Source organism: Panthera tigris, chromosome B3, assembly GCF_018350195.1.
Source record: "Panthera tigris isolate Pti1 chromosome B3, P.tigris_Pti1_mat1.1, whole genome shotgun sequence".
In the NCBI taxonomy this organism is placed as follows: domain Eukaryota; kingdom Metazoa; phylum Chordata; class Mammalia; order Carnivora; family Felidae; genus Panthera; species Panthera tigris.
In genome coordinates, this window is record NC_056665.1 from 5,203,613 (window position 1) to 5,345,915 (window position 142,303).

Consider the following 142,303-nt stretch of genomic DNA (forward strand, 5'->3'; position numbering starts at 1 on the left):
TCGAACCCACGAACCGTGAGATCTTGACCTGAGCTGAAGTCGGACACTTAACCCACTGAGCCCCCCAGGCGCCCCACTCGCTCTCTTTTTTAAAATCTTATAGTTTAGTTGATGTTGCTCCTGTAGAATTTATACAATCTGGATTTCTTATATCTTTGTGGACCTCACTCAGTTTCAACGTTTTGGCAAGAATATTTCAGAGTTTTTATTACATCACACCACCGACTTACCTTTTCATGATGTAAATAAAGACTGGTCAGTGGGTTCAAAGTTGCCCATTTGACATATTTTTTTAAATAACTTTCCCATCAGCTTTTCATCACATACCCATGGATTCAGCAGCCACTGATAATGATGGCCTAGATTTCTTATTTTACTGGGGGTTGCAAAATGGTGATATTCCCAATCTGTCATTCCTTCTTCATTTATCAGTCAGAATTCTTCTAAAAATAATTTCCTGTCATCAACTATTTGGTTACCTTGAGGAATATTCATACAGGAAAAGATGAAAAATACTTGTTTCTCTCTCTTTATTTACTGGTTTCCCCTGGCACCTTCCGAAGATGACTGCTGAAGGTTTTTTGGGTTGTTGGGTTTTTTGTCTTTTTTTTTTTTGTATTTTTAAAGTCTTTATGACTCCTGGAGTTTTCATAAGATTATTTTTATGTTTATTTATTTTGAGAGTGACAGAGACAGTGCAAATCGGGGAGGGGCAGAGAGAGAGGGAGACAGAGAATCCAAAGTAGTGTGGAGCCCGACGCGGGGTTTGAACCCATGAAACCATGACGGATGCCCAACCAACTGAGCCTCCCAGGTGCCCCGAGTTTTTATAGATTTGATGTCTTTCAATCCACTGTAGGTTTTTTGTTTGTTTTAATGTTTATTTTTGACAGACAGAGAGAGAGAGAGAGAGACAGAGCATGAGTGGGGGAGGGGCAGAGAGAGAGGGAGACAGAATCCAAAGCAGGTTCTAGGCTCTGAGCTGTCAGCACAGAGCCCGATGCGGGGCTTGAACTCATGGACTGCGAGATCATGACCTGAGCCTCAGCTGGACGCTCAACCGACTGAGCCACCCAGGTGCCCCTGTTCGTTTGTTTTTTAAATGCTCAAATTGTCTCCTTTGCCGGTGGAAGTAACTTCACGGTGACGGCGATTGTTGTCACTTTTGGCATGACCCCAGTAGCCTTTGGTAGCTCCTTGCTTTCTGGGATATGTTTCACTTTCATCTTGTTTTTCTTACCACAGACCTGGAATCAACCGTTTCTCCAGGGAGCCCTGGCAACTTTTAGTGGGAAACAAAAGTAAGGAATACGGTCTTCGTGCTGGGAAGGCTTATGGCTCTTAGGTTGCCGTTGTTTCTAAGCTTTTTCAATGAAGTAGTTTTGTTTGAATAATCTCTCTGTTCAACGTGGGGCTTGAACTCACGATTGTGAGAACAAGAATTGCATGTGCTACCAACTAAGCCAGCCCGGTGCTCCAATGAAGTAATTAATTTTTTTATTTTAAAAAAAAATTTTAGTGTTTATTTTTGAAAGAGAGAGAGAGAGAGAGCGTGAGCAGGGGAGGGGCAGAAAGGGAGACAGAGAACCCGAAGTAGGCTCCAGGCTCTGAGCTGTCAGCACAGAGCCCAACTTGGGGCTCAAACTTGTGAACCACGAGATCGTGACCTGAGCCAAAGTTGGACCTTAACCAACTGAGCCACCCAAGTGCCCCTGAAGTAGTTACTTTTAACAGAACATTTCCTGGGGCACCTGGGTGGCTCAGTTGGTTATGCATCCAGCTCTTGGTTTCGGCTCAGGTCCGAGATCTCAAGGTCATGATCTCTCCTGGTCGTGAGTTCCGCCCGGCCTCAGGCTCTGTACTGACACTGCACAGCTTGCCTGGGATTCTCTCTCTGTCCCTGTCTCCCTGTTTGTCTCCCCCTGGCACGTGTGCGCGCTCCCTCTCTCTCTCTCTCTCTCTCTCTCTCTCTCAAAATAAATAAACTTTAAAAAAAGAGAACATTTCCTGAGTTCATAACAAGTTTTTAAATAAAACGCTTTTTATATATATACAGCCTTCTGAAAGGGAAAAATTAATGCCCTGATTAGTAGCATTTGCCAATTCCGTGGGGTCAGTGCTTCCCCGTCACTGATTTCAAGCTTGTTGACACTGGTCACTGAACGTAGACTTTGGAAGAGAGGCTGACCTCAGTTCTAATGAGCTAGGACTAAACCACCAATCTTATTCCAGGAATAATTGGGAGTAGTTATGGATTTTAAGAAGAATGAGAAATATTCAGATGTTGACTTGAGACCCACGGAGGAGGAATGGGGATAAGGAGGTAAGACTCAAGACAGCGTGGGCGAGGTATGTTTCGTGTGGCCCTGCAGACCCACTCTCCACCCTCACTTTCCTCTGTGCCCTGGGAAGCTGGCCACATGGTCTGGGGCACTGTTTCCCTCCAGCTTCTGCTTGTGTTTGGCCCACAGCGGGCATCCCAAGGAGACTGGAGGTCTGGGGGAAGGCAGGGTTAGTTAGGACTTGTTCTGGGTTACCACCAGGGCCTGCCTCTCCCTACCAAAGGCCAAACACCCACCCTCTGCCCTCGGCAGTAAGCAATCCCTCCCCAGGGCCCTTAGGGCACAGAGTGCTAATGGTTCCTGCTCTAAATAGCAGCAGGGGAGCCTGATCCCTAAACCCTGCCCGCTGTCTTTATTAACTTTTCTCCAAATTACCAGTTTGCATGTGCCATCTGTTTCCTGCTGGAACCCTGATACACAAGTGGACCAATTAAGGCCTCAATCAGCGAGAGATTGGGTGGCCTGAATTGGATAATGAGCGTTAGTATGGACAGATGTGAGCGAATTCTGGGGATAGTTAGGAGGTAGAGGTGACTTACTGGCTGTTGGGCACATGAACCCTGTGGGACGGGGCCAGGCAGCCCTCCGCCTGAGTTCTTCACCATCAGGAGTGTCGGGGAATGGGGAAGCACTGTGTTCCATCATCCCACCGGGCGGGCAAGTCACAACGGACGTCGGCATATCAAAACCACGGGAAACCTGCTTAACTTCTTGTTACCGAGCTCCCCGCAATGTATTTGACATCGCAATCCGACCCCTTACGTTGCAGGAAACTTCTGTGAAACTCGTGTTCCTTGGGCCACACTCTGAAACGCTAAGCTTTTAAGAACTATTAAATATTACTTAGGAAACAAAAAAGCAAAGACGTGCATTTGTATCTCACGTTTGCTAAGGAGTTTTAGATTCCATTCTACATCTCAAGTTTGGTAAAATTATTGCTTAAACATCGTTGGCCTTAAATTGTACATATTGATTCTCTATTTTGCCCCAAATTGTCTAGGAAATAACTCTGATATGAGTATGTAAGCATGTGTACTTGAGAAAGATTGTACTTATTCATAGCCACTGGCCTTTGCCTCTGGAGAAACACATTCCCAATTCCAGACGCAGAGATCTGGAGGGTGAAGGAAAAATCTGGAGGAAGGTGTTGAACAGACACATAATAGAAAGGATGACGCGATAGGAGTTGAAGGGTCACTCCTCTTATAAAAAAGCCAGCTAAGAAAGAATGAGCTTTGGAAAACAGAGCTGGTGCCCAAACACCTGTTTCCATGAAAAGAAACTGATATTCCCTGGAAAAATGGCTGATTCTGGGGCTGAGCAGAGAAGTGCTAGATAAGCCTAGATCATCTGGCTGTGTCCAGAAGAAAAACAACGACAACTAAAAAATGGATGGGGACATGTTAAAAGGACACAGAAGCCAGCTTGAAGGTCAAATCTGGGATAATTTAAGTACAAAAATAGTAACAGTAATGGATCATATCCTATTGGGTAAAGTAAGAATTCATGAGCCCATTCTGAGATAAACAAATAGGGAAAGGGCAAGAATCATCAATGGAGGCTAAAACTAGTGGGTGCAAGTTGGATAGTGAGGTAGTTATCTATTCTCAAAGTCTCTCCCTTCAAGAGTCTTATTGATTACAGAGGGAAAAATTAGAAACTTGACAGTGGAGGAAACTGGCAGACCCCACCTTCATCAAATGATCCAAGCTTAACATCAGTAATGGGACAACTTGACATCATCTGCCTCCTGATGGACAAATTGAGAAGAACACAACATTGTCCCTGTGGTATTCCTGCCAAAAATGCATAATCTGAAACAAACCATGAGAACATACAAGATGAACCCTAATTAACGGACATTCTACACAATAATGGACTCGTCACTTCAAAAATTTCCAAAGTCATGAAAGACACAAAAATTGAACAACTGTTCCAGATGAAGGATGCCAAGAAACATAACTGAATATAGGGAATGATCTTAGATTTCCATTTGCCATAAAGAATATTACTGGGAGGGGAACCTGGGTGGCTCAGTCAATTAAGCATCTGACTCTTGGTTTCAGCTTCGAGCCCCATATCTGGCTCGGTGCTGACAATGTGGGGTCTGATTGGGATTCTCTCTCCCCCCCCCACATAAATAAATAAACTTTAAAAAATAAATAAACTTATAAAAAGGAATATTAGTGGGTAGTTGGTAAGCATTCCAATAACATCTGTAGATTAGATAACAGTACTATATCGATGTCAATTTCCTGATTTTGATAATGACACTGTGATTATGTAAGAGAATATCCTTGTTTTTGTGAAATAAACAGTGAAGTATTTAGGGATAAAGGGGCACATACCAACTTACTCTCAAATGGTTTAGAAAAAACTATAGAGAGAGAAAGAAATGACAAAGTAAGTGCAGAAAAATACTTAGAGGATCTGGGTAAAGAATATGTGAGTTTTTTTTAATTTTATTAAGTAATCTCTGCAGCCAAGATGGGGCTCAAGCTCACAACCCCAAGACCAAGAGTCGCATGCTCTACTGACTGAGCCAGCGGGCACCCTAAGAATTCTTTATTTTATTGCAATTTCTTTCTTTCTTTCTTTTTTTTTTTTATAATGTTTGTTCATTTTTGAGAGAGGGAGAGATAGAGGCATGAGCAGGAGAGGGGCAGAGAGAGAGGGAGTCGCAGAATCCAAAGCAGGCTCCAGGCTCTGGGCTGTCCACACAGAGCCTGATGTGGGGCTCGAACTCACGGGCCATGAGATCATGACCTGAGCCAAAGTCGGACGCTCAATTGACTGAGCCACCCAGATGCCCCTATTGCAACTTAAAAAAAAAAAAAAGTTTATTTATTTTGAGAGAGAGATCACGCATGAGCAGGGGAGGGGGCAAAGAGAGGGAGAGAGAGAATCCCAAGCAGGCTCTGCGCTGACAGTGCAGAGCCTGATGTGGGGCTCAAACCCATTAACCATGAGATCACCACCTGAGCTGAAGCCAAGAGTCGGATGCCTCACCGAGTGAGCCACCCAGGCGCCCCTGCAACTTTTTTATAAATCTGAAATTGTGTAAAATATAAAAAGTTTTAAAGAAATGAGGATCTTTACGTGCATCAGGAATGATTTTGGCTGCAAGAAAGGAAAGCTGACGTCTAGTGATTTCAACAAATTTATTTCACATGAATCCAGAGGAAAACTAGGTGCTGGTTAAGCGATCCAACAATGGCAAAGTTGTTTTTTGTCTTTCTGAATGCTGAATTTGTTCTTATGCTTTCTCTTTCCGTGGTTGCAAGACGGCTCCAGAGCTCCAGGCATCACCTCTGTGTTCAAAGTATATGGAAAAAGGGGTTAGCCGTGGCTAAATGTGTTCCTAGTATCTGAAAACCCGAAGTTTACCTATAAGCTTTCCACGAGGTTTGCCCTTACGTCTCAATAACCAAACTGGACATGTTGCTGACCCCCCAGATGAGGGAGGCTGGGAAGGGGCATCTGCCGCTCTGGTCTCTGCAATAGAAGATTGGAGGGAATGTTTGCCAAATTAAGAAGTTGAATGCTCTCAATCTGAAAACTACAGACCATATTAATTCTCGGACCCATCCTATGATTCCATTCTTAACGGCAGCATTTCTTAAGGTTTGACCCCCAAACCACCTGTAACAGAATCATTTGTTACAAAGGCAGAATCCTGGGCTACAGTCCAGTCTGTAAAAGTCATAATCTCTGGGGATGGGATATAGGAATATAAATTTTAAACAGACACCTGGGTTCCAACAAAGTCATAGACAAAGGCAGACGGAAAACAGTAACATACCTAGAAATACTGGGTAAAACATAACAAAATCTGTAATGCATACTTGAACTCACAAGAAAAGAAAATTCTCAAGTGACTAAAATAGTAAGCATGTGGTTATCTCTTCCAGCAATCTAGGAGTTTCGAGTTTTAAAAAAAATCCACACTTTATTCAGATTTCCCCAGTTTTTGCCTATTATCCTTTTTCTGATCCAGGACTTCACATGACATTTAGTTATCACATCACCTTAGGATCTTCTTGGCTGTGAAAATGGGAGTTTCGGTTTTTAATGCCCAGAGAGTCCCAAGCCAGGACCCTCAGGTCCTCAGGTGTGTTGGGAGAAGCAATCTTCCTGAGCATTCTCGGACATTCTGGTTGGTCATGCCACAAATGCAGACCTCTGGTCCTTATTTACTGGGCATTTCTCAGGGATGTGTTTGCAGCAAGCAACTCTGAGAGATCAAGTAATGCCTTCTTCCGGCACAAAGAACAGGCTCGTTCTATTGTAACAGAACCCACGGTATGTGCATCACCCCAGTGGGACTTGATGGGTAAGGGGAATTGACACAAAAATGATGCTCATGCTGCTTGCTGTGTGGTGTCTCTCACTCAGGAATCTCATGCCTGCTGTCAGAATCCATGAAACAGTAACATTACTGCATTAGCTTGTAAGCAGGGTAAAATTTCAGCCCAAAAGAGTGAAATCTATCCACTGGCAAAGTTAACAAAGAAGTTTGGCTATTTCTGGCTGGGCTCCAGGGGAAAACAATCCCCTTAAGAAACCAAAAACTTGGATCTATATGGGCTCAGGGTCTGCATTTATAGTATCCATGTAATGAAATTCCCATGTCTAGTAACTGATTCTCCTATAGCTCATGAAACAAAGCAAAACTACATTTCAGTCATATCCCCACTCCCCAGGATTCCCACAGGAAAAAAATAAAGCCCCCTAAAGATGAAAGCATAGCTAAAAACTTTAGGAAACAATTCATCATAAGCAAGAGCGAGTGGATACAACAAATAGAATCAGAGGTCCCCACACTGGTGCTAATAGAACTACATGCTGAAAGAGAATATAAAACTAGTATAAAGGCATGAAAGCAGGAATAAAAAATAAGAAAAGAATGGACTCTAAATAAAGATCAGCCAGATTTGAAAAGATTAGATGGGAAAACATAGTTCTTAAAGAAGATAAAACTCAATAGACAGGTTAAGCAGCAGGTTAGACAGAGCTGAAGAGAGGAGTTAATAAAGTGGAAGATAGATCTAAGGAAATTACCCAGAATGTAGCACAGAAATAGAGTGGGAAAATATGAAAGGGAGGTAAAAAGATACGAAAAATAGAATGAGAAAGTTTGATATACATCTAACTGAACTTCGAGAGGGAAAGAATAGAGAATATAGAGAAGAAGCAGTGTTTGAAGAGATTTTTAGAAAAATTTCTAGAACATTTGAAAGGTGTGTAGCAGAGTCTTCCAGTTGTTCTTCAGTATATGTTCTCCCCTCATCTAATGCTATGGTCCTTGGAGTGAGGTCCCAGAGCAGGCAGCATCAGCATCACCTGATAGCTTGTTAGAAATGCACATTCTCAGCCCTATCCAAGATCTACTGAATCATACATTCAAAAGTGGGGCTCAGGAATCTGTGTTTTAATAAGCTCTTCAGTGATTCTGATGAATGCTAGTTTGAGATCCACTGTTCCATTATAATAGATTCCTGATTTTTAGCTGGGCAAATGGCTTTCTTGTATTTAGGTGTGGCCACGTAAGTTCTGTTCAATGGGATGGATATAAAAAGACATTAATGTAGCAGCCTCTGAGAACCTGCCTCAAGAGACACAGTGCATATGCCCTTTTCCCCATTCTCACGTTCCTCTATCTTGTTCTTAGAATGTTGGTGCCACCATCTTGCACCATGAAGTTGGCAAAGCAATAAGGTAAATACCTTGACTTCCTTCCTTCCTTTCGTTTTTCTTTCTTTCTTTCCTTCTTTTCTTTTTTCTTTTCTTTTCTTTTCTTTTCTTTTCTTTTCTTTTCTTTTCTTTTCTTTTCTTTTCTTTTCTTTTCTTTTCTTTTCTTAAGTGAGCTCCATGCCCAATGTGGGGCTTGAACTTGCAACCTCAAGATCAAGGGTCACATGCTCTACTGACTGGGTCAGGCCAGTGCCCTAATAATACCTTGAGTTCTACATGGGAGAGAAATAATCTTTCATTCTGTTTAAAGTCACTTTTTGGGGGATTTTCTGTTAGAGCAAAATCTAATCCTTATACAGGTCTTCAGACCGAAATATATTGAGTTCTAAACAAGATAAATAAAACAAAATCCACAACTCAGCATCTTGTAACAAAACTATAAAGTAACCAAGACGAAGAGAAAGATTATCTACAAAGGAAGAGAAATGAAGCTAACAGCACCAGCCCTGGCACCAAAAGAAGCCAGAAGACTTTTTTTTAAAGTCTTCAAAGTTCTGAACCTTCAAATAACTGATACCATAAATCCTGAGCAATTCTCTTACAAACTTCATCAAACATGAAAAGGTATCAGAATAACTTAGACCAGGTTCAGCAATCTACAGTCAATGGGCCAAATCTGTCCCACTCTCTATTTTTATAAATGAAGTTTCATTGGAATCCTGCCCTGTGAATTTATTTATGTGTGGTTTATGGCTGCTTTCCTGCTTCAATGGCAAAGGTGAATAGTTCCAAGGAGATAAGACCCTATGGTCTGCAAAACTTACAATACTTACTGTCTGGCCCTCTGCAACGAGAAGTCTGCTGATGCCTGACTTAGACAAAGGAGACATCTTAATGACTGTGAATTCCCAGTGTTTTCCTTCTGTTCTTCATAGGGAGATGCCCAGGGGGGTGGTGGCTGTGGTCAGCAGGCCTGAGGAGCTTCAAAATAAAGCTCCCAGGTTTGTAATTCCACTTCTGCTGGAGCAGCCACGTGAGCATCCGGAAGCAACTTGGCTTACGGCGGCACACACCGTCTAGGTCCTGATTCTGGGTCCAGGTTCAGGTCTTGAAATTACTTTTTTTTTTTTAGGTTTATTTATTTATTTTGAGACAGAGACAGAGAGCATGAGCAGAGGAGGGACAGAGAGAAAGACACAGGATCTGAAGCAGGCCCCAGGCTCTGAGCTGTCAGCACAGAGCCCAATGAGGGGGCTCGAACTCATGAACTGCAAGGTCATGACCTGAGCTGAAGTCAGATGCCTAACTGACTGAGCCAGCCAGGCACCCCCAGGTCTTGAAATTCTTGGGGTGTCCAACTTATGCCCCCTCTCCTTGCCTGTGCCTTAGCTTTGCACTTTTGTCCAGGTAGGGGCTTTCTGCTGGAAGACCTGGCCATGGCCCATCACACATACATCAGTTGTAAGTGACAAAGGGGAACAAAGACAGCTGAAACCAAATGCCTGAGAGTCATGATTTACATCAAAGAATCTCAGAGAGTGGACCAGAGGCACTAGAGGAGGGGAGGGACAGGACTGAAAACACAAATATTGCTTGAAAGCATGTGCAAGGAGTAATTAGACGCCCAGATCCCCTCCCTGATTGCTCAAAGCTAAGTGATGACTCCTTTCCTCCGTGACTGTGGACAGGAGGTTATACTTCTAGGGAAACTGAGCCAAAGAGAGTCTGAACTTTGGGTAAGGCAAAGAAAAAGCTGGGAGTCAGGTGCCATCTGAAAATGGGTAAAGAGCAAGCCACATCAAATGGTGAGACACTTAGGTCTTTTTTCCCACTTGGCGCTCAGAATGCAGCAACCAGGCTTATTGTCCTGGAGGGTAGAGTGGAAGATTCCTCAGGTGGGAGAAACTGAGTGTGTAAGACAAAACAAAACAAGACAAAACCGATCCTAGGGATACTGTAATCTGGGGGACAAGCAACGAAAACTCTGGGTTTCTCTCAATACCCTACAGCGAATTCACAAGTCAAGAAGCCCGGCACATGCACACAGAGCTCACAGTCAGTTGTTTAAAACTAAATGGCATTCGTTCTTTTTTATTTTTTCCTGATGTTAATAGAAATACATACTTCTTTTTAAAAATGCATATCATTTAGGGGCACCTGGGTGGCTCAGTCGGTTGAGCGTCCGACTTCAGCTCGGGTCATGATCTCATGGTTTGTGAGTTCGAGCCCTGCGGCAGGCTCTGTGCTGACAGCTCGGAGCCTGGAGCCTGCTTCGGATTCTGGGTCTCCCTCTCTCTCTGTCCCTCCCCCGTTCATGCTCTGTGTCTCTCAAAAATAAAAATAACCATTAAAAAATATTTAAAAATGCATATCATTTAGAAATGTGTAGAACAGGGGTGTCTGAGTGGCTCAGTCAGTTAAGCATCTGACTCTTGATTTTGACTCAGGTCATGATCTCATGGTTCATGAGTTCAAGCCCCAAATCGGGCTGTGTGCTGACAGCACGGGGCCTGCTTGGGATTCTCTCACTCCTCTCTGTGCCCCTCCCTGCTTTCTCTCTCTCTCAAAAATAAACAAAAAAAAGGAGAGAGAAATAAATGTGTAAATCAGAAGATAATTTTCCCAGTAGTCTCTACATCCCCAAAACCAACCATTGTTAACCATATGTTGATATGTTTAGACGAATTTTTTTCATTTAAATATAACTGGTCCTGGTTTGATTCCTGTGACAAAGGCCAAAATAACAAGGCTTTAAACAAAATTGATGCTTATCTTTCAGTCACATAATGCTCTAGAAGCCGTCCAGAGCTAATAATTGTGGTTCCACAGTGCTGGGGTCCCAGGTCCCTTTGCTACCATTGTTCTGTCATTCTCAACACATAGTTTTTATCTAATGGTCTAAGATAGCTCCTCCCATTGTAGTTAACTGCAACCATATTCCAGCCAGTGAGAAGTGGAAAGCCACTCTCCTTTTGTCAAGTAACTGCTAGAGAAAGTTGCCTGTATTACTTCTGCTCACCCTCTATTGGGTGAAACATAATCACATGACCACACCTATTTGCTAGGGCCACCCTATTGGGTGGAACATAATCACGTGTCCACACCTATTTGCAGGGGAGAGTGGGAAATGTAGTCTTTAACTGGCTTTAGTTGGGTGAAGCTGTGCCCAGCTAAAGGTGAGGGTTTCTTTTAATAAAGGAAGCAGGGGAGACTGAGCATTGGGAGATAACTAGCAATCTCTGCTACAGAATACTTAAAAATACATATTTTAAAACATTTTTATTTCCAGAAACAAGGAATTATACATATTTAGCATCTCTAAATTATGAATTTAGAGTAAAGGATCACCAGAGATTTGGGGAAAGCCTCTCGATGGAGATCTAAACGAACAAACTAAAAAACTGACCTCCGACAAGGCGGAGGCAGACAATGTAAGGAGCAGAAGAAAATGTAAAAGCAGAAACAACCTGTAATTAATAGCACGTCTATGAAATGAGTACAGGATGCTGTTAGAAAAGAAACATTCAGGGGCGCCTGGGTGGCGCAGTCGGTTAAGCGTCCGACTTCAGCCAGGTCACGATCTCACGGTCCGTGAGTTCGAGCCCCGCGTCAGGCTCTGGGCTGATGGCTCAGAGCCTGGAGCCTGTTTCCGATTCTGTGTCTCCCTCTCTCTCTGTCCCTCCCCCGTTCATGCTCTGTCTCTCTCTGTCCCAAAAAATAAAAAAAAATAAATAAAAAAATAAAAACGTTGAGAAAAGAAACATTCAGAAACCAGGAAAAAGCTCTTAGACATTAAAAAGATAATCACAGAAATAAAAGTTGAATAGAAGGGTCAGAGGATAAAGTTGAGAAACTGTATCAGGAGACAGAACAACAACAACGAGATGAAAAGAAATAGAAAATAGAAGAAAATTGGAAGAGCATTGTAGAAGATCTGTTAGCTGACTGGTAGATATTCCAGAAAGAGAGAGCAAAGTAAGTGAAAATTCCCAAACAATAAGACAGGTTTTCAGAACTGAAGGGTGAGGTGTCCGGTTTCTGCACACGTATCGCCGCCCTGCACAGCGGACAACGAAAGCTCCACACCAAGGCACATCATCATAAAACATCAGCACACTAAGCCTGCAGAGAATGGGGAGGGAGACAAAACAAAAATAAACAAACAATACCGGCCCTCAAAAACCAGGTCAGCCACAAAGAAAACAGAATGTGAGTGGCCTTCTCAAAAGCAACCTGAGAAGCGAGAAAACAGTGAAGCAATACATTCAGAGATCTAAGTGAACAAGACTTCCCGCGAACCAGACTATTCGTAGCCAAACTGTCAATCAAATATGAGAGTAAAATGAACACACACACACTCGGTTGCAAGGATTTTATCTTTTCTGTACTCTTTTTCTCCCCCCCTCAGGAAACTATGGGAGAATGTTCTCCACTAAAATGAAGGAGGATGTGAAGCAGACCACAACCCGGGGTGTAGGAAGCAGGTCAGAGGACGGGGGATGACGGGATGGAGGTGAGGACAGGGCCAGCACGACAGCACTCAGTAGGCCCGTAGAGCAAGCAGTCCGGGCGGAACAAGAGATCGAAGTACTCCAGGAGAGAAGTTCCCCCCCAGCTGACCATTCACACACACAGTGATGTCTTCCACTGCTCTGTTGGAGAGTTTGGGAAAGAGTTTGCAATGGGTTGATAGAAATGGAAGCAAATAAAAAGCAGAGGCCGTGATTACCCCCCCCCCCGCAACTGTATAAAAATGGAACTATAGTACACTATGTAAGCACTTAGTGACTTACCAAAAATGATCATATAACCACATTGAAAGAATGGGAGCAGGGAAGATCATATTTTTGTTGAGGATACAAAATAGCCAGGGCATCCTTTTCCATAACAAAATAAATACTTAATATCTAAAACTGAAAACAAAAATCACAAAACAGCAGGACAAATTTATTTCCAGTGGGAATTGGGAATTGCTTCTTTTTAAAATTATGGGCCTTGTTAAACTATTGCTAAACAACTCACGTGTATTTATTTGATTAAGGGATTAAAAATGATCAGGCTAACCATAATAAGGATAGAAATGGAATAGGATATCTTCCAAATCAGATAGGAGAAATATGGAAATAAAAACCAGTCATTCAGGGCAATAAAAGGGAGCTATGGTGGACAACTGCCTTGGTGAATCGGTGGATGAACATTGTGGAATTAGTTCAATGCCCATTCCGACGTCCAACTGTGCCTTGCTGTATTTCGAAAGCTGGGATTCTGGATGCCATTTTGGCTCTTCCGATCAGATTTTCTCTCTGATTTGGTTTGTAAGGCGAAAGTGAAGCAGGGTCTGGGTGTGTGCTGTTTCTGTTTGTGAGGACAGCCGGGGAGGTGTCTGATTTCTCTGCAGCGGAGTCTTATCATCACAATAGCTGTACAGGTTCAGAAGCTGGCAGCTGTACGGACAGCTTTCCAATTCAGTAAGTAGCTTCCAGATTTCAGAAGGGGCAGTGGCTCTTCTGGTGGCCTGGTTCTGCTCTCAAAGTCTCAAAGTGGCTCCCAAAGTCACTCCTGAATGTCCAACCTAGAATCCTCACCCTCCAGAGAAATCCTTAAGCCATTTTATACCCTAGGGTAAATCCTTTTGTACTTAAAGTTTCCAGAATGAATTCTGTTCTCTGAAACTGAACCCAGACAACATTAACAGGAAAGCAGAAAGTAATAAGAAAAAGTATGGTAAATACCACAAAATAAAACAGAAGAATTCAGTTATAATTAAAATTAAGCCAATCATAACAAAACAAGCTAAACTCTAGCTAGCAGAGATATAGTCTCATCCTAAAAATTCTAAGCAATCCAGCTATATGCTCTGAGACACGTGAAAAACAATGAAATACTACTACACAGCAGTCAAATCATAAACGAATCTCAAAAACATAATAGGAAACGACAAAGGTTGCAAAAGACTATTCAGCATGATGTCATTTTTGTAAAATTAAAAAACAGAAGTTGGTACTCCGTGCAGTTGGCAGATTCACGTATCATACGTAATAAAACTATAAAAACATGAGTAGAACGATACGCACAACAGCGACTAGGGAGGAAAGAGAAAGAATAAGGGTGGGGCTTTAGTTAGGTCTAAATTTATCTTTCTTTAATAAATACCAAGCAAGTGGAGCAGAGTGTTTTAGGTTTAATCTCGAGTGGGGGGCGTGGGTGTCGTCAAAACTATTTTCTGTACTCGTCCGCGTGTCTCCAGTGTTGACTAATTTACAAAACACAGCCCCGCTCAGCGCTGCCCGTATTCTGCAGGGCGACGTCGCGGGAGAGCAGCTGCTGGACGGCAGAAGAGCGGGGACAGCGGGGAGGCCGGCACCTGGCTGGGGGCGGGGAGACTCGGAGGGAACCTGGAAGAGGGGCGCGGAGTTTGCACGCGGGCGGGGACGGCGGCACCAGGGTGCGCACGTCGCCAGGTGGTTTTACAAACTGAGGTGCGGAGTTGGTGGCTGTCCCTGCGCGCGCCCGGGGGGACCGCGAGCGGAGCCCACCGAGGGCGGGCGTAGGCCCCGCGGCGCCGGAGCCGCTGGAGGGAACGCTCGGGCTTCGGGCGCCCAGTCGTCTCTCCCCACCCCCACCCCCTCGGAGGGGGGGGCGGCGGCGGGCAGGAGGGAGGCCAAGCGGCCGAACCGGGGTGGGGGGGGGGGCAAAGGGTGCTGGAAGCCGGTTCCCAAATCGTAATCCCCGAGGCCAGGATGCCCCCCTCCCGCCCACCCCCCGCGCTGCAGCCCGCCAGTCACGCCGCTGCTCGCACGCGTCGGCGCGGGTGTGCTTTGCAGACGGGGTTCGCTCCGGGGCGCCGCGCGCCGCGGGCCCGGGCCCGGCCGGGAGCGCCGGCTGCAGCCCTCGGGCGGCGGGGCGGCGGGGCGGCGGGGCGGCGGGGCGGCGGGCGGGCCGCGGCGAGGGCGGGGCCGGCCGCGCGGGGGCGGACCTCGGCGCGCTCCCGGCCGCTCGCTGGCTGTGGGGCCGCGGCGGCTCCTCTGCCGGGTCGCGCCGGAGGACGGGCCTTCGGGCGGCGGCTCGGGCGGCCTGCGGACGGACGCGCGGGCCGAGGCGCAGGCCCCGCGCCCTCCGTCTCCCCCTCCCGCCGGGCCCCGGGCCCGCGCCATGGCCGCCTCGCCGGGCTCCGGCAGCGCCAACCCGCGGAAGTTCAGTGAGAAGATCGCGCTGCACACGCAGCGGCAGGCCGAGGAGACGCGGGCCTTCGAGCAGCTCATGACCGACCTCACCCTGTCGCGGGTGAGGGCCCCGGGGCCCCGGGGGCGCGGGCGGGGGCGGCGGGGCCGCGCGGGGGAGCGGGGCCGGCGCGGCCGCGGCCTCGGCGCTTCCCCCGCCCGCCGGCCCCTGGCGCGGCCCCGCGGAGGCGGGAGGGCGGCGGCGCGAGGGCGGCCTGAGGGGGAGGGCGAACGGAGCCCCGGGAGGAAATCACCAACGGCTCGGAGGCGGGCGGCGCGGCTTCGCGGGGCTCCGCACATCCCCCGCCAGCCAGCGCCTGTGGCCGGCGGGGCGGGGAGGGCCGCGGGGCCCGGGGAGGGGTGGGGGAGCCGCGGGGGTGGGCCTCGGGGAGGCGGGGGGGGGGGCGCATCGCGTGCGAGGGAGGCTTCCCTCTCCGCTCCGCGGAGGTGCCTTCTCGGTCCGCTGTACTGCGCTCGGCCCGGATGTGTTAGGAGGACTGGCAAGGTGCACGGCGTCGCTGGTGACGGAGGAGGGTCCAGGAGGAATGAGTAAGGCGCGAGCCGGGACAAACACCCGGAGGTTGGGAAACTGCGGAGTGAGGCAGTGGAGGATGGAGAGCCAAGAGGAGTGTCCGCGCAGGGCCGCGGGGAGGAGGGTCCGCGGGCGCCGGCCAGGCCTTGAGGCCCCCGAATGCTGACCTTGAAGGACCATCGCGAGCACCGCGGAGGATCTGCAGATGCGGGGCGGGCTGGGGGCAGAGCGGCTGCGCTGCGGGTCCCCCGCTCACTTCAGCTGCAGACACGTTGTTTTTTTGGCCAGTGCGGTGTTTGGGAAAACTTCTTGAATCTGTTGCCAGAAGTTTTTAATTGGGACATTTTCATATCAAATCAATCTTTCTTTTCTTTTTCTTCCTTTCTCTCTCTTTTTCTTTCTCTTCCTTCCTTTCTTTTTCTTTCTTTCTCTCTTTCACTCTTTTTCTTTTTTCTCTTCCTTTCTCTTTTTTCTATCTCTTCCTTTCTTTTTCTTTTCTTCCTTTGTCTTTCTTTTTTTCTTCCTCTCTTTTTTCCTTTCTTTCTCTTCCTTCCTTTCTCTCTCTTCTTCTTTTTCTTCCTTTCTCTTTTCCTTCCTTCCTTCCTTCCTTCCTTCCTCCCTCCCTCCCTCCCTCCCTCCCTCCCTCCCCAGTCTCTCCCCTCTTTTTCTTCTTTCCATTTCTGTGTATATTTCTATTTCTTAAAAAAAATTTTTTTTTAACATTTATTCATTTTTGAGAGTGAGAGAGACAGAGCTTGAGTAGGGGAGGGGCAGAGAGAGAGGGAGACACAGAATCTGAAGCAGGCTCCAGGCTCTGAGCTGTCAGCACAGAGCCCAACACGGGGCTCGAGCTCATGGGGCTTGAACTCATGGACCCACGTGAGATCACGACCTGAGCTGAAATTGGACGCTTAACCAACTGAGACACTCAGGTGCCCCTCTGTGTCTGTCTGTGTCTATGTCAATTTAAAATTAGGAGACCTGGTAGCAGTTATCCTGAATTCCCATATGACATCTATTGGCTGGAGCTGGGTGGTGGTTGCCCCTCAAGTGGGGCACAAATTCTCGAGTTGGTCAGGTTCACACCACACCCTGTCATGAGCTCCCACACCAAAGCTGGGTGTCATTTGCCACTTACCATATTTTTGATGGTGTTTTCTTTTAGTGAGGCAAAAGGGAAATGAAATATTTCTTATACTTACATTTTTTTTTTAACGTTTATTTATTTTTGAGACAGAGAGACAGAGCATGAACAGGGGAGGAGCAGAGAGAGAGGGAGGCACAGAATCTGAAACAGGCTCCAGGCTCTGAGCTGTCAGCACAGAGCCCGACGCGGGCCTCGAACCCACGGACCGTGAGATCATGACCTGAGCCGAAGTCGGACGCTTAACCGACCAAGCCACCCAGGCGCCCCTCTTATACTTACATTTTTATGCTAAGAAAAATATACAAAGAGAGAAAGAAGGCCGAGGGTTTCAATAATTTTTTTTCTCATGCCCTGGCCAGCTGCCCTCGTTTATTATCTGCCTGGTTTCCACAGGCGTATACACGTGTGACCTTGGCTAGACTCAGGAGTGAGCATCATGAGCTCAGAGCCCGTAGAGAATGGTTGGGTGAAAGCTGAGGTTTACTGCTGGGATGTGTTTGTTATGTGTTGTTTAGATACATCAAGTGTACCCACAAATACATGCCCTTTGCATGTCTGTAGAGCTAGAGTTGGTCCAGTCTCTCACCCAGTTCATGAATCCTCTTTAAAGCACTCCTGATGGGGTGCCTGGCTGGCTCAGTTGGAGCCTGGGACTCTTGAACTCAAGGTTGTTAGTTCCGGCCTCACATTGGGTGTAAAGATTACGTTAAAAAAAATAAAAAAAAAAAAAAATAAAGGGTTCCTGATAGATGAAGCTATGAGTAATGTATAGACTCTTTTTTAAATGTATTTACTTACATATTCATGTATTTATGTATTTATTTACATATTTACAAGTTTATTTATTTTGAGAGAGAATGTGCGTGCACGAGCAGGGGAGAGGCAGAGACAGAGACAGAGACAGAGAGAGAGAGAGAGAGAGAATGAGAATATCCCAAGCAGGCTCCTTGCTGTCATCCCAGACCAGACTGTGAGATCATGACCTGAGCTGAAACCAGGAGTCGGATAGTCAACCAACCGAGCCACCAAGGCATCCCTGTATAGACTTTTTAAGGCACATTTTTTTTCACAGACCCTCCATGTTCATTTAAATGAGTTTGGTTATGTTACTTAAAAATAATTCAAACATAAACTTGTACATAAAGTCCTTTGATTATAGTTGCGGTTCAATCATAACTAAAAGATGTGCACAGAACAAATTCACTCAGCGTTAAAAAAGCAATAAATTCGAATTAACATCATTAATTTGATACGATAAATGCTAATCTGCCAAACTCAGTTGAAGCTCTCGGTATGAATATGATGCTAACCCCTAATAATTCAGATTTTCTTGGGTTAAACGAGGCTGGTCAGGTGTGCTCCACGGGATAACTCAGTTCACCCACTGCTTTCCTCTGTTGTGATCACTACAAAATTATGATGTCACTTTTCCCTTTACCTGGGACAGTACATCATGTTCATGTTAGTTCTTCCTGTGTTCTTTCTCTGCTATCAGTTTTCAGATAAAGTAATACTATTTGGGTTCACCGTGTTTATTTTTTTTTGTATATGTTAAAAAAAATTTTTATGAGTAATCTCTATGCCAACCTGGGGCTTGAACTCACAACCCTGAGATCAAGAGTTGCCTGCTGTACAGACTGAGCCAGCCAGCCGTCCCAGGTCCAACCAATGTGTTTACAACACAAAGGCAAATGATAACACTGGATTTGCTGGGGGATATTTGCTTATTTAAAAACTTTAAGGATTATTTTCATAATGAAATTCACAAAACTGAACACTTCTCATAGGGAACTCTTAGATTCCCGAAGTATATGTCTATAAACCTTCAAGGGTCCAAAGATCCCAGGTGGAGAAGAATCCGTCTAGTTCATTATCGGTCACTGGATGACAGATGTACTGACTTTCCCATGGCATGGCGTTTCCCATTTTTCTATCAGCCCGTGGCAGAATGGATAATCGATGTGGGTACTCTTTCCTCTCTGAGCCTGGGCTGCTCTTCAAGGCATTCTCTGCACAATCAGAGCCAGTCCTTCAGAGTTGGAGTTAAATCTTATTTGCCTAGTCGGTGGGATAGACTGGATTATGGAGAATTTTTCACTCTAGCTGTAGGGGCTCGGCCTTACTAGGAAGCAGTGGGAATATTTGGAGAAGAGAATGCTGTGGGAGGGTTGCTTCAGTGGCGGTCCTTGGGACGGTAGGAAGGATTCACAAGTGGATCCTGGTATGCCTGGAAAGAGACCGTTCCTTTTTTCATTCATTTGCCAGTACTGGAGTACCCGCCGTGGTTGATGGGGTGGGGGGTGGAGGCCAAGACTTGGCGCCTTGCTTCAAAGGTCTTATTAATTTGTTCATCAGATGCTTATCGTATCCCTGGTGTGTGCCAGAGATTAGGATGCACACAGGGCATATCACAGCCAGCAAGCAAAACACAGTCTCCTCATGGATTTTAGGGTTTAATGGAGAAGATATTCCTGTGACAAGTCAGGACACGTTTTGATGAATATTGCAGAAAGGGAAGCAGGCGTAGCTCTGGGAATGGATGGTGGGGAGTCCTCACCTCTTCTAGTGGCCTAAAGGATTGGTGGGGTTGGGGTAGCCATTTGAGGGTATGTGCTTGTGTGTTGAGGGAGAGAGAATGTTTCAGGTGTAGGGAACAGAGGCCCAGCCAGGGGACAAAGATGGTGATCTGAGCTGAGGCATTCACAGGGATCAGATCGTAGAGACAGGACCTGGGACTTGATCCTAAGGACAATGGCGAGTCAAGGAAGGGGTTGACGTAGGGGCGATTTGCGATGCCTCTAGCTCCAGGATCGTGGATAGAACAGAGGAGAAGGTGGCAGAGAAAGCATTTGGAGGTCATGATAGTCCAGGAGATGAATGATGGCCTTGACACTGGGGGGGAGGGGGGGCAAGAGGAAGGCAGAGAGGTGAACAGATCGATACTTTATAGGAGCTAGAAATGACCAGATTTGGCAAATGGACGATCCACAGCTTTCAGACTTGAGCCATTTCCGGGTATCTTCTAGAAAGGGGGGCAGCACTGGTGAGAGCAGATGCTTCACTGTCAGGAGATGGTGAGCGTGAGGTGCCTATGAAGCACGTAAGTAGAGATGGCCCCGCAGGCGGTTCTTTACATGTTCCTGAAGCCACATGAGGATCTCCGAATAAGGGGGGGAAGTCTGGACCAGTGACAGAAGTATGGGGACCTTTGGTGTATAGTTTTAGGAGTAGATTCAGCTGCCTGGGAAGAATTTCAAGAACACGTCTTGCAAATTGGTGAACTAAACTCTAATTTGACCCTTGCAAGGGTAGAAAGGTGTACGTGTGCCCAAATGTGTCTTTTTTTTTTTTTTTTTTTTTTTTTTGAGACAGAGACAGAGCATGAACAGGGGAGGGGAAGAGAGAAAGGGAGACACAGAATCTGAAACGGGCCCCAGGCTCCGAGCTGTCAGCACAGAGCCCGATGTGGGGCTCGAACCCACGGACCATGAGATCATGACCTGAGCTGAAGTCGGACGCTTAACCGACTGAGCCACCCAGGCTCCCCATCTTTTTTTTTTTTTTTTAAGTTTATTTATTTATTTTGAGAGGGAAAGAGTGCGTGCACAAATGGGGGAGGGGCAGAGAGCAAGGGAGAGAGAGAGAATCCCAAGCAGGCTGTGCCCCACGGTCAGTGCTGAGCCCAATGTGGGTCTCGAACTCAGGAACCGTGAGATCGTGACCTGAGCCAAAGTCGGATGCTTAGCCAACCAAGCCCCCCGGGTGCCCCCAAGTGTGTTTTTTAAAAAAAATAATAATCAGGAGCAACAGTGAATATTGGGATTTGACATCAAAGTCAGGATGCTGGCTTCTTTTGAAAAATGAAATCATCTAACGACACTCCCCCTACGTTTCTGCCTGGAGCCCTGCCCGCAGTGGCTTCCCCCGGCAGAAGGGGCATGTGACGTACGTGCTCCTCAGTTTGCCACCGTCTGCACTGCTCCCTGCGGTGCCCCTCGCAGTGACCCCTGCCGCTTCACCTCTCTTCCGCGCTTGGCACCTGCAGGCGTTTGGGGTTGTGAGGCCTGCTGTGGAGGGAGACGTGGACAGGCCCAGAGAAGCCCAAGGAGCTTAAAGGGAAGGTGGGGGAGGGGAGCCAGCAAAGAAGACAGAAGAGCAGCCGGAGGGGGAAAAGCGAGAATGTCAACCAGCTGAGCCCGGTGCTGCTGCCTCGGTCTGACATGATGAGGGACGCGTCGTTTGGTCCAGTCAAGTGGCGGTCGCTGGTCATCTTGGCGAGAGGCCCTGCATTCACGGGGTGCTGGTTGGAAAGGAGGCTGGGAGGCACTGAGGACCAAACGGAAGGAAAGAGGACTGCAGGCTTGTTCCAGAAGGTTGACTTTGAAGGACAACTTGTAGTTTTGACACACCGCAGGGTAAACACAGCCCATCAGCCTGGAGTGCTCGTTTAGTTTGAATGTTGGGGGAGAATCATCTTTGTGTTGAAAGCAAACAAATATTGGACGTGTTCTGTAAGCAGTGAGGCCTCTAAGGCGGAGTAAAGACTAGACATACTGGATTGAGGCTAAATATTGAGCGCTGTCTGTTTGCCAGGTACCGACTGTGCTGACTCCTTTGCATTCGTTATCTCAGATGGTTTTCACAAAGACCCTATGGGGTGCGTATCCAGAATATCCTTTATTTTACAGATGAGCAAGCAGGCTCGCGAGGTGAGGTTGCACGGCTGGTCAGTGGCAGGGCTGGGGTTTGGATGTGGCTGCTCCGCTGAGCGTGCCCTCGACTGCTTTCGTCCCCCATCCGGAGATCTAATTGCACTGGCAGCCTGTGTCGAGAACACTTTCCCCATTGAATTGCCACGATCCTTTTGTCAAAAATCAACTGGGAAAAAAAAAAAAATTCAACTGGCCAGATACCGTGTGGGTCTATGCTCGGACTCCCTCTTCTGTGTTGTTGACCCGCACATCTCTCTTCTTGTTAGTAGCACTCCGCCTGGGTGACTGCGGCTTTGTAGTAAGTCTTGAAGTGAGGTAACTTCAGTCTTCCAACTTTGCTCTTTTTTTTAATGTTCATTTATTTTTGAGAGAGAGAGAGACAGAGCGTGAGTGAAGGAGGGGCAGAGAGACACGTGCACACACACAGAATCCAAAGCAGGACCCGGGCTCTGAGCCATCAGCGCGGAGCCCGACATGGGGCTCAAACCCACGAACCGTGACATCGTGACCTGAGCGTTGAAATAGGACGCTCAACCGACAGAGCCACCCAGGCGCCCCTACTTTGCTCTCTCGAAAAATTGCTTTGGGGCGCCTGGGTGGCTCCGTCGGTTGAGCGTCCGGCTTCGCCCCGAGTCATGATCTCGCGTTTCATGAGTTCGAGCCCCGCGTCGGGCTCTGTGCTGACAGCTCAGAGCCTAGAGCCTGCTTTGCGCCCCTCCCCTGCTCATGCTCTGTCTCCCTCTGTCTCAGAAACAAATAAACATTAAAAAAATTTTTTTTAAATCGCTTTGGCTACCGTAGGTTGGTCATTTGCACATCCATAAGTTTTAGGATTCTGTCGTCAGTTTCTGTAAAAAGGCCTGCTGGGCTTGTGTTTGGGATCGATTGTTGGGAGACTTGGATCTCATTTCAGGTAGACCTTGAAGGGCGGTCCACCCAAGTGTGTGACTGTCGGCTAAGGGTCGCTGACTTAAGTTACAGGGTGAGGCATGAAGGGAAAAGGAGTGGAGGAGCCAGGAATGAGGTAAGTGGGAGCCGATCTCGGGCCACAGTCGAGGAATGGTAGGGTGCCATGAGGTCTTGGGCAAACAGGATAACCCAAGCCCTGTGCGGGGGGAGCAGCCGCTTCTCAGCCGCATGCATCGTGGCCACGCAAGAACGTACACTCAGCGTTGTTCGATCTTCCAATCAAGAGAAGTTGGGAATCCAGATTTTTGTACAGTCTTCCGACGGGAAAATGAAAGTGTAAAGCGTCGAGTGGGTCAGGATCCTGTGGGTCAGCCAGAACTCGCTAGGCTAAACGTGGCCTCTGGCCTGCCAGTCTGTGACCTCTGCCTTAGGCTACTCATTCTTCGGTGCTCACTTTCGTTATTAGTAAGCATTATGGTGTTGAAGACCGTCTCGAAGGTTCTTTCTAGGTCGCTGACTCTATATTTCAAAAGAGGAAAATAGCCAAGTTACTCGAGGGTTTAGGAGGTAGTTGAGAATGGCAACAACGATAATACTTGGAGAGGTTGTCCGCGGCTTTACGTTTTCTATCCCCCTGTCACGTCTCTTCTCTCTCTCAATCCTCACATTGTCTCTGTGAAGTAGACAGCAGAATAATTTACCCAGCCAAGTGGGGGCTTCGGGTCACACAGGTCTTTCAACTCCAAACCCGGTACTCTTTTTACTGTGGCGCAACAGTCTCTGAAGACCCTAGAATAGGCACTTGGGGATGGAGCCCACCCATGGGAGGCTGTGAGAGGGCCTTCCGCTCAGCGCAAGGCACGTCTCCAGCGAGATTCAGAACTTAGCCTGCTGCAGTGCTAAGGCTTTCGCGTAAGAGTGAAAGCCTTTGTGAGAACTCTCTGGAGGCAAGAACTTTGGCATGTGTTCATCTTAGTAGGACAGTGCCTGGTATGGTGACACACAGTGAAAAGTTTTTGTGTGAGCGAATAAGTGGATGGATTGATGGAGGAAGGAATCAAAGGCTCTAGATCAAGGGGTCCAAGAGTTTTGTCTAGAGAATATCAAGGATAGAGAGTCACGTGCTTCTGGTAAGAGTTTCGAGAACGTTAAGATCAAAAGCAGAGATTTTATTCTTGTAACTCAGCTGATGGATGGAAAAGGCTCACTATGTCCTTCCTCCTCCTCCTATTTGGCTCTCAGATCTGGGTTTTGATGAAAAGATTACAACTGCTTCCCAGTGCGGTATGTTTGAGAAAGCAGATACTGTGTGTTCAAGGAAGTTAAGGCCACCAAGGGGTTTTGTATGCCTTTAAAACTTCCAGCCAGATACAGGCTTTTATCTTTTGGGGATGCATATTGAAATATGGAACGATACGACGTCTGCATTTCTTTCCGGGAGGGGCGGCACGGGTAGTGAAGCTGGCAAAGATAAATCAAGACTGGACATAAGATAATCGTGGAAGCTGGATAGATGGGGTTTCATTGTACCCATCTCTATTTTGTATATATTTGAAATTTTTTATAATAAATATGAAAACCAAACAAAATCAGAGAGCTTCATAGGGCCAGTGATGCTTTTTTTTTTTTTTTTTTTTTTTTTTTTTAATCTTCTTTATTTTCAGAGAGAGAAGAGAGTGAGCGAGCAGGGGAGGGGCGGAGACAGAGAATCCCAAGTAGGCTCCACGCTGTCAGCTCAGAGCCTGACGCGGGGCTCGAACTCATGAAATCGCGAGATCGTGACCTGAGCCAAAATCAAGAACCAGACTCTTACCTGACTGAGCCATCCCGGCGACCCCCCAGTGGTGCTTTTGATCCATCAAACTTCACTTTTCTCTGAGCTTGTAAATAGTATGATCATCGAGAGAAATGAACAATGGAAGGGACCATAGCACCTAGAAAAATGTGGGTTTTGGGGCGCCTGGGTGGCTCAGTCGGTTGAGTGACCGACTTCGGCTCAGGTCATGATCTCGCAGTTTGTGAGTTCGAGCCCCACGTCTGGCTCTGTGCTGACAGCTCAGAGCCTGGAGCCTACTTCAGATTCTGTGTCTCCCCCTCTCTCTACCCCTCCCCTGCTCACGCTCTGTGTCTCTCTGTCTCTCAATAATAAATAAACATTAAAAAATTTAAAAAAAAATGTGGGTTTTGAGATAGCTATAGCTTGGCCTCTTCTAGCTGTGTGCCCTCAGGCAAATGGTGAACTTTCCTAAGTCTGGGTCTCCAGGTCTGTAATGGCAGGATAATACGAGCTTGGTGGTTGTGGGGAGGGTTAGGGATGAAAGGAGCAGAGCACCTGAGGACAGCATCTGGCTCATCGCAGGGGCTCTTATCTGGCAGTTTTCATTATTATCAAAGGGCCTAATAATGAAAGGGTAAAAAACCTGCTTGGGGGTTCCCACCTACTGTTTCTTCCCTATGTGAATTCTACGTGCCGAGCGCTCTACAACCACAAAGGTCGTTTATTGTTTTAGAAACAGAACCTTAAAGACCAAATGGGACCACCTTGGGGTTTCCAAGAACTGTAACCAGTTCACTGCCTTTGGATATGAAGCAAGGAAGAGCTCGCAGAAAGAAGTGAGAACAGTGGGGTGCCATTTGATAGCTGTCGAATTTGCCTTCATCTTTGCCCCAGTTAATGACGATCTTCAGTGTTAGTGAGTTTTGTTTGTGATAAACTGTTTCCTTACATATACATGGGTACACCCCTTGGGAAATCATTATGGCGTTATGTACTGAGAGCCAGGTAAAGGCCCATACCCAGAGACTTAGTACTCACTCTTTGGCATGTGTTCTAAAGAAATGATGCAGAAGAAGAAATTCTATATGGCCGTTCAAAAAGATTAATATCACAGAAAAGGGGCGCCTGGGTGGCTCAGTCGGTTGAGCGTCCGACTTCGGCTCAGGTCATGGTCTCGCGGTTCGTGAGTTCGAGCCCCGCGTCGGGCTCTGTGCTAACAAAACACCTCAGAGCCTGGAGCCTGCTTCGGATTCTGCGTCTCCCTCTCTCTCTGCCCCTCCCCTGCTCATGCTCTGTCTCTCAAAAATAAATGTTAAAAAAATTTTTTTTTTAAATATCACAGAAAAAAGTTAAGATGTAGGCATGAAAGATTGTGGCTATGATTACCGCTGTGCAGCTATTATACATGTAGATGGAGACAAGAGCACGTAGAAGGGAAAACAGCTAATGTGTTGGAGTCACCGAGTGTGGCTTAGATTTCCTTTAAGAAATTCTTTTATTGCCATTAAAGATTGTGCCTGCACACCTACACACGTACTCAAAGGCCTTGCAAAGGCCTCACTATCATGGTGCATGGGACATTTGGAACGTGGGTAAAGTCTTCCCCCAAAATAGGCTCATCAAAACCCGGAAAGTGGGGTACCTGGGTGGTTCAGTCGGTTAAGCGTCCAACTTCAGCTCAGGTCATGATCTCACAGTTTGTGGGTTCGAGCTCCGCGTTGAGCTCTTCTGCTGTCGGCACAGATCCTGTCTGTCTGTCTGTCTGTCTGTCTCTCTGTCTGTCTGTCTGTCTCTCTCTCTCTCTTTCTGTGCCCCTCTTTGGCTTGCTTTCTCTCAAAAATAAATAAACATTAAAAAAAAAGAATTTTTTAAGTGGAATTCGGTGGAATATTATTTAAAAAGAATCCGAAAGCACTGGAAACCTGAAGGTTTCAGGTAGGAAAAGGTAGAAGAGGAATCGAAACCAAGACTTGCACTCTTGAACCATTTTACTGCAAAACACCGCACATCGATGCTCCTCTCGGATCTTTGCTGTCCTGTCTCACCCGTCTCGAAATCTCTTTGTTTCCAGGTCCAATTTCAGAAGCTTCAGCAGCTCCGCCTTACGCAGTACCACGGAGGATCCTTACCAAACGTGAGCCAGCTGCGGAGCAGCGTGCCAGAGTTCCAGGTACCTCCAGATACTTCCTTTCTTCAGGCTGAAGCGAGTGTTAAAAAAAAAAAAAAAAGAAAGAAAGAAAGAGGTTGTCCTTACAAAGATGAGATCTTGAAGGATGCAGTTCAGTGTTCTTCTGGGAAGTCGACCATTCTTTTTCCTAGTTCCTGCAGCAGGAGATCGTGTTATCTCACAGGCCAGCGGTCTACGGCTGCCCTGTCCGGTAGAGACGTGCTGTGAGCCACGTGCGTAATTCAAACCTTTCTAGGAGCCACATTAAAGAAAAAGAAACAGGTGTCATTAATTTCAATATTGTTTAAATGGCTTAGTTATTTAACTAAGAATGACATGTCAGAAATGTCATGTCAACATAGAAGCAGCACAACAAACACAAAGGAGATACCTCACGTTCTTTTTTAAATCAGTCTTTGAAATCTGGTGGGTGCCGTATGCTTACAGCCCGTCTCCGTTCAGACTCGCCACAGTTCACTGCTTTCGTGTGGTGGTTTTCGGCCGTCTTGGACGGTACGGATCTAAGGCACAGATACGTGGTGTCTTTTGCACTTAGATTAGTGCGAGGTCATAGGGTGCTTCAATCACTCATATCAAGTGGAGAGTCTTGTACAGAACAACGTGGAATTGATACTTCAGACAGCGGTGTGGGATGCTGTTGTTAAGATCCAAGTGAGAATTACTTAGGTACCCTAGTCCCTCAGAAACCAGAAGCCTGTCGTTCCAATTAGACAATGTAAGATTGGGTATTCAAATTGGGATATAAACTTTAAGACAGAGCATACGTTGATCTATTTGAGTGACTCCCATTTTCAGAGTGCTGTCTTCTTTCTTTGTTGTAAAAGCCGGGCTCACTTGTTTGATGATGTCCCATAAGGCACAAGTATTCTTTAAAATGGAGACTTCCATTTGATCAAATGGGAGTGCTAATAGGAGTTCTTAAATATAATGGTTATTAGAAAAAGTACAATATGACCATATTTGTGCCTTATTACACTGGAGTCTTGTCTTTACCATATTGATATGAATCTCACTGTAGTGTTGCCTGTATTTGGGGATCTGCCTCTATAGATCACATGCTCTTCTACATGGGTCTACTGGATCATTTGGTATCCAGATAAAGTAGATCTCTGCTTTATGCTGGATTTCTGGCTTCTGAAATCGTCTTTGTCGAGGTTTGCTGTGTTTGAGATCCTGATTTTGTGGTACTTTGTAGTCAACTTCAGAGGAATATAGAACTTCCCATCCTGCCCCTGCCCTGTCGCAAAGGGGAATGAATGGGATGAACTAACAGCCCTTGACCCTCTCAGGATTCTTTCTTTGGATACTTTCATTGCTTTGAAACAATCACAAATTTACAGAAAAATTGGAAGTTCAGTACAAATAACAAAAAAAAAATTTTTTCATGTTTTTATTTTATTTTTGATATATATATATATAGAGAGAGAGAGCGAGTGTGTGCGTAAGCGGGGGAGGGACGGAGAGGGAGACACAGAATCCGAAGCAGGTTCCAGGCCCCGAGCTGTCCGCACAGAGCCCGATGCGGGGCTCGAACTCATGAACCGTGAGATCATGGCCTGAGCTGAAGTCTGAGATTCAACCCACTGAGCCACCCAGGCGCCCGCACTTTTTTATTTTCTTTTTTTACCCATTGAGAGACTAAGTTGTGAACCTGATGCTCTATCAGCCCAGAGTATTTCACTGTGTATTTTCCTGTAAGCAAGGACGTCGTCACTCATAACTCAAACAGAGCCATCAAAATCAGAAAATCAGCAGTGGAATGTTATTACCGCCTGATCCATAGACCCTGTTCACATGTGGTTTCACTGCATGGCCTATTACGGCCCTTCCTAGCAGAAGGATCCAGTTCAGAATCACATGTGTTCAGTTATTGTCCTCAGTCTCCTTCAGTCTAGAACGGTTTTTCAGTCAGTCTTTTATCTTTGACATTAAAAATATGTACTTTTTTTTTTTTTTGACTTTTGTGATCTGGCCACTTTTGAAGACCATTAGCCAGGAATTTTGTAGAATGTCCCTCATTTGGGGTTTGTTTGATGTTTCTTTGTGATCCAAGTCAGATTATGTGTCTTTGGCAGGAGTGGCACGGAATGACGCTGTTACTGTGTCCCCTTGAGTGGGTGATTTTCTTTCGTCCTACCACTGATGGTAGGAGTGGAGTTTGTCCCATGCCTCTTCGCGTTAAAGTTACTCGTTCCCTTTGTAACGAACAGACACTTTGTGAGGAGATACCGTGTCCTGCTCCTTATCAGGCTTCCTTACATCTTTTTATTTATTTCTGAATATCCAGTTTTGTGGCTTCTTCTTTAATTCAGTGGGTTAGTCTGTAACTATTAGTTACTTTGATGCCCGTATCATCCCTGGTTAGCCCAGTACGAGCCTTCTTCCCAGGATTCCTGACAAATTGAGAAGAAAAAGGAATCCTAGGAATACAGATTTCAAAAGAACACAGGTTTGTTTTAAGTAGGTTCCACACCCAGTGTGGGGCTTGAACTCATGATCAAGATCAAGATCATGATCAAGAGTCACGTGCCAACCAGGCGCCCCCAGATTTTTTTTTTTAAGTAAGTTTTTTTGAGGTGTAATTTGCCTACAATACGATTGGCCTGGCTCAGGCATACAGGTCTGTGTTGTATAATCACCACCGTAGTCAAGATACAGAAGAGTTCCATCATCCCTCAGAAGTTCCTTCATGTCCCTTTGTAATCTGGCTCCACCCCCCACCTCCAGCCCCTGGAAACCACTGCTCTGTCGTTTAGCCTGTCCCAGCGTGTCCTATGAAGGGAATCAAAAGTGTGTAATTTTACAAGCTCTTCTTTCGCTGAGCAGATCGCATTTGGGAAGCATCCACATTGTTGCATGAATGAGTTTTCTAGAGCTGCCATGAGCTGGGGGGCTTATGACAGCAGAAGTCTAGTCTCTGAGGCTGGAAGTCTGAGATCAGGGTGTCGGTTGGGCCCCGCTCTCGGAAGGCTCCAGGGGAGAATCCTGCCTTGCCTCTTCCTAGCTTCTGTTGGTTCCTTGGTGTCCCTTGGCTTGCAGCTGCTCACTCCAGCCTCTGCCTCCCTCCCTCTGACCTTCCTGTTTGTAGGTGTCTCTGTGTCCAAAGCTCCCTCCCCCTTCTCTTTTAAAGACACCAGTCCCGGGGCGCCTGGGTGGCTCAGTCGGTTGAGCGTCCGACTTCAGCTCAGGTCACGATCTCGCGGTCCGTGAGTTCGAGCCCCGCATCGGGCTCTGGGCTGATGGCTCAGAGCCTGGAGCCTGCTTCCGATTCTGTGTCTCCCTCTCTCTCTGACCCTCCCCCATTCATGCTCTGTCTCTCTCTGTCTTTAAAATAAACTTAAAAAAAAAAAAAAAAAAAAGACACCAGTCCCTGGATCAAGGGCCCACTCTAATCCAGTATGATCCCATCGTAGTCTGATTTTATCTGCGAAGATTCTGTTTCCAAATAAGATCACATTCACAGGTACTGGGGATTCGGGCTTGAGCATATCTTTTCAGGGGAACATAATTAACTCCCTGCATTGCGTTTATCTGGAGTTTATTCCTTTTTATTGCTTTCTATTCCATTATATGGGGGCGCTAGGGTTCCTTGATCCTCTCATCAGTTAACGGGCGTTTGGATTATTTCCACACTTTGGCACTTGTGAATAAAGGTATTCACGTATAGTTTTTGTGTAAATACCTAGGAGTGGAACTGCTGGGTGACATGGCACGTGCAGCTTCAACCTTATAAGAAGCTGCCGAACCGTCTTACAACGTGCCTGTGCCGTTTCACATTCCCACCAGGAGGTACAAGAGAGGGCCCCAGTGGTTCTGCCCTGCTTTCCAGCACTTCGTACTCCAATATTTCAGGGGTTTGTTTTTTGATTGTGGGAAAAACACAACATCAAATTTACCATCTTAACCATTTTTAAGTGTCCAGTTCGAGTACAGTGTCATATACACAGTGTCAAGTATATTCACATGGTTGTGCAGCCAATCTCCAGAACGTTTTCATGTTACACAACTGAAGCTCTGTCCCCATTAAACAACCACTCCCCACTCCCTCCTCCCCGGGGCCCCCGTAACCACCACTCTCCCTTCAGCCTCTGAATTTGAGTGCTCCGGGCGCTTCGTGTCAGTGGAGTCCTACGGTACTTGTCTTCTCCCGACTGGCTTATTTCACTCAGCAGGTGTCCTCAAGGCTCATCCATATGGTAGCACGTGACAAGACTTCCGTTTTATTCAAGGCACGGTAGCATTCCATCGTGTGTATAGACACATTTTGTTTATCCGCTCGCCCGTCACGGACATTCGGGTTGCTTCTACCTCTTGGCTACTGTGAATAACGCCACTGCGAACATTGGTGTGAAAACGTCTCTTAGAGGCCCCGATTTCAGTTCTTCCGGGTGTGTCCTCAGACGTGACCTTGCTGGATCAGATGGTAATTGGATTTTAAATATCTTGAGTAACAGCCATACCATTTTCCACCGCGTCCGCACCATTTTGCGTTCTGGCCAGCAGTACGCGAGGGTCCAGTTTGTCCGCATCCTCGCCAACGCTTGTCATTTTCTGTTTTTGTTTGTTTGTTTAATAGCGGTCGTCCTAATGGGTGGGAGGTGATGGAAGTTCGGTTTAAAAGATTTTTGTCGTTCTAGTGCATGTGTTGTGCTATCGTATTATTATTATCTGTTAATGTTTATTTATTTTTGAGAGAGAGACAGTGAGAGTGCAAGCCGGGGAGGGGCAGACAGAGGAGGGGACACAGGATCTGAAGAAGGCTCCCTGGGCTGACAGCACAGAGCCCGCCACTGGGCTTGAACTCGCCAACCATGAGATCACGACCTGAGCTGAAGCCAGATGCTCAATCAACTGAGCCACACAGACGCCCCAGACTTTTGCCTAATTTTTAACTTGACTTGCTCATTTCCCTATTACTGAGTTGTGAGAGTTCTTCATGTTTGGATGCCATTTCCTTGGGAGATATGCATTTGCAGCTATTTTCTCCCTGTCTGTGGCTTGTCTTCTTTTCCCAACAAAGTCTTGAAAAGCAGAAGGTTTTTTTTTTTAATGTTTATTTATTTTTGAGAGAGAGACAGAGCACGAGCAGGGGAGGGGCAGAGAGAGGGAGACACAGAATCCAAAGCAGGTTCCAGGCTCTGAGCCGTTAGCACAGAGCCCGACACGGGGGTCAAACCCGCGAGCTGTGAGATCATGACCTGAGCCGAAGTTGGACGCTTAACCGACTGAGCCCCCTAGGCACCCCAGAAGTTTTTAATTTTGATGAAGTCCAGTTTATCAGTTCTGTCGTTTTATGACTTATGCCTTTCATGTCTTATCTAAGAATTATTTGCTTAACTCAAGGTCACAAAGATGTTTTTCCTGTGTGTGCTTCTGGAAGTTTTATGGTTTTGGGTTGTACACCTAGATATTTCAAGTTAATTTTTTTTTTTTTTTTTTTAACGTAGTGCAAAGTACGGGTTGAAGACCACTCTCTTTGCCCGTGGATGTTGAATTGTGCCGGCATCATTTGTGAGAAGACTTTTCTTTCCCTATCAAATTGCCTTGGCATCTTTGTTGAAAATCAATGGACCATATATGCGTGGGTCTCTGTTTCTAGACTCTATCTTCTGTTCCATTCATCTTCATATTTCTGATTTTGCTAATGCCATACTTTTTAAAAAAATTAATATTTTAAAGATTTTATTTTTAAGTAATCTCTACGCCCAGTGTGGGGCTTGAACCCACAGCCCCACGATCAAGAGTTGCATGCTCTACTGACTGAGCCAGCCAGGCCCCCTAATACCACATGTTCTTAAAAAATTGAGGTATAATTGACATGTAATGTTATATTAGTTTTAGGAGTAGAATGTAGTGATTTGATATTTGTACGTGTTGTAAAATGATCACTACAATAAGACTAGTTAATTTCTGTCACCAAACAGAAAAAAAAAATTTTTTTATGATGAGAAATTAAGATTTACTCTCTTTGGCAACCTTCAAATAGGCAATACAGTTTTATTAACTGTAGTCACCATGCTGTACTTTATGTCTTCATGACTTTATTTTACAACTAGAAATTTATACCCCGTGAGCTCCTTTACCCATCTTATCCCCTCATTCCCCTTTTTAAGATTCTGTATATGAGTGGGATCCTCATACCACACTTTTTGTTTTTTTTTAATGTTTTTATTTTTGAGAGAGAGACTGAGCATGAGTGGGGGAGGGCCAGAGAGAGGGGGAGACACAGAATCCGAGGAGGCTCCAGGCTCTAAGCCGTCAGCACAGAGCCCGACGCGGGGCTCGAACTCCCAAACCGTGAGATCATGACCTGAGCCAAAGTTGGACGCTTAACCGACTGAGCCACCCAGGCACCCCCATACCACACATTGTCTGGATTGAAAGCCTTACCTTTACAGGCAGGCTTGGAATCAGGTAGTGAGACTCCTACAAGGGTGGTCTTTTTTTTTTTTTTTTTTTTTTAATGTTGTGTGGTTTATTGTAGTTCTTTTATCCACACAACTGCAGAGTCAGTGTGTCGATTTCTACAAAGAAAGCCTGCTGGGATTTTAGACGGGATTGCATGTGATCTGTATATCAGGTTGGGGGGAGGGGGGAAGTGACGTCTCAATAATAACGAGTCTCCCAATCCATAAATGCGGTACAGAAGCACAGATTTTGATTCAAGTTAAGTTGCTTATAATTATTTATGTAGACACAGTCCTCTCCCTTTTATGTTTATAGATCACTTTGGAGTTTACCAAATGTTTTCACATCCATTATTTTACTTGACCTTCACTACATTAGTTTGGTAACCACAGTACTATTTTAATATTGGTGACAGACCAATTTTCTGTCCTAATGGAAGATCTAAAAGCACATTCTTTTCCTTTAACCCATTGGGCCCTTTTGCAGAGGACAGAAACTTATCAGATGAGTAAAGCAAACCTAGCTTCTCAGGCTGCCTTCTGTGATCCTCAGCGAGGGGTGGGCCATCAGTCAGGGGGTGGGGGGCTGGCTAGAGTTACAGCTCCAGGCGGGGCCTGGCGTCTGTACACTGAGGGCAGAGAGAAGGAGGTGGCATCTCTGAAGGCTCGGGATGTGTCTCCGGGTTAGGGGAGAGCCAGCCATTCTTCAGCCTTGAGCCAGCCTAGCCTGCCTCACAGCTAAGGCACCTGCTGGTGTGTGGCCTGATTGTCAGGCAGCTGCAGAGAGAGGGCTGGCTATCCGGGCGTAGTTACAGCCTCTCCCAGCCTCCATGCAACCTGCCTCGTCCTTTCAAATTGTATCACTGAAAACTCATGGCGCTTTTTACGTTCCTGATCACTACATTTTAACAAAATTGCGTCATCTTGTTGATAACTGAGGGTCTGTAAGTTCTAGCTAATTTAGGGAACAATCTGGTAGCCAAAGGGAGAAAGCCGTGCCGCGTGGCAGGAAAGATGTGGAAGGCCAGGTCCGCGCTGGTGATTTTCTTGAGGCCTGCTGCCCATGTGAGAGCGTATAATGAGGCCCAGAATGTGCACAGTAAGTGTGGGAGAAGACCAGAACTTAAACACTCTGGCTCCTAGTTCCATTTTTATGGCTTTCTTTTCTAATTTTTATAAGATTCTTTAAAAAACTGACTGGCAAAAGATACTATTATCAAATTCCAACAAATGGAAAACATTAGTAGTAATCTTAGTCCAAAAATACTGTTGATAATAGCCAGCATTTATTGAGGATATGCTGTGGACCATACACTTCATTAAACTCTGCCTAGATAATTTAATCTTCACAAAACCCTTTGGGGCTATTGTTGTCTGGGGGCTCATCTCATTTTTCTAGGAGTTTTTGCTTTTCTGTTTTTTAATGTTCATTTACTTTTGAGAGAGAGCAAGAGGGACAGAGCGTGAGCGGGTGAGGGGCAGAGAGAGAGGGAGACACAGAATCCGAGGCAGGCTCCAGGCTCTGAGCTGTCAGCACAGAGCCCATTGCAGGGCTCGAACCCCCGAACCGTGAGATCATGACCTGAGCTGAAGTCGGACGCTCAACCGACTGAGCCACCTAGGTGCCCCAGGTTCACTTTCTTAAAACACTTCCATTAGGGAAGATTTCAATCATATTAAACAGTCATATTTGCATGTATCTTGATCCCATGTGAAGAGCTGTTGGCCTGAGATGATTTATACTTATGTATAAGCTTGTATTAAATATAAAAAAAAAATGGTTGCCTCAACTTCCTATGGCTGGTTTTCTGAATCTGTAAAATGTATCCAAAGGAAACTGTGGACAGTGTTTCAGTAACTTGGTATTCGTTTGGACAGGCAGACAGGGAGTTATTTGAAACCTTTGCTTTGCTCCCTTTACCAGTCTTGTAGCAGCTTTTGAATCCTCCTGTGTCCTCGTGTAGAAAATCCAGTCCTGTCCACATATTTGAATTCCAGACCTCGAGAGCCGCTTCTTGGAATTTCAGAGTAATATCATAAGTAGGGTATAGGCGTCAGCATGTAGCATCTGAAACACCTTCACTTCCTACAGCCAGACTCAGCTCTCAGCTCTGCTGGCTCTTGTCCACACTGAAGGCTGTGAGGGCCTGAGAGGACCCAGGGGGGCAGAAGCGGGTTTACATGGAGCACTGAGCTCTGCCTGCCCACCCCGTGGCACGAGGGACTCTCCCAGCCTCCGGAGCTGAACTCCAAGCAGGTGAGAAGGTAGGTGGTGAAACAAGACGGATTGATGCTCTCTGAGTCTCCTCACAGATAGCGGAGGGCGGGACGGGTAGGTGAACATCTTGTAGTCCTTCGTTCCGAAGGGAAGAGCTGAGGTTCCTCGATGCCACCTTGAAAGCTCTGGAGGGGCTGCAGACCACCGTCCCCGAGTCCCCCTAGGCACATCATACAATTCCCTGAACCCTGTGATGGTAATGACAGTCACTTGATAAGAGTTGGTACAAGGATTCGATGAATGCAGAATGAAAGCAGAAGGGCTTTGGAAACTGGTGTCCAAAGCTCCCATTGGTCATTGACACAAGTAGTGCTTAGGGACACTTTTGAAGGAGGAAGTTTGTACTTACCGCTTTCTACTCTTTTTGTTCAGACCTCTTCTTACTTCCTCTCCCCACACCCCCAGGGCCCACACTCTCCAGGTATGGTGGTCACTCGCCGGAGGTGGCTCTTTACCTTTAAATTAATGAAGATGAAATAACATTCAGAATCCAGTTTCTTGGCCACACAGCCCTATGGCTGGTGGCTGCCGGGGTGGTGGGAGTGTCCTCACGCTGAGCTCTGGGCCCCAGTCTCAGCCCAGCCCAGCCCAGCCCAGCCCAGCCCAGGCTTCCTCTTCCCCTCCCAGCCCAGCTTCAGAACCATCCTCCCGCCCTCCTTCCCTTCAGCAGCCAGTCAGATTTCTGTGTCCTGGCTAAAGTGCTTACTTGGATTGTAAGAAAAGCATTCTGATTAAATTGCATACCAAAACAAACTCAGCCTCCCCTGAGTCTCAGAGGCACACGCGTTTCACAAGAGGATGCTTGCGGGGGCGCCTGGTGGTCCAGTCCCGTAAGCGTCCCACTCTTGATTTCGGCTCAGGTTGTGATCTCGTGGTTTGTGGGTTCGATCCCCGGGTCGGGTTCTGTGCTGACAGCATGGAGCCTGCTTGGGGTTCTCTCTCCTTCTCCCTCTCTCACTGACCCTCCCCTGCTTGATCTCTCTCCCTCAAAGTAAACAAATAGACCCACCCGGGACGGCTTTGTGTTCTCCTGTCCCCGCTCCCCTCCAAGAGAGGCGTTCAATCTCTTCCTTTTCAATTCTCGTTAACTGACAGGCCGATAAATGGTAAATAAGTTCAGCACGTATTTCTTAAGTACCTGCTACGGGGGCGGAAATAGAACACGTTCTGTATGAGGTGCAGGAAACCAGCTTTGTGTCCTGAGGGTTGGTGGCCTGCACGGGGCCACTGCTCCTCCCCCCAGGCAGGCTGCCTGGCCTCGGCCGTGAGCGGTCCACGTAGGGTGAGGTCTTGAGTCACAGATGAGGGGGTGTCCACAGAAGCCTCGAAGCTGCCCCTTGTACTGCCTGTCCTTCTTTAGACAGTCTGTCTGTGTCTGCCTTCAGCCCCCAGCGCCTCGTAGTTCCTGAGGGTCCCTCATCGGTTCTTTTGCCCCCTGGAGCTTTGGCAGCGACATGAGGCGTGAATGGGCCGCCCGCCGGCCTCTGCCTCCACTGGGTGCTCCCCAGGAGAAGGCTCCGGTGGCGGGAGGGGCCTGCGTGCTGGGCTGTGACCCTGGGCACGTCCTCAACCTCTCTCAGCCTGCTTGTTCACATGGAAAATAGGGACAGTCATGTTTACCTGTAGATGACGGGGGGCACGGAGGAGACACAAAGGGATTTGGGAGCTGGAGTGAGCTAAGATGTAGAGATAAGTGATTCCTTCCCAAGCCACTCACCAACCTCTGCTTATGTATGCTCGTTCGTCACAGCCCCGTGGCTTCTGTGGCACAGTCATCGGCTCCAAAGTTAAAAGTGAGAGGGAATTTTGTTCCCAAGGTCATAAACCTTAGCCAGTGCTGCTCTTGGGTACAGATGCTCTCTACCAGCCATGAAACAATACCCTTTTATCCCAATACCAGCAGATATGACAAGATAGGGCAGTGACCTTCTGCATGAGAGTTAGGAGACATTCACACGTTATTTTAGCGTGTTTTATTCCCAGGAAAGATTTTCACTGACGACCAATATCTATTTTACGTTATGTCTTAGTTTCTTTTTTGGAGAATGGCACTTTTCTGACCTGGTCCCTAAATTCTGCTTAGGAGTCCATACCTCAAACTACATGCATTTTGCAACCATGATTTTTTTGTTGTTGTTGTTGTTTTAACTATCTCTGTGTTGGATTTGCTCACTGGTTTACCTTTGACTTCTGACTCCCAAAAGCATGTTCTCCTCTTCTGCTTGAGGAAATAGTGAGACACACAGAAAGGGGCTTGTTTAATAGCTTCGGAATGCGCATCTGCCCCAAAATAGGAACTGTGACCAAGAATGTAGTAGCTGTATTTTTAATACAGATTTGGGCAATACTTTTCCCTTCCTTTTAATCTAACGCTACGTATTGAATAGTGGACTCAGGAATTAAAAAAAAGAGGAAAGTAGACAACTCATGAATGTCTAGCCGTTGGGAACTGAGGTCTCCGAAACCGTGCACGGGGCTGGGAACCACACACCGAATTACAAACATCTGCATCCACAGGCACTCGATCAAGGAGTCTGGAGCAGCGCCACGTTCATTCTGCCTCTCACATGCTCCCGGTTATTCACAGCCGGGAGGGTCAAGCATAGCACGGGGGCTCCAAATAGCCCCTTTAGAAGGCACTTATATACCGGTAATTTAAAGTTTCCATGCCAGAAAAGTTGCAAGAGATGAGAACTTCTGAGAATCCATCTGTCGGATGAAACCAATGAAAAGCTCGGTGAGGACTAAACGTGCCAACATGAGGTTTGTTTACAAATGCAAGCTTTAGGGCAGGGCTGCCTGGGTGGCTCAGTCAGCTGAGCATCTGACTCTTGAGTTTTGCTCAGGTCATGATCTCATGGCTCACGGGTTCGAGCCCTGCATCGGGTTCTGTACTGACAGCTTGGAGCCTACTTGGGATTCATTCTCTCTCTCTCTCTCTCTCTCTCTCTCTCTCTCTCTCTCTCTTTCTCTGCCCCTCTCCCACTCATGTGCACCATGCTCTCTCTCTCTCAAAATAAATAAGTAAACATTAAAAAAAAAACAACTTTAAAAAAAAAGGCTTTAGGGCAATACAGAGGCTACACAGTACGATGGCCGGAAGGCCAGACTCTGACTTTCAAATCTGGCCTCTGCTGCTTCCCAGCTGTGTGGCCTCGGGTGGATCATTTAACATCCCCCCCCCTCCCCGCCCCCCCCCCCCCCCCCCCCCCCCCCGCCTCAGTTTCCTCAGCTGTGCAGGGGGGATGGTAGCAATGCTAACATCAGACTTTTGCTGTGAGGAATAAATGAGTCAATGTATCTAACAGTCTTAGAGCAGAGCCCAGCGCACGGACCGTGTGGGGGAGTCTGACTCTCAGGATTGTCCCTCCCACACCCCCCCCCCCCCCCCCCGCTGTCCTCGCCTCTGGAGCTGCTCCTGTACCATGGGTGTGACTTCCAGTCCTGCCACCTGCCAGTCCTGTTCAGCCTCCTCTCCGTTTCTGCGCAGGGGGAGTGGGGGTGGGTGTGATAGGACCTCCCTCAGTGGGTGATGCTGAGCCTGGAATGTGCCCCTGTCACTGTTGCTGTTGCTCGGGTGGCTCCCGGCCCGGGTGGCTCTCCGCACTGCGAGATGTGTCACAGGTTAACTTGTTCTTACTAACAGCTAAAACTTAACAAGTTTAATTTGAGTCGGGAAAACGTATTTTTAGAAAGCCATTAGAGCTATGTCCGGGTTATCCCCACCGTATCGTTATTGCTGTTCATTCCCGTTTCGGGAGGTGGAGAGTGCCCACAGAAGGCTGCCCTGCGCCCCCAGGGTTGGACACGGCCCGGGGACACCGGTTGGAACACGGGTCCCTCATCCAAACACTGAGTGTCCCGTGTGGGGGCAGAAAACGTGTTTGAGAACCGCTGGTCACGGGGTGCTGTGCCTTCTGCCACTCTCATGTTCCTGCTGTTCCACGCGGCAAAACTCTGTTCCCGTTGCTTGCCAGACTACAACCCCCACAGCCAAGCCTTCTTATCCTGTGCAGACATACCTCCGTGCAAGGAAAATACGTGTTTGACTGTTGAAATCACTTTTCCATTATAGTAAACAGCTGCTGTAACTTGCCCTGACTTTATTCATTAATTAATATTTATCGAGTGCCTGTTATGAATGAGGTATTATCGGGTTTATGAGGATAATTGAGAAAATGTCCATTTAAGAAGCTTATAACTAACTAAGCTTGATGGACAGATCACAGATGCAAGGACTACAGCTGAAAAACATTGATTCTGGGCTTCCTTTTCTTCTTTAGCTTCCATTTTGAAACTTTTACATTCAGGAAAAGTAATACATTGTATCCATTTACAGCCTGTTAGTCTTTGTTGTTCATTATAAAAGTAATACATGCTCACTGCACACAATTTGGACAATATGTAAAAATTAAAAGGGAACAGAAAACATTTCATCAACAAAAATTACCACTTTAATGTGGTTTTTTTATTTTTTATTATTATTCTTTTCTTTAATGTTTATTTATTTTTGAGAGAGACAGAGACAGAATGTGAGTGGGTTAGGGGCAGAGAGAGAGGGAGACACAGAATCCGAAGCAGGCTCCAGGTTCCGAGCTGTCAGCACAGAGCCTGACGCAGGGCTCAAACCCATGAACCATGAGATCATGACCTGAGCAGAAGTCGGAGGCTCAACCGACTGAGCCACCCAGGCTCTCCTTAATGTGGTTTTTTAAGTTATTTTCAGGGGCGCCTACATGGCTCAGTTGCTTAAGTGTCGGATTTCTGTTCAGGTCATGGTCTCGCCGTTCCTGAGTTTGAGCCCCATGTCCGAGCCTGAAGCCTGCTGCATATTCTGTGTCTCCCTCTCTCTCTGCCTCTCCCCGCTTGTGCTCTGTCTCTGTCTCTCAAAAATAAATAAACGTTAAAAAAAAAAAAAAAGTTCCTTTCATGCAACTTGTACATAGGTAATATTCTCTATGTTTATATCCTGTTGGGTTTTTTTTTTCATTTCAGCCATTATGTAATCATTATTTCCCTATGTTATTAGAATACTTTATAATTTTAATAGCAAAATATTTCATCATATATGACTTACGACCACTCCCCCTATATGTTGGGCATTCGGGTTGATTCCAGTTTTTCTTTATTATAAGCAATATAATAATAAACACCTTGGTGTATGAGTCATCTGTATTTGTGATCATAGATTTCCAAGGGGGAATTATTCAGCCAGGGTAGAAATATTTGTAAGGTTATTAATATATGTGGCTTTGTTGCTTTTTGGCACAGATATGTAACCTGACAATTTTTTTTATTTTGCTTTGAATATTCATTGCCTTAACTGTAAGAGATCCTAAGCCTTTGCACATGCTGCATTCCACGTGTTGACTGTTCCACAATGACTCCAAAGTTCATGACATAAAGTAGTTTGCATATTTACTGAAGCACAGAGTTAATCACATGGGCCTTGGGGCTGGTGTGGCGCAGTTGAGTCCCTTGGCTGTGAGTGACTGAGGCTGCCTGGCTCCTGTTTGATCAGGGCTTCATGGTTCTTTGCAAGTGCTCTCGTACATTGCTTTGTAAATTTACTTATTTTTTCATATGGAGAACTTTTGTGAAAACTGAGATGGCTGTTCATTTATGGCATACAAATGTGCATAGACTATCTGTATCAGAGATATGTGACCCAAGGCAAAACCCAGGAGTTTGCACAGATATTTCCATATTCACAAGTGTGAAGTTTTGCAAAGGCCACTCCTTTCTAGTTGGTTGGTATAGTAAGTACGAATCTCTCATTTCCGGGAAAGAAGTGTGATTTCATCTTCAGCGCAAGCTGAAGAAATTATGCTCTCTGTAATAACTGATCACATAGAATAAGTGATTCTATGTATCTTTATAAGAAAACGTGAAAGTAAATACACAGACGAAATCCTCAGACAAGGAGCCGCTACGGAGATTGTCCCCGTCCTTGCTTTAACTTTAGAAGAAGTTCTTTGTATTTGGGTGGGAATATCTTATCCTCCAGCTAGGAAAGAGAGCGTGTGGAAAACAATTTCATCAACGTCGAGGACTCTGAGAACAAGCGCGGCGAAAGAGACCTCGCTCAGGCCAATCACGCTAATCTCTGCTTAACCTTGCACTGGTAAGCGCCAGCCTCCCAGGCCGCAGGCCAAGAGCAGCCTCCCCCTCACCCCTCTGTCTGGGCTCTTGCTCCCTGAGGTCGCTTCCACCCCCACCCCGCCCCTCCCGTCTGGCTCCCACAACACTTCTGGCATTTGTTTAGCAGGCTGCTGAAAAACTGGCACCCCTAACCCTTCTCCTCCTGGGACCTACCTTTCGCCCCTCCCCGTGCGGGTCCCAGGCACATGCAATGTGGGACCTCCTTTTGGAGAGACTTGGGTTTTTGCCCACCTGGACCTTTCACAGAGTGATTGGCCTGGTGGCCTGCCCATGTTCAAGGTCTCGAATCAGTGTGTCCTCCCCCAGCGTCACCTGATGATGTGGCTGTGGGTGCCGATGGAGTCGGGTCTGTCTGCGTTCTGGCTTCGGTCCCAGGCTCCCGGGCCACCTGCCCCCTGACTAGCCAGCCTGTCCGCCGTCTCTAGGACCCAGCCCCATCTGAGGCAGGGGGACTGAGGCCGCCTCCCGCTCAGTAATTTGGCTTCTAGTCACCATGTTGGCCTCGTGCCTCAGCTCGGATCACTGGACTCTTGTCTGGTTCCTGGGTGCCAGGATCCCATGGTAACCTGCTCATATCCCTGTGCCTTGTTTTTTATCAGCTTCCCTCCCGGGGACTGAAGTCCTGCCCTGAAACACAGTGAGCGATGCACTTCCCTGATTCTGTCTCTCTGACTGGATTCCAGAGCGCCCCGGATCTCTCATTGCTCTGCAGGGCCTGTGGTCAGGAAGCCTCCGTTCTGGACACTTGCCCCAGCAAATGGCAACTCCATTCTTCCAGTTCCTTAGGCCAAAGGCTTGGAGTCATCCTTAACTCCTCCTGGTGTGTCCCATCCCACATCTGAGCCTTTGGCGAGTTCTTGGTTCCACGTGGAAAATACATCCAGACTCTGACTACCTTTGGTCTAAGCCACTGTCATCTCTGCCCTGGATGCCTGCAAAGAGCCTCCTGCCTGCCTTCCTGGCTTCCGTCCTCGTCCCCTTCCACTTCTTCTCGACAGTGCCGTCTGAGTGGCCTGTGTAAAATAGGGGCCGGGGCGCCTGGGAGGCTCCGTCAGTTAAGCGTCCGACTTCGGCTCAGGTCATGATCTCACCGTTCACGGGTTCGAGCCCCTCATCGGGCTCTACGCGGACAGCTCAGAGCCTGGAGTCCGCTTCGGATTCTGTGTCTCCCTCTGTCTCTGCCCCTCCCCTGCTCACGCTCGTGCTCTCTCTCTCGCTCTCTCTCTCTCTCTCTGTCTCTCAAAAAGAAACATTAAAAAAATTCTTAAAATTGGAGCCAGACCGTATCACTTGTCTTTCTAGAACCCTCTGACGGCTTCTCCCCTCACTTGGTGTAGAGCCAAAGGGCTGCGTGCAGCAGGGCCTGGAAGGGCCCGCTCGCCTCTCTGCCTTTACCCCCTGCACATCTGTGTAGCTCCTTCCTCGCACTCCCCTCTCGAGCCACACTCACCTTTTCCTCGGCTCCTTGAAGCCTCTCTAGGATCCCTCTGCCAGGAACACTCCTCCCCCCACAGCGGCATGGCTCCCTCCCTCCCGTCTCCGTCTCAGGTCTTTTGGTGCTTTGCTGTGGCACCTCCCATCCTCCCATCCGCATCCGCCCATCCACGAGGCCTCCTCTCTCTAAAGTCACAGCCCCCTCCCCTCTCTCTCCCACTCAGCCTTTTCTCCTTCTTACTACCCAACATACCGTGTGTCTCTGATACTTTACCTTCCAGATATCCTGTCTCCTCACCAGTCCGCATCAGAGCGTAAGCTCCGTGCGGGCAGGGCACTTCGGTTCACTGTCTGACTTCCAGAGTCTGGAACGGTGCCCGGCCAGGGGACGAGCTCACTGACTGTCTGTGGAATGAATGCGGCAGAGAGTTGAAGATCTGCCAAGCGGCGGCACCAACCCCTCCCCACCGCCTCGCATTTTATATGCGTTATCCCATCCCGTCTCACTGTACCCTTGGGTGACGGTCCTTTTGTGATCCCCATTTTGCCAGTGAGGAAAGCTGAGTCTCAGGCTAACTGGCTTGACTTAAGAGGATCCGAGCTGTGACACACCTCTCCGGGTGGGGGCAGCACGTCGGAACAGACACAGACTTTGTTGTTAGAACTGTGTTCAAGTCCCAGCTCTGTCCGTTACTGGTCGAGGCAAAAGCTCCTCAAGCTTGAGTTCCGTTATGAGATATGGACAGTGGTTCTATCTGTTGGGGAGAACGGTTAAGTGAGATCCTGGTATCTTCATAGGCACTTTCTCGATTGGTGGCCCGAGGTTGATATTTTCTTCGTATATTTATTGGCCATCCGTTCTTCCTGGAGCTTTCTGCCCATCACGTTCGCCAACCTTTCTCTCTCTCTCTCTCTCTCTCTCTCTCTCTCTTCCTTGTCAGGTTGCAGTCGTTTGTCCGTTAGAGATACGTGTTGTCTTCTGTGTTGCGAAGAGTTTCCCTCCCACTTAGTCTTTTAATGATGTTTTTGGAATACTCCTTTTATTCATATAGTTTCAAGTCCAGTGTTAGTGATTGGGCCAGTCAGTGAGAATACAGATTATTCATTCAACAAATATTTACAGAGTGCTAGAAGCTTGGGGGCTGCTCTTGCAGCCGGGACAGCTGTAAATCCTTTCAGCTTTCAGTCTGCGTCACTGACGGTGGCTCTCAGCTTGGGTTTTAGCAGATTCTTGAAAGAGAATGTGTTTTCTTAGAGTCGAGGAGACCCAAACGTTTCCCAGACTCGGGCCGCATAATCAGAAATTTCAAAAGAGTTCTGGAATTTATGGGCTGGGCTCCAACTGGTCAGGCATACGTTGTCTTCTCTGTGGGCTCTCCCCGGCCTCCGCGCCACCGGACGGCGTGAACCGGGCGGCTGATGAATACCTCAGACGTCCCCCCTGTGGGCCGGACCGCAAGGCAGCCTCAGAAACTGGACGCACGATTCACACAGTCCGAACCCCAGCGGCTCTCGTGCGGTCATGTGACATTAACGGCCCGGACGTCCACGCCGCCCGCGCACATCCTCGCGGGCCTGGCTGCCCGCCCTGCAGATCCACTGTGAGTCTGAATCGCGAGAACACCTCGACGGTCACCTGGGCCCGGCTCCAGCTTCCGTTTGTGGGGATGTCGCCCCCCCCCCCCCCCCCCCCGCGAGACCTGTCCTGTCAGCCGCCTGCGGGCTCAACACAGCGGGTCCCTCGCAGACCTTCAACACCACGCGAGCCCTTGCTCTGAAGAAGCGGCTTCGGGAAGGCTCCTCCACGAGCCTCGACAGCCTGCCGCCCAGCGTGGCACAGCAACCGCGGTGCTCACGTTCACGCCGCGTCCCAGCACGGGCGCGTCCAGGAGTCAGGCCGTGGGGACCTGGCTGCCGGGGGCGCCGCCGGCCTAGCCTCGGGACCGCAGACGGGCTCCCAGACCTGACCCTGCCTCAGCGCGCTCATCTGCCACGTAGCCGCTCCGTGGTACCTCCTAGAAAGTTGGCGTGCGTGAGGATTGAGTGAGTTAACGCGTGCGTGTCCCTAGAACCACACCCAGCACGTGGTTATTGCTCAATAAACGGCGCACGGTTCCCGCTGCGCATTCTCCCGTCGGGCCAAGTTCTGGTAGCCGGGCCTCCCGGCCTTCCCATTCCACTCCGGCACGTTGTTGGTACCACGTTCCTCTGTCTCCCTGCAGGCACCCTGCCTGGGGCCCGAGACCTAAGCTTTAGCTATTTTTGTCAAGCTTCTTAAATTCCAGACAGACTGGTTAGATCCTACCCATTCTCTGCCGCCTAGATGAAAGCACATTTACTGAAAGTCTTCCCTGGGCCCGTCCTGGGGTCAGCCGGGCTGTGTGTCGATGAGGGAATCCCCGGAGAGAAGGCAGGCCTGGGGGGGGGGGGTGTCTGGGAGGGGGGTAGTGCAGAGCTGGGGCCAGGACGCGGCCCCCGTCCCTGGATTCCCTCGCGCTTTGGCTCCACGTGAAGTTCAGGTCGGACTGACTCCCTCTCCTCTCCAGCCTGCCCTTGGACCCCAGGTCGTAACAGAGGGGGGGAAACGCCATGTGTAGAGCAGTGCTGTCTCTAACTAAACTTACACGTTCTCCCATCTTTGGAGGGGCGCTTCGGTGGCTCAGTCGGTTGAGCGTCCGACTCTTGGTTTTGGCTCCGGTCGTGATCCCGAGGGTCCTGAGATCAAGTCCCGTGTCGGGCTCTGTGCTGAGCGTGGAACCTGCTCGGGATTCTCTCTCTCTTTCTCTGTGCCCACCCCGCACCCCCTCTTGCGCATATGCACACATTCTCTCTCTGGAAAAAAAAATTATAAAATAAAATAAAAACATAAAAAATTAAGTTCTCGCATCTTCTTGTTGTGGCTGTGGAGCCCGCCAGAGTCTTGTCCCAGTTCCCTGCAGTTTCACAATCGGGAGCCAGCATCAGCCCCTCTGTTATGAAACAACCAGTTTTCATACTTAAAAATGAGGCCTTACTTGTTCGTGGTTACTTTGGACGTTTTCCAGGAGTCACGATAACATCTGTGGAAGATTCTACACCGCCCATGATGCCAGACACCAGAGTGGTTTCCCTGTTCAAAGGCAACAGTCTGTGCTTCAGGGAACTCCCCGGGAATGGGACTCTGCCGCCTGGACAGCAGCGAGCTAGCTAAGGCCTGAGCCCTTTTCGGTCTTTTTACCCCCAGCCTCCTGGGGGTGTCACGACTGCAGAAAGCGCTGTCTCCGCCCGTTTTCTCCTGCGGCCTCTTCCCCGCGGCAGCCGCTTGCTCTCATGCCTGTTTGTTGGGGTGCGGGGGAAACCCTCCCGCGGGCCGTGATGCGCCTGATTCGACGGGGTGGCGGTGGGAAAGAGGAGAGGATCCACGGCCACCGAGTGCCCGGCCAGGCGTCGTGTGCCCTGTCTCGCTTAATCCTCCCGTCGGCCCTCTGGCATAAGTATTACTGTCCCCATTGTACCTCTACTTAGACAGTAATGTGCCCAAGGTCACACAGAAGTTAAATGACAAGAGTCGGGATTCAAACCCGGATTCATCTTTCCCAGGCTTTTGGTCTTTTTGCAGATTAAACACGGACAGACACACAGAATCACTCTGTGTTCCGTTAGGCAAAGTGTCCTATTCTTTCCTTTTCTCAGCCTGGACGGATGCCTTTTTCTAGTTGCCTGGGGCTATCAGATGTGCAGGTCAGTGTGACCCTTGCTTGGCTCCCCTCTTTGTTCGCTCCCTCGGCCACCTGACATGTCTTTTTGCTACTTTAATCCTACTTACAGGCCTCCCCTGACTATCGAGGAAGCCTTTCCTCGGGTTAGCCTTGCTCCCCGCTGAACTAGGATTTCCACCCTGGAAATTGGTCAGGAAAGGCCAGTACTGGGGCATTAAAAGCAGGGTGGGGGCGGTCGGCGGTTGACAAAGAGTAGGCAAGTGGGGCCCAAAAGATTGGAGTCCTTGTGTGTGTGTGTGGGGGGGGGGGGGGTCAGTAGAACAGACGTGGCCACACAGGTTGTGACTCGCAGTCCGCTGAGCCTGCCAGGATGCCTGTGGCCTCAAGAGTGCAGGGACCTGAAGTTGAACTAGAGGTTGTGTTACGTCTTCTTAGGATCTCTCGTCCACCGTCTTGTCTCCGCGGAATTGCCCAAGAGAGGCTTTCAACTAGTCTGTGCCTGTTGGGTCTCTAAGTGGTTTTGGGGGGCGTTAATTTAGAATTAATGAAGTTAGAACTATCATTTAAAAGGTTTGAGCCAGCTTGCAAGTTAAAACGTCACTCAGAACAAAGCAGAGAGAATATTAAAGGGGAAACGTTTATGGGAAGCCACTCCTGCCCGTAACGGACGGCTCTAATTTGGAACAGAGATGGACCACTTGCCCTGGCAGATGAATCAGAATTCTTAGAACCAGGATAGACCCTGTCGCTCTTTTGATGCAATACTCTGACTTTATAGGTCAGAAAAACTGACAAGCGAGAAAAATTAGGTAATTAGTGTAATGTTACTCGGTTCGTATAGTAAGTGCCTGGTGCTGGACTCAAAATCTGCTTACTTAGTGGTAAGTTTTTCAACCACTTAATACCATTTCATCGACACATTTGCCCCTTGTTTGTTTCTTTTTTTTTTTTTTTTAATGTTTTTAATTTATTTTTGAGAGATAGAGAGCAGGTGGGGGAGGAGCAGAGAAAGAGGGAGGCACAGAATCCGAAGCAGGCTCCAGGCTCCGAGCTGTCAGCACAGAGCCTGACGCGGGGCTTAAACTCGCAAACCGTGAGATCATGACCTGAGCCGAAGTCGGATGCCACCCAGGTGCCCCTGCCCTTTGTTTCTGAATGTAATGGAAAAGGAAACTTACTCCTTCTGTCCCTTTCACCCTCTCCCCCCCCTCCTTCCCTCCCTCCCTCCCTCCCTTCCTTCCTCCCTCCCTCCCTCCTTCCCTTTCTCCCTCCCTCCCTTCCTTCCTCCCTCCTTCTCTCCCTCCCTCTCTCCTTTCCTCCCTCCCTCTCTCCTTTCCTTCCTTCCTTCCTTCCTTCCCTCCCTCCCTCCCTCCCTCCCTCTCTCCTTCCTTTCCTTTCCTTTCCTTCCTTCCCTCCCTCCCTCCCTTCCTTTCCTTTCCTTTCCTTCCTTCCTTCCTTCCTCCCTCCCTCCCTCCCTCCCTCCCTCCCTCCCTCCTTCCCTTCCTCCCTCCCTCCCTTCCTTCCTCCCTCCTCCTCTCCCTCCCTCTCTCCTTCCCTCCCTCCCTCTCTCCTTTCCTTCCTTCCTTCCTTCCTTCCTTCCTTCCTTCCTTCCCTCCTTCCCTCCTTCCCTCCCTCCCTCCCTCCCTCCTTTCCTTCCTTTCCTTTCCTTTCCTTTCCTTTCCTTTCCTTTCCTTTCCTTTCCTTTCCTTTCCTTTCTTTCCTTCCTTCCTTCCAAACGGAATTACCACTGTTAGTATTGGTGCTGCTCCCAGTCCCACTGTTGATGAAAATGTACTGAATTTGTACCATATGCACCAGGTACTATGACTAAGTGCTTTTACACACGTTATTTAATCTTCCTGGTACCACCCCCCTCCCCCAGAGGTAGGTTCTGTTACTTTCCCTATGTATGGGGGACACAATGGAGGCTAAGAAGGATTAAGCAACTTCCTTAGATCACACAGCCAGACTAGAGCCAGATTTCAAGTCTGGGCTCTTTGATTCCGGAGTTCACGCTTGTAACCACTAGCTATCCTTCTGGCAGTTTTCGTTGTGTCGTTCTTTCGTTGAATCAGTGAAACAGAACACTTTTGTCCGAATGCAGAAGTTAAAACCTGTTGAGGAAATTCAACCAGAGTTATTTCTTGAAGAAAAAAGAAATCATTTCCTGATTTCTTCATTTGTTAGCCCCATGACCTCACCAGGGCTGGGCCTAGCGGCTCTCTCGCCTTCGCAGACCAGAGGCAGTGGGAATCATTCTCTGGGAACTTCTGAAGCTATGCGCAGGGCCAGGCTCTCGACCATCCTCTTTGGTTCTCTATGCTCCGCATCTGGCCTTTAAGCCTGTGGAGCTGACCATCCCAGCTACTGAGTAAAGACAGGCTCCAAAGGCCCCAAGATTCGTCTCCGCAGATACCGCGGGCGTTCTTTCCTTGATCCCGATCCGCTTTTATTACAAAGTCTGTCCTGTCCGTTGTCAAAACTTTGGCTTGGAAACGGCAGCTCTCAAGCTGTCTCTGACCCTTTGGACTTGTTAGTATTTGCCATGGGTAGAAAAACCAGGAGGTAGGAAATTCAGCCAGCAAAGAAATCTTCGGGAGTATGTTTGTTGTCTCTATAAGCCGTGACACGTGGCTTAAAACATGAATGACATACCCGAGACAGGAGTGGTTAGCAGATGGACAGAGGGGCTAGACGGCTTGGGTCAGAAGCCTCCTCTGCACCCTCCATGAGCTTTGCACCATTTCACAGGGTCGTTGTACCGTTTAAATAAGATGGCACATACGAAGTGCTTTGTACCCTACCTGGAACATTGTAGGTGCTAATAGAAGTTAATTGCAATCGAAGGAATAATTTAGCCTTTTTGCTCCTTACGTCAGGGAGAAATTTTGAGTTAATACTCAGGGTTGGTGAAGGAATTTGCCCTTGTGTGCAGTCCTACAGCCATCGTCAGTTGGTAGATGCCTTTTTGAAAGCAGTTCAGGAAGGAAGAGTGAAGATATCCAGCAGGCAGAGTGTTAAGATAGCCTCACTCTTTGATGAATTCTGCTTATGGGACGCCATCCTGAGGAAGTATTCCAAGGTAGGGAAAGAAAACTTTAGGCCTCATAATGTTGCAGGATTACTTTTCATTGTGACTCACTGATCTGAGTAACGTATCGTGCACCTGCTCAGTACAGTTTAAAATTTTTAATGGAAAGGCTCTGCAGCTACCTAGGAGAAGGTTAAGCAAAAAATGTAAAAGGAGGTAAAAAATTGTACACACCCGTGGTTACAGGAGACTACGGAGTTTTCTTTCTTCTCTCTTTTTTTAAAAAAATATTTCCCAATTTTTATTCCTAGTTGTATGTGTTAGTGTTCCTCTTCAATATTTGGAATTAACAGAACCTTTCTTAAATGTTTTTAATGTATTTTGGGGAGAGGGAGGGACAGTGCGAGCGGGGGAGGGGCAGAGAGAGAGGGAGACCCAGAAGCAGAAGCAGGCTCCAGGCTCCGAGCTGTCAGCACTGAGCCCCCTTTTTTTAACCCCATGAAAAGAAAAAGTAGTCTCAGAATGGCACCTGTCAGAAAGACCCTGGAGACAAATCAGCTATGTCCCAGCAGCTGTATGAAAACTCTGTAGGCTGGGGGCATCTGAGGGGCTCAGTCGGTTAAGAGTCCCACTCTGGCTCAGGTCATGATCTCGGGATTCGTGAGTTCGAGCCCCACGTCGGGCTCCGTGCTGACAGCTCGGAGCCTGGAGCCTGCTTCCAATTCTGTGTCTCCCTCTCTCTTTTCCCTTCCCGTGCTCCTCTCTCCCTCCCTCCCTCCCCCCCCCTCAAAAATAGACATTAAAAAAAATTTTTTTTAATCTAATAATGAGCAAAACAGAAACTAATCCCATGCGTGGGTCTCATCCCCTCAAGCTCTAATCTTGGGCCGGGGGTAGTGAGCCATGAGACAGGGCTCTGAGGATTCACTAGCATCTTCTGTGGGTTTCTCTTCAAACTCAACCTTCTCTGGGAAGACCCTCTATGGGGAGGCAGGGGAGGGGTGTGTGGGCATCACTGTGATCTCTTACTCTTGACCTCACTGCTGTTAAGGGGCGTCCTCAATGAAATGCTTCGCAGTTTCCTCAGGAACACATACATGTGTTACATTAATGTTCTAACGCTTCTTTATAATGGGAGTTTAGGGAGTAGAACAGTAAGTTTTCGCAAGGAACCCAGTCGGCTATAAACCAGTCAGTAAGGGCAGAGTGAAAGTCCCCAGGGAGGAGAGGTGGGTGAGTCACAAGAGATGATCTGGGATGTCTGTGGTCTGTTGTGCACAGTACTTGATTACCAAAACAGTAATCTTTACTTTGGCTTATAAAAGCCTCATGTTTTCACAGGGTGCAGTGAAATGTTCTCTACCCAAAATGACTGTGTCCCGGGGGTCTTGTCAAAAGGTCTGGCTTGGGAATACAGCTACGAGAAAACACGCCCGGGGAACATAACTACTAGAGGGACGCTGTGGTTGTGTTTGGACGGCAGGACTGTAATTCCCCCTTTGCTCTTCTGTGCTAACTTGTCTGTGATGTGGTTATATTTCCTTTGCAATAAAAGGCCAATTGGACGAATACTTACCGAATACCACCTATGTGTCAGACTTGATGCTGGAGATGGGACAGTGACCCAGACAGGCATGGTCACTGCGTGGCCAAGCTTCAGCCCAGTGGGACAGGTAGATTGTGAGACTGTGTGATGAACCCAGGGTAGAGGAGTTCACAGAGTGGGCCGGACGCATCTGACTGGTGCCCTAAACCCAGGCTGGGGGTGGGGGGGAGCACCAGGGAAGGCTTCCTGGAGGAAGAGAGGTCTGAGCTGGGACCTGAGGGCCCTAGAACTCATAGACGGGGTGGGCGGTGTTCCAAGCAAAAGCAGGAGCGTCTGGCAAAGCTGAGAGGCAAGAGAAAGTGTATCCTGTGTGACAAACTGGCAGGTGGGGAGACGGGAACAGAGATTGTGAGAGCAGGAACCGTATCATGAAGGACCTTTCTTTGCCTTTTTTTTTTTTTTTTTTTTACTTTGAGAGAGTGCATGCTAGAGTCGGGGAGGGGCAGAGAGAGAGAGAGAGAGAGAGAGAGAGGGAGAGAGAGAAAATCCCAAGCAGGCTCCCTGCTGTCAGCCCAGAGCCCAAACCGGAGCTTGATCTTGAGATCATGATCTGAGCTGAAACCAAGAGTCGGACGCTTAACCCACCGAGTCACCTATGTGCCCCAAGACCTTATTTTGTTCTTAAGGAATTTAGATTTTGTCCTAAGGGCAGTGTAAAACTATTGGAAAATATTTGTTTGCTTGCCTGCTTGCTCATTTTTTCTACCAAATTAATTTTTTTCAAGATTTTTATTTTTGTCTCTATGGGGGTAATCTCTACGGGGCTCATTTATTCTACCAAATTAATTATTTTTAAAGATTTTTATTTTTATCTCTACGGGGGTAATCTCAATGGGGCTCAAACCCACAATCCCGAGATCAGGAGTGCCGTGCTCCACCAACCGAGCCAGCCAGGCGCCCCCAAAATTTTTATATGAAAATAATACGTTTGTTGCAAAAACTCAAATAATAAGAAGCATATAAGATGAAAAGTACAAATTCCCCTTTCTCCCCTTTACATCCTCCCCGACTCCTAACCCCCAGAAGTACATACCTGAGTATTTCTTAGACAGCCTTCCAGAGGTTTCCTGTGTCTATGCAAGCATATATCGCATATACATACTTTCTCTTCACACAAAGTGGAAGCATGCCCTACCAAATAACTTCTACCTTAAAAACGAAACTTGAACATCTTGGGCATTTTTTCAGATTAGTACATAAAGATATATATTCTTTTCAACGGGTGTATCGCAAGCCTTTATATAGGTATCCCCCATTATTTACCTAACCAGTTTCTTAGTTTTTAATAAAGTTTATTTATTTATTTTTGAGAGAGAGAACATGTGCACAGGCAAGTAGAGGAGGGGCAGAAGAAGAGGGAGAGACAGAGAAACCCAAGCAGACCCCGCGTTGTCAGCCCAGAGCCCGCTGCGGGCCTCAGACTCACCAACGCCAAGATCATGACCTGACCTGACCTGACCTGAGCCAGCATCAGGAGTCAGAGGCTTAAACGACTGAGCCCCCCAGGTGCCCCCAGAGACCACTTTCTTATTGACACATTTAGACTGTATCCACCTTGTCACTCTTAGGAAGGAACACTGCAGTGAGCTTTTTTTTTTTTTTTTTTTTTTTTTTAACGTTTATTTATTTTTGAGACAGAGAGAGACAGAGCATGAACGGGGGAGGGGCAGAGAGGGAGGGAGACACAGAATCAGAAGGAGGCTCCAGGCTCTGAGCCATCAGCCCAGAGCCCGATGCGGGGCTCGAACTCATGGACCACGAGATCGTAACCCGGGCTGAAGTCGGGCGCTTAACCGACTGAGCCACCCAGGCGCCCCTGCAGTGAACTTTCTTAAGAGTTACATGTCTCCTTGGGTATTTATATAAGGGTGTCTGTAGGATACATTCCTCGAAGTAAAATAACTGGGGAAGGAGTGTTTGCACATTTAAAGTTGAGGTAGATGCTGTAAAAGTCTTCCCTACACAGATAACATTTTTTGCTCCCACCAATGTTATGAGAGCGTTTCTTCATAGCCTCTTCACCACGGAACGTACCCGTTTTTACGCTTGTAAGAAACACATGAAATTTATCGTCTTTACTATTTTGTTTTAAATTTTTTAACATTTATTTTTGAGAGAGAGGAACAGAGCGCGCGTGGGGGAGGGGCAGAGAGTGAGGAGACCCAGAATCCGAAGCAGGCTCCAGGCTCCGAGCTGTCAGCACAGAGCCTGACGTGGGGCTCGAACTCACGAACCGTGACATCATGACCTGAGCCGAAGTCGGATGCTTAACCGACTGAGCCCCCCAGGCGCCCCTCATTTTTACTGTTTTTAAGTGTACAATCCAGTAATGTTAAGTATGTCCTATGGTTGTAGAGCGGATCTCCAGACTGCAGACTGTCATCTTGCAAAACAGACACTTTGTACCCGTTAAACAACCGCACAACCGCTCCCTGTTTACCCCTCCCCACCCCCACAGCCACCAGTCTATTTGTTGCCTTTGAATTGGCCTCCTCCAGGTGACTCACAGAAGTGAAATTCTACAGCCCTTGTCGTTCGGTGCCTGGCTTACTTCACTTAGCACGTCCTCAAGGCCCATCCAGGTTGAAGCGTGTGACAGGAGGTGGTTCCTTTTGAAAGCTGAATAGTATTCCTTTGTACTACGTGTCCCACCTTGTTTCTCTGTTCACCCGTCCGTGAACGTCTGAGTTGCTTCCCCCTCTTGGTCTTTGTGACTTCTGCTCCCGTCAACCCAGGCATGCAAATAGCTCTTCGAAATCCTGCTTTTAATTCTTCTGGATATAGACCCAGAAGCAGGAATGCCGGATCACGCGAGGATTCTATTTTACATTTTTTGAGGAGTGACCGTGCTGTTTTCTGCACTACCTTTAATAGTCCCACCGACAGTGCAGAAGGGGTTGAATTTCTCCGTATCCTCACTAATTCTCATTATTTTTCGGTGTGGTTTTTTTGGGGGGGGGGGAGGCGGGGGCGTCGGAGCCGTCCGAATGTGTGTGAGGCGCTCCCTCACTGTGGGTACCCGCTACGATTTGTAGGTCTTTAATCATCAGCGATGCTCCGCTTCCTTCCATGTGCTTGTTGGCCATGTGAGTATCGTCTTTAAGGAAATGTCTGTTGCCTGTTCAAGCTGTATCCATCTTTTCAGTCTTTGCCAGCCTCGTGGGTAAAAAATGGTATCTTGTTTTATTTGGCATTTCCTTGATTATGAGTGAAATTTATTCATTTATTCAGCAAATAATATCGAGTGGCCCCCCCGTGCGTCTGGCACTGTTCTAAGGACGTAACGCAAAAGCCAGGTTGGCCGTCTCTTTATGTTTCTTTGGCCGTTTGTATTTCCTGTTCTGTAGGCTGTGTTTTTAAGTCTTTGCCTGTTTTTCTGCTGAGTACTTTATTATCAGCTTCTAAGAACTCTTTGTTATATATTAAGGAAATCGGCTCTTTGTGTATTAGTTTTCTATTGCTTTGTAACAAATTACCACAAAATAAAAATTGCCTTTTACGGGGCGCCTGGGGGGGGGGTGGCGGTGCTCAGTCAGTTAAGCATCCGACTTCGGCTCAGGTCACGATCTCGCAGTCCGTGGGTTCGAGCCCCGCGTCGGGCTCTGGGCTGATGGCTCAGAGCCTGGAGCCTGCTTCCCGATTCTGTGTCTCCCTCTCTCTCTGCCCCTCCCCTACTCATTCTCTGTCTCTCTCTGTCTCAAAAATAAATAAAAACATTAAAAAAAATTTTTTTTAAATTGCCTTTTATTATCTGACAGTTTCTGTAGGTCAGAAGTCTGGTTACAGCTTATTTGGACTTTCTGCTTTTGGGTCTCCCCAGGCTGCAATGCAGATGCTCACTGGGGCTGTGGTCTTATCAGAGGCCGATCGGGGAGTGTGCTTCCGTACTCCTTCAGGTGGCTGGCAGAATTCATTTCCTTGTGGTTGCAAGACAATAGCATCACTTTAAAAAAGTTTTTTTTAAGTTTATTTATTTTTGAGAGAGAGAGAGAGGGGAGGAGGAGCAGAGAGAGAGGGAGACGGAGGATCTGAAGCCGGCTCTGTGCTGACAGCAGAGAGCCCAGTGCGGGGCTCACACTCGTGAACCGTCAGATCATGACCTGGGCCAAAGTCAGACACTTAACCAACTGCACCACCCAGGTGCTGTACTCATATTTTGTTTCAATGCTATTTTTACTTTGGAGTTAATTTTGATGTGAGATTTGAGACAGAGGTCCCCCGTCTTTTCCTCTATGATTAGTCTCTTGCCTCAATTCTTGAATAATTTATTCTTATATGGTTCTTCCTGTTTTCTTGCTTTGTTCCACTGATATGGCTCTTTATTCCTCCTCCATTCCACATCAGTATAGTTACTGTGGCTTTATAATATGGTTTTAATTTTAATATTTTTTTAATAGATATATTCACAGGGTGCAAGATTAAAGATGATCGAAAGAGTATGCAAGAAAAATATTCCTTCTATCTCTTTTCTAGACAGTTCATTCCCCAAAGGCGGTCAGTGTTACCATGTCTGTTTATTCTTGCAGGGATATTTTTAGACATCAGCAAATGTGAATGCGTAATCCACTTTATCCCACCCTTTTACCCAGAAGGTAGCTAACCTACACATTTCCGTACCTTGCTTTGTTCAGCTAATATGTCTTGGAGAGCTTTCCATATCAGTTCACAAAGGACATCCTTATTCTTGTTATTTTTTTTAATACTCTTGTTTATGGATCTGTTTATGGGTCTACAGTAATTTCTTCTACTAGTTCCCTAATTAGAAACATTTAAGTTATTTACATACTTTTTTTTTTTTAACGTTTATTTATTTTTGAGACAGAGAGAGACAGCATGAACGGGGGAGGGTCAGAGAGAGGGAGACACAGAATCTGAAACAGGCTCCAGGCTCTGAGCTGTCAGCACAGAGCCCACCTCAGGGCTTGAACTCACTGACCGCGAGATCATGACCTGAGCCGAAGTCGGCCGCTCAGCCGACTGAGCCACCCAGGTGCCCCATTTACATACTTTTATCAAATATATACACTGTATTTCAGTGAACAACTTAAATTTTTTTTTTATATTATTTTTTGAGAGAGAGAGAGAGACTGTGAGCAGGGAAGGGGCAGAGAGAGAGGGACACACAGAATCCGAAGCAGGCTCCAGGCTCCGAGCTGTCAGCACAGAGCCTGACACGGGGCTTGAGCCCATGAACCGTGAGATCATGACCTGAGCCGAAGTCGGACACTCAGCTAGCTGACTGAGCTACCCAGGCGCCCCTCAGAGAACAATTTTATACACATACAATTTTATACACATGGAGGTACAGCTGCAAAAAAAATTTCTAGAAGTGGAATCGCTGGGACAATGAGTGATGCCTTTTTTAGTTTTGGTGGATGGCGTCAGTTCTCCCCCCATAGGCATCGTGCCACTGTATGTCCCACCTGCCATGTCTGGGGGGGTGTGTTTGCCTGCATCCTCCCCAGCTCAGTGTTTCATCAAACTTTTTGATCCTTGTCAGTCTTATAGATGAAACATCATGTTTCTGTGTGGTGTTAAACTGCATTTCTCTTATTATGACTGAGGTGCATTTTTTTCCATATTTATGAGTCATTTGTGTTATCTCTTCTGTGAGCAATCTGTATCTTGTGCCCTGAATTTTTTTGGGTGCTTGATCTTTTTCCTATTGACTTTTTAGGAACTCTCTATGTATTTGAAAAAGTAGACATTTATCTGTGATATTTGTCTTTTAGCATTCTTTATGATGGATGCTTTTCCCATGCAGACATTTACATTTTTTTGGCTTATTTATATTTATTTTTTGAGAGGTGGTAGGAGAAAGGGAGAGAGAGAGAGAGAGAGAGAGAGAGAGAGAGAGAATGAGAGAATTCCAAGCAGGCTCTGCACTGTCAGCATAGAACCACATGCAGGGCTCGAACTCACAAACCATGAGATCATAACCTGAGCCCAAGTCAGAAATCGGATGCTTAACCAACTGGGCCACCCAGATGCCCCATACATTTTTTTTTCTTTTTTATGCAGCAAGATTTAGTGTTTTTAAATGGCCTCTAGGTTTTTTGTCATACTATAAAGTATTCTCTTTGTTTCTTGTAATACTTAATGCCTTCATTTTTGGATTTAAAAATCTTTGATCCATCAGGAGCTTATGCCAATGTGAGGCAGGCATGCAGTGTGGACCTGACTTAATTTTTTTGTGTTTGTTTGCTTACCAGTTGTCCTAACACTGTTTGTAATCATCTTTTCTCCACTAATTTAAAATGCCACTTTAGGGGCGCCTGGGTGGCTCAGTCGGTTAAGTGTCTGACTTCGGCACAGGTCATGATCTCACGGTTCGTGGGTTCAAGCCCTGGGTCGGGCTCTGTGCTGACAGCTCAGAGCCTGGAGCCTGCTTCCAATTCTGTGTCTCCCTCTCTCTCTGCCCCTCCCCGTACTCACGCTCTGTCCCTGTCTCAAAAATAAATAAACATAAAAAAAAATTCTTTTAAATAAATAAAATGCGACTTTTATCATATAATAAATTCCCACATGTTTTGATCATATTTTGAGACTTCCTATTGTCTTTTATTGATTTATGTGCCTTCCGTACACCAGAATCTCACTCGTTTTTTGTGTTTTTTTTTAATGTTTTTTTAAATTTATTTTTGAGACAGAGAAAGAGCATGAACGGGGGAGGGTCAGAGAGAGAGGGAGACACAGAATCTGAAGCAGGCTCCAGGCTCTGAGCTGTCAGCACGGATCCTGACGCAGAGCTCGAACTCACGGACCATGAGATCATGGCCTGAGCCGAAGTCGGACGCTTAACCGACTGAGCCACCCAGGAGCCCCAGAATCTCACTGTTTTAACTGATTTTTGCAGCTTTATGTTACATTTAAAAAAAAACAAAAACCTGGTAGGGTTAACTCACTCTCATGCTTTTTTTCAATGATTTTTTTTTTTTTCCGGGCTATTCTTGCATGTTTATTTTTCCGGGTGAACTTTAAAATCAGCTTGATGGGATCTTTTTTTAAAAAAAATCCTGTTATTAAGGGGTTTTTACGCAGCTGAATAATTTGATCAGATTTGTATTGTGGGAAGATTACTCTGACAGCCAGGTGGAAAACTGGCTTGGAGGAACCAAGATTAGAGACAAAAAGCCCAACTGCAAGGTTGTTGCAGGAATCCCGACCGATTGACCAGAGTGGAGGGACAGGGCATTGAGGAGAGTGGTGGGCTTGGAGGCGTCGAGAAGGCCGGAGTGGCCGGACTCGGACATGCCTGGGATGGGAAGGTTTGGGGGAGGTGGGGGGAGGATGAGCCCAAGCGTCGTCCTGGGTCAGACAGCTGGGTGGTGCCATTTCCAGAGATTCAAAACAGATGAAATAGGGCTGGTTTTGGAGGAAGACGACGAATTCACTTCTAAACATGTTGAGTTCGAAGTGCCTGTCCCCGGGGCTGTGGAACACACACTTCCGAAGCCGTGCAGAGTGCTCTGGGCCGGAGAGGCAGAGCTGTAGGACAGCCGTGAAGGGTCCCCAGCGCCTAGACGATGGTCAGGAATCTGCAGAGAAACTGCCAGAGAGCCAGGAGGAGTCACAGAGAGCCCGAAGAATGTTTTTAAAAGAGAGCAAATTGTCACTAATTTCAGACGCCACTGAGAGGTTGAGCAGCTTAGGAGCTGAACGTCTAGTTGGATTTAGCAACAAGGAAAGCCCACGGATATGTGGGGAAGAGGAATGTCAGCGGAGTTGGGGCTGCGGGGTGAGTGGGAGTTGAGGAAGTCCTGGGGGTGACCCCTTCATCTTGAAGCTTGGCTGCAGAGAGGAGACACGGGCGGGCGAGCCAGTAGAGGGGCGGAGGGGTGGCATCCTCTCTGAGGACCAGGTAACACTGAGATGGTTGTAAGGACCGAGGGAAATCGGCCAACAAGAATGGTCTAAGAGAGAGTGATCCCGGTACAGCGTTGGAATATGTTCTCTGACAGTTTTGACTTTTAATTTCGTGGGGTTTTCTAATATTTTTGTTTGGCTCCTATTCTTACATTTTTAGAGTGTAGACAAAGAGCTCAGAAATAGGAATCAGGTTTAGAAATGTAATTGGAGGTGGGGGCACCTGGGTGGCTCAGTCAGTCGAGCATCCGACTTTGGCTCAGGTCGGTCCATGAGTTTGAGCCCCTGCGTTGGGCTCTGTGCTGACAGCTCGGAGCCTGGGGCCTGCTTCGGATTCTGTGTCTCCCTCTCTCTCTGCTCCTCCCCTCCTCACACTCTTTCTCTCCGTCTCTCAAAAGTAAATAAGCATTTAAAAAAAATGTAACTGGAGATTAAGTTTAAAAGCGAAGTACAGAAAAGTGTACAAGTATGCCACCATTTATGTAAAAAAGGAGCAGAAGTGATATGTATGCCTATTCGCTCTGTGTGCGTAATCCGTATTTGGAAGGAGTCACAGGGAACTAATGATCAGGTTACCCATCGGGCGGTGGGAACTGAACAGAAGGGCATCTTCTCTGTCCATCTTCATATTTCTCATTTAAGAATGTGAACATATTACTTAAGTCATTTCATCTAAGCTGGTTGGTTTCCTTAAAAACAACGGTTCTGGCAGAGCCTGAATTTTTAGTGAGTGATGGCTCTAATTGTCTGTGATTCAACTGTTCGTCCACATCCGCAAACCACTAAGAAGCAAACTCTTGCTTTGCGCTGTGAGGTGTGGATCTTTGCTCTTTCTCCACTCTTCCCCACAGGAAACCAGCACCCTTGGGGAAGTGGACAGTCCCAGCTCTCGGGTCAGGAAAGAGGACTATGGCCTGTCACCGCCTGGCCCTCTTAGCCACAGCTTGACCAAATGCACTATTAAGGTCTTGCGCCCAATTCCACCGTGGGCAGCAGGGAGCAGCTCTCCTAGAATTCAATCAGTTCTGACACTGCCTACCTGGAGACAGCATCAGATCCCACAAGATAGGGGCTCATTCCCACCGGACCGCCCCCCTCCCCCCCTCCCCTGCACACACTTCAGACGCCAGCTACAGGTTCAGGTCCCCAAGTTACCTACAACTTCTGTCCAACTTGGCCACCAGTCAGAGGTTCTTATGACCTCCTCCCTCTTTGGATTCAGTTAACTTGCTAGAGCGGCTCCCAGAACTCAGAGAGACAGTACTTACACTTGCCAGCTTATTGTAAAAGGGTATGGTAAAAGATACAGATGAACGTCCAGAGGGAAGAGAGGCACAGGGCCAGGTGTGTGGGAAGGGGCACCTTCTCAGAGCGCTTCACTCTCCCCAAGTCTCCGTGTATTGAGCCCCATCCTTTGGGGTGTGTACAGCAGGTTCCTTACCAGGTACGATTGATTAAATCATTGGCCGCCGGTGACTGATTCGACCCCCAGTCTCTCTCCCCTCCAGGGAGATGTGGGAGAGCGCTGAAATTTCCAGCCCTGTAACCACCTGGTTGATTCTCCGGACAGCCAGCCCTCACCCTCGGGTGTGTTCCAGAAGTCACCTAATTAACATAATAAAAGACACCTTTGTTGCTCTCATCAGTTAGGAAATTCCAGGGAGCTCTGTGTCAGGAACAGGGATGGAGACCAAATATTTATTATAAATCACAGTATCGGTTATAAACCTGGCTTGTAGGGAGAGGAAAGGAGAAAGGGGGTCAGTCATTATCCTCATTATGCTGATACAGGCAAAAGTCTCACGCTGGCTCTCCCCTTCCCAGCCGTAGCACATCCCAGGGACAGTCCTGTGACTCCCCATCTCTCGGTGATCATTCTAAAACTATTCCGGGAGAAATGAAAACAGAACTTTTAACGAGATATCTGCACCCCCCCCCCCATGTTAATTGCAACATTATTCACAATAGCCACGATGTGAAAACAGCCCTAATGCCCATTCACAGACGGATAAAAAGATGTGGTCCAGGGGCGCCTGGGTGGCTTGGTCGGTTAAGCGTCTGACTTCAGCTCAGGTCATGATCTCACAGACCGTGAGTTCGAGCCCCGCGTCGGGCTCTGGGCTGATGGCTCAGAGCCTGGAGCCTGCTTCTGATTCTGTGTCTCCCTCTCTGTCTGCCCCTCCCCCGTTCATGCTCTGTCTCTCTCTGTCTCAAAAATAAACGTAAAAAAAAGAAAAAAAATTAAAAAAATAAAAATAAAAAGATGTGGTCCATATGCATAATAGAATATTGTTATGCTAAGTGGCATAAGTCAGAGAAAAACAAGTACATACTATACCACTTCTATGTGGAATCTAAAATAATTAAACTTGTGAAAAACAGTTAAATGGTGGTGTCCAGGGGCTGGGCGTGGGGAGCTAAGAGTGATGGTGTTTAAGCCTGTGAGCTGTGACAAGTGGTACATAAGCCATGGAGCTATATACCTGCAGCATAATGAAGGTTGACAATATTATACTGCAGTTATTAATATGACAGATACCGCCATAGCAGCGGTCATGTTACAATGTATAAAATGTATCAAAGTAACACGCTGTATGCTTTAAACTTACACAACGTTAGGTATCACATTTATTCAATAAAAAAATAAAAAGTAAGCATAGAAAAGAAAAGAAAGTCTTAACCTGGAACTCCAAAAATTTTCAAAAGCTCTCAGAAAATTTCCCAAGAACAAACAAATAAAATACACAGAAAATGGAAGAAGAAGGAAAAAAAAAAAAACCTGTAGCACTGCTGAGTACATTTCATTGTGGTTTTATAGCAAATATCTGAATTAGTGCACTGGTTAAACATATTTTACTTTTCATCTCTAGTTTTATAGTCCATGCTGATTGCATACCCCCACTATAAAACATCAGATGAAATACAAAAAAAAAAAAATCTCCTCAAAATGTTGAACCCCCACAGAAATAACCAAGTTCACTGCTAGTTTTCCTTATCCACTTTTTAGGGTACCAGATACCGAAGGATATGTTTACTTATTTATTTTTAATGTTTATTTATTTTTGAGAGAGAGAGAGAGAGAGAGAGGGACAGAGTGTGAGTGGGGGAGGGGCAGAGAGAGGGAGACCCAGAATCCGAAGCAGGCTCCAGGCCCTGAGCGGTCAGCACAGAGTCCAACGCGGGACTCGAACCCACGAACCAAGAGATTATGACCTGAGCTGAAGTCGGACACTCGACTGAGCCACCCAGGCGCCCCACCAAGGGATACGTTTAGTTAGGGCTGGGTTAATGGTGCCTAATCTGAGTCAGCGGATCCCACACCGGATAGAATCATTAGCTTTATTAGCTTCATGGCTGGCCACTCAGTAGCTCCCCAGGCTCCCTTGGGCTGGGCTCTGGGAACAAAATGGGACGTCCATCCCGCCTCTTCCCAGAAGTGAGGCCATCCGAGCCTGCATGGGCAGGGCCAACCTGGCTGGGGCCTCCAGTCCCAGGCCAGCGCTGGAGGAAGGCCCACCTTCCCTGTAGGGGACAGACCCTGTGCACTAAGGTTGGAAGCTGTGGGCTGCGGGTGCTGCCGCAGGCGGGGAGCGCTGGGCCCTGTCCAGAGCCGGGAGGTCCCGGCAGTGGGGGGTTTCCCTCCCCTGTCTGTAGGCAGAGGCGGGGAAAAGCCTTCCTTTTACGAGCCCTGCCAAGCTTTCTGTTCGGTTGACAAAGGGAACGCCAAACCAAGTTAACTCAGTGTCTCCCAACAAGCCGCCCAACTCACTTGCGGTTCTAACTCACATTAAGTGAAGAACTTGCCCGCCACCCCCACCCCGGATGTTCTCTTCCACTTTTGTGGCTTGCTTCCTCCTGGAGAAGAAAACAGCCCTAAGATGATGAATGTTTGGAAGCCTCTCCTCTGGGCCGATTCCCTGCAGAGAGTCCCCCAGGGACGGTTCGCAGCTCAGCCTATGGGGAAACATACCAGAGCCCCGAGGCCTGAGCCGGGAGTGGCTGGCCTGGGAAAGTGGGGGTGCCAGACTTCCGAGGGGCCGGTAGTGGCTGCGGGCTGACCTTCCCCGGCGCCCCTAACTCTTGTGGCTGAGAGTGCGGGCGGATGGACGGACGGACAGGACACTCCGGGTGCCTCTTCGTGAACAAGTGCCCAGATGAGGAAAAGTACCCTGCGCTCTTTGAAATCGAAAACAGGATGTCTTTTTTTTTTTTTTTAATCCGTATGCTTTATTTAGAATTGCCATGTGCTGTTAGAGCTAACTAAATATACCAGATTGTTTTATTCCCCCCCCATTTTCTCATGATACTTTTCTAGTTCCTTTGTGAAATTATACACCTATTTTGTCTTTTTAAAGTCATGTAAAAACAGTATTTTAGTAGTAATTTTTGCTGGCTGCGTGTTCGAAAACCTAGCCTCTTGCATGTATAGAAGCTCTTGGAGGTAAAGGTAAAAAAGGCACCCTTAATGTATTACAGGGCCACAATATCAACTTTTAAAAAATTGAGCTTTTAATTTGGAAGTTTTAAATGTCCCCAAAGTAGGAAATAGAGTCATGAAGCCCCCCCGTGTGTATACTCATCACCACTTTCATCGTTCTGTCCAGTTTTACGGAGCTACAGCTGACATGTCACATTACATTAATTTCAGTGTGCAGCGTAATTTGCTGTCCGTATACGTTGCGAAATGTTACCACCGTAAGTTTAGTAAACATCCATCACTTCACACATTGTTTTTTCTAGTGATGACAACTTTAGAGATCTCTCTCAGCAACTTTCAGACGTGCAACATTTCCCTGGCCTACTTACCCTAAAACTGGAAGTCTGTACCTTGTGACCACCTTTACCCATTTCCCCCACATCCCATCCTCTAATAATTTCCAACATTTTGTCAACTTTGTTTTATTTATACCCCCCCCCACACACACACTTTTTTTTTTTTTTATTCCAAATAACAGATTTCTTCTAGGCTCAGGGATGTGTCTCACCAGGTTTAGTCACAGTGGGGTGTGTGGTGTGGTTCAGGGCGCAGCTGACTGAAGGGGGAGGGGAGGAGGGTGGTGGGTAGGGGCAGGTAACGGTCTACTTGTCACCTCCCTTCCCTGAGGCAGAAAGAGGCCCCTGATGGGCTGCAGCTAGGCTCAGGCGCCTTGACCCCTTTCCTGCTTGATCTGAAGCACCCACCTGACCCGTCTGGCCGCCGAGGACCCCTGTGGCCTCCCTCTGCTGGCCAGCTGCTCTCTCTCCCCGGTAACCTGCCTCTAGGCCGGCCTCCTTTGCCCCGTCCCTGCTCACGTCTTAGCTCGCAGAAATAATTCTTCCTATCGTTGTTGTCCTCAGAAGAGGCAAACCCACTTTTTCTGGAGGAAATAAATGGGCAGACCCAGTTTACCCAGAACTTCCCTCTTGGGTCGTGATCACATCAGCGGCAGAGTTCAAGGTCAGACTGCACTCAACAGAAGCCCTCCCCCCACCCCCATCTCCACCAAACACACCACACCAGGCAGGAGGGTGGGGTGGGAACGGGCAGTGTAAGACCTCTCCCTTTGTGGGGGCTGGTGGGGCATTTCCCGGAGAGATAGGAAGGTGCCTTTAGAGGCTTGGCATCTGGTTAGCCCTTGCCATGCCCGTGCTCATCCTTGAGGGTCTGAGGGGGGCGGGGGGATGCTTCACCTTATTCTGGAAGATTGTAGCCATCCACAAAAGCAGAAAGGACAGAATAACAGGCTCCCGTACAGCTGTCACCAGGTTCAGTAACTTTCAACATTCTGTCACTAAAACTTTCTGATCGTGCACCCTAGCAGTAAGAGTGTTGTAGCCCCAGTCTGGGTATCTTTGTTTGTTTGTGAGTTACATACACATACACACGTTCGCAGAAAGCAGAGTGGAAACAGCTTCCAGTGTCTTCTGTCTCCCCTGTGCACATCCTCTATACCCCACCCCCACCCCCCACCGAGAGGCACACACTCTGGTCTGGAGCCCAGTTATTTGGAAACATAGTGACAAACAGAGCAGACATGTATTGGACCCCACTGTCACGGACAGCGGGAACTGAGAGGGAAGACGCTGGGGCGGAGTGGTGGGGGGGGACGGCAGGATGACGGGGCTCAGTGCATCTGTGGGGCGTCATCCCCCCCCCCTCCAGATGAGGCGCGTGCGCAGCCGGGCCAGGACCCTGACCCATCTGTCCCTTCCTGAGCAGGAGCCCCCAGCGCGAGCCCCGGGCTCCACACTCTGGGTGTGTTTTAGGCTTTGCTGTTTCGACAGATTATTTTGCCTGAGGTCACTTTGGCTGGTTTCCTTTTCTGTGTGTGTTTGGACCTTTGCTGCCTTAAAAAAAGGTTTCGTCTCTGTCACTTTTTTTAGAGTAATCCTTTAGCTTAGTTTATCTTAATAATTTCACTCCCCTTTTACCTTTCACTTCACAATAAGGACGAGGAAGGGGCCACACGAGGGCCTCGGGTACAGCGGCAGGTCAGGCGTCCAGCTCTGCCCCTTCGCAGCTTCCTTTCCCCTGCGCCGCGGGGTTCACTTCTTCCTTTGGAGATTGGATCCCAAATTTGTGTGGTCAAAAAAGGCACAGTCTCCATGTTACAAAACAAACACACACCAAAAAAATCCCAACAGTGATTCAGGGGCTCTGAGGGTCAAATGACCCTTCCAGACTGGATAAGACCAGCCCGAAGACGGTGCAGAGCTGGCCGACTGCTGAAGTGACCGTGTTCCCAGAAGCTAGGACCTTCACAGCTTGGTGGACTCGGGACCTCGGCCTCTGGCACGTTTCTAAGCGTCAGCTCCTGCCCGTCACCACGGAGGGCGAAGGAAGGGGGTGGGGGCTGCTGTGAGGCAGGGCGAGCGCAGGTCTGACCCTGCAGATTTGTAAACCATTTTGATTTGCTCTTTAAGGAGTGTGGGGTTTTTTGTGTTTTTGTGTTGTTTTGGGGGTTTTTTTGTTTGTTTTTTGGGTTTGTTTGTTTGGTTGGTTTTTTGATGGTGATATAATAGAGTCTCTAATCCAGCTATGAAATCCTTTTTATTCTCTTCAGCTTATAAGGTAGAATGAAAACGGTCCATTTAACCCCAAGGCAGTGAATTCATAGCCTCTTCTCTGTTGTGGGCAGGCCTTCAGGGCTCCCTCTCCTCCTCATGAGAACCAAGGGGGATGCGGGCTCCAATTGTCCCCAGCTGGGTTCCCAGGAGAGGCACGGTTGTCCTTTTGAAAAGAAGAGGCCGGTCACGTCTTCCATTAACGGCATCGAAAAGCCCCGCCAGCCCAAGGAACCTGCCTCACCCCCACACTCCCTAAGTCTCCGCTCTTCCCCAGGGCAGCAGTCTGTTCAGGCCCGGGGGCCAGTCTTACGTGCGTTTACCACGAAGCGATGTGAACTCCCAGACAGAGGAATTTAGAAGGACTAAGGAAGCGTTTCATCCTATCGGAGGAAGCTGTGGGATGGGCGGTAGACAGCCTTGGGGCTTTCAGCTAACCTCTTAGCCCACGGGAAGTGAGACACCTACCCCAAACGTGCTGGTCCCATGAGCCAGGTGTGTGTGTTCTTTATGCTGCAAGATGGTCAGATATCTTAGCAGTGCTGTCATTCTTAGCTCTTCAGTAGATTTACAAGAACATAGTTTTGTCTGGAAAATCTCTCAACAAAATCGTTTTTACTTTTGGGCCACCGGGGTGGCAGTCGGTTAAGCGTCTGACTCTTGATTTCGGCTCAGGTCATGATCTCGTGGTTCGTGGGGTCGAGCCCCACGTCAGGCTTCACCGTTGTCGGCACGGAGCCTGCTTGGGATTCTTTCTCTCTCCCTCTCTCTGCCCCTGCCCTGTTTCTCTCTCTCGAAATAAACATTTGAAAAAAAGTCTTTAACTTCTTTTCTGTAGTATGCCACACTCGCAAGCCTGATTTCACGTAGGCTACTTAGCAGAGGAGGCAAGATGGCGAGGTGAGGATCAGGATCCTGAGTTCAGGCTTCCAGCTAGTTTGTCACTAGCTGCATCACCTTGAGAAAAATCACTCCTCCTTCTGGATGCTGGTGTCTCCCGTGGAGAAGGAACGTGTGGAGTTGCGGTCCGCCGTGGCCAGCACCCCTTGGTTCTTACCTGTGAAGCTCACCCTAATGAGCTGTCAGCCATACACCCCCACCTCCCCTCCTTGGGCTCCTCCCACCCTGTTCCCGAGAGCGGGTGGCCCCACATATCAGGCTCAGGTGTGACGCAAGACCTGAGGGGGCCCCCTCGGGCTGCTCCCCTCGAGGGTTCCTGTTTCTGCCACCGAGATGGGTGAGGTTGCCACCGAGCAACCCCTGGTTTAGGCAAGCGGACTGTCCTCGTCCTCGTCCGTGTCCGTGTCATCGGAGCTGCCGGCCCGGACGTGTTTCGTGTGTTGACAGTGGTGTTCTAGAAAAATCCATGCTGCTCTTGCGGGAGGTTTACCTTTTTTCCCTTCGAGCTGTCGGACCGAAAGCTGTCTTACGTAGCCTTGTTTGTGCGTGAGTACCGATGGTGCAGCCCTTTGTAACGATGCTGAGTTACAGGATCCTGGATCAGGCTTGTCGAAGGAACCACATACGCTTCATCCTGGGACTCTGCATGTTTTAAATACATTTTTTTAAAACGTTTATTTCGGGGCGCCTGGGTGGCGCAGTTGGTTAAGCGTCCGACTTCAGCCAGGTCACGATCTCGCGGTCTGTGAGTTCGAGCCCCGTGTCAGGCTCTGGGCTGATGGCTCGGAGCCTGGAGCCTGTTTCTCATTCTGTGTCTCCCTCTCTCTCTGCCCCTCCCCCGTTCATGCTCTGTCTCTCTCTGTCCCAAAAATAAATAAAAAACGTTGAAAAAAAAAATTTAAAACGTTTATTTCTGACAGAGAGACAGAGTGTGAGCAGGGGAGGGTCAGAGAGAGAGGGAGACCCAGAATCCGAAGCCGGCTCCAGGCTCCGAGCTGTCAGCACAGAGCCCGATGCGGGGCTCAAACTCACAGACCGTGAGATCTTGACCTGAGCCGAAGCCACCCAGGTGCCCCTTCAATACATTTTTTTTAAATGTATTAAAACTTCTGACAATGCAAGAGCATACAAGAACATACTTGCATTTAGAGTCATCCAGCATTTAGAAATTCCTGTTTCACTAGAGAAAATTGGCAAATTCCAATTCTCCTGCTTTTAATAACATTGTGTAGAAATACAGCCGTAAGCTAGGATTGATCTTTGTTGCAAGAAAAAAAGAAAAAAAAAGCGTGGCTTGGTCTTTCACACATAAAGAATATACTGTAACATATGTAGAGCGTGTGTGTATATAGAATATAATGTAGGATACTTTTAATAATGATAATCCCCTTGAGGGGACAGTGAACAGCTCTCCAGCTCTCAGACTTGAGCTCAGGTCACGACGAAACAAGGGCTTAGTAGGAATCTGCTTGTGGTTTATTAGTCACGTGGAAAGATCTGGGGTTTGTGATTAACCACAAGCTCCACACTATGCCAACAGTACGGTACATCTGCTAAAAGAGTTAATGCAAATATAGGTCACCTGATAGGTCAATGGTGCCTACTGACAGGAAGTAATTTTCCTCCTAGGAAAGGTAAGGAAATTCACCTGCAACTGCTCAGCCAGTCATCTCTGGCTGCAGCTTTCAGAGGCGATGTGGGCAGCAGGTGGGCGCCCGCACCCACGAAAAGACACCTAAATGAGCTCTTGGTCCCGGGCGGGTGCGGGGTGCGGGGGTGCACTGAGCCTGCCGTACTCTCTGCCATTGGCCCTGGATTTCTGCCCAGAAACGCACAACTCTGCTTCCTCTGGAAGATTCACACGTTCTGTTTCATCTCAGCCAGCCTCGACCCCCCCCAGCAGCCATCCTAATACCTGCATCCCTGATCTAATTTGCCATCCACATAGAGATACTTTCACAAGCAATCGGGGAGCCTACAGTCCTGCAAAGGGAGGAGGCCTGAGGGCGAGACTCTCTGTAAGTGGACGTCCCGTTCTCAGCAGCACCTTGAACTGCTTGGGGTCTGCCTCCTTCCCCGCACCCCCCCCCAAAAGGCCCAACGACAGAAAGTAGGCAAGAGTCGACTGTAGCCGGTCTCCTTGCCGACTCAGGAGTCACCTTTACCCCCGACCCCCAACGCAAACCCACCTCGTTGCCCTTTGCTATTGAGGTCCGTGGAACCTTGGTGCTTGGGCTGTGCTCCACCCTCAGTCTGCCTTCTGTCAAATTTGGCGACTTAAGCCCAGAATCCACCTTTCCCCTGCCTTGTGTTACCGCTTGGTCCTTTCCTCTCACACTCAGCCTCTGCCAGTTAGGTCCCAACGTGGAACGGAATTTGATAGCTGGCCCCTTCGCTGCTAAGGTTCCCGTGTGACCCTCCCGGTGCTGAACCTCATCGTCGGGCCATTGACACTGGCCCCACTGCATTGTCTCAGGCTGCCACCAAGAACGTGGCCGCCCACAGCGTGTCCTTTCCACCTGCTTCCTAGTGCCTAGAAAGGGGTGGGGGGAGCGTGGTAAGGCGTGTGCTGGTGCAGGCCCTGGAGAGGTGACTGGACCCCCCTTCTGTGTGTGTGTGTTCCTGAATAAAAACCACCAAGCTGTCCCCAAACAAACAAAAAGGCAAGGAAGCCCAGCTAAATTTTGAATTTTCCCACCACAAATACTTGAAACATTATTGGGCATCGGCTCAACACCCTCTTGGGTGTTGCCCTGGCCTTGCTGGGGCCCTCAGCACGCACTTGGTCTGCCTGCGGGTAGTGTGGCCCTGGGGCCCCCGTGGCAGCGGGGAGGGGCGGTTGAATGCGGAGGCACAGAAGCCTTCTCGTCTTCGTTTAGTGTCTGGGTCCCGTGTCCTGAAATAGGATGGTATTTATCAGAGCCCAAACCCGGGTCCATCCTCAAAACAGGTGCTGCCAATTTCCCAGGTTCTTCTGACTTGAAGGAAAATCAGACTCTGCACATCACTGTAGCCTCTCTCTGCTGTCACTGTCATATTAGCTTTGTTGTGCTAACAACCGCTCCCAAAACTCTGGGACTGGGGCAAGCTTTTTTTTTTTTTTTTTTTTTTTTTTTTTTTTTTTTTTTTAACTCCTCTTTGTTGCTGGGGGCTCTCCTGGATAACTGAGGCTGAGGGAGCATCCCTGTTTGGGTCATGGAATTCTCAGGGCAGAAGGAAGAGAGTAGGAGAGTTTCTGTTTGGACAAATGTATATCATGTCTGCTCCCGAACCGTGGGCCAGAGCCAGTCACACAGAGCCCTGCCAGCATTCTGTCTGTCCAGCCATTCATCCCAGGCTGTAGCTTTTAGAGGTGACCCGGCATGGGCAGCAGATGGGTGCCTAACAAAGATCTAGGTCCTTTAGGGATACTTTGGGAGGCTCAGAGTAGCGGGAAAGCCCCTACCAATGGTGTTGCCCGTGTTGTCTATAAAAGGACTCTGTGGGGTGGCCTCACCTTTAACAAGATGCTTGCCAACACCCAACCACCTAGACATCCATCCTCCTTCTAATGCCCAGTGTTCTTAGTCTGCTCGGGCTGCCCTAACAGGACACCACAGACTTGGGGGGGGGGGGGAGGGCCACTGACACAGCAGAAATCTCTTGTCCCACAGTTCTGGAGGCTGGACGTCCAAGATCAAGATGTGGGCAGGGCGGGTTTCTGGTCAGGCCTCTCTTCCTGCCCTCACACGGCCTTTCCTCTGTGTGTGTGTGTGTCCTGTGGTCTCTTCCTCTTTTTAAATTTTATTTTTTTTTCAACGTTTTTTATTTATTTTTGGGACAGAGAGAGACAGAGCATGAACGGGGGAGGGGCAGAGAGAGAGGGAGACACAGAATCGGAAACAGGCTCCAGGCTCCGAGCCATCAGCCCAGAGCCCGACGCGGGGCTCGAACTCACGGACCGCGAGATCGTGACCTGGCTGAAGTCGGACGCTTAACCAACTGCGCCACCCAGGCGCCCCATGTGGTCTCTTCCTCTTAACAGGACGCTGGTGCTATTAGATGAGAGCCCACCTGGAGGACCTCGCTTAACCTGCATTTCCTTCTGGGTCCACATACAGTCCCTCTGGGGCTTAGGGCTTCCACCTGTGCACTGAAGCAGGTGGGGGAGCAGTTTGGCCGGTAAGCCCCAGTGCCCCTGGGATAAGGCAGCTTTCGCATGCATCATCTAATTTCGTGTTCTCAGCAAGCCTGTGAGGAAGTTATCAGCAGCATCCTGTCCACTTTACAGATAAGAGAGAGGGGATGACTGGCCGTTAAGAAAACGATTCTGGACTGGAACTGTTTCTTTGACTCCAAAGCACATGTTCTTTGAATTGCAGCGTGGGGTGTGGGCCTCCTCAACATTGGAAGTGAAATACTGTGCACCTGCTGAATTAATAGCTATAAGGGTTACATACACAGAAAATAGGTACAGGAAATAGACCACAAGAATGTATGTGCTGTGTGGGTACAACCCACGTAAAAAAAAAACTATGGATAAAACTTGAAAAGGAACTGAAAGCACAAAGCCCTTGGCCTTCTAGTTCTTTTTTGTGTTAGAGTCGACCTAAGAGGTACATTGTGTTTTTTTTTAATTTTTTTTTAACGTTTATTTATTTTTGAGACAGAGAGAGACAGAGCATGAGCGGGGGAGGGGCAGAGAGAGAGGGGGACACAGAACCGGAAGCAGGCTCCAGGCTCCGAGCCATCAGCCCAGAGCCCGACAAGGGGCTCGAACTCACGGTCCGTGAGATCGTGACCTGAGCTGAAGTCGGACGCTCAACTGACTGAGCCACCCAGGCGCCCCAAGAGATACATTGTTAAATAACAGACTTTTAGCTCTCAGCAGGCACAAGGCCATAGTGTTTCACAGGCTTCCTCTTCTTGAGTCTGCTCAGCCACCCCCCCCCCCCAGCTTCCCCCATGGAACACCTGCTCGAGCTCATGTCATGAGCAAGGCAGGTGCCTGTGAGTCCAGAAGGCCGAAAAGCTCAGTGTAGTTTGGAAGAAGACCAGCTGCTGTAGGGGCAGGGGGCTTCAGTGGTATCTCGCTGAGCATGAGAAGAAAATATCCAATGTTGGCAGAGACCATCCCCCGCCCCCAAGCTGAGTCCAGGCAGCAGTACAGGATTTGGGCCCATGCATTTGGGGACCGCAAAAGAGGCGAGTGTGAACAGCAAGTATGTGTGTAATAGGAAGTCTGCCAGACGTTCCAAGAACTCTCTGCTTTTTTGGAACCCCTTCTAGAGGCCCTCAGCCCCACCTCTGTAGGCCGGTCTCCGTACTCCGAGGCTCCTAGATGAAAGTGTGTTTCCAAGGACATGTAACACCACTCAGGTGAATGTTGGTCCTGTTACCAGAGAATCCTCCCTTTTACCCTGGAACAAAGTCATCTGTCCCTCGTGTTCCTGTGTAAACGGGTTTTGAAAACTGTGTGATGTGGGTGTGCGTCCTCCTGATTAACAAGGTATTTCATTTTGTCACTCCCTGGAAGATTATGCTGTGTTGTCTGAGATCAGCACCCAGTTTACCCATCACAACAGCTGTTTTTCATGCCCTCAGAAGTTGTTCCTCACGAAGATCTCTTTGTTGTAGGAGATGACAGATTTGGCTTGAAAAAGAGATTAGACGGGGCACCTGGGTGGCTCAGTCGGTTGAACGGCTGACTTCGGTTCAGGTCATGATCTCGCGTTTTGTGGGTTCAAGCCCTGCGTTGGGCTCTGGGCTGACAGCTCGGAGCCTGGAGCCTGCTTCGGATTCTGTGTCTCCCTCTCTCTCTCTGCACTTCGTGCTTTCTGTCTCTCAAAAATAAACAGAGAGATTAGAACTCTTAGACTCAATTAATTTAGACATTGTATCAGCCTGTTCTGGAGAAATAGGAGGCTTTCCCAAGTCCAGAGTGAGAAAATCCATGTTTCGCAAAGAAAAAGTAACCACCAATTCTTAGCTAAAAGAAACAGCTCCCCTATAAAAACATCCTCTGTTATAAGATTCCTTTCAGAGCAAGCTATTTATACATGATTCAGTTTAGATAAAAGAAAATCTGCTTTCGTATATTTCACAAACACATCCATCCCTTGTGTAACATTATATATATACTACGCGCACATCATATGTGTGATACAGTGGTCCAGCCTAGCGTTTGGCCTTTGACAACCAAAAAGATTGCCTTTTATGATGCCAGTCTCAAAAATGTTAAGAATGTACCCCCACGGCACCTGGGTGGTTCAGTTGGTTAAGTGTCCGACTCTTGATTTCAGCTTCAGGTCATGATCTCTCATGGTTCATGAGTTTGAGCCCTGTGTCGAGCTCTGTGCTAAAAGTGTGGAGCTTGCTTGGGATTCTCTCTCTCTCTCTGTCTCTCTCTCTCTCTCTTTCTCTCTGTACCTCTCCTGCTTGTCTGTCTCTCTCAAAATAAATAAACTTAAGAAGAATGTACCCAAGCCTCCCTTAAGAAAGGATTTCGGATTTATTGACCACGGGTTTATCTTGAATCTGTTTCTATTTTCATTTGTGCCATTTTTGGGAATAATGAGTTGCGCGTTTTCAACTTGTGTTGAGGTAGCATTCTTTTCTCTTTCCTTAACTGAGGGGTTACAGACTCAAACGTCTAACGTAGTAAGTCAGTCGGTGGTCTGGTGTAAGCATTAAAAGCACGAGAACGGGTGTCCCGCCTACAGAGAGCAGCCACTCTCGATTTCAGTCCATTCTGCCACATGGGAACATGGGACTGGGGTGGCCTGGGTGTTCAGATTTTTCCCTAGAAGCCTCAGACCTGACTTTTTAAACATTGTCAATTCAATTGGAAATTTAAAGACTCTGTGCAAAACAAATAACCCACAGTCTGTAGGTATTCCGGTTTATTTCTGGATACTGTATATCTGTATTTCTGGATACTGTGTATATATATTTCTGGATACTGTATCTGTATTTCTGGATACTGTGTTGTGTGTGTGTGTGTGTGTGTGTGTGTGTGTACACATTTATGGATACTGTATCTGTATTTCTAGATACTATAGGTATCCAGCTTACCTCTGTCTGAAATAGACCTCTTGCGTTTCAAGCATACTTCTGAGTGTCTGGGGTGTGATGTATGAACCTGTGGTCCTGCCTCGTAACTGTGACAGCTTTTAATGTGTCATCGATTTGGCTTTTATCTTAACACACTAAAGACCGTTTTCAGTTATTCTGCACTCCTACAGAAACAGCCCCACGTGTTCCGTGACTGTGTTTACCTTGACTCGAGGCACAGTCATAAACACTCGTAAAAATCCGAATCTGCCTTTTCATCTGCCACCGCTGCTGAGGGTGAGTGTGGCGATTTCATGGTCACAGGCCGACTCCTCTCCCTTCTTTCCGCAGCCGTCCCTGCACCAGGCTGATAGCGCACGGGGGACCCGCCACCATGGGCTGGTGGAGAGGCCGGCCAGGACCCGCTTCCACGCGCTCCACCGACGGTCTGGGGACAAGCCGGGACGACCAATATCCTTTCTCGTTGTCTGAGGGCAGTATGACTTCTGAAATGTTTGAGAGGTTTTCAAGGTTTCTCTTCCCTACAGTTCCCCTTTGGCCTCCAAGCCTTCGTTTTATCTGATGAAGGGAGGCAATAAAAACAAACGAGTTGGAAACTAGAAACATCTCTGCAGCTGAAAATTGGAAAGATCATCGCGGGTGTTGACTTGATGAAAACGGTGATAAAGCTGAGTTGGGTGACGTAACTGGACACAAGCAGAACCTGTAACCCGGCCCTGTTGCAAGGCCGCCTCAGGATTTTCTTCCGAGGTCGGCCAAGGCACAGTTAAACCTGACTTTGAACCAGGTTAGAGAGACCTGCTCTATCTAGCTAAAACAGACATGTGGGAACCTGGCTGATTTTTATTTCTGCTGACCTGGGGACCCTGCTGTGAGAACTTACAGAAGAAAGTTCACGCGATCCCCTATTTATGCAGTTCCAAGACCCATGCTGTTAAGTAGGAATGAAGAAGAGGAGATTTCAAAGTCCCCTGATAGTTTTGTTTTTCAGGGGCCGGGGCTTAGGCAGTGGGCGGGGTGGTCACCGCTGGGCCACCGGCGTTGTGCTCAGGGCTTCGGGGACACAGTTTGGTGGGAGAGGACGTGGAAGCAGCGTGCCGGGAGGCCCCGTGCCCTCCCTACGCTCCCCCCTCTGGGGTGGAGGAAGGCACAGGAAGGCGGGGTGCGTGTCACTGCACAGCTGGTTCCTGGCAGTGATGGTAGAGCTGGCTTCTCGAGAAACCAGGAAGTGGGGGGAGGGCACGCGTGTTTGCCGAGCACCTACCCATGCCAGGCACTGCGCCGGGCCATTTCTGTGTCATTCCGTCCTCAAAACTCACTGAGTAGTTCTTGCGTTTTAACCCGCATTTTCCAAGGAGGAGGCTGAGCGTCGAAGTCACTTGTCCCAGATTCGCGCTGTCGAGGTTGGATTCAGCCCGGGTCAAGCGGACTCCGGGCCTGGGCCTCTCCCCTGCCTCCAGCACTCGGTGGGTCGGCCCCCGGACCCTCTCCTGCCGTCAAGAGAGGCCCTGTGGGGAGGGGGGTTGTAGGACACACACAGGGGACACGCTTCTCCTGCCCCCGGGCTTCCTCCAGCTTCCTATCTGGAGGCAGGGATAGCGACCCCAGGGAACGTTCCCGTCTCCCCTCTCTTCCGCCTCCAAGGGACACACCGCGGACACAGGGTCCACGACAGACCCTGACTTCTAGTTTTATGTATTATGTGACTGCTGTCAGGGAGGGTGACGGTGACAGCTGATTCTGCGGGTTCCCTTCTGGAACACGTAATAACCCTTACGCAGAACGCAAAAGGGAGAGGAGAATCCAGACGAGTCTTCGGCTCATGTGCTCACATGTGGGAGGAGCATGTACACCAAACCCTCATCGAGACTGCTGAGAATTTTCAAGCAAAAGACTTTTGAGTGTTTCTTTGCTTGATTTAACAATATGTCTTTTCCCAAAGTCTTGATTCTCTTTTTCTCCTGTAGGTGTTCTCTGTAAATAGTATAATACATACATGACATATTCATAGCCATATATATAAATACCTGTATACTTGCAACTATCTCAGAGCCTTTTTACAGCAAGTATGGTCTAAGTATGTACACATGCTCACAGCTCTTTTAACCAAGGGAATAACTTAGAAGAGGAGGGGATTGAAGGAAAGCGACAGAGGACAGTGTTCATTCACTTAAAAACAATGAGGGGCTCCTGGGTGGCTCAGTCAGTTAAGCGTCCGACTTCGGCTCACGTCATGATCTCACAGTTTGTGAGTTTGAGCCCCGCGTCGGGCTCTGTGCTGACAGCTCGGAGCCTGGAGCCTGCTTTGGTTTCTGTATCTCCGTCTCTCTCTGCCCCTCCCCTTCTCTCTCTCTCTCTCTCTCTCTCTCTCAAAAAAGTACTAAACATTAAAAAAATTATTTACTAGTGTCAGGCCCCGCTGAGACACTGCAGGCATAGTGGCGAACATGATATGGTCCCTGTCCTCATGTTGCTTACAGTGGTCACAGTGCAGTGTGGTGAGCTCTCGTCGAGGCAGCTCATAGGAGGGGCGGCCAGGACCAGTGATGGGAGGCTGGAAAAGGCATCCTTGCGGTACGTCTGAGGCTTGCGGGATGAGCCACCAGTAAGGGGATGATGTATTTGTGTACTCAGCAGAGATCTACAGAGTCCCTTTTCTGTACAAGTACTGTCCACGCGCAGGGGACTGGGTGGTGGAACAAGACGTGTCCCCGCGTTGGTGAGGTTTTGGTCTGGGGGAGGTGGTGGACAGCAAACAGGTAAAGAAATGATTAAGGAAGATAATGGCAGAAGGTGGTAGGTGATGCAGAGAGAGGGAGGCAGCTGGAGAGGGAATGTTCCAGGAAGACGGTGTATCTTGTGCAGAGTCACAGAAGGGGCGACCACACCATGAGCTCAGGGGACTCGGTCTCCTCCCAGGTGATTTATCACGGGGTGTCACTTGACCCCATCTATGGGTCCCCTTGTGAAAACAGCAGCAAATACAGGTCACCTTCAGAGGGGAAGGGAAGCAAAAACTAAATTAATGCACAGATAGATTAAAGTTCATCACACAGTACATGTCTGATCCACAGGTCGTGAGACCCCTCTCTCTGTTCTCTTCTTAAGCACAACCTAACTGGGGTCTGGGGACTGGGCATCTGCTGATACAAAAAAATTTTTGAGCTCAGGCCGGTCCGTTAATGGACAGCGTGTCTCTTCTGCGGAACCAAGGGGCCGTGAGCTCCTAGTGAAATATAAGAGAGGGATAATTATACGTCGAAGGCACTGACATAAATCAGAAGAACTTGGGAGAAAGATTTCATCTTTCCTTTCATGGCCACATTCAGTTGATTTCGAAATAATTTGCTTAAAACGGTGGCCTTTCACACAGGGTCTTCTGTTACCTCCTTAATGTCTGTCTCCCACTTCTGTCATTTGAAAGTGTTCATACCAGTTTGAACCTTTGTTAGAACAAAAAGAAAAGGAAAAAAATGTATCCAGAATTCTCTTCCTGCAGCTGTTTCTTGGCTTGGAAGTTACTTCAGCGCAGCAGACTGGCCTAGACAGGGGTTCAGTCCTATGATACAGGGATCTCACATGAAACGGACATTGTTTAACAAATATTCTGGCTTCCTCCCCGAGTGGGTAGCAAGCAGGGCACCGGCCTGGGGACATTCCTCGTGCAGTGGGCAGCTGTGGCCTCAGAGAAGGCTAGTGCCCTGGGCTTTGCTGCTGCCACGGGCAGCCACCACAAGCAAAGACCAGGGCGCTGTCCAGCTGGGCTCCGCCTGGGGCCACACTCAGAAGGCGACGGGGGGTGGGGTGGGGGGGGACCGCCTGGTCCCTGGCTGGGGCCTGGGCTTGCGAACTCAGCTTAGGGGCTCTTCTATGTGTCTGCGGCCGCCGGTTTCTGCAGCAGCCCTCTTCCCTCCTCCAGGGCAGTGGACATGGGTCCCACACGCCGTCTGGTCACGTTTCTGAACAACTAACGTGAATTTGCGGCAGATAGGATATTATCTTAGACCTGTGGGTAACACATCGAGAATGCAGGGGACACACTGGAGAATCATGCTAAACGCCTTCCTCTAAAGGTGTTTGTAGAAAGAGAGAAAAATAAGTGTGTGGAAAATTTCTGATTTATGTTCCCAACAAGGCGCAGGAGTGCATTGCATCTGGGAAACTAGCGTGAGTGGTCAGGAAGGGATGCCTTAAGACCTGCCAAAGTTAGGAATGGCTTTCCTCTTTGGAACAGGCCTTGCTTTGAGTCTGTGCAACGAGATGAAAGGTTTAGGACATTGGTGTATAGAACACGGTTTCTTTGACATACTCAGCCTGTTACATTTGAGGAAACGCTACTCCACTCCCCCCCCCCCCCACCGGCCCCCAGGGCTCTAAGAAGGCTTGCAGCTAAAAAACTTTTTCTCTTCACCCGGGACTAACAAAAATGCATTTGATCACAAAACCCAACTTTTACCTAATACCCACTAGCAATTTCCATCTTAAAGGACAAGGAACGGGCTGATGTTTAGAGCTTCTCGGGAGAAAATGTTCAGACTTCAAAATTCCACATGCGACCTGTCTGTCGCTCGTGTGCCAAGGAGAGCAGAAAGATGTTCCCACGCACGCAAGGACTCAGAAAGATCCCGCTCAGATTCTCTCTGTGACGTTGGACTCCAAGATGTTTTCTAGCAGGACGTAGTTGGAGGCAAAACAGGACAAGAGGAAGTAACATGATGGCGAAGACGTGGTTGAGAAATTAGGAAGGAACCAGACTGGGACCGGCTCTGTGTGTTCGCTCTGACCCTGGGAGTCGTCTTGCGGGCGGGTTCCAGGAAAGCAGACTCAGAGTCCACTCGCCCGGCCGGCTGCCTGGGAGGTCCTGGGCCTGCCCCACAAACCACCCCCTGGTAGAACCCTGAGCTCCAGAGGCTCGGAGACAAGATGGCCAGCCTCCAGGCTGCCTCTAGAAGGCTCTTCCTGAGCCCTGCCCCAGGTGCGCTTACCACATGGGAACAGGAAGCCGAAAGGAGAAGCCGGGCTGTGCTCTCCAGCCACGAGGCCGGCAGCACAGCAGAGACAGGGTGGATGCGTCTGGAGCTTCTGTGGCTCAGTGACCCCACCCATGGGTAGAGGAGATGGGCCACCAGATGTCCTGTCTTATCAGCAGAAGAGCTACTCCCCTTCCTTTGGGGAAGAGTGAGTAAGAAGCTTCCCTGTGACACTGCCCACGTGGAGGAGGAGGAGGGGAGGCCTTTGGTCAGCGGACTGAGGCAGGGACACAAGGAGCTTCCTCTCCAGATCCACAGGCATGTGGGGAGCACGTCGGTGGGTGAAACACGGTGGACGGGCGAGAAAAGGAGCAGACGCGAGGGAGGAGCGGGAGTTAGTGTCCGGGTGGAGTTTGAAGGTACTTTTGGTGGCAAAGCCGAGCAGGCGGTGGGAAACTGGGGCTTGGCACGAACTGTCGGCGGCGGGTTTGGGGGTCCCTGGACTACAGGTGCCCAGTGCCGGTTGGAGCCAGAGGCCGGGGCAGGACTGACCCCCGCCCCCCCCCCCGCCCCCGGTGAGCTTGGGTGGGCCCGGCTCTGTGTCCTCGGGCACTCCTCCCCGAGTGTCTCCAGCCTCCCACGCTGCCCCCACGGCGTGATGCCCAGCAATTCCAAGGCCCTTGTCCCCGTCCTGTCCCTTTGTGAGCAACATGGGCTGAGAGGCTGTGAGGCCATGGGGCTCAGGGAGCATCAGGGTTGGAGGAGGAGGAGGAGGAGGAGGAGGAGGAGGAGGCGGCGGCGGCGGCGGCGGCGGCGGCAGCAAAGGACCTGAAAAGGAGTGCGTGGGGCGGGTGTGCCAATAAAAATGTGCACACTAATGTGGGGACCTTTTAACCTAGGCTAACCGGGGGTGATGGCCGAGGAGCTGGTCTGGCTCGTTAAAAACCCTGCTTCTCCGTTGGCAGCCGGTAGACGCCACGGTCGTTTGTTGAATTGATGGTAAATTCAAGTTGACAAATAAGGGTATTTCCCCATCTTTAGGTCGTCCTGTAGGACATGTCGGTGTTGTGGACTAGTCAAAGCCACCTGAGTGAAAGCTCCTGAAATCTTAAGAAGACTTTTCTGGGCTTGCCTTCGGTTGACTGCAGCTTCGTGAGCCAGTGACGTTAGCGTTTCTCCTGATGCCCAGCAGCTCTTGCGTTTTTAAACGGCCAATAAATGACATGTGCCAGGGAGAATTAAGAATGCTGAGCGGTCACATCTTTTGAGTTTTGCTGGCCCGGCCTCATCGCATCAAGAACCCCAGCCGGGCCCGGGGTGGTGTGCCTGGGCCCCGGCCCCTTGGGAGGCCGAGGAGGGCACGGCCAGAGCCCAGGGCGGCCGACCGGTGGGGCGTCCACGCGGACTTCCGCATCAGGGTGGCGTGGAGCTGGTGGGTGGGGGGATCTCACCTGTCAGCAGCCGCCGCACCCCGGCCTGGGCGATGCAGTGAGAACCCCTGAAAGTTAATTTCAGGAAACCACTACACGTCCATGCTGTTAACATGCATCAGAAAGGTTAACATGCTGCCTCGAACCTCACCATTGAGGTAATGGGCGCTTGGTCATTCTGTTACTCTTAAGGCTCCACGTGCTAAGTTGTGTTAGCGGCACTGCCTCGGGGACTTAGGACGGCAGGGTACTGAGAGAAACGGGAACCTTCTGCTTCCTGACGTTCCGCTTCTCCCCACGGAGATCCATTGAACTCTGCAGGAAGCGGAAAGACAGATGCCCGCGGGTGGGGAGACTCGGTGCCTCCTGGCCGATGGCTCGGTCCACCAAGGCTCTGGTGGTTTTCATCGGTCAGGGGGCCTGCCTCCTTCGTGCTCGCCTCCTGTGGCGTATTCTAGTCTGCACTTCACATGCACGAAGCCCCATCGTTGAGGAAGTGTCTCCCTTTTGAAAATCATCTCTTACCGTGTGGACTTAGGTTCAGATTAAGAAGTAAGCTAGCTGCAGATGACAAATACAGAGAGTGGACCTCGTGATCATAACGCCCCTCCCGGCCACAGGGGCCTTTCACACCCAGTCGTTCATCGGGGACGCCCAGGCCAGGCCTGCGTGACGGGGGCCCCCTCCCCTTCCTCCTGAGCCCACACACGTGGTGGCTTCTGTATAGAATCATTACAGTTTGCAGCAGGAGATTATTATGATTAAAGATATTTTGAAGAGACTGTTCTGTGGGTGTAAATGAACTAAATTAACTAAACGCCTCTATTGCCCTCGGCGTGGATATTGTCGTATCACATCTGTTTCTCTCTGCGTCTGGAATATGTCCCAGGGCACCATCCCCGGAAGAGTACAGAATTTAGAAAATGGAGCCCCCGACAGCCCAAGGAACTTACCATTTCTCCACCATTTCTAGTGCAGCTCTCTTTTGGTTGTAAGTAACAGGAACCCTCAGCTTGAAAAAAGGAAACTTACTGACTTATGTCCTTGGAAACCCAAGGGCACTATCCAGGGGCTCGCACAACAGCCCTGAGACTGTATCTGCTACGTATCCCCTGGTGGGTAGGGGGATCACACCTGTCAGTCTGTGTTGACTTCCTGGGTGGATGGGCTTTGTCTCCTTGCAGACTGACGCGGCTCTTGGGCTCATCGCCCCAACTGAGGGCACCCTTTTTTCCTCCTCCGAGGCACTCTCTGGCTTTGTTTATGTCAGGAGCCCATCCCTGACCAATCACTGTGGCCGGGGGTATAAGGTACCTTGGCTGGAAATACTGAGCCTTGGGACAGAGGGGCTTCCAAAGAATGGCGGCCTTACCGGGTTTGGGGTGAAGGGTGGAGGCAGTTCTTGAAAACAAAAGACGCTATGCCAGCCAAAAAAAAAAAAAAGACAGACCCCACACATGAATCATACAGAGACAGCACTCTCCAGAGGCAGTTGTGGAGGGAAGGCCTGGAGGAAGAGCGATCGGTGTAGAGAAACAGATAAGAACCAGAAACCCTGTTGTCTGACTCTCCATGATTCTGGCGTCTTCGTTCTGCTTCAACTTTCCATTAATTTTATTTTCCTTTATTAAAAATTCCACTTTGATGGTAGTACTTTCGGAGCCAGTTACTCCTCACAGCCTCTGGATGAGAGTTGGCCAAGGTAAGCAAGCCGTATTTAAAAAATGTCTTTACTGTTTATTTAGTTTTGAGAGAGAGAGACGGAGAGCAAGCCGGGGAGGGGCAGAGAGAGAGGGAGACACAGAATCCGAAGCAGGCTCCAGGCTCTGAGCTGTCAGCACGGAGCCAGACACAGGGCTCGAACCCACGAACCGTGAGATCATGACCTGAGCCGAAGTTGGACGCTTAACTTACTGAGCCACCCAGATGCCCCAGCAAGCCGTATTTTAAAAAGATATGATGTGTTTGTCGATGGCTCCACTTAATTTTATCCACCTTGAATGCTGTTGTAGAGATTTCTAGTATAAATCATGGAATTTTGTTTTCTCTTACAAAACTTAGGTCCTCCACAAACAATCATAGGCTTATATGGAAGTCTAAGATGAAAAGTAATTTAAAATAAACCTAGATCTTCATATTTAAAATCAAACAGAAATGCATTTGGAACACATCTACCAATGGAATGCTCTGATTTGGTATTCTTCTATTGAAGACACGGAAAAATAGGAAAAATAAACACCTTTGCTTGGGGTGTCCTCGTAAGCCATTGGAAGGAAAGAAAGATTTAAGAAGCTTCTAAAACTGTAATTTACACAGTGGATTTGATTTAGACTCTCTGAGTATTTTCATATACAAAGGGCATATACAAAACAAAATTGAGTATTTTTAAGTATAGCAGGCGACAGAATATAAAACCAACTGAAAAGATTGGCGTATCCACTGTGTATGTGATAATCATTTTCAGGTCACCGGGTCAGATTTAGGAGACACTTGAAGTGTACATATCAAAAAAAAAAAAAAAAAAAAAATCAGCTCTCTGTGTTGAGGTCGACTCTCCATCCGCTCTCCGGGCAAATCCCGACTGAGCACTTCACCGTGAATAACATAGTCAGGACGTGGGAAGTCCGCAAAAGATGAGTGATGGCAGGCCCCTGCCTCCTTGGGTTGTCACCTGCCCTCAAGAATTCTGGGATGCGAGTCGTGGGATAAATACAATACTGCGTTTTAAATCATAAAAAGGCATCTCTAAACTGATTGTTTTGCAAACTCGGATCCAAGAAAAAAATGTCTTCAGCTTCCCAGAGCCCTGGGATTAGTTGGATTGACGTTTTCATAAACTGGGCAATTACAACAGTTAACGTGTTCCTCCTCACGGCCGTCTACATGGGAATAGCATTTTTGCATCCAGGACGGCCAGGGCGCCCCCTCTGCAGACACGCGGGATGTGTGCTGGGCAAGACCTCATTTCCCCCAGAGAGGAGTCGGCCATAGAATCCAGAATCGAACTATTTCAAAGGTGCTTATAAATCCCCTTTTAAATACAAAACCAAACCTCCTTATGTGCCCAGCCAGCTAACCCTGTTCTCGTGGATTTGTGGTAGTTTTTATCATGGAGATCAGGAATCCTAGGAGGTGGAGAGATCACTCAGTCTGACCTCATTTTAACACCATTGAGCAAAATGACCAAGTCATGGAGCGTTTGAAGTGACTTTCCCTCAGGTTGTGCGGCCAGGTGAGAAGAGCCAGTTCTCAAACTCAGGCCCCAGGCTCCCCTTTGCTCCTGTGGATTGAACATCTTTTCTTTTTCTGTCACTCTGGTTTTTAAAGGCAGCAGCATCCTTGGAAAGAAGAAAAGCACCCTGGGTTCAGGCTGACATCTGCACTTAACAGGTACCTGGGTTCATTGCTAGTAGAAATAAATTTCCGAGACCAATCGATTCGATTGTCCTGCTGCCCTTGATATATTATCCGGTGGCCAGAGGATATTCATATCAGATGTGTTTATATGAGGTATTAAAAAAATGTCAAAGGCCTAAATCTCCCACCATTTTTCGAATGTCTGCACAGACAGCACAGGATACGTAGACAGTATGAGAACCCGAGGTCCAAGGCGGGGCCGCAAGATTGGCTCTTACTGTGCGACCTCGAATAAGTTATTTAACTTCTCCGTGCCTCAGCTTACTCACCTGGAAAAGGGAGATAATAATACCTGTATCAAGGGATGGTTGTGGGGATTAAATAAGATACAAGAAACACGGGGGACATTAGCATTCAGCCAGAGTTGGCTTGGCATCGCGATCGCTTTGGGCTGGACTCCAGCGGTAAGTGCTCTCCGGGGGTCATTTTTTTTTTCAATCCTGACAGCATCCTTCGAGAATGAATATTATTTTCTGTTTTAAGAGATTAAGTGACTTGTCCAAGGCAGTTTAGCTAATGTGTGGTGGTATTGGGATTTAAAAAAAAAAAAAGTTTCCAGTGCAAAATACAAAACATACACCAAAGAGAAAAGAGTGATGGGAAGTCCCTGTGCCCACCCTTCAGCTTCGGCCCTCATCGGCCCGGCTCCTTTCTTCGGAACCCCCTCCTCTCACCCCCGTCCCACCACCCACTAGACAGAGTATCACACAGGTAAATATCTCTGACAGGAAAGGCTGGTAAGAACCTCTTTTAAAGAAAACACAACCACAACGCCATTGACAACATTAACAGTGATTGTAATACCCAGGCTACCTTCACATTTGCCCAGTTATCTCTCTGCATTCGACTGATGTTCTCTTGAGCCTCTTTGACTCTGAAAAGGAGCCAGAATCCAAACCGGGGGGGGGTCTCTGACCCCAGGGGGCACGGTCTTCCTGATGCATCATGCAGCCTCCGAATCTCCTGTACCCCCGTCTGAGCACAGCAACAGTCTCCAAGACGTTAAGGCCCTCAAAGAGTGTTTGCATAAGTGGCTGTGTCTGTTGACATCAGGCTATCCCTGCTGGACGTTAAACTGGGAGATTTATAAAAGATACTTGTGCACTTAAAAATAACAAAGTAGCAATCACAAACTCATCACGTGTGTATGTAAAAAGATGCCTTCTTCTAGGAAGCACAGTTACATTTTCTAAACCACAGAAGAGTCCGCTGAGAAGAGTGGCAGTGCTGTGCCTTTCACAAACCTCCCCGAAGATAGAGATAGCGGGTCCTCGGCCTGACCCCACAGCTGCCATGTTCCTGACGAGAGCGAGGGCAGAAGGGCAAAGAACATGTAGTAGTATTTTCAAAGTTGTCTTGGCCTTGCGTTCTCCCCGGAAGGGCCGGAGGAGCCCTGTGGTAGGTGGCCCTTCACACAGGAGTTATTCTCAGATGGAGAGACTCTGGTGCAGAGAATGCACGGGTCCCAGCGGTCTTCTGAGTTGCAAGGGGGAACAGGAAGCCCCTCAAGGGAGGCGGTGAGTCCAAGGTCTGCGTTGTCGGAGTAGATGGTTACGCCATTAGCCTCCGAGCACAAGACTGTGCAGGCACAGACTGCCATCTTTCTGGGTGTGGGAGATCCTCAGAGGCTGTGGTTTGATGTGAGGGACTTCAGGTAGGTTCCAACTCCTCATCTTAACAGATGATTGTAAATTCCTCATTCCTGCCTTCTCTCCTGTGGGTAATTTTCAGCAAAGAATATTGCCTTCTTACTAAAGACAAATGGATTTTCAGCCAGACTCTCTCCTCCTCCCCTTAGGACCAATTCTGATTCCGCCCTTCACACGAGTGCCCTGAGCGCCAAGCCCCAGGACCCCTATGGAGGAGGGGGCCAGTCGGCCTGGCCTGCCCCGTACATGGGTAAGACACAAAGGCCCCTGCTAACGGCCTCTGTGCTTTCTCACTGTTTGGAATGACACGAGCTCCGGGATTTGGCCTTCATTCACCTTCCTGTACCACTTGAACCACTCTGATGTGTCTTCCTGTTCCCGTCTCTTCCTCTCTCACCTACCCTGGCCTACCTGGACCAACACCCTTGGCTCTGTCGCCATTTCTGCGGAGCTGTCCTTGATCTTCCTCCCTCCGCCGACCCACAGCTACCCATGTCCTTCCACCCCAAGTTCCTCCCTGCACATGCCTGTCTTGGCACCTGTCACCTGACTGTCTTTCTCATGGGTGTGCCTCTCCCCCTCTGCTCAGTGTGGATTTCCTGAAGTCGGCATTTTAATGGTCTTACTTCCAGCAGGGTGCCCAGCACACGGGAGCCCTTGGTGTTGGAGAACTGTGGAGAAGTTACACGGTGGCTCTCGTGCATGGAGCACTGGGCTAGAACGGACTCTAGGTGCTGACATCCAACCTGCAGGGTTCACTAAGACACTTTCCAAGCCTGCCTTTCCCTCTGCGGTTGATAATCTAGTAGGAAAAATGGTGTTGAATTACCTGTTCCCTGTGCAGATTGGCTCTTGTCCACAAACAGTTAGGGCCGCGTGTTTGGTCTTAAAACAGGAGCATAAGTAAATCTTGGTCAAGATAATAGCAGCTTTTCTGGTTTTCTTTATTTTTGAGGCCATTGAAGCCCTAGGTAGTCTCTGTTCCTTCCAAGGAGAATGTCCAAGGTCTTATTTCCTTGCCCACGGTAGGGATGGGATTAAGTTAGTAACAATTGTTGCCGTATTTGCTCCCTTGGTGCAGTTCAGAGACGGCTGCATTTGCCCAAACGTTCATTTACGTTTCAAGTGTCAGGTGGTTGAGAGGTGGTCTGGGCCACGAGGCTGTGTCTCCACCCACGGGAGTGTGAGCGTCAGGCTGGCGGTATCGTGGGAGCTGGACGGGAGTCCGGTGCTCACTGCCGAGGGAAATGGGGTGCACGGGAGATGCGGTAGTTTGGCCTCAGGAGAGGCATTGATGGGAGCAAAGAGAGAAACCCCAGAAAGGCAGAGGCTGTGATCAGTGGAGGTGCCAGGAAGTACAGCAGGACCCTGGTCTCCCTGAACCGAGAGGGAACCAGATTGATGGATTTTCGCCCCGGAACCGTGAATAACGAGCTCATTTCTGCCCCTGCCGTTCCTTCATTTGTGTTGTCGTCCTCTTTGCAAAGTTTATGCTTCCGCAGAAAGGGCCAGAATCCTCGAGACAAGAAGGAAATCGTGGGTAATTTTAAGGAAGGAGCCTTTCAGGCCTGCGTGCAGAGAGGAAAGAAAGTAAGTGAAGGAGGCAATTAACTGAGTGAGCTAGCCTGGGTGGGGAGGAGATTGTCCAGGTCGGTCGGAGGGCAGAAAGGCAACAGAATGGAAACGTTGATCGCGGTAGACAGACCAAGAAAGAAACCCTGGAGCAGAATTTCTGGGTTGACCTGAGAATCAAGGTGGTCACTCCTTTGCAAATCAGCAGGTAGAGATTGTTGGGCCCTCGTGGCTGACAGCCGGGGAAGGTGGGCTGACCTCCCAGCTCGAACCTCCGAGCTGTGTGCCTGCTTCTCTGCAGCAGCCTTGCAAGAATAGCATAGCTCAGAAACACATCCAAATAAGGATGTGTTTACATGGGAAAGCCAGCGTGTTTAAAGTATTCTTCAAGTCTCCAAGGATGGGGCTTATTTCTGGAGAATTCTGTTTGTTGGTGGGAGCTATTTTAAATAGTTTCGTGTATTTTCCCCCTGTAATTCATTAAAGTTTTTTTCATTCTCTTTTCCTTTTGGATTTTAAAAATATCAATTAGCTTTGCAAAAAGGTATTTCTTATTATAGGACCAACCAAATAAAGTAAAGGTTTAAAAAGTGATGGGAAACTATAATTGAAGCCCAGGATTTAGGCTCTGCAGCAGACACAGTAATAAGTGCTCTTTCCCTGGGAATCTTCCCCGAGCATAATGATGTAGCCTCAGTCCATGTTTTTCTTTGTTGGTTTGCTTTAAGCTGATAAGGGAGCATCTGCTCTTATGTAACTACATGAGCAAGAAACTGATCCATCCATGAGCGGGAGTCTGCGTCCCCAGAGGAAGAAGCCATTAGTCTGATACATGGCTTCGCAATTTTCATAATGGTTATTGAGTTGCGTGACAATTAGGCGTCAACAGTAAGTGGTTGATGTAAATGACAGAAATAAACTTACACAACCAGACAAGGCTCTTACAGTTTCTCTCTTCTTACTTAATTATCCAGAACCTACGAAGAGAAGCGTTGACCGTTTCCCTGGCAGCAGGTGCACTTGGCCATTTCACACGCACACAGCCCGGCCAGCAGAAGGGCTCCGTGTGAGCCTGGCTCGGTCTCCTAGCCTAGGACTGTCCCCTAACTGCCCTCCGCTCCCTCGCTCCCACGTTGCCGTGGAGGAGGGGGCTGGAGCGGTCCCTGTCCTTTCCGGGACCCAAGAGCGTGTGGGAATCATCTTCTGTGCACCCACAGCTATAGATAGATGCTGAGTTGTACCAGCTTTGGGAACTGCAGCCCTGAGCCCCTCCCCTGGGAAAGAGGCATGGCTTGGACCTCCGGTGGCCTTTCAGCAGGCAGATGCTGTGACCCGCTCAGTTAAGGAGAAGGTCTCAAATGCAAATAACCCTGAAGGAAATGAACCCATTAATGACCCTTTGTGTACGTAGAGGAGGGAGAGGGGGAGGGCACAAGCATCCCAGATCTTAAGGGGGTCCGAAGGTGTCACCCAGACAGCAAGAGTGCCAGGACGAGGAGGCTGAAGGGACCCACCTCCTGCTGCACCTGCCACATCCCTGCTCAACAAACCCAGCCGGTGCCAGGAGTTTAGATTTGTCCGGCATGGGAGCGGGCAGAAGGAACGTGGTCTGGGTTGCATTTGGGAGGTCAGCCCTCCGTGGCTCCGAGGCCTCGAGGGTTCCCGGAACACAGATGGAGCCGTGGTCGTTGCCGTCCCCTGTGGGACCGATGTGGGTGAGTGTCCTCTGTTTCCAGATGTTCAGTCACAGCGCGTTCCCTTTTTTAGCGTTAGCGCTTTATTTATAGTCGTATCCTAGGGCATTTTTTTAATCCAGTAATAAAAAATCCAGGCTTGGATATTTTGGTTCGGTGTTGGGTTGGCGCTAGCATCCATTACCGCCACCCCCGTTCTTGCTGTTACCTGAAGCCGCGAGCCTGTCGCCCGTGATTTCCCCCATTCCCACACCCCTCGCACCGTTCAGCAGCCAAGTCCGGGCCGTTCCGTCCTGCAGTGAGCCTCAGAGCCACCTCCTTCTGTCCTCGCTGCCCGGGCCCGCTTCCTGCCTGCCTGGACCGGTCTGCTGGTTCCCCGCCCGCTCTCCCTGCCTTGGGGCTTTCTCCTTCCCAGCCATCCCGCCCTCCCGCTGCTAGAACCCTCTCTCCAAAGCCCGGCTGTGATCCCATCACTCCTGATTGCTGCGTCGTCACGCCCGTAACTGGCAGGCTCCTTCAGTCCAGCCTCATCCGCCACTCCTCCCACCTTGTGCTCCGGCCATTCTGGCCCCTGCTGTACACACTGGCCTTGCCTCTCCTTCCCACTCTTCCCTTCTTCCCCGTCTCTTCCCCACCCTCCCCTCCTTCCCCTCCTCCTCCCGTCTTTACACTGGGGCATCCCCTTCACCCTCACTCCCCAGTGTCTAAATCCCTACACAGAGTCCCAGAATTTGCAGGCAGCGCGATCTTGGGGCTGCTAATAGTGACTGCCTCATAGGGCCGCTGTGAGGACGGCATAGACTGCCTCACAGAGCTGGGGAGCCTGGCACATAGTAAATGAACAGTAATGTTGGCTCTCAGTGTCATCATCCTGGTCATTATCCTTCATGGGCCTGACTCGGATGCCTCCTCCTCCAGGAAGGCTTCCTTCTGTTTCAGTGGTACCAACGGGATAGCAGAGGGGTGATGTCTGCTTGCCACTCCGTCTCACAAGGTAGCCCTCGGCTCCTCGCGTATGAGGGGGGGAGGTCAGCCTTCCTAATGGAGCCCAGGGTGGCTGGGGTCTTGATGACGAAGAGATGTTGCAACGTAGCTCGCCAGATTGCCGATTCAAGCTTAGCTTATTATTTGTAATGGGATAGTCACTGTTTCCCGGTCAGAACGGTCAAGTTCCAGGCCCTTTCTCAAGATGAGGGTCCCCAAGGAAGCCAAAGTATGAATCAGAAGTTTGTCTCCCCTCCTACTGACGCTGCTGATTGAGAGCCACGCCCTTTGTCTCTCCGCACCTCGTTTCCCAGTGCTCTCTGCTCACCTTGCTTTCCTTGGACGTGGCACATGGGGATTAAGCTCTAGCCTCGTCCGAGTCCCTAAGAGAGCAGGCGAGGACTGTCTGTGGAGGGTCCTCGGAGGTGATCATTAAAACCAGATTCCTGGGCCCATCCTCACACCCTCTGAATCAGTCTTCGAGACAGGCCCAGGACCCTGCATTTTAACGGGCTTGCCCAACTCTTGGCGTGCACCAAAGTCAAGTCTTAGGTCACTAACCTAGATTCTGTTTGCGTGGGCTGAGAGAGGTTCTGTCTTTATGAGTGAGCTTAATTTATCCACCTGTTAGCGCTCCTGGGGATTCTCAGCGGTGCCCCCTGCCTTGGGCCCCACCACGATGGGCCGTCTTCTACCTGTTTTGGAGAACTTGCCTCCTTGTTCTGACTTCTCCCCTCTGCCCTACCATCTGGCCACGCCTAGCACTCGCCAGTGCAGGAACTTGATGAATGCAGGTTGAATGAATGATCGTCAGACATTTCCTTTAAGCTGCAGAGGCTCATCAGGTTAACTGATAGGTTGAGCTTTCTCCAGAAACTTAACTAAGCTTGACCCATGTAAGCCTCTTTAAAGACTTAGCACTTAAAACTTTGTCCCGATTTTATACCGAAAACTCACTGTGTTTCATCACTCCAAGGAGCACGGTAACGTATCATTCTTGGCATAGTTCGTGGGTTTTCACTTAGAGCAATGGGAAATACTGTACTTTGTCATCTGCACTGTATTTTATGGGTTAAAAATGCTGGATTAGCCAGAATATATTCCCAGTCAAATTTTTTTTAAAACTTTGTGAATAGCTGTCACATACACTACTTAAATTGACTGAGACTCCAGGTAAATTTATTTTTAAAATAACTTGACCCCCTTGTAAGCAATACTTACATATTTATGTAAAAAAAATATATAAATATAAATATATAAATATATAAATATATATATATATATATATATATATATATATATATATATATATATATATATAAAACAAGGCACAACATGGAACTTCCAGTTTGTCCCTCTAGATACACGTGCTAAGTGTGGAACAGTCATGTGGATTTTTGGATTTGCCTGCCCTTCCCCCACCCCACCCCACACGCGGGAACATTTTGACCTTTATTTCTTTCCTTTGTGATTTGAATAGAGGTTCTCAGACTTTGTACATTGTCTTTCTTTCAGGATAGAGGCAGTTAAAAAAAATTAAGACGGAGATAATTTTAAAGGAAAAGGAAAGTAGAAAGGAGCCAGCTTTCGACTTAAATAAATCCTGTCTATTTTAATTTTAGTATAAATGCTAATGCACCTTGGGAAGAGCATCCGTGTACCAAAACCACCTTTTTCTATTTCAAAATTCTGTTTTCTATTTCTATTTTCTATTTCTATTTTCAAAATTCTATTTCAAATCAGAAAGAGTCACTGATTCTTGGCTAAATAAAATTGGAAGTACCACATAAAAGTGTTTTTTTTTTTTTTTTCCTTTCTCTCCCACTAGGTTTCTGTGATGGTGAGAACGATGTACACGGGGAAGGTATGAACTGATTTCACCTACCGGTGCCGAGCGAGATGCTAACCACAATATCTGTAGCCTCCTTTCCACTCTGAACTCTTCACAGTCCTGTGTCCAGGACTTCCCCAAATGCTGACACGAGCCACGATCAAGGGCAGGAGAGAGGAACCATGTAGTAGTTAGGTCACAGAAGTTGTAACCACATGAAAATATTAATGAATCAGTCACTGAAACCACTAGTTATCCAAACACTTTGTTTCTCAGCTGTCTCTTCGTATCTAGAAAGTTTTGCAAGTTAAGGCACCCGGCTGGTGCCTTAACTCAAGGCCCACATTCAGGGTAGAGATTACTTAAAAATAAAATCTAGAGGGGTGCCGGGGTAGCTCAGTCAGCTGACTGTCCGACTTCGGCTCGGGTCATGATCTCACAGTTCGTGAGTTCAAGCCCCGCGTCGGGCTCTGTGCTGACAGCTCAGAGCCTGGAGCCTGCTTCAGATTCTGTGTCCCCCTCTCTCTCTCCCCCTTCCCCCTCACCCCGAGGCTGTCTCTCTCCCTGTCTCTGAAAAATGAATAAACCTTTAAAAAACCCACTTTTTTTAATAAAATAAAATCTAAAAAGAAAAAGAAAAGAAAGTTTTCAACAGATGCAGATGACAGTGGGAGGAAAGGCAAACTGATTGCAAAGTGAAATTGCCAGTTTTGCAGAAGATACTGAGTTTCCTAAAGCCATTTGGAGCTGGCAACCTACTGACGGAGGAGGGCGTGACCCAGTTCATTTATTCACCGAGCACCAGGCGCGGTTTTCTTTCTCTAAATCTTTATAACCTGAAACTTAATTTGACCAAATAAGCTTTCCAAAAGAGAGTGGCTCGAATAACAGGATGAAGAGGGACGCCCTCCCACCCCACCCCCAGCCCCCACCAGGAACGGTGGTTCACCCTGGAATATCCAAGCCGAAATGGCAGCCGTGTCCTCATTCTCAGGATTTATTCTGCAAGTTTGGTCTCTGTTTCAAGTGACTTCTTTCTGGGGCCTCTTATCCTCGGGTGCACAGACTGTCCTGGTGTGGGGCCACGACAGTCACGCCAGAGGCCGTGTAGCCACGGAGGCCCAACAGCAGTTGTAGTTCTGAGCTGTCGCCAGTGCCTCTCGGGTTGAATCTCCTTCCTGACATCAGATCCCCCAACCCCCGGTCTCCCCTGGCCAGACCCGGGACATTAACATCCTCCCTGGCGTGGAGCTGGCTGTTCAGTGGCTCTGCTTCAAACCGTCTGGATTCTCAGTTCCCGTCCACCTGCCGCCCCCACCCGCCAGGGAGCAGCCTCCCTGCCACCTTCCATGCTGGGTCCCTCTTCTCTTCACTGCCCTCATTTCATCCCTCCTGGGCCACTGTGGCCTCTCCTCACCCCGCCAGCTTCCATGCTCTCCTTGCCCAGCTTTCAGGGCCTCCCCTCCCCCAATCTGGCCTCAACCTTCTGAACTTTATTTCCTGCCACTCTTTTCTTACGCCATGCTCTGTTGAGAAGCGTATCTCCATTCCGTAGTTGCCCGCCATTTCCTTGCTCCTGGGCCTTTTTTCCTCATCTCATCTCTCGGGAATGTGTTTTCCTGTGCCCCCAAAGGGCTCCACCGGGTGCCCGGCTGCAGAGGCCCGCACTGTCTGTTCCCTGTCTGCACGGCAGCCCCCCCGCTGACGCCCTGGTTCTCACTGGCGGCCCCTCGCTGCACCTTACACTCCAGGGCTGAATCCAGGGCTGCCCCACAGCAACGCGCAAAACCCCTTCTTCAGTAGCGAGTCACTACAGAACGTGTCCTATAAAATCACCTTGTTTGCAAAGATGATGAGTTTGGCCGAGGGTGGGATGGCCACCTTCTAAACACAGTGAATATGCTTTTCCTCCCCCCTTTAGTGCTATCTTTCCCTGGCCCGCTGAAGGAAGAGAATCTGCTAAATGTTCCCAAGCCTCTGCCAAAACAGCTGTGGGAGGCCAAGGAGGTAAGCGACCGTCCTCAGCCGTGTGTGTTGTCTCCGGGTATTTGCACGCCCGATGTCGGTGTGAAGTCCTGCAGTAGGGAAAATAGGAGGAATTGAGAGAGAAGGAAGAGAGGGTGTCAGGGGACAGAGATGGACAACCGTTGGGGATGATGGTTTAAACGAAACTTACAGTTGTGTTGATGAGCTGGTACAGTGATCTCCTGGCTTACGGTTTTCCTGTGAATTTACTCATTCCGAAAAGCCTATCCGTCCTTCTCACCTCAGTCCTGTTCCTAAAAGCACAGACACCTCGTTGCTGCTAGTCATGGGCACATTTTCTGTTTTATAGCCAGACCTCCTCCCTGTCACCAGCTTCGGCCCCCTTTCTTGAATCCAGGGTATTTGACCTGAGTTCTCGGGGGAGTCAGTAAACAAGTCCTCTGTCTTGTGATTTCTGTGAGCCTCTGAGTATTTGCACGCACAGCTGTGCTAGCTGACCTCCGCCGTGGCGCTCGCCGTAAACCTCGCTGCGGAAGCAGGGCGTCCCCGGGTACTTGACTTGGCCTTTCTTCCGGTAGGGAGGCTGTGTTGCCTTTGAAAGAAAACAGTTTGTCTGTGCTGGCCACGAGCGAGACTCTGTCACCACTGCCTGTGCTGACTTAACTCTCCCACCTGTTCAGGGTCCCCTGGTCCAGTTTTAGTTTCTTCTGCCAAATGTATCGAAGTCATCGTTAGCATTAAGGATGGGCTAGAAAGGGTTTTTTTTTTGTGGGTTGTTTTTTTTTTTTGTAAAAGCAAGATGTATGTGATGTTTCACCTTTTTTTTGGGTGGAATTTAAAATTCACATACTTAAACATAGGAGAAGCAGCCGCACTGTCTTTGGGGCCGTGGGAGGCACAGGCGGGTTTGGAGCCTTTTTTCAGAGGACACGTGTGGCTTCTCCAGCGGAGGGGTGGCGGTACCCACTCTTCCCTGAGCCCCGGGGACTGCTCTCTCTGGAGAGCCGTCCTCACCATGGTTCTTGTGGCCACGCGGCACTCTGTAGATCGTTTCTGGGACAAGAGTGAGTCAACGGTACATTCGGGTTTTTTCCCCAGCATCTGTTTATCAAGCCCCTACCGACAGGCATCCTGGCTGCTGGGATAGATGCTACAATGAACAAATTGAAAATCCCTGCCCCCTCTCCCCAAGCTTCGACTCTAGTTAAAATGTGTGTTTTCTTCTGACATTAATTTCCTCCTTCTTCACCCGGTTTTGTTTTCTTTCTTCTTTTCTTGTGAGGCCAGTTGGAAAAGTAATGTTTATTTAAAAGCTCTCTATAGAAAACATCGGGTTTAAAAAAAAAAATTTATTTTTGAGAGCGATAGAGCATGGGTGGGGGAGGGGGCAGAGAGAGAGGGAGACACAGACTCCGAAGCAGGCTCCAGGGTCTGAGCTGTCAGCACAGAGCCCGACGCGGGGCTCGAACCCTCAGACCGCGAGATCATGACCTGAGCTGAAGCCGGCCGCTTAAGCAACTGCGCCACTCAGGTGCCCCAACATTGGCCTTTTTGAAGGAAATAATACTCCTCTAGAAGATAAATTAACACGTCAAAAATCAAGAAACTTGGCTGTGGGGCTCCTGGGTGGCTCAGTGGGTCAAGCATCCGACTTTATCTCGGGTCATGATCTCACGGTGGTTTGGTCCGTGAGTTCGAGCCCCGCCTCGGTCTCTGTGCTGCCAGCTCGGAGCCTGGAGCCTGCTTCAGAGTCTGTGTCTCCCTCTCTCTCTGCCCCTCCCTCGCTCATGCTCTGTCTCTCAAAAATAAATAAACATTAAAAAAAAAATTGTTTTTTTAAAAAAAGGAAGAAAGTTTACTCATGCTCTGCCTCCCCCCGGGCCGGGAAAAGTCTAGTCAGAACAGAAACGCGTGCCGTGCGAGGATGCTCCCCCAAGCGCTGGCTCTCCTTGCACTGACTGGGGCCCCAGGACACTGACAAAGACTCTTTCAAAAAACTGGCATCTGACTTCGCAGTGCGTAAGCCCCGATTACTGTTGTCTCTCCCCAGATTCAGTCCCTGTCAGGGCGCCCTCGGTCCTGTGATGTTGGAAGCGGCAGGTAAGTAACGTTCTGCCCGTTCACGGCTCAGAGACCGTACCGTAGGTTCTCCCGGAAGGAGAGCCTCATTGCTTTGTCACAAAACCCTGGGAAGCTTCACTTACCATGTGTGAATGGGAAGTCCACTGAATTTTTTTTTTAGGGACAGCAGCTCCCCTTGGTACTCATGTTTCATTTGTTTAAAGTCATCAAGTTGCGTAACCGCGGTGCCAAGTGAAACCGCCCTAGATGCGCCCGAGAGGAACACAGCCGAGCGTTGGTCAGTACCCGGCTCCGCTGTAGAAGCAGAAGCCGAAGGCCCGTGGCATCGGGGACGGTGGCCAGGGAGGGCGACGGCGTCCGTCAGCCTGGGGGCTTCCTTGCGCAGAAGGCGATTGAGAGTGTGTCCCTGAGCACCCTTCGTGCCACTGAAATACACGATTACGAGTGATAACGTTTCACGTGAGGTACGTTTTACCACGATTTAAAAAACTGAGCGGAAGATGAACATCGTAGGAGAAATTTGCAACTACAAAAAGAGTGTTTTTGAAACCACTGATTCGCCGGTGCGTTCAGGAGCGTACAGCTTTACTCCCTAAAAGATTTGAGACAGCTCACAAAAAGTAGGTATGGTACCAACATTAATGCAGGAAGTTCATGAGGAAATCGGGGCTGCGGACGAGCGGGGAGCTGGGAGGGATAATGAAGCCCCCACGTCAACAGGCGCCCCTCGAACTGGCCCGCGAGATGGGGTACAGCGTGCACACCGACGGAGCCCTGGGGACCCGAGGGGCAGGGTCCTCACAGAGCCCCCCAGGGCTGTCCCACCGCTTCGAACCAAAATCAGCTGAGAAGCAGCGACTCTTTCCGGGTCTCGAAATAATGTGGTGTGAAAGCGGGACCCTTGCACGATCTACCTGAGGACGAGCACACATTTCAGAGTCTGTGGACGGAGTTAATCGACCTCAGGCCGTCGTTGCGTGTTATTTCCCCAGCAAAGCTTTCTATGTGTTTTTCACGGCAGTTCATTCAGGGAACTCCCTACGGAGTCCCCGGAGTGCGGACTTTATTTCTTTCTCCCCTTTTCTTTTTTGGCTAAACCTAAACTCGTGCAATTAACAGTCCACCGAGCTGAGCTGAGGACTGACCTTCTCTTCAAAAAGTCAAAAAGCCTGGCAGGACACATACCTGGACGGAAGACCAGCACACCTGGGGCGCAGGACGTCCCCGCAGATAGGGGGCGATGTGGTTTTTATGGAAAGGGCTAAGATTTTCTTCAAGAACCAGTTTTGGCTCACCCCTCAGACAACTGAGGGATCAAGACTCCAAAGGCCCACGTTCCGGAACGAGGCTGCGAATTGTTGGCCGCCTCCCCTCCCCCCCACCAGAGCTTTAGAGCTGGCGTTTCACAGATAAAGAGTGTTGTTTTCTTGCTCTTGTGTTAGAGGCGGGGTTCTATTCAGTGACTCTTAGTCATTCAAGTATTTATTGGCCCCCTGATCGTAGGTGCTGGGGTAGAGCAGTGAACAAAGCACATCAAGTCCCTGCTTTTCAAGGAGCCGATGCTCTAGAGGAGACAGACGGGCAGGGACAGTTAGGCAGATAAATATGTCATGTGTTGGTAGGCGCCAGGAGGAAGAAGGCAAAGGCAGATCGGCAAGCCCCTTCTTGGCTGAGATGCTGTGTGACCCGAACCTGGGAGGAGCCGAAGGGGGACGTGTTCCAGGCGGAGGGGACAGCAAGTCAGAGACCCTGAGGCAGGCGTGTGCCTGGAGAATGCGGAGGCTGGCGTAGCTTGCATGGGACTTGAAGTCAGAGTGGAATCATCAGAGGGTTTTGAACTAGGGATACTGTCACATGCCTCATATCAGATTCAGGAGAGAACTCGGGCCGGGAGTAAGTGTATTTGGAAAGTTACAGCTTGTATTTCTCTCAGCCAGAGAGAAACTGTTTTGAATGTCACCAATGACCTGCTTCACACTGGCCAGTGATTTTCCCCATCCCTGTTACGAGCCGCGGGACCCTGCCTTCCGCCCTTCCTCCCACTGCAGTCCCTCCCCACCCACCCCCACCCCCACCCCCACCCCATGGGTCTCTCTTCTCTCAGCCCGAGAGCCCGTCTGCTCTCAGGGTGATCAGCTCTGGGTTCCCAAGCTCCTTTTCCTAGACCTTGACCTTTAACCCTACGACCGGTGTCCTGCATCCAGCCCCCTGAAAGACAAGGTTTCCCATTCAGTTTCTCTACAACCAAAATTACCTTTCCTCCTCATCCGTCACATTGGACACCTTTCCTTCTTCCCCATTTCTTTCCAAGCCTCCACAGTTAACCCCCCCTACCTGTACCCAGAAAGGGAGGCCACCCAGAAGGAACGCTCAGCTCCCCTCCTGCCCGATTCCCCTCACCATTCTGTTTTCCTGGGATCAGAGCCGTAGGTGCCCCCTCCTGTTCAGGAGGTGCCCCCTCACCTTACCCATGCCCTGGCCCTCGTCCCCACTGGGCTCTCCGAAGCCTCTCCCTCCTGCTTGCCCTTCCCTCTCCTGAGTGTTTGGCCCTTCCCAGCCCTTCTACTAGGTTTTTCAGTCTACATTTCAATGTACTTACTAAGGAAGCTACGCTGAAAAAGCCCTTCCTTAGCCCTGAGTTCCCTTTCCGTTCCCTTCCTTCCTTCCTTCCTTCCTCCCTTCCTCCCTCCCTCCCTCCCTCCCTTCCTTCTCGTTTCCAGAATTCTTAGCCACACTTTTGGAAGAGTATTTACTGTTGAGTCTTCCTTAAGGCCTGTCCATTCCTCAGCCTACTGTGGCCTGGCCTCTGCTCCCGCTGTTCCTCAGGAGACATCCCAAGTACACATCCTCTTGCACTGTGGGGACTCCGTGTCTAAGACAGAATTCATTATCGTCCCCCGAGCACCTACCCTTACCCCCGGTGTGCTCATACACCCCAGTGTCCCTAGGCTGGCATCCCCATGCTGCAAAATCCGGAGTCCTTCTCGAGGACTGCTGCAGGTGTCTTTAGACTTCATCCGTGTCTCTCCATTCCCACATGCTCTCCTTTTGTCACCTGGGACTACTCAGCAGCGGCCACCACTGACCTTGCTGCCCCCAGGCTCTGCTCCCTGTGCGTCCTCCCTCCCCCGTCTATTAGCCACACTGTCCTCAGAATGACTAGGTCTCCCCCTGCCCCCCCCACCGAGCCTTCCACTGGCTTCTTGTCTGTCTGAGCCTTGTGCGCTCTCTGCCTACCTATCCAGTCCCGCCTCCTATCGCCACCGCCTCTCCTGAACTTGACCTTCCTGCTGTATTTCCTGCGGTATCTAAATTCCTTGGGCACACTGTGTGGTTTCACGCTTCCCTGCTTTGCCCAGGCTGTGAACTCTGCCTGAAATGGTTTTCCCACCTAGATGCTCTGAATTCCTGGGCCTTCGAACTCAGCCCAGGAGCCCCCCGGGGAGTCCCCCCCCCCCCCCCCCCCCGCCTGCCGGTCATCCCCTCCACACCTTATGCCACCAGGCTCTGTCACTGCACTACAGAATTGTGTTATATGGCTGCTTTGTCTGAGTCTCTTGAGGCCCGGATGCCCGTGGCTGGTCCCTGGGAGGTGACGTGTTGACATTGCCTTCCGCTGCTCCTGGCTAACGGCACCTTCCTCCAGCTGTTTTCCTCCTCTTCAGCCCCACAGCTCTCCTCCTGGTCAGACCTGGACCACACAGGAGCCTTCTTTTTTTTTTTTTTTTTTTTTTTTTTTAATTTTTAATGTTTTCATTTATTTTTGAGACACAGAGAGACAGAGCATGAGCAGGGGAGGAGCAGAGAGGGAGGGTGACACGGAATCCGAAGCTCTAGGCTCCGAACTGTCAGCACAGAGCCCGACGCGGGGCTCAAACTCACGAACCGTGAGATCATGACCTGAGCCGAAGTCGGGCGCTCGACTGACTGAACCCCCCCAGGCGCCCCCACACAGGAGCCTTCTAACAGGCTCTCCCTGCCTCAGCGTCTGCTCCCTCACGCCGTCCTCCACTTTGTAACCACGGTGGCATCTCTGAGGCGGCATTCTCCAGCCTATGCTGGCCTCCCTACTTCTCACAGTCCCTGATCTGGACCCTGCAGAACAGCACATCCTCTCACCCCTTGTTCACTTCACTCCCCTCCTGCCTCATCTGCTACCCACCCCTTCCCGGCCTCTGCTGTCACTCCCTGGCCACGCTGCTTCCTTGAAGCGTGAGCACCCTGCCCTGTGCTCGGTGAAGGCTTCCTTCCCCCGCCCGTCCTGACGGTGACAACTCCCGCTTCTGTGTCCTCAGTGTCACGCGTCCCTAACGGTCCTCCCAACCCCTTATCGGCCCAGGCCCCACACGCTTCCTTCCACACTGCAGTCGCTTGCTTCACTGCCGGTCTGTCTCTCCCGCCTGCCTGTGAACCCCAAGCGCGGTGCCCCTCAGGCCTGGGCTGGGCAGCCCCTCCCGGAGCCCCACACTTTAGAGGCCCCACTCCCCTGGAGTCTGGCGTCCCAAGGGGCCCCTGGGGGACACACCGCCTGCCTGAGGGGCGGGGTGGGGGGATGTGGAGTGTGGCCGGGGCTTGGCCTGCAGGCTGGGATAGCCCCACGGGTGGCCCCCGGTGAGGAGTGGGCTGCGGTGGACGGGGGACGACACCCCCCGTGCGTCCCCGCGTGGAACTTCAAGGAACCGGGCGATTCTCAGCTTGAATCTGGCTTTCCAGAACTATCAAGAAGGTGTCGTTTTCTGGGACAGTGTAAGAGTTCGTTCACTTGATTCATAACTTTTAGAAGTTTAGACGCACGGTCTGTGGGCCTCCATCTGAGCTCTGGCTCCAGGTCTGCAGACGTCAGGGGTGAGCCTGACCGCGAATCCGCTGGCTCGGCTCGTCCTCACACGGCCCGCCCTCAGCCCAGCGCCTGGCACGCTGTGCCCCCCCGCCCCCCCGGCACGTTACCAGCAGGCGACTGCCAGCATGTCTCTCTCACTTCAAAACTTACGAAGATTCTAACTGAAAAAATATATCTTAGAAGGTACCTGTTTGATGCCGACATTCTTTTCGTTTGTTTTCTTTTCTTTTCTTTTTCTTTTTTTTTTTTTTGGTGGGAAAGATACTTTTAAAATCTAGCAAAAAGAGCTCCATAAATATAAAGCAGTGCCTCACATTTTGTATGGGGCTTTATAATTTTCAAAGAACTTCTGCATCCACAGTCCGATCTGCTCGCGGAAGATATTTCTGTAAAGTGGGCATAGGTGATGTCCTTAGTCTGAGTTAACAGGTAAGGCGGTTGCCCTTCAGAGAGGTTAAGCCAAGGATGCAAGTTCTCAGAACGAGGGAGAGTTAAAGCCCACGATGCCGGGGCCTGGGTGTTTGATACCTGCTGCCTTTATTCAACAAGCATGTTCTGTTCCCCAGCAGCCAAATGCACTTTAGAAAGTAATCTCTCTGTCTCTCTCTCTCTCTTTCTCTTCCTCTCTCTCTTTATTTTTTTTTCCCAGTGCTTTTCCACACAACGGCCAAAACATAGGCCTCTCCCCCTTCCTGGGGACCCTGAATACCGGGGGGGTCGCTGCCAGACCTAACCAACCTCCACTATTCCGCGCCCCTGCCGGCCTCACTGGACACCAGTGACCACATCTTTGGTAGTATGAGTGTGGGGAACAGTGTGGGCAACCTGCCAGCCGCCATGACTCACCTGGGCATAAGAAGCTCTTCCGGTAAGTGCCGGCCACTCACTAAGGGCCGCACCCGTGTAGGTGCCCAAGTGGCTGAATCACAGGTGGCCCCCAGCCAGGCGGCCTATTAGTCGTTCAATGAGAATGACTGCATCCGACTTAGAGATAAGTTACGTTATCGGTTCTGGTAGCTCTTGACCCCTGCCGACGTTTCCCTTTGGTGGTCTGTTTCTGCCGGGTTGGATGGGCTCTAGCACACTGGGCTAAACCTTGTCGTCTATCGTCCTCACCAGCCCGGGTGTCCTGGGACTGGGAGAGTAGGATGGGAGAGTCCAGGAAAACAAGTCCTTTCCTTTCTGTGTTCACTGAACAATGTCTGGGGCTCTTAATCAATGTATGCTGGTGGTTTATAATTACGGCTCTCTCTCTAGATCCCTCTAATTTCCCATTGGATTTCAAAAGAGAATACTTTGAATTTTATTTTATTTATTATTATTATTATTATTTTAATGTTTATTTTGGAGAGTGAGAGCGTGAGCTGGAAAGGGGCAGAGAGGGTGGGGAACAGAGAACTCAAGTGGCCTCTGCTGACAACAGAGAGCCCCACACGGGGCTTGAACTCGTGAACCATGAGATCATGACCTGAGCCAAAGTCGGACGCTCCACCCAGGTGCCACAGAGAATATTACGGATTTTAGAAAATTTGTGAGGGATACGATGAAAATATTTTATACTAGATAGATAAATATATTAAATAGAAATCTACCACAGTTTAAAATTATTGGTTCAAATTATTGGTTCAAATCAGAGGTGCCTAAAGACGCAGCATATGGCTATATTAAAATGTTGCCATGGCGGGCGGGCGGGGGGCGGGGGGGCGCCTCAGTGGTTCAGTCGAGTGAGCCTCTGACTCCGGCTCAGGTCATGATCTCACAGTTCGTGAGTTCGAGCCCCACGTCGGGTTGTCTGCTGTCAGCGCAGAGCCCGCTTCAGATCCTCTGTCCCCCTCTCTCTGTGCCCCTCCCCTGCTTTCTGTCTGTCTCTCCCAAAATAAATAAATAAATTAAAAAAAAAAAAAAGGGATTAAAAAAACGTTGCCATGATGAGACTTGGGTTACTGTACAAGTTTGAGGGCCCGCAGCTCAGATCCTATGTTGGAACACGACTGGATTTACTTGAACCTCCACAGACGCTCTTGTCCATGCCTGAGGCAGGTATTGACCCCGTACTCCCAGTGGTGCGGTCCACCCCTCCCGCTGTAAGGGTTCCCAAGAACTGTGGTGTGGACCGTTCACCCTCTGGAAGGGCTCCCCAGTGACTGTGGTGTGGACCGTTCCCTCTGGAAGGGCTCCCCAGTGATGGTCCACCAGTGGGAAAGGGCCTGCTGGTTCACGCAGGTCAGAATTCACCACTCACAGGAGAGAAGTCCCCTTTAGCTTGGGCAGCTGGAAGCTTCTCTAATGCTCGTAGCAGTGCAACCATTGTACCACAGAATTTTAGAGTTGATTTCAGAGATTACCTTTATTTACTTACTAAGATCATTTCATTATCTTGCTGCTCTACTTTCGTGTGCTTGCTGAATTCTGGAGGTACAAGGGCATCCAAGGTCACCTAAACAAAGCAGCATCAGCACTTAGCTCTCTGGGGTCTTGGGGCAGCTGGGGCAGCCCTTGGCACTTTGCTTCAGCTGCAAGTCCTGTGTTTACCACCATCCTCTATCTTCCTCACAAAAGTATTATTTTGTCCAGAACATTGTCAGACCCGATATCAAGTATTTATATAATTTCTAGGTACTCCTTAAAATGCATGTATACAAGGCTGTACGTGTTTTTTTAAACATTTTTGAGCTTTCCCTCTGAATGAGTGGATTTGTTTTTTAACCTCAGTTCACATCTTTAGCCCTGATTCTTGAGCCAGCTGGATCTCTGGTCTTTCCATGGAGACTTGCACTGTGCAACAGCTACGTAGGGTTTATCAGAGACATCTTCCCTATTTAAAAGTTTTTTTTTCTATGTTTTTATTTTATTCTTGAGAGAGAGAGAGAGAGAGAGACAGAGTGTGAGCAGGGGAGAGGCAGAGAGAGGGAGACAGAATCTGAAGCAGGCTCCAGGCTCTAAGCTGTCAGCACAGAGCCCAACGTAGGGCTTGAACTCACAGACTGCGAGACCATGACTTGAGCCAAAGTCAGACGCCCAACTGACTGAGCCACCCAGGTGCCCTTTCCCTATTTTTTTTAAAGTTTACTTATTTTCAGAGAGAGCATGGGGGAGGGCCGAGAGAGGGGGAGAGAGAGAATCCCAAGCAGGCTCCAAGCTGTCAGTGCAGAGCCCAGATACAGGGCTCGAACTCACGAGCCATGAGATCATGACCTGAGCTGAAACCAAGAGTCAGACACTTACCCAACTGAGCCACCCAGGTGCCTCTATTTAAAAAAAAAAAGCATTTTCCAGCAAAGAATGCTTTGTCATTGCTGAATTATAGTAACTTTCATCTAACACTGATTTTTTTTTTATGAACATAAAAGAACACACAGTTCTGCTCGCCCCAACTGCCAATACCAGAATGATGGACTGAACTTTGAAACACGGCATTCCCATTTGAGATGCGTGGTGGCATTGTTAAGTCACGGAGCAAGGCCACTCTGTGCCAGGCCTGGCAGGACGCAGGATACGGTCCCGGCCTCATAGAACTTATGCCCCAAAAGCCTGTGCCATGGAAATGCCTTTTCCCAAACTCTCTTGTTCGTGCTAAAATTCACTACCCTTCCCCCCAAATGACACAAAGAACCGGCGAAAACTTCATTTTCCTTGAATTGGAATAGACTGCCCTTAAAGATTTCTGGGGAGCCGGAAAAGCAAAGAGAAAGCAGGAGACACGGGAGGGGGTCCCTTCCTGTGATCCTCTGGGGTGTCCAGGGTATTGACAGGGTCCCCGCCAAGGCAGCGCCCCAGAGCCATGACTCTCAGTGAAGGGATGCTCTCTGAAGGCAGCGCAGGATCCGGGCAGGTGCCTGGGACAGCGCGTTCGGGGGCTCTAAACAGAATGTGTGCGCGGCCCTGGGGTCTTTTGGCCTGGTTGTGGCTGAGCACACACACCCCTGGCCTCTGTCCAGCCCGCCCAGCGGCCGTTTCCACGCTTCCCCGGGAGTACGACTCACTGTCACCCTGCGGCCACCAGCTCTCAGTCCGAGTGCATCCTTTCCCCACCACGGCCACGTCGGCCACCAGTGCGCTTAGGGGAGCCGCCAGGAGCTCCCCACGGGCAGAACCGGCATCGAATACGGATAGTGGGAAGTGAAGCTTTCTTTCACCTCAGGGACACGAAAGATTGTGGCAAGTGACGTGTGACTCTGTTGTCCCGTAGGCCTCCAGAGCTCTCGGAGCAACCCCTCCATCCAGGCCGCGCTCAGCAAGACTGCACTTTCGTCCTCCCCGAACAGCCACCCACAGACACCCGCGCCCAGCGCCTCTGCCCTTCACCCTTCCCTCCGGCTCTTTTCCCTCAGCAACCCGTCTCTCTCCACCACGGCCCTGAGCGGCCCCTCTCGGCGGCGGCAGCCCCCGGTCAGCCCCCTCACGCTGTCCCCCGGCCCCGAAGCGCATCAGGGTTTCAGCAGACAGCTGTCGGCCACCAGCCCGCTGAACCCCTATCCCGCCGCCCAGGTGAGAACAGACTCTCGGCCCCGCACGCTGAGGCATGCAGGGCCTGGAGTCGGCCCACCCTCCCGGGTGTAGACCCCCAGGTCTCAAATGCGGTCAGCCCTCTTGCACGTGAGGCGGGAGAGAGCAGAGTGGGAATAGCTCAGCGCTAATCACTCCCTAATGGCACATTTGTTGTGAGGATCACGGTTTCCAAACGCACAGATTGCGGGCACTAAGTCACAAAAGCTGGGGTTTGGGGAGAGAGCTGGGGTTTGGGCGTAGAGAACCCAATGCAGATGTGTCTAGGATGGGTAGGGGAGACCAGGTTGGGGTTTTTTTTGTTTTGTTTCTTTTTTTCTTTTTTTTTCTTTTTTTTTTTCCTTTTCCTTTCTTTCTCTCTCTCTTTATTTTATTTTATTTTTTTATTATTTTTAAAATTTACATCCAAGTTAGCATGTAGTGCAACAATGATTTCAGGAGTATATCCCTTAGTGCCCCTTAACCATTTAGCCCATCCCCCCTCCCACAACCCCTCCAGTAATGCTCTGTTTGTTCTCCGTATTTATGAGTCTCTTCTGTTTTGTCCCCCTCCCTGTCTTTATATTATTTTTGTTTCCCCTCCCTTACGTTCATCTGTCTTGTCTCTTAAAGTCCTCGTATGGGTGAAGTCCTATGATATTTGTCTTTCTCTGACTAATTTCGCTTAGCACAATACCCTCCAGTTCCATCCACGTAGTTGCAAATGGCAAGATTTCATTCTTTTCGATTGCTGAGTAATACTCCACTGTGTATGTATGTATATGTATACATACATATATATATATATATATATATACATACACACACCACATCTTCTTTATCCATTCATCCATTGATGGACATTTGTGCTCTTTCCGTACTTTGGCTATTGTTGATAGTGCTGCTATAAACATTGGGGTGTCTGTACCCCTTTGAAACAGCATACCTGTATCCCTTGGATAAATGCTTAGTAGTGCAATTGCTGGGTCGTAGGGTAGTTCTATTTTTAATTTTTTGCGGAACCTCCATACTGTTTTCCGGAGTGGCTGCACCAGCTTGCATTCCCACCAACAATGCAAAAGAGATCCTCTTTCTCCGCATCCTCGCCAACATCTGTTGTTGCCTGAGTTGTTCATGTGAGCCATTCTGACAGGTGTGAGGTGGTATCTCATTGTGGTTTTGATTTGTATTTCCCTGATGATGAGTCATGTGGAGCATTTTTTCATGTGTCGATTGGCCATCTGGATGTCTTCTGTGGAGAAGTGTCTATTCTTGTCTTTTGCCCATTTCTTCACTGGATTATTTGTTTTTTGGGTGTTCAGTTTGATAAGTTCTTTGTAGATTTTGGATACTAACCCTTTATCTGATGTGTCATTTGTAAATATCTTCTCCCATTCCGTCCGTTGCCTTTTAGTTTTGCTGATTGTTTCCTTCGCTGTGCAGAAGCTTTTTATTTTGATGAGGTCCCAGTAGTTCATTTTCGCTTTTGTTTCCCTGGCCTCCGGAGACGTGTTGAGTAAGAAGTTGCTGCGGCCAAGATCAAAGGGGTTTTTGCCTGCTTTCTCCTCGAGGATTTTGATGGCTTCCCATCTTACGTTTAGGTCTTTCATCCATTTTGAGTTTATTTTGTGTCTAGTGTAAGAAAGTGGTCCAGGTTCAGTTTTCTTCTTGTCGCTGTCCAGTTTTCCCAGCACCACTTGCTGAAGAGACTGTCTTTATTCCGTTGGATATTCTTTCCTGCTTTGTCAAAGATTAGTTGGCCATACGTTTGTGGGTCCATTTCTGGGTTCTCTGTTCTGTTCCACAGATCTGAGTGTCTTTTGTTTTGTTTTGTTTTTAATTTTTTTTAACATTTATTCTTTTTTTTTTTTTTGAGAAAGACCGAACACGAGCAGGGGAGGGGCAGAGAGAGAGGGAGACACAGAATCTGAAGTGGGCTCCAGGCTCTGAGCTGTCAGTACAGAGCCCGACATGGGGCTCGAACCCACAAACCGTGAGATCATGACCTGAGCAGCTGAAACTGGATGCTTAACCAACTGAGCCACCCAGGCTCTCCCAGGTTGGGGTTTTAAAATTGGTATGAAAAATGACCAGTAACTGATGCTGTAAGTATTTTAAGCCACAGGGGAAAGCCAAAGAAGACATTTAATACCTTCCTGGAGCTTTGATACTGGATTAGACCTCTTCCCTAATTACACCTACAGATTGGAGAATTAGTACTTTTATTGTTCCTGAAGTAACAGGTATATAGTAAAGATGAGATCTCTGTAAAAGGCCCCAAAGAAATCTGTCTAGAAGGAGGCACATTTAGGGGCACCTGGGTGGCTCAGTTAGTTGGGTGTCTGACTCCAGCTCAGGTCACGATCTCACTGTTCGTGATTTCAAGCCCCGTATTGGGCTCTGTGCTGACAGCTCGGAGCCTGGAGCCCGCTTCGGATTCTGTGTCTCCCTCTCTCTGCCCCTCCCCTGCTCGCGCTCTGTCTCTCAAAAATGAATAAATGTTAAAAAAAAAAATTTAGAAAGAGGCACATTTTGAAGTCACAAGCCTGTTACAAGAGTTTAGATGCCAAAATATCATATCTTGACTTGTTGACTTTGTATTTATTTATTTATTTATTTATTTATTTATTTATTTATTTTACTTTGTTTTTATTCTAAGCTCTCAGGGCAGTTCTTAACCATAATCACCAATGACTATATTTTCAACCTATGGCTCACTCCCTGGATACATTGTGACATCATTTACTGCCCACCTCACCATAAATGAGTCATGTTTAGCAAGGAGGGGTTAACAGAACCAGTTACTACTCACTCTTACATGAGTCATCCCTTTGGGGAGAGGGAGAGAGGGTATTTCATAATTGTTTTTTTAAAGGTTCTGTTTATGTTATTGGATTGCCTTTAATTTTCAAGATCATTTTATGGGATATAAAAAAATAACACTCTTACTCTCTTAACTACATTTTAAGGAGACTGTAGAGGAGAGAGCCTCCTGTTTTGGATGTTTTCATTTGTGGTGTGCTTAATATTTTGATTTTTTAAAAATTAGTGTTATCCATGCACGTGGTTTAAAAAGTCAGATAGTTCTAAAGGGCTAGTTGGGAAATAACAGTTGTCTTCCCCTCCCTGACTGACCATGTTTCTTACTCCCTAGAGATGGTTCCTTCCAACCACTGTAACTTTTTTTTCACGTTTATTTATTATTGAGAGACAGAGACAGAGTGTGAGCAGGGGAGGGGCAGAGAGAGAAGGAGACACGGAATCCCAAGCAGGCTCCAGGCTCCGAGCTGTCAGCACAGAGCCCGACGCGGGGCTCGAACCCATGAACCCACGAACCGTGAGATCATGACCCGAGCCCAAGTCGGATGCTTAACCGACTGAGCCACCCAGGCGCCCCTCCTTCCAACCTTTTTAGCTGATGTCTTTGGTATAACCATGTTATTTCATGCTTGTTTCGTTCTGGACTTCTCGTGTTAGGTTCTATCTGCTGACATCCTCCCATGGAGGATTAGGATATAGCTCTCTCCCCAAACCCCACGCACCCACACACATATTTCCTACCTACCCTCCTCACACCCTGTGCTGTATTGTAATTTTGATGAGAGCAATATTCGGTGTTTAGTGCTTTCACAGTTATAACAGAGCAGTCAAGGGGCGCCTGGGTGGCTCAGTCGGTTAAGCGTCCGACTTGGGCTCAGGTCATGATCTCACGGTCTGTGAGTTCCAGCCCCACGTCGGGCTCTGTGCTGACAGCTCAGAGCCTGGAGTCTGCTTCGGGTTCTGTGTCTCCCTCTCTCTCTGCCCCTCCCATGCTCATGCTCTGTCTCTCTGTGTCTCAAAAATAAATAAACACTAAAAAAAAAAAAAAAAAAGAACAAAATGAACATTTTTTTCTTCACCCAGGAGTTAATAAATGTCTTACTTTTTTGTTAGTCTGGTTTTCTGTGTACGTATTATTTATCCCATCCCGGCTCTTGGGGCCTGGCTAGATCTCCTCTCAGTACTTTGAAACACAAGCCCTCCAGTAGCTCCCCAAGAAAGAGCACATGTGGTGCTGGCATGACTTAAATATGTCCTTAAACATGACAGGTAGAATACCCATCATTGAACACATAATTGGTTAGATATAGAATTGAAATCTGAAATAATTTTCTCTTAACATTTTGAAGATACTAATTCATTGCCTTTTGGTTTCTAGAGTTGCAAGTGAGAAATCCAGTGCTATTCTGAGTTTTAACACTTCAAACGAAATCTCCTTTTTTTCCCACCGGGGGCTTGTAGGATTTTCTTTTTGTCCCCCGGGGTTCTGAAACTTGACGATCATGTGGCTTGACATGAATCTGGATGTTTGGTGGGTTTCCTCAACCTGGAAACTCTTATCATCCTTCATTTCTGGGAAATCCTCCTTAATTATTTCTTGGATGATTTCCTCCCTTTGATTTCCCTGTTCTCTCTTTCTAGAACTCCTGTTGTGTGAATGTTGGGCCTCCCATCCTTTCCCTCTCACGCCCCTATTTTTCTCTCTCCTCGTCTTTTCACCCTGCTCTCTGGGAGAACTGCTCAACTTTATCTGCCTGATATTATGCCAAGTTTTCATCTCTGCTCTCATACTTTTATTATCTTATTTTACTTTATTTATTTATTTTAAGGGAGAGGGAGAGAGAAAAAAGTCCAAGGAGGCTCTGCACTGTCAGTGCGGAGCCCGTCATGGGGCTCCAACTCACCAGCTGTGAGATCATGACCTGAGCCGAAATCAGGAGCCAGACGCTTAACCGACTGAGCCCCCCAGGAGTCCCTGCTCTTGTACTTTGAAATTGCCAAGAATTCTTGTTTGTTCTCCGAATGTTCCTCTTTACAGCATCATACTCCTCCCGTGGACGCAATAGCAGTTTTTCACCCCTCTGAGGTTTTCAGTGGTAATTTTTGTTCCAGTTTCTTTTATTTTTTTTGTAATAGAAATCCTCCAAGTTGCCTAAAAGTAGAGAATATAGTGTCCTGAATCTTTCTATACTCATCATCCAGCCTCAACAATCATCAGTGTTTGTGTAATTCTGTTTCAGCCATATCCCTACTTTGAAAAAAATGTATGCAGAGATACCTATCACAAATATTTTATTACACGTGTTTAATAGATGAGGGTTTTCTTTTATAGCCTAAACAGTATAATGGTAATTTTGTTTTTCATGACTACTTCTTGTGGCACAGATTTCTCCAAGTTTCTTTTCTTTGTATGTCTGTCTTAGTCTCTGATTTCCATTCAGATGGTTTCCTCACAGTCTTGTGGTCCTTGGCCCTCTGCTCATCTTTTTTTTTTTTTTTTTTTTTAAATATTTATTTTTGAGAGAGAGCAGGGGAGGGGCAGAGAGAGAAAGGGAGAGAGAGAATCCAAAGCAGGCCCCGCGCTGTCAGCATAGGGTCTGACGTAGGGCTGGAACTCACAGACTATGAGATCGTGACCTGGGCTGAAGTCGGACACTTAACCGACTGAGCCAGCCAGGCGCCCCTCTGCTCCTCTTTAAGAACAGGACACAGAAATACTGATTGGAAGCCCTGTGTAGATGGATGGGCTTGGTGAGTATGGTCTTCACTGTAGACTGATCTAGCTTGGCCATTTACCTGGGGGATCCCTGGTGTCATGTAAGTTTCAGGATGTTCTCTTGGGCTGGCCAGATCCCCAGAGGACGCTGGCATACGCCCAGCATCCCGTCTTCCGAGACCCAAGCTGGGGAAGAAAGGGGGGAGCCTCAAGATGCAGTAGTGAGCTCTCTTGACCCCTGTGTTTTCAGTAGAGCGCCTCACCTCCTGGGCTCTGCTGTGCTTTGCGGTCCCTCAGCCGGGTTCTCTCCAGAGCGCTGTCCACTGCCCCCCCACCCAGTCTCCCCATAGACCAGGGCTAAGCCCACCCTTGCCTTGCACAAACTGAGGGGATCCTTCTGGATCTTCACCCCTGCTTCCTGTTGTCCCCCAGCCTGCCACAGGGACCCTGTGATGGAAATCCGGCTGCCTCTTGGTTGGTCCCCACTGTCTCTGGTCTTTCTCAGCTCTGCTAAGCCAGTGCCTGTGCGTCCATCCGCTTTTCGGTCTCCAAATTTTGCTGCCACTTTCTTCCCTCCCGTTTTCTTCGTCCCTGTGTTGTTTATTATTCTGGTGTTATTTCTTTTTAAAGTGTTAATTCATTACTGTTTCCTGTTGTTCAATGTTGTTCTAGTGTTTTTAGTAGAGTTTGGGGAGGCAGCAGAGATAAGTTATTTTTTTTTCCCCATCTTAAACCAGAAGTTATGGCTTTAAAAAAACACACATGATTTTCACTGAGGGTGCTGGTTAAATTAGCAGGTGTTTGGTTCTGTTTTGTCTTTTTTTTTTTTTTTTTTTTTTTAAGACACGAGAAATTGTCATTGAATGGGAACTGTTTTATGGGGAAGTGAGACTTAAGGTCACTTTGAAGGAGCAGAAGTGGGAGCCTAGCACAGAGGGCCCAGGGGAAGAAGAAGTTGGGCTTTTCCCTCGCCTTGACGGCTCCTAATCTGAAAGGATTTACCGCTGGAACTGCCAACCAAAGCTAATTAGTGGCTTTGTTTTACAGATGGTGTCCTCGGATCGAAGCCCGCTCTCCTTCCTGCCCACAGACGCTCAAACCCAGGTGTCCCCGCCGCCCCCTTACCCCACCCCCCAGGATCTCCCCCAGCCCCTCCTGCAGCAGCCCCGTGCCCAGGAGCCCCCCGCTCAGCAGCCGCAGGTGGCCTCATCCCTGCCTCCTTCTGGCTTCCAGCTCCTCTCCGCCCAGGTGGGTCCTGAACACCGGTCGGGAGGGAACACTTAGTTTACCCCGAGTTCCAAGCTAAACGTTCCCTTCCTTGTTCCAATAAGGGTTCACCTGTGACCAACTTCTTCCCGGATGTGAGCTTTGACCAGCAGTCCATGAGGCCAGGCCCGGCCTTTCCTCAACAGGTGAGTGATCACCCAGGCGTGCCTCTTCCTTCGACCAGGAACCGCACTGTTGAACCTGTTCAGGGTGTAGACTGAGCTAGCTCGGCCATTTCCCTGGGGAGTCTCTGGCATCCTGGATTAGGTGCTCCACTGCCCTGGGTTCGGGTGTGTTCAGTGGCCGAGGGGGCCTGGAATCTCCCCTAGCCCTCAGGTGCTGGTGCCGGCTGCCTTGTTTAGTGGCCGGCCTCTGCAGAAGCGGGTAGGAGACGCCTGGTGACGGTCTAGGCACAGACTTGTAGCATGGCTTATGGCAGAAGGGACCACCACGGTCCACTGATCTATCCTGCTGAGGAGACTGAGACACAGGAGGGTCTCAGGTGGGACCAAAAAGATCTTTTCTTTTCTTTTTTTTTCTTTTTTAAATTTAAAAGAAAGTTTATTTACATATTTTTGAGAGAGAGCATGAGTGGGGGAGGGGCAGAGAGAAAGAGAGGGAGACAGAGGATCCCAAGCAGGCTCCATGCTCTCAGGGCAGAGTCCACTGAAGGGCTCGAACCCATGAGTTGTGAAATCATGACCTGAGATGGAACCAAGAGTTGGAGGCTTAACTGACTGAGCCACCCAGGTGCCCCTCTTCTTTTTTTTCTGTAAAGACTTTTTTTAAATGTTTATTTATTACTGAGAGAGAGACAAAGCATCAGCATGGGAGGGGCAGAGAGAGGGGGAGACACAGAATCCGAAGCGGGCTCCAGGCTCCGAGCTGTTAGCACGGAGCCCGGCGCGGGGCTCGAACTCACAAACTGCAAGATCGTGACCTGAGCCGAAGTCGGATGCTTAACTGACTGAGCCACCCAGGCACCCCTTCTTTTTTTTTTTTTTTTTTAAATATCTGTTTATTTTTGAGAGAGTGGGGAAGGTACATACAAGCGTATGCAAGTGGGGGAAGGTGCAGAGAAAGAGGGAGAGAGAGAACCCCAAGCAGGCTCCATGCTGTCAGCACAGACCCCTATGTGGGGTTCGATCCCATGAACCATAAGATCGTGACCTGAGCCAAAATCAAGAGTCAGACGCTCAACCGACTGAGCCCCCCAGGAGCCCCCCCTAAGATATTTTCATTCAACCACTTCCTTTTGCTTTTTAGGTTCTCCCTAACGATCACTTAAAATATACCTAGATTTTATAGTGTTAAGTGTGGATTGGGCTTAGGATGGGTTAAGAAGAGAAGGGTTTGAGCATTTTTTTTTTTTTAAGATTTTTACAATGTTTTTTATTTGAGAGAGAGAGAGAGTGAGCACGTGCGAGTAGGGGAGGGGCAGAAAGAGGAAGAGAGAGAATCCCAAACAGGCTCCCTGCTCTCAGCGCAGAGCCAGACAAAGACATGGGCTCCATCCCAACAAACCGTGAGATCATGATCTGAGCAGAAACCTGGAGTCGGATGCTTAACTGGCAGAGCCATCCAGGCGCCCCTACGGGTCTTAATAACAATTACAACAGTAAAATAAATAAATAACAGATGTTTCCCGAGTGGGCCATGGTAAAGACTCATGGCATAAACCAGTAGTCCCTGCCTTCTCATTTTCTGAAGAAGCCGGTTTAGTTTATGAGTCAGAGAGTCTCCCTGAAAAATGATAGGAATGCATACATTTGAAAGATTTTTAAAAAATAGTTTGGAATATGCATTTCTGGAAAGGCACCGGAGACAGTGTCCAGTTCTGACCAGTCCTCACCGAGGCTTTCTCATGGAGAGGGACCTGCCTAGGGTTCCTTCACCTGAGAAGGAAAGGATATCACCTCCTCATTTTTCTAGAAACCAAAGGGGGAAAGAGTCCATTGGTCACATCACTTCCTTGGTGATACATGGAACCTTTGAAGGGCTCCCACGGACGGTGTGTCCAAAGGCCTTGGTGTGGCTGGGGGGAGAAGGTGTGAGACCAGAGCTGCTGCAGAGACCATGACTGTTGATGTCTCCTAATGGCTTGGTGGGCCCGGCCGTGTGTGAACGGGGACGAGCCATCCACACTGTGGGCCTCAGGGACCCCCTCCTCCACCCGAGCACCTGCTTGCCTGAGAGGAATATTCTGTGTGGGATCCTAGAGAGAAGGGACCCTAAGACGGTCTTGCTCTGGGAGCACCTTGCATTATTCTCTCCTTGGAAGCAGAGGTCATTCCTTACAGTGTAACCTTGGATGCTTCCAGGTGCCCCTGGTGGAACAAGGTCCGCGAGAACAGGACGCGTTTCACTTGAGACCCAACCTGTATTCCAACTGCGGGAATTTCCCAAACACCATCCTGACAGGTGAGCGGGGGCCAGCCCTCAGCCTCCTTACCATGTTCGTTTTGTTGTGCCTTCACACACACCGTTGTAAGATAGTATACACGACATCAGATGAGGCCAAAAATTAAGGTCTCCGGCGCAGCGTTGCCTTTTTGAAACGCAGGTGCCCGGCCCCAGAGACGGTGAGCCAGTGGGGAAAGGGCCTGGTGCTCCGAGCCTTTTCCGAACTAGTTAGTTTGAAGTTCAAAGGGAGAAAAGCCTGCAAAAATGGGAGGGTCGTGGAACTGACGGAAAAGCACGTAGATTCTAGAGCCACCTGGACACCTGGGAGTGGGTGGGACACAGGCAGTCACTGTCACGGTGGGGAGGACGACAGGGACGGCCTCTGAGGGGATATCCTCCGTTGTGTGTGCCTCTTAACCCGCCCTGTTTTCCCCCTTGCTGCTCCCTCCAGAAGACTCGAGTACCAGCCTGTTCAAAGACCTCAGCAGTGCGCTGGCGGGCATGCCCGAGGCCAGCCTGCACACGGACACTCCATTTCCTCTGGAAGAAGAGCTCCAGATCGAACCCCTGAGCCTGGACGGACTCAACATGCTAAGTGACTCCAGCATGGGCCTGCTCGACCCCTCTGTTGAAGAGACGTTTCGGGCTGACCGACTGTGAACAGAACAGACCAGGACCAGAATTCTTTTCTGAAGGCGCCGAAATAGGACGGCACGGAATGGAGCCAGCTACCCCCCCTGCCCACCGGGCTTGAGTCATCTCGGGCCTCTGACATGGCAGGAGCCAACGCCATGACTCCTGGCTTTGCGACGAGGTCCCGTCTCCTACACCGTGGCTTATTCTAGACCAGAGAGCCATGCACGGCCTCACCGGCCTGCGGCGAGGGTCATGCTCTGCAGGCCGGCTGACCTGACCGGGAGCCTCCCAACGACTCAGTCATCACCGTGCCCGGTGTGTCTTTTTCTCGGCCCTCTAGTCGGTCCATGTGTACAAGCAGAAAAGAACGCTGTGATGGGGGCGGCAGTCGCCTGGTGCTGTGCCCAGAACCACTGATGTCAGTCAACACTGAAGATCGGGCCCGGAGCGGAGGCAGTTGGGGGCCACGGGCCTCCAGGAGCTGGCTCAGCCACGAGCAACGGTACCACAGCACCGCGAGGCCGCCTCCGCCCTCGCGCTTCCGGCCAGGCACCCGCCAGCTGGTGGCGGGCGGTCCCGGGGCACGGCAGACGGCCGTGATCTCGGAGATGCCTTAATTCCAATATGAAGAATTCTTCCCACGATTTCAAGCACAGACCCGAGTTTCGCAAACTGAATGCTCATTTGTCTTCTCCAAGTATGTAATCTCCTTTCTGCTGCTTTGGGACACCTCTTCCTGTGGACGAGGGGGGAAAGGGAAGACTATTTTATTCAGTCACTGAAAACCAACAAAAATCCCCTGGTAACGGATGAGCCCGAAAAGAGGAAAGTGCTTCCTCTTGACGGCTGGGGCGGAAAGCACGGAGGGCAAGACACACGATGCCTTCCAGATGAGCTCTAGACAGGTGCCGGCCTCCCCCTCCACAGTCGGGTGGGAAGGGGTGGCGGGAGGTCTGAGCAGCAAGGTGGGGGGTGGGGGGTTTCTCTGTGCCATGGGAGTGTGAATGTAACCCCGCTAGGCTGATAGGCTGTAAGCTCCCCGAGTGCAGGGACCGTGCCTTATTCGTTATGAGACCCCTAGTTCCTAACAAGTGCCAGCACTCAGTAGGTGCTCATAACTGTGCATTGAATGCATGAACGGACGAACGGAGGAATGAATGAATCTGCCTCACTACGAGGCAGTCTAATCTTTCGCGTACCCCCATTCCCTGCCAAACCTCAAGGCTTTAGCTTTTTTTTTTTTGGAACACTTGTGCGTGTTCAGCATGCACTTTAATATGCTTTTAACACTAGGTGACCAAATTCACGATGAGACAGGGCGCCCCGATCTCCTCAAGGGTGTGCGCCACAGCAGGTAGGTGGAAGCTGTCTTCTGAGCACCACCGGAACGGCACCGAGCAAACTGGGGCCTCCCAGGCACTGGGACCCCGGGGATCCCAGCCAGGCCCCCACCTCCAAAGATCTTTTTCCTTTCAGATCCGTGTTGTGCTCTAAATTGCTTTCAAAAAAGACCATCATTCTTTGAGATCGAAGAAACAGTCTGCAGTAAAAGGAAGGCCTAAATCATGAAGCTATCGTTAGTCATTAGCACTTTAGCATAAAGTAGTGTTAGCGGATTTCCACCACTGCCGGCCTTCTGACCTAACCCCTGGCCACACGCCTGACGGGTGGGTTTGAAGAGCACCTCTGGGGATGGGCCTGGGCAATGGGGCAGAATGTGGACATGGCAGGAGGGGCCGGGGAGGAGAGGAGCACTGAAGGAAAGCTGGAAGACGCTGGAACTTTTGCCGGGACAGCCAAGGCCTTTTCCAGAGACACCGGCAGAGTCGCTGAAGGTTGCTGGACCGCCCCCACCCACAGCAGCAAGACCGCCCTGTGCCCCACGACGAGAGGAGTCCGTAATGGGATCCTGGGCTGTTAACCTCTGCAGACCTCTTTCCATTTCTGTCTCCAGAGGGATCACGTCACCTGCAGTCTTTCAAATAACCCTGATGGCACAGCTGCCTCTGTGGGGCCCGAGTCCTCCGCTTCACGTTAGCCCCAAACCTCTGCCGTTGAATTAGGAAATCCACCCAGGGTCCTTGCCTCAGCTCCAAGCCCCATTCCCAGTTAAAACTTTCATACTGAGGATCTCGGGAGGGGGTGACTCTGTTAAAAGCACAAGCCTTTTCCCTGTGATGCTACGCCATTCCCCAGCGTGCGGAAGAAGCCGGCTCCGTGCTGCCTGCCCTGTGCCACAGGCCCCGGGAAATCTGACCTGGCCTCTCAGACGGGGATCGGGGATCGGTGCCCCTGTTAGGAGTTTGGTTTTGTTTTTTTTTTTAGGTACCAGCATAACCCACTCTTTGCACAGTGCCTTACCCGTGGGGCTGGGGGCCCAGCCCTCTGTCTGCACAGCAGTGCCGCCTGTATAGCGTGATGCCTGGGACCCGCGTGGTGCAGGCCCACCATCCCTAGGGCATTCTCCCTGGGACTGGTGCAGAGGCTCCCAGGAAAAGTGACTTGTCTGGGGGCGTGTCATGACGACAATGAGGTTTAGCACTGAATTAAATTTGTCCTTAGGTCCACCAGCCCATTCTTTTCCCGTGAAAAGGTGTTGGGCATTACACAACCCACTTTGCTTAGCCAGCGTCAAGGACACCCACGGACGGGTGTCCCTCCGACCTCCAGCGCGTAAGCCTACACTCATCGCTGCCTTTGCAACAAACCAGGCGAGGCCCTCGGCATCCGAAGTGGCTGCATACATCAGAATAAACTCTCTTCCAATATTTAGTCTTGTTACAAGAAACCGATGGCTGTACTATTCTCATTTATTAGCAGTTAAACAATATAGAACTAAAAACCTATCTGTGTTCCATTTTTTTTCTCATTTCCATACAGTTGTGGTTTTTAGGACACACGGTGTTAGGAGAAACATTTTTTGATCACGTCAAGACCACCATAAGTTCTCCTTTGTCCCATCTCACTTCTCCTGTGTGCCGGCCCATGTGCGCATTCGAAGACCTTTCCAGCTCTGACTCCCGTCGGCTCTGTCATGCACAGACGGTTCCATTGCTTGGCGAAGGAGCCCTCACAGCAACTAATCAGACTATCTGCCAGTGTCCTAACTCCCAGGTCCCTTGTTAAACAATATTTAAAGATTGGAATTTGTATAAAGTAGCTTCCAAGTTTTATAATACGTCGTTTTACATCTTTCGTAATTAAAAGCAGCACAATAAGGTTGTATCTGCGCTTGGTGTTTTCCTTCAGCCTCGGGCGACGTGAACTTGGGGAAGCGCCGCCTTCGCAGCTAGGCCTGTCGCTGGGCTTCCGGGTCCTTGGCTCGGCGGGTCCTGCATGGGCCCCGCTTGTCATGTGTTCCTAACACGCGCTCTTGCCCCTGTGCCCGGGAGAGTGGGGCCTGAAATTGGGCACGTGGTTCCTCTGAAGCCGTGGGTGCCAAGGGCAGAGGGCGGCCTGGCAGCACCCCTTCCAGACCCCTGCTCCGGCCCTCACCTAAGACCCCTCCCCTTTGGAGGTTTAGGCCACTGATGCTCCTTCCCCCGGTGTTCTGCTGTCATGTTCTGCCCCCACCCCCAGCACTCCCCTCCTCGCCAAGAGCTTGGGCTCTGTTTTCTGCCCAGCCCCGTCCCCTCCACTTTCCAGCGGGTTTCCAGGCCAATTCACCCCCATGCCCCCTACCCCAGCCATGCCTCCTTCAGACCCATCTCCTCAGCCACGTCCAGGGCTTGTCACAAAGGTGACTCAGCCGAAGGCTTACTCAGAAATCCTGTCTATGGCCCAACTTCCTGGGCCACCATGTCTGCTCTGGTCCACACACCCCATGTCCTTTGACCCCACTGAGAATTCTCTCCCTTGACCCTTCTTTCAGCCTCTCGGGCCTCTCCTGGCTTTCCTCCCTTCCCTGAGCAGTGGCCTCCATGACAGGGTCGCAGCCCTCCTCCTGCTCTGATCCTCGGCCTTTCCCTGCTGGGATCCCCACGGGAGAAAACCAGCAACCCCACTCTGTCCCCTAAGCCGATCCTCTCCTGCCTCTCAGGAGTGTTCCGGACCTCCCCTCTCCGGACGCCCAGACATTCAGGCCCCTGGGGGCAGCTCCCTCAGCGCCCCACCTGCCATCCATCCCTCCGCCTTTCCCAAATTACCCCAAATCTCTGTCCCTCCCCGGTACCTTCCCCTGCCACCTTACCTAGTTCTCGCTTGCCACACGGTGGCTGATCTGCTCTTCCTGCGGTAACGTCCCGCCGCCCCAGACCTCATCCCTCCCCAGACTCTTCTTCCTGTACATATATGCCTTGTCTCCTCCTCACTAACAACAAACAGAAGGAAACAACCCTTCCCCAACCTGGCTTCTCCTTGGACCATCACCTTGTCTGCTCTCCCTCCTGGAAGAGTTGATCATGCTCTACTCATACCTTTCTCTTGACCCGGCTGCAAACCCCTCTGCCCAACACCCGGTCCCAGCCCCTCTCGCCTGTCCAGTCCCTCTCCTGACCTTTAAGCCCTGTGGCCACTCGCTGCCCCCCCAAACCCTCTCTCTGGTTCTTGTTCACTCAGGTCACATGTCCATTTCCTCCGTGTATCCTCCTCCTTGGCCATCTTTTCTGCTTCAGATCAGCGGTCCCCAGGCCACCTGTCCAGTGCTCCAAGTAGACCCCCACATGCAGCCCCCTACCCCACCCACCTGTTCGCTCAGGTTCACCTGCACCCCACCCCATGCCGCCAGCTGCCTTCGTCCTTCGTGGATCTGTGTGCACCAGCGAGCACCCATAATCACCCTTGGACATCCACCTTCTCCGCGGGAGTCTAGACTGCCAGGACAGGGGCCACACTTGTGCACTAAAGTCCCCTTCTCCGGGCCTGGCATGTAGCAGGTGCTCAGGAAATACTCTCAAACTCCTGTATGCTCCCTCTGAGACCACGGTCCCCACCCTGACACTAAAGCTGGATGCAAGCCGTCCTGCACACCCCTCCCCTTCACTTGTCAGACCCAGCCCGAGTCCCAGGGCCATCTCAGCCTCCATTCTCTCCTCAGCCTCATGGCCTGGCTACCTCCTCATCTCCAGCCCCGTAAGACAGCCTCAACGTGCCTTCAGAAATCAACAGAGTAACGAATTTCACTGTGTGCCTCAGGGTCCCTATCTATAAAACGGGACGATAAGCGCCGTCCCCCCATTTAATAGCGCCGTAGGGGGTAAAATGAACTCACACAAAGGACCTACAATTGTGCCCAGCACCTGACAAACATTCAATAAATGTCAATCGTTACAGGTATTATCTGTTGTGTGAATATGCTGCCCTCTCAAAGGCAGGAGGCACAAACCTTTAGTAGCACTAACTTGTACAATGCTCGCTTTCAAATATGAAATCCTAGTACAGAGAGGAATGTTTTAACTTGACCTTATTTTCGTCCTATTGGCCTAATGAATGCTGTACCCTTGGCAAGTATGGAAGTCAAGAAGCCCCTTACATGCGACTATGTCCCAGTGTGGACACTAGATGGAGCTGAGACCATAAGAGTGGCTGTTCCGACCCAGAAACAGCTGGATTGAGCCACCTGACCCTCTTAAATTTAGCCTCTGGACCGGGGTGGAGGCCGTGCTGGTTCCAACTGGATCCTCTGACGGCCGAGTGCACCTAGAGGTCTGTCCACTGACCACTCAGCCGCGGACGCCAGACACTGCCCACCACACGTCCCTCACGGCCACCTGAACGTAAGGCAGGGCAGGGTGACTTCCTGGGTTTACAAGAGGCGCAGTCACCCGGCTCAAGGCGGGGCACACGCTCTGCGCCCCAGGCCGGGCGCCTCCCACCGGCCGCAGCACCGGCTCCCGAGGCTCAGTTGTGCAAGCGGAGCTCCGGAAACCGCGTGGCCTCGCCCTCCCGCCGTGACCTCGCAGCTGGGGGCCCGGCCCCGCCCCGCCCGGCCACCAACGGGACGACGCGAACGTCCTCACCGCGGGGGGGGGGGGGGGGAGGAGAGAGGGGGGAGGGGGGAGGGGGAGGGGGGAGGCTGGGCGGGAGCTCCGGAGCCACCCCCGCCCCATTTCTCTTTTCCAGAAATGTATTTTTTTTTTAAGGGTTTGTTTTTAGAACAGCGCCCCGCTCGTTATGAGACACTCGTGTCACACTCAAGAGTACAAACAGAAAATGCTCCAGTGGACACCGGCGCCCCCAGAATCCTCGGCGGCGACCTCTTTCTCCGTCCATCTTCAGAGAGAAGGACAGATGGATGGATGGAAATCTTTCCCAGAAAAGGGCTCCTGCAATGATACACGCTCTTCGGGGGGGGGGGGGGGGGGGGAAGTACTTAGATTCAACAGAACAAAAGGAAGCCTGGATGTAACTGAAGACATTGCCCAACTGCAAATGATTGTGCTTCTTATGTTTCTCAATTATTTCCCTAAAAGGAAAGAAAAATACCAAGAGGCTGGATTCATTCTTTAAACATGTTTTCACTGTAGATGGCATCTCTTGACAGCCGGTGATTTGGGACGAGGAAATGAGCTCACCCGCTTCCTATCCCCTTCCCCTCCCAGAAGCTGTGAGTTCTTATTTTTACATTGTCGAGTTCTGTGCTCCTTGCATCCTGTCCTGTAACCATCCTTCCCACCATTGTTTGGCTCAGTTCCGTGCAAGCATATGGGTTTTCTGCTCACGGCCAGTCCTTTCCAAATGAGCTTCCTGGTCCTCTGTTCCCGAGTCCTTCAGCTGGGAGCTCCTCCTGACCCCTTGACTTGACCTTCAAGGACTCTGTTCCCCGAGAGGGTCCTGTCGGTCCCAGCCTCTGGGTTGCGGCTGCCAGGCTGCAGGTCTGGAGACCTGAAGCGCGGCCCGGGGGTAGGTGGATGGTCAAACGGGCTGACGGATGCCCGGTGAAACCGGCACAAATCCCCAGTGTTGGGTCGAGCACTGCACTCTCCAAGATGATTCCTTGCTGAAAACCGAGTCTTGAACTTGTATGTGGTGATACACAGTTGAAGTTTTAGATTTTGGAAAGAAGGGAAACGACTAGGGCGTGGGGGTGCAGAGAGGGGTATGGAATATTGTGTTGAAAGAAAGGACAGGCCAGGCTTCTGGCCCAGGGAACCTCCGTGACCATGTTTCCCATCGCTACCCTCACCCCCGTACATTTCATCCCGTTAACAGCAGTGCCCTCTCCTGTCTGCACTTGGAGAAATCCAACTTCTTCAGTGCCTAGGTCAAATGCCACCTCCCCTGTGAAGCCCTTCTGTGACGTTTGGATCATTATTTGGCAAATATTTACTTCCCTCCTCTCCCACTGCGGGAAGAGTGATGAGATGGCTGATGAGATGTTTAGAGACCAGACGTGGAGCCAACCACGACATGGGCTTGGTGGCAGAGCATGCCTGCTTGGGCTTCCGTCATTGCCAGGAGCACAGTTCCCCCCTGCATACCCCGCTCGTTCCAAAACAGACCTCAACCAAACCCCTGCCAGGAGCCAATCTAGCTAGGCCCAGCAAAACTGGCACTGGAGTCAGAAGTACATGCTTATAATGTAAGCCATTGAATGAAGGGGCCATTTGTTACGCAGCATTGCTGCGGTGATGGTTGACCAATGCACTTTCTCTGTCCGTTTTCTCTTTTGTGCTTGAGCTGTACTTTGTCCCACAGCTTTACTTTATTAACCCTAGAACTGATTTTGTTGTAGAGTCTGGCTTCCCTCTGGTCTATGAGCAGCTTGAGGCGAGGACGGTGTCTGACTCAATTCTGACAACCCAGTGCCCAGTTGAATGGCACCCAAAGTCATCCTTTCCATCTGCAACCTCTCCAGGACAGCCGGTCTCAGTGGAGAGCCCAAGGCCTCTGCTTCCAGGACACATCTGCAAATTTGGACAAGAAGGTTCAAAAGCCCCACACTTCGGTATCCACTGCCAGGGAAAACACTCAGAGCACAGCTGCCCTCACCTGGGAACATTGGGACAACGGCCTCTTTGATAGGCTAAGGAATGGAAACAGGGAGACGACCTGGTAAGTTCATATGAGAGGGGTGGGGACGGGGAGAATATAAACAAAGAACCCTGGAGCCACAGAAACCTTGGAAGGCCAGTTTGCAAGGTGTCCAAGTAACTGGGAGGCAGTGATGGCACAATGGAGGTCTGTCCCAGGGGGATGAACACCAGAGCCAGGGTTCTGGGGTTGGGAGGGGTAGCTGCAAACTGGGGTTGCCAAACTCTGCCCACCAGCATCTTGCCATGACAACCTAGGTTCCAGCTAGCCTAGTTTCCTTAAAATTCATCATCCAGACCAGGACACTTTCTGAGAGGCAAAGCAGACACTATTCATAATTATGCCAGGACAGGGGTGCCTGGGTGGCTCAGTCGGTTAAGTGTCCGACTTCGGCTCAGGTCATGATCTTACAGTTCATGGGTTCGAGCCCCGCGTCGGGGTCTGTGCTGACAGCTCAGAGCCTGGAGCCTGCTTCAGACGGTGCGTCTCCCTCTCTCTGCCCCTCCTCCTCTTCCTCTCTGTCTGTCTGTCTCTCTCAAAAACAAAGAAACATTAAACAATTTTTTTAATAAAAACAATAATCGTGCCAGGACAACGGACATAATCAGGGACGGCCAACCAAAGAGAGACGTGCGGTCAGCCTGCGTTGCAAGGAACCAGACCTAGAGGCAATATTGCTTAGGGGCTGAGCGCATGGGCTCTGGAATTAGAGACCTGGGTTCAAACGTGTCTCTGCCCGTCCTGGCCGTGAAGCCAGGGCAAGTCAGTGGCCTCTGTGTGCTTCAGTCTCCTCATCTATAAAATGGGGACGACGATGCCCACCTCGTGGGCTTGCGCCTGCCCCTAGGAAGTGCTCCCTAAATGTTAGCTTGTCATGTTTGCCGTAATTCTTTTTTTTTTTTTTTTTTAATTTTTTTTTTTTTAATTTTTTTTTTTCAACGTTTTTAATTTATTTTTGGGACAGAGAGAGACAGAGCATGAACGGGGGAGGGGCAGAGAGAGAGGGAGACACAGAATCGGAAACAGGCTCCAGGCTCCGAGCCATCAGCCCAGAGCCTGACGCGGGGCTCGAACTCACGGACCGCGAGATCGTGACCTGGCTGAAGTCGGACGCTTAACCGACTGCGCCACCCAGGCGCCCCAACCGTAATTCTTTTTAATAAGTCGGCCCTTTATTACCGGACTTCAGAAACACAGTAAAAGGATTTGTTGAGACCACCAAGCTCACGCTCTGAAAGGAGCACTGAACAGAATTTTCTCGGCGCGCAGAGGGGTCCTGTCTGAGCCCCCATCCTCTCTCCCTAAGGAACCGGGGGGACCGGCCAGTCTGGCCAGGGTGCAGGGGTCATCCTCAGCTCTTTCCCGGTTCCGGAGCCTCAGGGCTCACCTCAGAGGATGCTAAGTCTCCACCTGCTCAAAGCCGGGCCTCGTGAGTACCGACTCTTCCTTAACCAGTTTCCACAGGGGCTGCGTTTCCCCTCAGCAAACCCTGCACCTTGCCAGGGCCGGGGTTACTGATGGGGGAGCCTCGCAAGCCGGGACCTCCCTTCCCCGAAGCCAGGCCAGCCCAACCCCAGTCCCCTGGCCGCTCTTGCTCGATCCATCTGGCCTATCAGACGTTCTCTCCCGGGAACCCGAAGCTTGAGTGGGAGAGACACAGAGTCCGGGTGTCATTGAAATTGAGCCACATTCACGGCAGTGCCCCAGAGGGGAGGCTTCCACCGAGGCCCCCGAGCAGCTAGCATTGTGCCTGCTTGTTCGCCTGTTCCTCCGAGCCTGTGCAGCCCCACTAACCTCAAAAGTCCCCGGGAGTCCCCGGGAGTGAGGACTTCAGCGGCCAGCTCGCAAAGACCGAACTCTCGAGGCATAGCGTGGGAATCACTGCAGCTCTGGTCCCCCCAGCTGGGGTGACCATCCTGCCCCCCACCCCCCGCCCCGCCCCGGGCTCGTGTTGCTGGCCCTGCCTTCTGGATCAGGTGGTGGTGGTGGTAGCTGGCGAGACGTTTCACTTCCTGCTGCAGGTAGCTGTCCCTGGCCTCACTCCGGGGAATTCCCAGTGTCACGTTGTCACACACCTCTAGCCATCGCAAACAGTGCTGTCCAGTGCCCCACCTCCCTGCCAAGGCCTGGCAATCCCGGGCTCACAGGATGCTAATGACGGGTGCACAGATGAGCGTCCCACAGGCCTGGGGTAGGGCTGGCTGCTTGGGTGCAGTGGCAGCGATCAGATGTCTTACCGAAGGACTTTCCAGAAGCTTTAATGTGCCAACCCACCTCCAGGAGGTTGATGTGGTAGGGCAGCATTTCTCAAGCTTATTTAACCCTGCATCCTGTGTTCTGGGCCCACCTTGTGAGCCGGAAGTTCTATGGAACCTGCTGGGAAAGGCGTGGAAACAGGTAGGGATGGGTGAGGGCAGGATGCAGGGGGGAATTAGAGAGTTTGAAAGGACCAGACGAAGAGAGGGGAAAGGATGCATCCAACAGGGAGAAAGAGCTCAAGAGGAGGAGAAGGCACCCAGCATTTCCGACATGCCCGTGGGCCCAGGCTCCAAGAAGCCTGAGAGAGGCCTCTGACCAGTCTGTGAATATTATTATTACATCTACTGGTTACCAATGTTAATAAAAACAAGCGACCACCCCAGAAGCCGCACCTGAAACTTGAATAGGAAATGGAGATGGGCTGCTGCCTGTGAAGAGCGCCCCCTGGTGTTCTCTCGCTGCCTCTACAAACCTTTACGGGCACCTGTCGTGGGACTTGCTGGCCGGCAGCCTCTGGTCCACAGCTGATTTTTTTTTTTTTCTTTTTTTCTCCAATTCAAAATAGTCTGCCTGGTCATCTCATTTGTGTGAATGTGAGTGTGACTCAGTAGATTTTTTTCTTTTTTTGGTAAAATGATCATTATCACTTCCAGGTGACATGATTCTAGACCTGAAAACTTGGGAGAAAATTTTTAAAATATTGTTTTGTTTTGTTTTTTAGTATAGTTGACTCACAAGAGAAAATCAAATTTAACACCACAAGAAACCGCAGGAGAAATAAGTTGTACAATTACGTAAGGATTAACGACCGAGAGATTGAATCAAGATGGCAGTTTTGCAAAGCTGCCCAATTCCAACCCGACCCTCTAAACGCGACCAGAGATACGTATTTAAAGTCCCTGTCGTGGGGCTAGAACCTGCAGAACGCTATCCTTAGTATCAGAAATTATGAGGAATAAAGGATACTGGAAAGTGAAAGGCAAATAGATGAGACCGAGTTGAAGGAACAAAATCTAACCTCCAATGTTTAGGTAAAGATGCCTGTAAGAGAGAGGCTGGCTGCAAGGGTGTGCCAGGTGTGGGGAGTGGGGTCCAGGGAGCTGACAAGGTGACAGGCGGGTGCGGTTGAGGGCTTGCTCCTCCCCCATCCACTGGGAGAGCTGGCGACCAGCAGCTGGCGACCCATGCCTCTGGCAGACAGCAGAGAGATAAGGACAAACTGGGGGACCAGGAGGGGACACAGGGCTCATTTCCTTTGTAAACAATGAGCCCTCTATCAATAAGATAAAGGCCAACACCCAACTGAAAAACTGGGATCAAGATAGAATCAGGCAGTTCGTGGAAAATGAAACATACAAATAACAAATATCCATATGAAAAGATTCTGGACCTCACTCGTCATTAAAGAAATGCTAATTAAGACAAGGAGATACATGTGGCTCATTATTTTTTTTTTTTAAATTTTAATCTTTATTTTTGAGAGAGATTGAGAGAGAAAGACAGACCGTGAGCAGGGTAGGGGCAGAGAGAGAGGGAGACACAGAATCCGAAGCAGGCTCCAGGCTCCAGGCTCCAAGCTGTCAGCACAGAGCCTGATGTGGGGCTCACCATTAGCAAAGATTTCAAAAGAGTGCTCGGGGCTAGTGAGGGTGTGGGGAACAGGCTGATGGGATGTACATTGGTGCACCCTTTCTGGAGGACAATTTGACATCAGCTATTGAACGGAATTTAATGTACTGGAAGACAATAGGATAAAATATATTTTTTATATTCTTGGAGTGGGGAAAACCTTCCTAAGGAAGACACAAAATCTAGAAACCTTAAAGGAAAAAAATGAACAGACTTGGCCTCAAAAATTTTTAACTTCTGTAGCACTAGAGACCATATCAGAGATAAAAGATCAAGTATAGGGGCGCCTGGGTGGCTCAGTCGGTTAAGCGTCCGATTTCAGCTCAGGTCATGATCTCGCCGTTCATGAGTTTGAGCCCTGCCCCAGGCTCTGTGCCGACAGCTCAGAGCCTGGAGCCTGCTTCGGATTCTGTGTCTCCCTTTCTCTCTGCCCCTTCGCTGCTCACTCTCTCTCTCAGGAAATAAACATTTAAAAAAAAAAAAAAAGAGCAAGTATAGAGAACAGGTGCGACACACATAACCTAAAATAGCAACATGCATAACAACTTAAAATACACAGAGTCCCTCCGTAGAGAATCTAAAGCTTTATATTCCAAAATATAAATGGTCAAAGGACACGAACAGGCAAGTCACAGGAGAATTCAAGTGGCTTCTAGTTGAGAAAGGACACTTGTGCTTGCTAGGGGTCAGAGAAATGCAAATTTAAAAATTGAAAATATTTAGTGCTGGCAAAAGGAAAAGAGTGGTTTTGTATGCTGTGGTCATTATGTGCCGGTAGAGTCTTTAGACGGGCCATCGGGAGAACCTGTCAACATGTAAAATGTGCAGATAAGCTTCCAGGAATCTTTTCTTTGGGAATACCCGCTTCTGTGGAAATACCCGCTCAACTGTACGTGGATGTGTCAGAAAGTACAGTAAACCCTTGGTCTGTGAGCATCATTCGTTCCAGAAACATGCTGGTCATCCAAAGCCCTTGTATATCAAAGCGAATTTCTGCATAAGAAATAATGGAAACTCAGATGATTCGTCCCACAGCCCAAAAATATTCCTATAAAAATGATTACGGTACCGTAATATAATACAAAATAATAAGAAAATACAAAATATAAAGAAAAATAAACAAATTAACCTGCACTTACCTTTGAAAACCTTCGTGGCTGGTGTGAGAGAGACAAGCGAGAGGAGGGTGATCGTGTAGGACGACTTTCACGATCACTGACGGAATCACTGCTATTGGCCAATGGAATCTTTTTCTTTTTGTGCAACTTTAACAAGGAGCCTATCCAATGACCTAGAATGAGCAAAGCATTCTTAACCGACTGAGCCACCCAGGCGCCCCCTAGCAAAGCATTCTTAAGCTCGCTCTTGTCTGAAAAAGCAAAGGACTGTCCCGAGGTGCTTTGAAGTGACAAAAATACACTAATGCCAGTTGTGGGCACCTTCCAATGTTCTGAAAAATCACTGATCTCTGCCAAACACCACAACCTGAGACCGAGCATCCGAGCATGGGAGACGATCACCCACAATCCTGCAGAGAGAGAGAGAGAGAGAGAGAGAAAAAAAACCATTGGGCTCAGTTGTGATCATGTGATATCCTTCGTCACGTCCTACTTGTATTGCAAGACACTGCTCGTTTATCAAATTAAAATTTATTAGAAATGTTTGCTCGTCTTGCGGAACACCCGCAGAACAAGTTACTCGCAATCCAAGGTTTCACTGTATGCTCATCCCAGAACTGTTCGTATTAGAGAAACAATGGAGAGGATCTAAAGAATCAGAGAGCGAGAAGAGAAAGGCGACTTCACTTTTTGTATGTTTGTGTGTGAGCTTTTTCTATTTAATATTGTTTTAAGTTAATGCCCCAGAGGGGGGAAATGCTCTGTGTCTGATTTTCTGGAAATTATTACAGTGAAATTCCGGCACCTGCTTTCCCCAAACCCCATTCACGTGTCCCCGAAATCAATCCACACAAGGTCTCAGGCACAGCCCGGAACAAAAGAGGAGGAGCATAGCTTAGACTCCGGGATCCTGGTAACCCAGCACCTCCTAATGGGAAGAGAGGCAGAGGTAGATTCCCTTTGCACCACCCCTTACCCCACCTGGCTGGGGAGGCTGATGTCAGGTGAGGATGTGGCCACATCTGCATGGAGGAGGCAGGAGATATCTGGGCTTAGCACTCTGCCCAGCCCGGCAGAGGGACCCAGGACAACAGCCTAATCCTCCGGCATCAGGTTCAGAATAGCTTCGAGGAGAGCCAGGAAGAGAACTCACCCATATCACCCCAAGCCCGGGGACAGTCACAGTGAGGTCACGTAGACTCGGGAGCCCAGGAGAACAACCCGGGTACAGGAAGAGCCAGGACGACGGTAAAGCAGGGTGGTGGGTCTTTGCGCCGTCCTCCTCCAAACAGCATGAGTGACTCAGCCCTCCCGAGGGTGCCACGTTCTCTCTGCTTCCGCCATTTGGTCTCATCTCTCTCGTGACACCCCGTCCATGTGAGTCCTACTCAGGGCTGATGATCCAAATACCTAACAGCTACCAGAGCATGGGCCCCCGCCAGGCAAAACAGACACCAGCTGTGAACAACGGAAAGAGATAGCAAATTACCCGCTAAACTCGCTGGCTTAGAACAACAAACATTTGTGGTCTCACCCACTTATGGGTCAGGAATTTGAAGCCGCTTAGCTGGATGGTTCCGGCTCAGGATCTCTCAGGAAGCTGTAGTCAAGAGGTTCAGGTGGAGTTACAGTCATTCGAAGGCTTGGCCTGGGCTGGGGCATCTGCGTCCAAGGCTGTGGGCAGGAGGCCTCTGTGCCCCGCCCCCCCCCCCCCCCCCCCCCGCAGCGGACCTCTCCAGAGGGCCGCTTGGGCATCCTCACAACATGGCGGCTGGCTTCCGCAGAGGGACTGACCCAAGAGAGCAAGGCTGAGTCACAGTGTCTTTTATGACCTAGCCTCCAAAGTCACACACTGCCATTTCTGCAATACCCTAGCAGTCGCACAGGTCAGCCATACTCTGTGTGGAAAGGGACGGGCACAAGGCATAAATACCAGGAGGTGAGGATCGGTGAGTGACATTCTGGAGTCTGCTCCCTCTTCGAAATCCTCTAACGGATTGCCACCCCTTAGAACAAAACACAAATGCCTGCCCGTGGCCTGCAAGGGCTGGCGGGACTGGGGCCCTGCCTGCTTTCCAGGCTCATCACGCCCTTGGCCACTTGCGCTAACTGCCAGATGCACCAACCTGTCCCTCAAGGTCCCACGCTCATCCTCCACGGTCTCCACTACATCCGCCTGGAAGCCTCCCTACCAGACTTTGCATGGTTCCTCCTCACCTTTTAGGTCCCGGCTCCAATGCCACCTCCTCAGACAGGTTCCCCTGACCACCTTACCAAAGATAGCCCCCACCCCTGCCTGCCTCTCTCTCACATCACCTCTCGTGGTGTCGCCCTCCACGGTTGCAAATGTGTAGCTACGACATGAGCGATGACCCATAATTTACATTTTGTGGCACCGATTCGATGTATTTCCACATGCAGTCGGTTCCGATGTCTCGCTACGTTTCCTTCATTTCCTTCCGAGACGCCCCTTCACATCACCCCGTGTTGGCTTCTTCCCGGCACAGCGCTGACCCCTCTCTGAAATGATCCTGTGCGTCGGATTACTGCCCTTCTCCCTTCACGTGCCAGTGAGAGCCCTTGCTTTTAAGCAACAGACTGTTTCCTAGCTAGTTGAAGCTGAAGAGGAATTTATTAGCAGAGAGGAAGCACCTCAGAAGTCGCCAGGAGAGCAGAGAACTAGGCTTGGAGGTCATCTGTGTGGATCAGTCCTTGTATGAGCCCCACTGCGCGCATGCACGCACACACACACACACACACACCCACCACTGTTGCCCGGGGGGGCACTTGAAGGTGGAGACCACCACGGGGATGCCTGCAGCTGCCGACTCTGGGATCTGGATGGATCTGCTGTACTCTCTCCAGAGAACGTTCCTCGGCACCTGCCTCTCAGTGTCACGTGGATGCGGGCGCATCTGATGGCTGGCGTCTTGTGTCACCTTCTCTGCTCCATCTGCAAGCGAGGCTGGGAACCTACGTGGCTTCCACAGAGGGAGATGTCAGTTCATAAGGCGGGGAAGCCTCAAACCGAGGAAGAGTGTGCCATGGTTCAGTGCATGGATGCCAGTGCATTGATGACATATATCGTGTCCCGTCTACTCTTTCGGCTACTTCTCATCACCAACCCCTCTCTCATCCTCAGACTTCACAAACGACAACACAACCCAACGGCAGGCTGAGAGCCGCTTCTCAAAAAGAAAATAGTTACTTGTGCAAAAACTGCATGGCTCTGCTCCAAAACTTTAGGGCTTGCTGCCAGCCTCTGACCATCTCGTTCATGTGTTTATTTATTGCCTGCCGGGAGCCCCCCTCCGGGTAAGTGCCGTGAGAGCAGGGCCCTTGTTTCTTGCCTCTGTATCCTCGGGACCTAGAACGGTGCCTGGCACATCATGGCGCCCGTAGATGTCAAGTTCATGAACTGTATGCGTGAAGTCCCCTCCCACGCTGAATAAGGCAGAAATGGCAGGGTGTCACTTTCAAGCCTCGGCTCCCGTGGCCAACCGCCCTGTTCTCTGGCTGTTCTCAACTTCAGCTTCCAGGGAGGAGAAATCCGATCGGTCATCTTGTCTACTTGTGCCAAGCCGTAGATTGTCCGGGGCGGGGGGGGAGGGGGGTTGGCTATCAACTGGAGGCTTCGGGGAGGGGTGTCTGCCTACCACCCCCTGCCTCCGGGGAGGGGAGTCTCACGGCTGCGAGATCCCGAATGTGTGCGATGTGACACCGTGTCTTGTACAACGGGGTCACGTCATGCCGGAGGATTGGATTCCAAACTCTCCGTGTAAGACTCTATCCCATGTAGTCAGAGTCACACACGAACGTCCCTTCCGTTACCGCAAACCTCCCTCCTGCACCGCGTCACCTACCAAACATGCACCTCAGCCGGTTACGCTTCGAAGTGGGGACCGATGGCTGTTTCTCTGGGTGAGCACCAGACGAAGACATTGGATCGCCTTATGGGCCGTGTGATGTGAAAAGCACACGTGAGGTGCTCACAGCGGGAGAGACGCAGGGGCCCCGACCCGCTGAGAAAACCACGGGTTGCCATCACACCGCCTTGTGGGCCATGTGCACTGTGGGTCACAGGAGGCGGGATCTCGGTGCTACACTGTCCTCCCCTCCCCTCCCCTCCCCCCTCCTCCCCTCTTTCTGTTTTCTCCTTCCTCTTCCCTTTTGAACACACATATACGACGAGGTTTGTGGCTTAAAAAACAATATCCATTTGCTCCTATTGGATTGACACATGAATATAAGAGGAAGAAAATTAATCTGGTCCTGGTGAGAAAGCCCCGAGTTCAGAAGTGAAAGGAGGAAGCAGCGAAATCTTGTTGACAATCCTATTCTCTGAGATAGATCTCTCACATGAAATGGAAGAAGATTTTAGAAAACAGCAATTACCTACCGTCAGGGGGACAAAGACAGCGCTGGGGGCCTGGGGGCTCTGGTGCCTCAGCCTTGTCCCTGGAAGGTGCAGTTAATAGGGTTACAGGAGGCTGGATTATTACACAGAAGAGAGACAGAGAAACCTCTGTGATGTGTGGGGGAAACTAATGGAGAGAAGGAAGGAAGCTAAGGAAAGTGCCAGACTTCTAGGAGGAAGTGTGAACATATAGGGGGACCAGAAAATCCCTGAAATTTCTGAATAAATCAAGTGGAACAGAATCAGTGATCAAAACTTGTTTTATTTTTTCTGTTCCTTTTCCTCTTTCTTTCTCTTCCTCTTTCTCCCTTCCTCCCTTCACTCCTCTCTCTTTCCCTTTGTCTGTCTGTCTCTCTCTTACACACACACACACACACACACACACACACACACGGGCAGAGTTTTGTCTGTTTTCTTCACTGCTGTCTTCCCAGAACTGAAAACAGTGCCCAGGGGCACCTGGCTGGCTCAGAGTGTGGAACATCTCACCCTTTATCTCAGGGTCGTGAGTTCAAGCCCCATGTTGGGCCTAGAGCTTACTTTAAAACAACAAAGACAGGGGCGCCTGGGTGGCTCAGTCAGTTAAGTATCCGATTTAGCTCAGGTCATGATCTCACAGTTTGTGGGTTCGAGCTCCGTGTCAAGCTCTGTGCTGACAGCTCAGAGCCTGGAGCCTGCTTCCGATTCTGTGTCTCCCTCTCTCTCTGCCCCTCCCCTATTCACACTCTGCCTCTTTCTCTCTCAAGAGTAAATAAATGTTAAAAAACAAAAGAGAACAAGACAAAAAACCAGTGCCTAGCTCATAGTAAGCCTTTAATATTTATTATATAAATGAACGGAAGACTTTATAATGAACTGAGATGGGTCATCTCACAGTAACAAAAAGCCCACCTATTCCTCTTGGTGAAATCCCTAAACTTGATGGAAAACAACAAAGACTCTCCCAAATTTCAAACAGAAAAAAAAAAAAAAAAGGCTAAATCGTTTTCAAAACTCTTGATAACCAAGACGAGCTTTGAACTTCACAGAGCACCAGTCACCGCCTGAGACGATGGAGGAAAACCCACAGAGTCCTGGAGGGGGTGAGTGGCTCTCAGGACTCCTGAAGCCAGGAAGACAATGGAAGCAAGTCTCCCGATGGGAACGCAGGAAAGTTGGCCTCCAGGGGCCTTGGGGGAACCCATGAACTGTGAAGGGACAGCTCTCCCTCACTCCAGCGATGTTTATGGAGAGCTTCCGTGCACCTGCCTGCCCTGTTCTCCCAGGCCTGGAGTTGCAGGGAGAGGAGGCGGCGGGTCAGTGACAAGTGCAGGAACACGGCCTTGCTGCCGTGATGTCGGTGGGGCTGGCAGGGTAGCCCCACCCACCATGGGCAGCTGCACCGCTGTGACATTGAAGGTCCCTTGGCCCTGGGTGGTGACCCACAAGACAGTCTTCCAAGAACCTGTGATCACTCTGTGCCCCGCCCCCCCGGGGCGGGCTCAGGTCAGGCACCCCTTAACCCTGGCAGAGTTGAGGCGGGGACACTAAGCGGCGGAGGGCTTGACGGCGATGACATCAACAGAGCCCAGCCAGGGTGTTTGTGTTCACTGGGCTGTGGGACGGGCAGCCGGGTCCTTCTCCTAGATCCCCAGCCTCCAGGGCTCGGCCCTTAGGAGCCTGGAGCTGCCTTTTGTCCTTCCAGGGAAGCCAGACCAGAGGCGAGCAGTAGCTTGCTCTCTCCCCTTTCCCCCTGAGCCCCAGCGTGCCAGGGCCAGGGCACCCCCCAACCCTGTCCAGGGGGCGACATCACCAGCCACGTGGCAGGAAAGGGAATGGAAAGCAATCCCTGAAGCCCAGGTCCTCGCCTCACCCCTGCCCCCCCCCCATCTGCTCTCCTTCCTTCCCCGCTGCTGCTGTGGCCACGTTATAGCCACAACATTCATGTGTACATCCCCTGTCCATCCTTTCAGATGTATTTATTGCGTTCCCACCATGCGCTACCAGCCGGTAGACAGAACAGCCTCAAATCCTGCTGTTGTGGGGGTTTTGACGCCACCGAGATGGTGACCAAGGAAGATCTCTACACCGGTCACCTATTCCCAGCTCCCCGAAGCTCCGGAACAATCATCACGGACATACCACCCAACCTGTACACGGTAAGAAAGTAAGCAGTACTTTTTGTACCTTGGGGACAAAAATAAAAACCCAGTCACTTAAGTGTCACTCCTACAGCAGCATTGACTTAATGACTAAGAAAAAAAATACCATTGTCTGAACAAAGAGACATATTTGGCGAGTTTTATTATACTGACTGACATGCTTAATTCCCATCCCTCCAGAGGAAAGGAGGCACTGAGTGTTCCCCCCACCCTCACCCCCCCCTTAAAAAAAGGATAAAAATAAATGACCAGAACAGACACAAAACAGCAGCCCCAGCTCCCTTCAGTCCCAAGCACTGTCTGGAGACTGACTCACCCAGGGATTGTACCCAGAGGGATGGCGACCCCTTCACCAGGTTCAGAGAAAATGGTGATGCACCTGCCGATGGCAGGGCCGGCCCCGGGGTCCTGGCCCGAGAGTAGCCAGGACTGGGGGGCAGGGGATGTGTGGGGAGCCCAGGCCAGTCTTCTGTCCCTCTGTCTTCTCTGTCTGTGGCTCTGTCTCTTCTGTCGCCCCTTCTCTTACTGTGTCCCTGTGTGTTTGCCCTGCCACCTTCCTGCCTCTCTGTCTCCTGGTCTGCCTGCTGGCCTGTCGGACCCGGGATCTCACATCTGCCTTTCCTCTCTCCCTCTCTCTGCTGAACCATGGCTGTTCTTTTCATGACCCTGACATGTCAGGTGCCCCTCCTAACTCACCCTGTCTCCAGGTTCCAAATCCACAGGACAGAGAGGGGGGCGCTTGGCATTTCCTCCGGGGCTGCCCTCCCCACCGTCCCATGGCTCCGTGAGCCCGCGTGCTCACGCGCAGGGCAGGGGATGGCAGGGCCCAGTCTTGCGGATGGTGGTGGGTGTGGAGTTCTCAGATACAGGGGCACACCCTGGGGAGACACCTCCAGAAAGTCTCCTATGTTGCAAACCCCCCCAAAAGAGGTGTTCTTGGAAATCCCTGTGGCAGACCCCACGTGTGCTGCTCCCTTTTGCAGAGTTTATAAATATAGACAAATTTCTAAGGCTTAAAAGAGACATATTTCACGTGTGACTGTGAAATAAAATGGTAAAATAGGTCCCTGTTCTGCATGATCCGGGCTGAGAGCTTTTCTAAATGCAGCCTGCCGCATTAGCATCTTCGTGGAGCCTCTTCCTAATTTAAAGATCCTATAATTATATATCATGCATTGACATTGCTGAAAATCTGTGTAGAAACGTGGCCCGGGAAGGACCTAACCAAAACATGCCGTTTCCTTGGTTTAAAATGGCCACGCTTATGCCTGGAAAAATCCCACATATTGGCAGAGACAGATCTGGGAACGGCGCTTTTTCCTATGTGCTTTATCAAGACCTCCTTGTCACCTCTCTCTGGAGGACCAGGAAGGGGCGTCGTCAGCCAGGAAGAAACACTCAGAGAAACACAGCTTCTTAAATGTGGGGCAGTGACAGTTTGTAGGTTTCGGGCACTACGGCCTTGGGGACAGACTGCAGCCGCTCCCAAATCCTGAATGCCCAGTAAGCCACGAAGAGAGGGGTCTACATTCATTTCTTTATAGAAACTACACGCAGCAAGATTCTCCCGTCCTGCATCACAGGCGGCCTGATTGTTGTTCAAGTGGCTCTTTCTCGTCCAAGGCATCTATCTGGTGGTTCTCCTCCTATTTCCTGGGCATTTCTTGAAGCTTTGTCTAGTTTCCAGCTGTGCCGCGAGGGCCCGGAGACGGGTGAGGCCGGGGTCTGCCCTCCCGGCCCCAGCACGGCGGTTCTGATTTGATCCGTTTCACTTTGTTTCCTAATTTAATTTTTTTACGGTAAATATCGGTTACACAGCAACAGTCCCCTAGTCCAGCCCTTCAAAGTTCAAACTCTTGAGTTTGTTCTTTTTGTATTTACCTCCATCATTCTCAGTAATAGGCTTACTTGATCACTCATGGATGTTTCCATTTGAACATTTGAACCATCGTGTCCTGATTCCTGACCTCCCGGCACGGAAGAGGTCTTATCACACTGTCTTTTTTTTTTTTTTTTCAACGTTTTTAATTTATTTTTTGGGACAGAGAGAGACAGAGCATGAACGGGGGAGGGGCAGAGAGAGAGGAAGACACAGAATCGGAAACAGGCTCCAGGCTCCGAGCCATCAGCCCAGAGCCCGACGCGGGGCTCGAACTCACGGACCGCGAGATCGTGACCCGGCTGAAGTCGGACGCTCAACCGACTGCGCCACCCAGGCGCCCCACTTATCACACTGTCTTATCACACTGTCTTATCACACCCCCCGCCCCCTCCACACCCCAACACCCACACAGAAACACACCTTTCCCCTCCCTTGCCTTCCCAAGAGAGTTTGTGCACAATGCTAATGAAATCATTTGTGTTTATATTATTCTGACTGCAGAAGACGCTGTTAATACCCCACCCATCATGGGACGGGCACCTGACTCCTGGGGGGATCAGGGAAAGATTTCTGGATGAAGTTAGAGACCAAAGTGGGAGTTGAAGAACAGGGCTGAGACAGCAAGGGGACAGGACAGCACGGGCAGGAAGTGCAGAGGCCCAGAGATGGAGAGGGGGTGCTGGAGCAGGGACGGAGGGGTGGGGAGCAGTGGGGGAATGAGCGGGAATGTCAGCAGTCACGGGAGCCACTGGGGAGTTTGGCCCCGAGCAGTGTCACGATCAGATTGCATGTGGCGACAGGGCCGCCCTGTGTGGAGGGATGGATGGAAGGGGCCCCAGAAGCTGTTCCACTGGGCAAGAGAAGGTGCAGGCCCAGAACAAGCAGTCTGCGAAAACCCAGGCACCTGACCTGGGCAGGGGGGTGGGGGTGGGGGTGCCAATCATGGGACTAGACAGGAGGAGAAGCCGGCTTCCAAGGAAGATCATGAGCTCCGGTGTGGACACACTGAGTGTGAGGTGTCTGCCGTGGCAAAACGAAAGGAAAAGGCGGGTGGGGAGCTGATGACAGGAAGGAAAGCAAGATGGCGGGAGGCAGTGCAAGGCCTACCGTGACCCCTGACTTGGAACACCTTCCAAAGCTTTTGGCAAAGTCTAATAACCCCATAGTGAGGTGTGATCACACGTGAGAAACCAGAGAAGAGGGTGCACTTTTTTATTAGTGTCCACCTAGCGCAGACAGAGCGACAACGTGTGAGAAACCCACATCCCAAGAGTCCCAAGGATCCCTGGAGATCAGAAGGAACCGGAGGAAGCCTCTGAGTTCTAGAGGCTGAGTTCTAGCCTCTGAGTTCACCAATCGTGATGTAGGTGGTTCACCTAGATTTGCAGGTAGATAGGGAGCCCCTCACTAAATATCCCAGGCTGACACGGAGTGGCCGAGGCCCCCAGGTTGGGGTGGACACAGGAAGAGGACCTGCACGCCTGAGTGGCTTAGGCAGTGAAGGTTAAGGTCTGACTTCGGCTCAGGTCACGATCTTGGGGTTCGTGGGTTTGAGCCCCGCGTTGGGCTCTGTGCTGACGGCTTGTAGCCCGGAGCCTGTTTCGGATTCTGTCTCCCTCTATCACTCTGCCCCTTACCCATTCTCTCTCTCTCTCTCTCAAAAGTAAATAAAATTAAAAAGATTAAAAAAGAAGGAAGGAAGGAAGGAAGGAAGGAAGGAAGGAAAAGAAAGAAAGGATGAAAGGAAAAAAAAAGAAAAGAAAGAGAAAAGCAAAAGAAAAGGAGGACCTAGCTGAGCCAAACCCTTTGGTCCCTCCCTGGGGAGGTAGGTCCCAAATGCTGAGGAATGGAGGTGTTTCAAGGAAGCAGAGGCCAAAATTTCCAGTGGTACTGAAAAGCCAGGAGTGATGAGGACCAAACAGAGTCTGTTGGTAGCGGGGCCAGGGAGATGGGGAGGTCCCAGGGGAGAGTGGCCTCAGTGGGTGGATAGAAACATTCTGACAGGTGTCGGAATGCAGAATGGGGAGGCAACGGGAGGTAAGAAAGTAAGGCACAGAGTAGAGACAATGCTTTCTACAAACGTGACTTTAAAGATGGTCCAGGAGCCCCGTGGTTCGATTCTCTTCCAAAGGCCTAAAAACCCTGTAATACCACTATGTAGCTTTATTGTTTCCTTCTCTTTCCGGGAAAAATGATCTATATCTATATCTGGATATATATTTATCTGTTTATGATTCCAAGTCCCACTGAAATCTGTGTTCCCCTTTCACACAAAGGCACATTTTCCATCTTTGGTACAGAAGGAACATGGAGTGTCTTCATAAGCTCCTAGAAAAACTCCCATCCCCAAATGGTGCCGATTACTGGACGGAGAGGGGCCTGCTTCAATGGGGAAATGGGGCTTTGATTGGAAGGGGGTTTTGCTGATTATCTCTGCTTCCAAAAGAGACTATGAAAAGTTCCAGAAGGGGGCACCTGAGTGGCTCAGTTGGTTAAACATTCGGCTCTTCATCTCAGCTCAGGTCTTTTTTTTTTGTTTAATTTTTTTTTTTTAACGTTTATTTATTTTTGAGACAGAGAGAGACAGAGCATGAACAGGGGAGGGACAGAGAGAGAGGGAGACACAGAATCGGAAGCAGGCTCCAGGCTCTGAGCCATCAGCCCAGAGCCCGACGCGGGGCTCAAACTCACGGACCGCGAGATCGTGACCTGAGCTGAAGTCGGACGCTTAACCGACTGAGCCACCCAGGCGCCCCTCAGCTCAGGTCTTGATCTCAGGGTCGTGAGTTCAAGCCCTGCACTGGGTTCAAGCTCTCTGCTGGGTGTGGAGCCTACCTGAGATGAGATAAGATAAGCCAAGCCAAGCCAAGCCAAGCCAAGACAAGACAAGACAAGACAAGATAAGATAAGATAAAAAATAATAAAATAAAGTAAAATAAGGTCCAGAAAAACCCCCTCCCCTTGAAACAGGCTGTTCGGTAGTGGGCGCTGTGCCAAGTCCCCAGAAGGTCTAGCTGAGAGGAAGTTTTGAAAAACCGCTGTGGGCAAAGGGAATGAAGAGGGAGAAGAGATTCCCAGGGGAAATCTATTAGGGGGCAGCACAGGGAGTGGGGGGCGGCACGTCCACACTCCCCTTCTTCCGTGGTGGTAGAACATTGAACGGTCACCCAAGGACCAGAAACAAGGGTCAGGATTTGTATGCCCGGCCTGACCATGTCCACCGTGCACCTCCTTTCAGATGAACGAGGAGCCCAAACCCTTCCTGGAGGGGCCCGTGCTGCCCGCAGCCTGAGCAGGGCACTCAAAATGCCGAGCTTCTTTCTCTGCACCCAGGGCCACGTTGCCTGGGACTCTGGACCCACTTGGTCAGGTACGTTCCAGCCCCATCGATGGGCCCAGTCTAGGAGGTGCCTCTGTTGGCCTCAGGGCTCCGCTGGGTGAGGGGGTGTAGGATGCTCGGCGCTATTAGGGAGATGGCGGTCTCTGCACACAACATAGAGGTTTTGCATTTGTAATATTCATACGTCGACTTTTTTCTGTATTAATCTTTTCACAAAGCGTTTGTGAAATATGACCTACAAAAAGGCATATAGAATAATACAGAACGCTCACGTCCCTCTCCCCAAGTGTAAGGAAAATAAAACAAATATTACTAAGAGAGTTAAAGTCCCCAGAGTGTCCCCCCGTGACTGTATCCCCTCCCCCTGCCTCGAGGCACCTGCTACCTCGAGTTTGGGGTGTATCCTTCCTACACCCCCCACCATGGCAACCCAGACGGAATGGCCCCACGTGGCCGGTCTTGCTGCACGGGGGCGAAGGGTTTGCCTCTCAGCACGGAAGTAACAAACAGGAAGAGAAATCATGGCGGCAACAAAAAAGACATGAAAACTCTAGTGACGGAAATACAATTGCCTGGGGCGCCTGGCTGGCTCCATCGGTAGAGCAGGTGACTCTTGATCTTGGAGTTGTGAGTTCGAGCCCTGCGTTGGATGTAGAGATTCCTTAAAAATAAAATCTTAAAACAGAGAGAGAGAAAGAAAAGGAAGGAAGGAAGGAAGGAAGGAAGGAAGGAAGGAAGGAAGGAAGGAAGGAAGACAGCAATTGCAGAGAGAGAGAGACCAGAAACTCTCTGTTACTGATACATGGGCTCTGACACAGGAGGGACAAGTCTAGTGAGTGGCCATCTTGGGACACAGAAGCCTGGGAGTGGACAACCCACAGGACACTGACAAAGAAACGGGGCCTGGACCGGGACCGAGCCGTCCCAGCTACCCGTGGCCAAGGTCTCACGGATGTCCAGCTGAAGAGGAGTTCCATTTAACACCAGAGTGCTGTTGAGGCAGCGTGGTGCACCGGTTCCAGAGCCGGCTCAGTACAGGCTGGCTGGTCAATCACGCTAAGCCCATCCCATGGTGACGGGTTAGTTTCTCCTCCGAGTCAGTGCTCAGATGGGGCTCCCCACCAGCCTCCCATTTGGCTCAGGAAAATAAAATGAAAGCCCTATTGGATTCTTGGGACATCTTGGAGCACTTCGTAAGGGACAGATGAATGAGAGGCTGGTGGTTGACATTTAACTACAGTTCCAACTTTATCAAATGTCTCCTTGCAATATGTCCAAGCCAGCCTAGAACTGGACTGGACTTGGTGGTCTGAGGGGCCGCCTGGCCTTCAGGCTGTGCTCCTAGCCCCTCTGCCCACCCCATGCTGGGCACAGGCCACCTGCCTGTATTGTGAAATCAGTTGCCTGAGATCCTGCCAAGGGTAGTTTTCTATTCAAAGCATCTTTCTCCTCTTTGTTCTTTGTATAGGTCCCATGGTATGTTAATCGGCTTGAGCTGCCATAACAAAATACCATAGACTCCGTGCTGTAAACAACAGAAATTTATTTCTCCCAGCTCCAGAGGCTGGAAGTTCAAGATCAAGGTGCCAGCAAGGTAGGTTTCATTATAAGGCCTCTTCTCTTGGCATGGAGGTAGGGGGCCATCCTCTCGGTGTGCTTGCCTGACCCCATCTTTGTGCTGCGCGCAGGGGAGGGGGAGGAGGGAGAAAGAGAGAGGTGGTGTGTCTTTTCTTCTTACAAGGACATCAGTTCTGTCAGATTAGGGCCTCACCTTTATGACTGCATTTAACCTAAATTATACTCTAAAGACTCTATCTCCAAATACAGTCACATGGGGGTTAAGGTTTTAACGCAGGAATTATGGGAGGACACAACTGAGTCCACAGCACATGGACACCCAACAAATGCTCAGAGTCTGGTCTGCCACTTCACAGAGAATAGAAAGGGTCAACTTTCTGTAAGTGTTAGAAATGTTCTGTATTTGTGCGGTAGTTACATAAGAGTGTGTGTGTGTGTGTGTGTGTGTGTGAGTGTGCATAAATTATTTGAGATATATACTTAAGATTTGTATGCTTAACTGTATGTATGTTACACCTCAACAAAAAAATTTTTTTAACGAACACACACGGAAGAGAACAGAATCCAATTAAATCCACGAGGCCTTTGGGAATGAAGAAGGTGCCCAGCGTGTCCTTAAGGCTTGAAAGTGACACCAAGGAGTTACCGTGCAGGAATGGAAGGAACTTAGCCTTTATTGAGCATTTTGTTTTGTCAGGGTAGTTTTGGCTATAGGACTTCCCTAAGTCCACACACTGTGTCAAGTATAAAGAGTCTTAGGGTTTTTAGGTTGTTTTTTTTTTAGTTTTATTTATTTTGAGAGAGAGTGCATGCACATGTGCAGGCAGGGGATAGGTAGAGAGAGAGGGAGAGAGAAAGAATGCCAAGCATGCTCAGCACCGTCAGTGCAGAACCCAACACGGGGCTCAAACTCACGAACCATGATCATGACCTGAGCCGAGATCAAGAGGCAGACGCTCAACCGACTGAACCACCCAGGTGCCCCTCAAGTATGAAGAGTCTTACATGAATGCAAAAGAATCTGAAGGGCCAGGGCTTACAAGGGATAGAAACTGGGTTATTCCCTCATTGCTAACTCAGTCTCTCTCTCTCGTGCACTTTCTGCCTATGCCTATCTACCCCACACCCCTCTTTGGATCTGTTTCCTCTCCTTTCTCTTCATGGTCCCAATATGGCTGCCACAGCTG

General features: G+C 49.6%; 1 protein-coding gene and 3 long non-coding RNA genes across 5 annotated transcripts; all 4 read left to right on the top strand.

Moving 5' to 3' along the window:
• The first annotated feature begins 15,116 nt into the window (after positions 1 to 15,116).
• CRTC3 (CREB regulated transcription coactivator 3) lies at positions 15,117 to 118,006 on the top strand. The gene is given in 16 exon segments (XM_042988004.1): positions 15,117 to 15,320; positions 26,405 to 26,503; positions 74,331 to 74,450; positions 82,041 to 82,102; positions 83,728 to 83,790; positions 85,616 to 85,716; positions 91,545 to 91,580; positions 93,469 to 93,554; positions 95,584 to 95,633; positions 101,105 to 101,165; positions 101,167 to 101,323; positions 104,645 to 104,943; positions 111,524 to 111,724; positions 111,808 to 111,888; positions 114,064 to 114,163; positions 114,597 to 118,006. Coding segments are annotated over 16 exon segments (1,857 nt in total). The 5' UTR covers positions 15,117 to 15,188; the 3' UTR covers positions 114,806 to 118,006.
• On the top strand, positions 76,434 to 81,861 carry LOC122239366. Of its 2 annotated transcripts, XR_006218360.1 has the most exons (3): positions 76,434 to 76,665; positions 78,488 to 79,389; positions 80,012 to 81,861. It is a non-coding gene; the product is annotated as an uncharacterized LOC122239366 (long non-coding RNA). The 2 variants fall into 2 exon arrangements; XR_006218359.1 differs by lacking the exon at positions 76,434 to 76,665 and having other exon boundaries at positions 77,780 to 79,389.
• Positions 118,007 to 121,086: 3,080 nt separating the features above from the next.
• On the top strand, positions 121,087 to 124,670 carry LOC102957947. Its single transcript, XR_444444.3, has 3 exons — positions 121,087 to 121,325; positions 122,454 to 122,773; positions 124,059 to 124,670. It is a non-coding gene; the product is annotated as an uncharacterized LOC102957947 (long non-coding RNA).
• Positions 124,671 to 134,130: 9,460 nt separating this feature from the next.
• LOC122239367 lies at positions 134,131 to 141,078 on the top strand. Its single transcript, XR_006218361.1, has 3 exons — positions 134,131 to 134,313; positions 139,437 to 139,568; positions 141,007 to 141,078. It is a non-coding gene; the product is annotated as an uncharacterized LOC122239367 (long non-coding RNA).
• The last annotated feature ends 1,225 nt before the right edge of the window (positions 141,079 to 142,303 follow it).